The following is a 144,179-nucleotide window of genomic DNA, read 5'->3' as shown; positions in this document are numbered from 1 at the left end:
ATGACATTCCTCCATTATTCGCAATCAAATGTGCAAATCAACTCGCCAAACCTCTAACAATTATATTCAATCGCTCATTAAAAGATGGAGTCTTTCCGAGTCACTGGAAAAGAGCACTTTATCATTCCCATTCATAAAAGTGGCCTCAAAAATAAAGTTGAAAATTATTGACCGGTCTCAATCTTACCAGTGTTTGGCAAAATATTTGAAATGTTAGTTTATAATCACCTTTTATCTGAAGTTGCTTTACACATTCCAAATGAACAGCACGGTTTTATGCGGAAACGATCAGTAGTTTCTAATTTAACGCTCTTTACAACCGATATTCCTGAGTATATGGCCAAGGGATTACAATCTGACGTTATTTGCACTGATTATTCGAAGGCGTTCGATCGTGTTGATCATTCAATCCTCTTAAAAAAGTTAATAGCAATCGGAATTAATAGAGATCTCTTATGTTGGCTTGGTTCTTACATCAGTAAAAGGAGTCAAGCAGTCGTCTTTGGCGGGCACTCTTCTGACTTTTCCTTGCTTCCATCTGGTGTCCCTCAAGGTAGCCACTTAAGACCCCTTTTATTCAATGTATATGTTCATGATATAGGCGATTTTTTTAATAACTCTAAATACATTATGTATGCAGACGACATGAAGGTATACTTAAATATTGACAATACTAATGACTGTCATAAAATGCAGGAGGACCTCACTAGACTGTCGGTTTATTGTAAAAATAATAAACTATCGCTTAACCCCGAAAAATGCCTAAAAATAACATTCAAAAAAAAGACCCGTGCCATTGATTTTAATTACAAATTAAATAATACGAATATTAAATCTGTCAAAACAGTGCGTGATTTAGGTACCCTCTTAGATGAAAAATTAACTTTTAATCGTCACATCGATAGTATCACTGAAAAATCTTTTGGAACACTAGGATTTATACTACGCACAGGCAAACCATTTCAAAATACCGATACTCTTAAAAAAAAATATTTTTCTTATGTTCGTAGTTTACTTGAATTTTCTTCACCTGTCTGGTCTCCTTATTATAAAATTAATTCCTGCAAAATTGAAAGAATTCAAAAAATGTTTATAAAAAACTTAAACCGTAGACTACATCTCAATTTCCCAGATTATCGCCAAGCGTGCATTTTTCATAATATTCAAACTCTCGCTGATAGACAAACCACGGCTGATATAGTGTTACTCACCAACATAATATCTGATAAAATAGATTCCCCCGAATTGGTTACCCGCATTCATGTTAAGGAACCACAGAGACAAACGCGTTAAACACAACTTTTTCACATACCTAAATGCAGAACAAATTCGTCAAAAAACGCTACGATTAACCGTATTATGGATACGTATAACAGGAAATTTAACGACATAGATATATTTACCAAAAATATTAAATTTATCAAAACTGCCATAGGTAATAAATTGTCTTTGTCCGCATCCTCCTCTCCGTTGCTCTCTATCCCTGAACAAATATAAGTTTTATAGTGAGAAGATCTTTTACTATAATTATGTATCCCCGTACTGCGGGCCAACTGTTAGTGACACCTGATTGTTATAATCCAAATCATTTATATTAAACTTATATGTTATTCTTATTTATATATTATGTAGGTGCATATAATATGCATTTGTGTGTTCGTTTTGAATCAACGTTCGCGTATTGTCAAATTTTATTGTTGTCATTATTTCGTATTTACTGCAATTTGTGGTTACCTACTGTATTGTATAGGACTCGTTGCACATTATTCATTCGATGTGTATCAGTTAAATTTTAAAATAAAATGCTTTATTTCTTTTTTTCAGAATACGGTTTTGAAATTTAACATACTTAAAAAAAAAAATATATATATATAATTTATATCATTTCGTCATTTGAATTTTAACAAAAAGGTTTCTAACTTTTTACTAAGTTCTTTACTGTACCATTTTTAATACAATTTACAAGTTTTAAACAATTATTTTTTATACTTACGCATCCACACACACGCACCCTCTCCCTCATTCATTCCCACACGCACATGTATCCTCTCCCCCATTCATTCACGCATACACACATTCACATACACATGAATACAAACGTCACACAAATACAATTACTAAACTCCTTTTCTTATATATTATCTGTCATTATATTTACAGTGGATTTTTTTAATTGGCTTTAGCATTGTTAAGATTTTTCTACTTATTTTGTTTATGTAATAGCTGTAAAAATCCCAAATAAAATAAATAAATGTTATTTATGTATTTTTTCGTAAATACTATGTATACTACGGTGATGGTAAAGGTGAAAGTGTATTTTAGTATTTGCATGTTGGTGTAGTGAGTATCCTGACGAAGAGACGGGTATGTCACGACACTCCGATTCCGCGTTTACATTCCTTAGCCAACAAATTTACTTGTGATATAGACATTTTTAATACGACAATTATCCATTTTAAAATGTTCTTAAATGCACTGTTTGAAACTCATTATTAATGTCGTGATAGAACTTTCTTTTTTATACAATTTTTTCTCTGTTTTTGATGTGTATTATTATTTATTATTATCTTTTTCTGAAATTAATGTATCAAATATTTTTGTGTACCAGATATTATGTTATTATCTTATATATACTTACTGTAAACTAAATTTTATTATTTGTTTTCAACAATAATTTGTTAATACCATTTTTTATACGTACCTATATATGTAAATATACATTTTTTTTTGTTATTTGAAATTTGGTTTTTTATTCAATTACTTTTCTGAAATCCATTTTTTTTTATTTTTTATTATGTAAAGTTTCACTTTTTATTTTGCATAGCAGTATGCTTTTTATTGTTTCTACATGTATACAAAAAAGCGTTGTTTATCTTTTAAATTATTACTTACTATGTTTGTACTTACCTGTATATTTTTTGTAAACGCCCCTTGGGCGTATTGTAAAATTAAATAAATAAATTAAAATATTCACTACCATTCATTTTTTAACGCCAGTTAAAGTCTCATTAAAACATCAAGAAAAAGATTTGCTTTACTGTAAAAATATCGCGTGTTCTTTTGAAATCATAGTAAAATAAATAAAGGCATGCGATTAACTTTATCTTTTTACTTTATTTTCCGAGTTTCCATTTAATTTTATTTCGTGTGAAATTTAACGAGGGCAATAATTTAATGGCTACAAATCTCTTTAATATTAATTTATAGATTGCATGCAAGAACATAATTTTTGTACACGCGTGTTTCTGAAGGGTGTTAGTAACCAATTAGCCCGTAATAAGTACACATTCATAGTGAAGCCCATAACCACTTAATTAAAATATTCGAAAAATTGATTGCCAAATCTGTTCCGTGTCCAGACGGATAAAGAATACAGTTGTGTGTGAAATAAAACCGAAACCATAGACGAGTGTTTGCGATTCGACGGCTAATCTCAGATAAAAAATCTGAAAAAAAACGAGCGTGGAAAAGTCTGTCTTGTTGTGAAGGTGTTAACGTATTCGCCTGCCACATTTGAGGTCCTAGGTTCGATTCCTGGTAGAGTTGATATAAAATATTTGTTTTGAAGGTGCTTTTATACTGCAATATTTTACTTTCTCCGTACTAGTATAGGAAGCGAAAGACTGATCACCGTATTTTACGTGTATTAGATTATGGGTCGGCAACGTTTTGTTGTAAAAGAGCCAAATATTTTATGTGGCGAATATTGCTGGTCGTACTTGGGCCATAATTTCATGTGATGCAAGTCAGAACTTCCAATTAATAGGGCAATTTGCTTGCTGAATACGGCTTTTGCACATAATATAGACATATTTTGAATGTTGGAGGACCGGTAGCTGACCGGTGTAGAGGAGCCAAATAGCTCGCGACGGTGGCATGGTTCTCGGCTCAATATCTGCACAGTATCCATGTGTATTAAATTACTAATATTACGACTATTATGATTTTTTCGTTATTATTATTATTATTGTTTATACTATTTATTTATATGTATGTGTACATCTATGTATACATTTTTGTGTGTGTATGTGTGCGCATATATAATTATAGATATCAACTACGGTAACTAGAACATAAAATAAAAATAATATAAATGAATGCCTCGACACGGGTTATGTCTAGTGAGGTGTTCATATAATAAATAAAAAAAAAACCTTTGTGAAATAAATAAAAATAAAAAACCGGTTCGTATGGGCAGATTATCAGTTATATGCTTACTGTTCGTTTATTTATTTATTTTTATTTATTTGACTTATTGTACATAATGTGATTTGTACATTGGAGGGCTTATTGCCAAACGGCAGTTTCTTCTAACCATCCAATAAAATAATAGTTTAATTTTTGTAATTCAAGTTACAGAACATATTCAATAGAAAATAAATATTAAAAAGTTTAAGATATATAAAAATAGAAATAAACGTATTTGTTTATAAATTACCTTAAATCAAAATTATTACATAAGGAGAAAAAGTAAAAAAAACATTTTTGATGGTGGATGGGAGATTCCAGTCCCAGATCACAGTCGAGCCGCATAAACACTATATGAGTTAGAGAAGAAAGAGGAATTGTGAATGGGTATTAAGAGAGTGCCTTGGGAATTAGAACGAAGAGGAAACCATAAACTGATAGGCGTTGAAATTTTTCACGCAGGTATATATAAGCGTTATTACTATGAAGTTTATCGAACAGAAGTGAGAGGGAGTAATAGTCTCTCCGCCGTCTAATTTTGAGCCTATTCAGTTGCCTACGATAATTAGAAATGTAGTCATATTTCCAAAGACCAAAAATGTACCTTATGCATGTATTCTGCAGTCGTTCTTGTTTATCGAGTTGCTCACAGTTTAAATCAGTCATGGAAACATCAGCGTTATCTAGAATGGGTAGCAGTAATGCTTTTACATTAGTGCATTTAGTATGAATGGGTAAGAATTTAATTTTTATTGGAAATGTTATTCAACCAGATATTCACAATTTGCGCAATGGATTAAATAGCTCATGAAATAAAGTTGACTACGAATGTCAAATAAGCAAATAAATATGTCATTACAATATTTATGTATTCATTTAAAAAATAAAATGCTAATTATATATTTTTATGACGGATGTCGTACAATAGATATTGTAGATTTTTGAATTAGAGACGCGCAGTATTTCGTCCAAATGTGAATATAATACCAGACTCCAGCTATTTTTTTACTCGAAAGATGGTTGCATTGGAAAACACGGGGTTTAAAAATGTACGAATATTGTGATATTCAATTTAAAAATCATTTTTTAACGCGATCTCTCAGGCTGATAATGTATGTACGATATGGGCACAAATGTCGAGATCCGTGCATTATGTCAAGCTGAGGCAGCAATTATCGACACAATCAAGAAAATAGTTTAGAGTTGGTTTGGACATGAAGGCCGAATGGACGGACGGCAAATGAACGTTAAAAGATAACAAAATAAAATGTTTAAGTTAGTAAATGATCTTCCCTATTTAACAGCAACTAGAGAACTTTTTAAACAAACTAAGCTATAAAATAAAACGGAACTTTTTCAACAAGAATCATTAAAATTTATCCATAAATTAACCACTGAAGAATTTGTAGACGAAGAACTAAAACTTGTAAAAAGTTCTAGTAAACATGGACGTCATACAAGAATATCATAAAAATATCAAATGCAACTTTCTAAAACAAGACAAGGACAATCGAGACTAGTAAACCGGGTACTGAAATTATACAATATACAACCAGACAAAACTAAACAAAAGATTCAGACAAACTTTTCAAAAGATGTAAACAATATTATTTTATACAACAGAGTATGAATAAAAAATGTATATTTAATTTTTGTAAAATGAATGTAATAATCCGCAAGGGTTAATAAATAAATTTTAAATAAAAAAAAAGATTAACGATGCGTATGTTGATGGATGCAAACAACGAGGAAAACCGAGAAAGACATGGCATAACTAAATACAATAAATACTTTAAAGAGTTAAATTCTGATTTTAGGTTCTTTAATTTTGACGTACTCGAATAATTGTCCATAAAACTAAAATAAAATAGCAAAAGAAACTAAATAAGTAAGTTATTATAAAGTCCTTTTGAAAGTGTACAAGTATTGTGACATTCAAAGCCACGTGCGTGATACTTTTAAAGCCCGAAATGTTTGAAGCACGCCCTAGTTATAGAAGTGGCACTTAATATAAGTAAATTGTGTTTATTTTGCGCGAGTATGGTAGGGAAGTTATTAAGGGTGTATGAAGTGCCGTGCCGAGGATTCTAAGCAAATTGTCGAGTGACACGAATGATTTGTGTACCCACACACTCCGGCCTTTATGAGTGCGAGATTGTTTTCAGCAGTAAAGATGCTATCGCCAGCATTGAAATATTCTGATTGAGTGATTTGTTTGAGGGAAATCATGGTAAAATTGAACTTGATGACTTGCCGATAAATGAACGATGTTGTTTTTATTTGTTTTACATGTAAATTATTTATCACATGGGAATAATTTGTTAAGTGGTTCACGCATGCGCGTACATAACGATAAAATATATTATTGCATTTAATGTTTTGAAGTGAAGCGTACATATTTTTTTAAATTTTATTTTATTTATTTTCTTTGCACCACAACAAGCCTTGAGGCAATTACAGTGGTGAATAACAGCACAGTACACCCACGCTTGAGAAAAACTTTTCTTTGTGTTCTCACCAGGAAACGAACTCAGAACCATCCGTGTGAGTCAAGCATCTTATTTATTTATTAAGGACTTCTTTTTCTTCTAGTGCCTTGCGGGTCACCCCGACGTTGGCGATCACTACAGCGAAAGCATATGTATTTGTCCTGCGCTAAGTTTACATTTCGCAGCCAGGACGACTGGATATTGATGTACTTGCCATAGTGATTCCTTGAAAAAGATGACCAGAGTGGTTTCTTGTTTGTTATTTTCTGTCGGGGTTATCTTTCCTTAGCTGGTTGGTTTTGGTTTTGAAGCGCCAAAAACTCGCCTTTCATCTTCTCGTTATCTGCTGTGATCACACCGTTATGAGTGTGATCCCATTATATTATATATATTTGGATAATTTATGTAGCGCCATTTTTGTGAAAATCACCTCAAGGGCGCTGTACAATAAATAAATATCCCAGCATGTCTTGCAGCTACAGAGCGCATGAACGGTTGGAATTCTAGACCCCATTTACTAAATTTAGATATTTGATAAAATTTACCTATTGAAGCTAGATTACTAATCATCTTGCAGCTACAAAGTGGATGGACGAATAAAATACTTGCAACTTAAAACTATCAATAAATTTTCAAAAATGGTCATAAGCCATGTACATGTCTAGACTTCCATATTCCCATTGCCCGAGGTTCGCAACGTGGATGCTAACGAGTTGGACTAGTCAGTAGTTTTGCCGGTGGAATGCAACTGGGCGTTCGCAGTATTTTTAGAATCGCATCCTCCAGGAAGATGTGACTCACTGCGACCTTACTGACAGTTCGAACCCCATTTTTTTATGGACTTAGTACATCAAAAAATGGCAAACACGTATCCTTAAAATACATACAGGCACAATTGAAATAAAATACAAATAAAGAAAATAACCTCTACTCCTCGGAGGCCACCTTTTTTATTCGTACTTTTTGAAGAGAAAACATTTTTTGAAAGCGAATGAGTCTGATTCGTGACGCTTCAAAGTGAAACGCTCATTTGGCTAAACTCGGAGATGCCGAGCAAAAACTAAAAAGTATATGGGCGACAAAAAATTAAATCCAATCTATCTTCATAAGAAATAGTCTGAGCTAATCCATGTAATTTAATACAGTGTGAACGTCCGAGCTTGTCCGACAAAATTGACAACTTGAAACTCCAGCTCTGTGTTTTATGAGATATTTCCTCGAGTTTTGTGATATGGATATTATGTATAAACGCAGGCATTGTCCACAATGTAGGAGATCAAGAAGTAATAATCGTTTCACGCTAAGTAAAAATGTGTCAACACCTTAGGTACAGGTGTTTCGCAATTTACTCATTGTCCATCTATTGTTTATCCAATCTACAAACTCTTCCGAGTTCCCCGGTAAACTACGGCAGCAAACCGTGTTTTGCAATGACCCTCGGTTGATGATCGCGGGTACTATGCAGTTCAACACCTGGATGCGTTTTCACCTGCACCTTCCATGATGTACGCCGGTGTACGTGTCAGGGTGCGCCGTGTCTGTGGACGTCCCTTTCTTCCCGTTGCTGACGTTCGACGTGGATGGAATAATGTACAGGTGCCGTGTGTCGCAGATCATCCTTATGTGTCGAGTGCTTAAAGACCAGATCAAGGTACCCTCTTAAGTCATATGCATCATTTGTCCGTCATCATATTGCGTCTAGTAAAATGGCCTTCAGGAATTTTATAATTACTGTTTAACTTAGGATGGACTTCCGTAAATAAACAGCTTGTAACTACCAAATTTCTTTATTCTTCTTATTATTATTTTCTTAGATTTATTTACATATCTCTTTGTATGCACCTGTGAAACAGTTTCAAATCGACAGCCCAAGAAAGATCCAACCCCTGATGAAAAGAGTAATAATGCCGGCAGTTTTTAGGGCAGTATAGTGGTTGAGTAAGCATCCACTACCCTCCATCTTATGCTTCACGCCGGATTTTAATACGAACCGCCATCTTATAGGTATGGAAATGAATTAGAAAAAATATTCGATATCTTCAATACAAATTCTGTTCATGAATTAAAACGAATTCTCACTCGTTATTTTTTAGAAAAATAATGGATTTATTTTTAAATATATTATTAATGCCTAGACTTCCATATTACCCTACTCAAAAATGTTTTCCCTCTCTGTTGAAATAAACTTTAAAAAAAACAAATAATAGATTGTTATCCTAATTTTCTATCCGACCTCTCTCTTATTAATATCCCATTCCTATTCATATTCTAACTCTCCTACCCCCACCCAATAAACATATATTATTACATGGATGTATTGTATTTAATACTAACTTACTAATTTGTGTATATTATATTACTAACACATGTGTAAATATGTAAAAAACAAAAAACTCGACACCTGCCACTGGCCAGAACACCCGAGTTGAGAGGTGAAAAGGCCATAAAAAACGAAGAAGAAGAAGTATATATATGTATATTGTGTAAGAATGTAAGTATATGTGTTTGGGTGTGAGAGTATTGTATGTATGTGACAATGTGTAGTGAATATAAGTGGACTTATTGAACAACGATTATAAAAAATTATCTGTTTTTTAAAAAGTTAATGAGTAAACCTATCATTCACCTTATCGATCGATGTAAAATTGTTAAGAAGGCTCCGGCCTAAAATTCGAATTTAAAAATATGTAAAAAAAAGTAACAAAAAACAATACATATAAATAAATATTTGTAAGTACTCATTATTCACGGGGACCCGTCACAAGAGATCTTCACAAGTCGCAGTGACGTCAAGAGCTTGAATACCACTGACCCCCACCTCTAATTATAAGAATAAGTATAAGTACTCATATACACACACACATATAATGATTACATACAGTACGCATGTATGTATGTGTAAATAATGTGCAAATAACACATTGATAATTTACGATTTTATTAGGAAATGTTCAATAACAATAAACATTTTTCGAATGTTCCTGGACAAATAATGTCCTCTGAAATCAAAAAACTAACAATAACAATTACCAAACGTGAATATTGTTAAGGGTTCTCTACGTCTATTAAATAATATTCGTTTACACTGTAAATAAAATCAATAAAACAGTTATAATAATTACGGTAAAATGATTTAAATAATTTAAAGAAAAATAATGGACTGGAAGTATATTCAGAATTAGAAAATATTTATTATGCAGATATTTCAGAACTCAGTCGGGCGGCAAATTGAATAAAAATGCAGGAAATTCGAGGCAGAAGATTACTTCGGTAATGTATTGCAGAGAAGCTGTAAGCGCTTTTGTCTATTTGGCGGGAAATGCATTTCTAGTGCATATTTCTGTGTTCATTATTCACACAGGGATTGTGGTTGCTTTGCCTCTTCCTTGTAATACATACGTTTCCCACAACATGTGTTTTTGCAGATTCTCGCAAAAAACGCCGCCATACTGACAGAGAAATGATTTAATAAAGCTTCAATTCTAGGAGATGTGAAAAATGTAATTCTAGCTAAAATAGTACTTCTTCTAATGAGTGTACCATATTAAATATTCATCATCGTCATTCTCTTTCAACACCCAGTGGCGCAAAGGGCACCGCATTGGTAAACCCAATGCAACGTATTTCGATCATCCGACGCAAGAAGGTTTTTTTTTATTTATATTTTTTCCATTATTAATTATAATTAATAATAAAAATAATGTGACCTCACTGGGGTTCCCCGTGCCGAGGAAACTTAACAATATACTTTTTTTAAAATATTTTTATATTTGAGAATAAACAAAGAAGACTAACTTAATAAACAGAGATAATTAACAAAATGTTCAGACAGTTTTAAACACTACTTATTTATTTTTATAATTTAAAATGTACATTAATATTAATTATATTACAAAACGCAAAATGAAAGAACAAAAACATAACATGAGCTATACACTAGGGGAGCAGTTGATTGAATTTTTATTTTATTTATTCATATTTTACTCTTACAAACTATAAACAATAATAAAAATAATGTGACCTCACTGAGGTTACCCGTGCTAAGGACACTTAACAACATAATTTTTTGAAATGTTTTTACAATTGAGAATAAACAAAAAAAACCAACTTAATAAACAGAGATAATTAACAATATATTAAGACTATTTTAAAAACAAGGTATATATGTACATCTATTTAATTTATAGTACAAAACGCACAATGAAAATAACAAAAACCTAACATAAGCTTGTAGAGCAGTTGATTCAATATTGGTTTGGGCGAATGAGACAATCCAATTTACTACTACCTAGCTCCACTATCCATTTTTTAATGGCCCTTTTAAACATTTTCTCGTTACTAATTGTTTTAATAGATAGTGGAAGTAGGATATAGATTTTAATTTAATAATACTTAAAATCCCTTTGTCCGAAAGTGGTATTAGTTTGTATTTGTTTAAGTTGTCTTTGTGTTGGAATCTAGTGATTACATTATTTGCATGTAATATATTGTAGGAATTATGTCTTTCATTTGAGAAAGAGTAGTTTTTGAATCTGTAAGTGAGTATTGTTTTAGCGTATAATTGTTTTGGTGTCATAAGTTGTGATTTGTGGAATATTTCTTCAGTAGATGTCTGTATCGGGACTGAGTATTATTTTAATTATGCATTTTTGTGCAACAAATACACTATTTAAAACTGTGTCACTCGCACCACCCCAACCGATTATACCGTACTCCAAAATTGATTGGCACAATGCAAAATAAATATTTTAAAGTTCTTGTACATTAATTAGGTTAGGTGACCAGTTTTGTGAATAGTTGCAGTTTTAACAACTAATAAAGACTTTTTACCCTTTGTTTTTCAGAAATCATAGTTGACAAAAATCACACTCACGGAGGTTGGGAAACTAAAAATAAAATACTTGAACTCATTGAAATAGCATTATATAGACACATTAGTTAAACCGAAAAAAATTGATAATGATCATAAGATAAAAATAACTTTATTTAATTTACTTTCATATATTTTGAATTCTCTATCCTTACCTCTGTTTTGTATAAATACATTGAACTCCTTAATAAAGATACCAGTCTCGCGATGTCGATGTCCAAGATGTCGCGAAAGCGATGAAACCGGCTACGGATATTCCAAATTTGTGGATTAAAGTATTTTATTTACATAATAGATTTCAATGAACTTCCATCAAGACATTTCACTTACAAACTTAAATGTTTTAACAACAGTTGAAACCGATGTTCCACGTCCACCCTAACAGGAATCGAATCTAGAACCGCAAGAATGGTAGGCGAATGTGCTTACCTCTTCAAAACGAGTCGTTATTATCTCCACTCGATTTCCCTTTTCAGGACTTTTACTTGAGAGCAGCCATCGAGTTGAAACACTCGTCCAGGGTTCTGGTTCTATTTTAAACATGGAACTGTATTCTTCATCCGCCTGGACGCAGTTATTAAATGTTACCAAATTGCATTGTATGTAATCACTTACTGACTTTCTTTTGTCTACCGGTTTTAAGACGTATCTGTCTCTTCATCGGGACACCAATTGAACTAACATGCAAATTCTACTATAGACCTTGTATACCATATCGTTATATATATCCGCCGTTGCGCTCCAAAATACTTTGCTGAGAATTTCATTTTCCTTTCTAATTATGGGTCTTAAGTTGTAAAATTAGATCAGTTTGTATAGTGGCCACTTAAACCAGCCAATGACAGGTCATAAGCCCTGTAAATGCCTAGACTTCCATATTCCCTTCTTGGAGGTATTCTCCATCCCTGTTGTAATTTGTTAGTCCGATTTTTGGTTGGCTGGAAGATATTCTCAGATAAAAAAAATCCCGAAAGAATGCGTGGAGATAAATCCACCTCATGGGGTACTGGTTATTAGTTACACGTCAATCCTGCTGGGAATTGAACTCGAGACCACGTGCATTTCGAGCATATGTACTTTTCATTGTTCTCAAAGGCTGAGTAATTAACCTTTAATCAGGATATTTATCTGAGGATAGGCATAAAACATTCAAGTTGTACATAAATTATTATTATTTGTGGAAGTTCATAATAAACGTTTAGGAAATGTTTCCAGACGGAAACTATTTTTTTTTATTATTTCATTTATTTACAATTTTAAAAAACCCGTTAGGGTTACATTAGAAATTTAATATTGTCTAGTCATTTTATGTCTCGTCTAGTCTAGTTAGTTCAGTCATCATGTGCTTTTTCAGATTGATTTTAAATTTACAGATAGTGTTTTTCTGGGTTATTATGCCGTGTTTGTGGGCTTTGTATTGCCGACGTTTCGGAGCACATTGCAGTGTCCATCTTCAGGGCTGAATGTATGAGTGTAGTTTTTAGTGTGTTTAATTGTGAGGAATTTGTACCGTGTCGCAGTCGGGCAATGTATGTGGTTAAGTGTGTGGAGTTTGTACCGTGGGCTTTGGAAGCATCGGGTACCATGAGGTTCGTAGTCGTAACCCATCATCCCTGTTTATGTTATTAGGATGCTTGTATATTTCTATGGCTTCCTTTATTAAACGGGCTTGATGGTACCCGGTGCTTCCAAAGCCCACGGTACAAACTCCACACACTTTGGGGGCGTGGCCAATGCAATGAACCGTTTTCGTGGACATTTATATTTATAAATTTAAAAATATTTTTTATACCACTAATAAGTACAGAAAAAATATTTTCTCACACACCCTCATCGATTTAAAATTGTTAAAAGAAGTGATACTTTCCTATTAATGTTCAAGAATTTTTTAATTAAATTTTCTAACCGTGTTATTTGAAACACGTGTAAAATAAGGTTCCAATTTTTATTTTACACCCCGATTTTTATTATTCATCTGCTTTCACACGAACAGTAGTAATGTTTTATACGTAGTTAAATTATATAATGGTAGACAAATACTGTCTATTTTTTACAAATAAGTAAAGGAATGGAATAAAATTAATGATATCACGTTAGCGCATCGGCCCGTTAAGGATGACGGTGTATTTTCTCGCAGCTGTCAACAACATGGAGCAGACAAAATGAATTATGATCTGATGATGTCTGAGAGGCAAAACCTGTCAATCTCACGCGGGCCCTGCAATAACATCACTCAGGATAATAATTCTACAGGATGCCTTTGCGTGTTCCCCCCTTTAAGAACTGCAACTGTGAATTAAAAAAAAAATACAAAACCTTTTTCAAATGGTTTATTTTTCGTTAGTTGTGGTGTCGTGGTAATGGCGCACACTCCAGGTCACGAGACACGAGGTTTGGGTCATGCTATGCTAAAACTTGTTTCATACCTTTGATTAGATGAAAATAGCCTCAAAATATAAATAGATTTATTTGAAAGTCCAAACATTTCTATTACATGTAAGTATATAATATGTACTACCAGGTAACATCCTAGAAAATTCAGTGATTCGGGCCCTCGTTTTATGGCCCAACAGGCCTCAGATAATCGACCCTTCGAGCTTAATTTGATAAGAATTCGGACACCTAGAAATATTGCCCTTTTTGGCCTTGCAATTTATCATTTGTCATCAAGAGTAACTAAATGTAATGAATAATAATCTGTTACCATTAAAAAAAGAATTTTACTTCATATTATTTATCTAAATATTATTTGAGGCCAACTACTTTTAGTCAGAAATAAACAAACTAACCGGGTTGTGGTCCCGTGGCTAGTGGAATGTACTCTCGAATCAGCGGTCCGTACTTCGAACCCCACTCTACCACAACTCGATTCCCATTTTCTCATAGTGATTTATTTACAAATCATTGGAAATGCCCCCTAAAATTGAAATATTTAGGTAAATATATAAGTATGATCCCATTGCCCAGGGTTTGCCACGTAAACGCTTGCAAGTTGGACTAGTCAGTAGTGTTGCCGATAAAATGCAACTGGGCGATCGCAGCATTTTACAGAATCACACTCTCTGTCTAAATGTGACTCACTGCGGCCCTACTGACATTTTCGAACCCCATACGATTCGGGTAAATCATAAGAACGAAAGAATTTATTTAAAAAAAAAAAACAAATTTGGTGAAGCGGGGTTTGAACTTTAGAACTTTAATCCATGAGTCTAAAGGAGCATATCTGGACCAAAACCCGTGGCAAATTATTATTAAAAACCAATAAATTCATCGAATTTAGCAATAATGGTTTGTAATATTAATTGCTTTTATTCACTACGAATCCAAATTAGTAATGCGAATTATTATATTAAAAAGTGATACTAGCGGTCTTATAATTTTTATTCCAATATTTTAATTTCGGTGGCCATTTTCTAATAGTGAGTTATTTACAACTCCTTCAAAATGGCCACCAAAATTAAAATATTAGAGTAAAAATAATATAAATCAAGTTGGGGAAGAACTGGGTTCGAACCTTGGAACTCTGATCCGTGAGTTCGCAACACTAGCCACGGGACCACCACCCGATTCAAGTTGATATTTTGTGTGTATACCGCTTTTTCGACCATATAAAACATTATTGTACTTTTTATAGATTTTGTTTTTTCAATGAAATTATTTCAAATAACATAACATACTAAAATTCAAGACTTATATATCATGAAAAGTAAAAACAATACATGAAGAGACTCTTGTTAAAATAATAGGATATTCCTGGATAAAACTGCTTAAAGCCAATGGAGATTATTTAAAAAAAAATAGTATGTAATGTATGTATACGAAATATATGTAATTATAGAGATAAAAAAAGTAAAGAAAGTAATTGCTAAGATAAAGATTAAATATTCCTCTAATTAAATGATTCCTCATCAAATTTCTGAACCAAGCCAATTAAAATTAAAGTTTTAAACTTGGTTCTCCAACCATCGAGTTTTGATGTAAGTACATCGTTTTATACCGACGGGTCTAGAACCCCTCGATACGTTTATCTACGCATTAAAAGTGTCGAAAACTTTGTTCCACCGAGCAATTTTTCCTTTAATTATGATTTATTAAAATTTTAAATCGTTTTGAGGTTGGCACTTTTTTTCTTGAAAGCCTAATTAAAATATGAGAGAGAAATAAGTATGTTTTGAAATAGAATAAAATTCTGACATAACTGTCACTTTAATAAAACGAACGCCTAGATGTGAAAATAATGTCGCTAAGTTTTGTCCTATTAACAAATAAGAGTATCTAGGGGTCAGACACAAATTATATGCGTCATAAAGTTACCACATTAAAAAAAATATTATTATATTTTTTCCATCTGTTTTACTATCTTTCCGAGTATATGGGTCGAGACGTTATAGGAGCTGGCTTTATAGTCGATCAGTAGATACATACAGACGATCGTTAAGCGTACCGTCTAGGTGATTTCCAAAAGTCATGCAAAATTTATGTTCAAGCGAGCAGTTTTGGCTTGAATTGGGATTTATTGGAGTTTATAATCGCTTTGAAGTGAGCACTTTTTATTACAGAAGCCTATTTAAAATATAAATGAGAACTGTTTTAAATGTTAATGAAGTAAGGAACGCGGACTAATTGTTTGCGGTCATTCCATTGGCTTGTTTCGATCATATGATGTCGATATGACAAGTAGGTAGAACATACCGAGGTAAGATACAGATAGTACAGAAGTTAAGTATACCGTCTCAATATATACAGATGAAGATAGCGTTCATAATCGAGGCACTGATCCCCCTATGGGGAAAAGGCGTAATGTTTTGTTGTTATCCTTTGTAGATTTGTGTTACATCATAGCCACACAGTTAAATCAGTAATTTCAATTAGATACGGAAATAAAATGTTTTTTGTTTATGGTGAAATTGACTTTTGTATAGGCGCTCGGTACCGCAAGTTGAAGTACTTCATTATGCTGAAGATGGTTTGTAAGAAATTTATCTTACGGAAGTACAGTACTATCTGTAGATGCATCCGTCAGACATTAAACTGGAAATGCGTGGCTACCGTAGTTTGGAGAAAAGAAGAAATGCATATTTGCTTATGGATTTTTTCCGCTTTGTGTTTAATTAAGGTGTAATGGAGATCATTTTTATGTCTTTTCCTACTGATCATCTTAGACAACATCGACTCTTATTTTGTCTACTTGTTTTGTTGTTAAGTTGTTTTATCTGCTTGCAGAACTAACTTAACTTGGTGACGTCAGTAGGATAAGCATGACTAATGTCTTTCGGATATCGAGATATTCCATGCTACTTAAAGGAAGTTCAGAAAGGATAGCTTCCTTTTGCTCTAATTCATAATCACCATCCTCTTTTCTGTCTCCAGTGGTGCATCTTCTTCTTCTTTATCTTCTGTAGCCTTATTCTCTCCACTGCTGTATAAAGGCCTCTTCCAAACGTCTCCATCTCTCTTGCATCATCCACGTTTTACCGGCAATAGACGCAATGTGGTCGACGTATTTTTTCTGGGGCAAAAGTTCGATTAAGAATACAGTGGTGCATAGGGCGCTACATTGGTAAACCAAATGCGACGTAGTTCGAACATCTTTTACATAAATGTTAGATGATCCGAGGCAGGTGCTAGTTAAGGAAAAATGAAATAAAACAGTTTACAAAAACCTTCAAAATCAATATTTCATATCCATCTTGCCAGGAATCAAACCTATAACCTCAAGAATTGTAGACATAGACGTCAACCACTACACCATTAGGTGGACTTACCTTCATTTGGTTTCCTTATTCACGACTTTTACCCGAAAGCAGCTATCGAGTCGAAAACACTCGTCCAGGGTTTTGGTTCTTTTTCACACACATATCTGTATTCTTTATTCGCCTGGGCACGAATACTCATAAAACTAAATATTTTTATTTTACCATAAAAAAAATATATGGTTTAGTGGTATGTTTGCCATGATATTAGATTTTTTAATAGATTATACATGAAATGTAATAGATTAATTTGAATTAAAATATTAATACCATATTTTTTGAGCCGATCTTTTGATTGTAGCTTCGTGTCAAATTAAAACCTTAAAAATAAAATGACCCTTCTACCGATCTCGCTGATGTTAAAATTACGACCGAAGTTTAGTAATATATTCCGATCCAAGGAATGTTCCTGACAGTTCGCTAAAGGTTCTCTAATATTTTCTCGTTATTTTCCCCTTGGACCTAATCAAAGATTGATAAGGCGCTATCTCAGATGACGGGATGATCAAAGGGAGTGGAGGTCAAATTACATCGAATTCTTAAGAAATCTGCAGGCTTTATAATTTCTAAGAAAATAAATTACATGAAAATAAGTTTTCTTCTAAATAAAAAAACATATTAAAAAATATAAAGGTATCTTTAAGTTTCGTGAGACTACAGGTGAAAGATTATAATATCCTTGGAAATCCCGATTCAAACCCCGCTCTACCGCAACTTGATTCCCATTTTCTAGAAAATATCCTTATAATTAAAATATTTGAGTTAGTCGTAAGAACCATTTTATTATTTTTTTAATCACAGATCAAAAAAGGAGTTCTGCGTAGGTTTGGACATATATAACAGATGGACAGCGAAAGAACGGTTTAAAAGACAATCGAAGCAAAAGTGGATAGTTTTAGAAATCGATAAAGACCGAAAAAGATTCGGCAGACCGAATCCAACAAATACTTAAAGACGGACATGTTACAAATCAAATAATCGACGGGGTACATGAATATATGTCACGGAAAATGACAGCTTTCAAAAATACCTGAAAGTTCGGCTAGGAATAGCAGGCGCCGCATTCAAAAGTATGAAAGCTGTCTGGAAATTGGATATTTACTCAGTGAAAACCAAATGCCACCTATTTAACTCCTCCGTGACACCTTTTCTCTTCTACAAATGAGTTTTGAGAATAAATGTCTTGCATAATCTTGGGTGTGCGGGGAACTTCGCGAGGAATGAAGAAATAAGTAAATGAACTCAGCAAATTCCAGTGACAACTGTCATCAAGTGGAAACGATACGGTTGGTTGAGCCATATACTGCGGATGCCTTTTATGAGCCTTACTCACGCTTGCCTACGAAAAAAGGCATCAGGATCTCGACGTCCTGGACGTCCGCTGGAGACCGTTTGTTTGCAGTTTATGTTAGATCTACGGGACGCGAACCTGACTTGGGCTGGCAGCCGACAGAGACTCATAGAGGTTTTTTGAGGACGCCATATGTCCCATCTAGGGAGCGGACATGAAAGGACGCTGTGCATGAAAAAATGTATAAATGTAGAGGAAGCGATGGTCATACGCAAATAGTGATGTGGCATTATATCGTATCTGCCCACGAGGAAACTCAGATAGTAATAGGTATATTACAATTTTAATTAAATGATATTTGCCTGATTTATAATGCGCTAATTTTGTGAAAAATCACCGTAGGGGCGCTTTATAATTCCACAATTAAACTTACATTCTAAACAAGCTAACGCTACATATTTTACTACTTATTTTACACTACAAAATTTTAAAATTGAAGACATGACAAACTAAGGAAGTGAGATTTCAATTAAGATCTGAATTTACTGGAACTGTCGATGATTCGCAAGTGTAAAAGCAATTGGTTCCAGACAGAGGGGCCGGCAAAAGCACGACCTCCAAACCTAGTGTTTGGGCAGCGCTGAAGTTCGACAAGTTTTCCTCTGCATGAATCAAATGCTGACCCGAGAATAGATTTTTTTAACCTGAATTTTTCCTAATACAATTATCGTTTTGTTCTTTTTTTTTTATCTCATTTTTATCGATTTAAATTTTCCCGAATGATTTGTTTTTACACTATTTCAAATCTTATTGCTTGATTGAACTTTCATATAACTTTTAGGTTAAAACGTTTAATTTTTATCAAGTACCAAAATATTCATAAGAATTAATCATATCTAAAAACATAAACAAGGCCTATTTTTATATTACATACAAATGTTTTAGTCCCTAGTATTGAACCAGGTAATAGGCCTGTAATAGCTTTGAATACTCACGAATCCGAGGTTTGAACTCCGTTCCAGTACAACCTTTTCCTAGGATCAAGTTATTTGCGATAAGCTGAAAATGCCCTTAAAATAAAAATATTTGAGTTACTCAAAAGAAAGGAAATATTTATTTTTAAAAAACCTTTAGACAACACACGTAAAACCTTACGATATTTTTATTGCTTTTATTTTATAAGTAATCTTTATCATTTCCATAAAATAAAGGATCAGAGGATAATCAAATACACGAATCAACATAATATGAAACAATATTTTAATTTTTAAATGGAATTTAAATTCATATTTATATTCGCTGAATTTAATGTATCGGTATGAAATATGGTTTATGACGTAATGTTGATCTTTTACTCTTATACTTATAGTGTGTGGTAAATTACTGTTATTCGAAACATTTATACAAAAAAAAAAACATAAACTGATTTGAGCACGTCTAGTAAAAAATCACCGCTAAACGATTTTTTTCTTGATCAAATCGTATTTAAAAGTACATAAAAGTTTATAATTTTTTTATTTTTATTATATTTTTTTTATTTCTGTGCACATTTTAACTAATTAATTATTATAATGCTTTTATATTTCTGCTTAAATTTTTATTATCTTCTGTATGTTTTCTAACTTACATTCATATTTATTGCATATTTTCTAATTTATTTTTAGTTTGAATTTTTTGATTTTATTGTTATTATTTAAATTTTTTAAGCATCATGTAATAAAAAAAACCAATAAAAAAATAAATTTTTGCATATATACAGGAATTTCTAGCTAGTTGGGTCCTGAAACCATGAACCTCTGAACATTTTAAAACTGTGAAATAATTAATTTTTTTAAATTCAACGTTCTCGCTTAAGTATTTAATCATTAAATTTTTAAGTATTATTGTTATTATAGCACGTAAAGAAGGCCGTTGGCCCAAATTAATGAAGTTGGATGAACTTGCTCAGTTGATAATGTGTGTTCTTGAAAGAATTTTTGATTGAACCCCAATTCTTTCTTATACTCAATTACTGTAAGGTGCTGTGGCTAAATAACATGCTGTAGCCTAATATAAATAAAAGTAAAAAAAGCGATGGGACCCGAAATGTTTTTCCTGAAGGGAATCAATATACACTCGGGTAGATTGCTAGCCCTCGAGTTGAGACAGACAAGACGGGGCAGGGGTTGCGGGTGGCGGCGGGTGGATGAGCAAGGGGAGGGGTGGGAAAAGCCGCGTGGAGGAAAAGCCACTCTCTTCAGTTGGAAAGCCGGACTCGCTAGAGGTGGACGTCTCGCCCAGCGGACACGAGCGCGCGCAACATGATATCGAAACTACCGCGAAAACAAAACAGTGCACAAAGGGATCGCATTCAGGTCCGCTTTAAACATATGTGAAAAGTAAAAGTACGATAAAAAAAAAGTGTCATGACTTTCATCCCTTCTAATTTAAATCTGAATTATAAGTTAATGTTTATCCCCCTTTTGCTCGCCTTAGCCGTAACAATATGCATTCTGCTTTCCATAAAGCATCCCATTTACTATCCATCGCAGACCCATTCGGAGATTATCAGCAGAATAAGAACCAACTCCTTGACCAGGGACGAGACGCCTAAGAAGAACCATTCGCACTCCCCCAAGAAACACAGAGTAAGAACCGACGAGGTCGTATACAACTTGTTGTCCAATGCCACGAGAACTCTGATTGCCATGGAGATTAGAGCGAGGCGGCTGGAAGACAACATAAGAAGAGTGAGAGAACGAACAAGAAGCTTACTCTGGAAGAACAAAGACAAAGCTCTGTGGAAAATACTCTTCAAGAACATCACCAGAAACGTTGTCATCAGGCACGAGTTCCACGACCACTCCAGTTTGAAGAGAATAATGGAAGACGACAAGAAGCTACACAGGGACAGACACTCCAAGTCTGGCTCTAAATACGACGTAGGAAGTGATAATTTGTTTGGAATAGACGATTACGAAAATTCTACCACGTAAAGTAAGTGACGAAAGTGTAAACCGGACCAAACGTAGCGTTTGTGAATGTTAAAATCAAAACAATTACTATTACAGGTATAAAATGATATAATAGACGATGAATTTAAATAATATTTTTAACAAAATTTTGTATGATATTTAAAAGTTCTATATATAACGACGCGCATGTCTGCGGTAATTATTTATTGTGAAAAATATATGACGGTGTCTTAAGAAAGGTGTTTGTATATAAATATTGATAATTGAATGTTCACTGTGCCAAATATGGACATTATCTACTTGATTATTTATTTACGTTGCTTTGATGCAATAAATTAAATTGTTTCGGTAACCTGATGTTTGATTTACTAGGATTATTAACTCACCCTATTTAGAGCGAACGGGAAGACAAATTAGGGCAAGCGAGACTCTGAACAAAGGTGATAATTTGAATACTATTTAAACTTTTGCATATAATTAATTTTATAAACTTTGACAATATTTTCAGGATGTACAAATATTTGTTGATAAGTGCTAGATTTAATTTGCCAGCGTATTGTAAAAAAAATCAAAAATGCTGAATCTATTTGAAAAGGACATTTGGAAATCTAGGTTTCATTTTTGGAAGGTGAAATAATTCGGAAAGATTTCGTCCACGTTATTAAACGTTTCAAGACTTTTACTTCATTAAAAATATGCAAGTTTAACATAGACAGAATGGTAAATTGTTATACCGTTTGTAAAGTTCGTCTAACGCTTTAAATATTATTGACACATTAAAAAACATTCAGTCCGTAGAATATCTTAAGATTTAAATTATTGTTTCGTCGTATAATCTTATTTTAAGTGTACTTTGATATTGATGTATTTTAAGTGTACTCGTACATGGCGCAAATGCCTATAAATATAAACATATACTTATTGAACAACAAATAAAAACGGGATTCTATTACAAAACAAAAAATACACATAATATCTAAACCTATTATTTTGAAATAAAATAACCCGAACGATATGGGTATACTTATTACACAGATTTTAAAATGACACTAATTTATAATACTTTAATGTAATACTATGTGGTGAATTATAATTAACAAACTAAGTAAATAAAAATAATGATAACGCAGTTTTAACTAACTAATTCCTAATGGAATGGAATCCTAATTTTCTAGAAAATATCCTAACAATCAAAATATTTGAGTAAGTCATAAGATCGCTTTTATTCTTTTTTTCAACATGATGGTTAATGAAAATTACGATGGAATTTCAAAAATAATTGTAAATTAATAACATAAATATAATAAAAAAGACTTGTTTAAAACACGTACAGAGTGTGTTCATAGAAATATGCTGTCAGATTTTTCTTCATACAAACGTATTTTCTCCCTCGATTTCTGCACGACAGCAATTTTTTTTTTACACACACAGATATTTATCATTAGTGTGTGTCTATTGTATTTTTTAATTTTTTTTTATGGGAGATAGGACCATACAAAAACCCTTGAAAACGCGAAGTTTTATTTGCCATCTTCGGACGTGCGGTATACAAATAGGATAAATCCGTGTCATGAGTATAAAAGGGCCAATATCTTTTGTTTCTGGCTAACGTTTTGTAGAGGGTTGATGTCAATTGAAAAATACGCATATTTAAAACATTTATATACACGTACATATGTGGTAGTGCTTTTTTATTGAAAATAGTATCTAAATCCTCAAACTATTTATTATAACGTCAGTTTATTAAAATAACTGTAAATTTACTCGCCGAAATGTTATGATTTACGACATTGGTTCTTTTAGACCCAAGCAATAGAAATAATTTACAGAGTCCCGATGCAGATTTTTAATTTGTCACTCTTTCTTAAAAAAAAAAACAATGCGGAAAATGGGACAACAAAACCTCGAATTTGTCAATTTTAGCTAGGCATAATCCGTCAGACGTACAGTTATCTTTTTTGCACGGTATCAGGAAAACATCTGCGAAGGTGACAGAAAAGCTATGTTCAAATACCCTTTCATAAAATTTATCTGCAACCGTATATCCTCTTAAAATAACGAATGGATTTTGAAATTTATACATATACTCGTATATATGATTTAAAAAAAGTTATTATTAAAACATATAATAGATGAACAAGACATTATACTCTCCGGAGTTATAAAACAAAACTCTATTGAGATCACACATAAAAATAATATATTTTTGTAACAATGCGTAATATCAATTAATACAATCCAGAACAGTACGAAAACATAATACAAGAAACATTTTTTTTCCTATTTGTCTTTTACTATGTTTCTTGCTTTGTATTTTGTTTTTAATACATATTTACTGGGTTTTAAAATAAGTTTTTTACTATATTTTTTAAAACTATGTGTTTTCCTATGTTTTTCACTATGTCCAATGACTTTATTTATTTTTCTACGTATTGATTACTGTTTTTATATACATATATATTACTGTCTTAGAACGGGGTAAATAACCCTAGTTAGATAGTCAAAGCAACGTTGTATAAATGTATAATTTTATGTATTTAATGTGATTGTAAATAAATGAATAAATAAAACACTGTGGCCTCACTCATAAACTCAGCGTAAAGTTATGCCTAAGAAAAGTGGAATAATTCGGATGGGAATACGATCTTTTTTATAGTGGTAGAATTACGCCAATATTCTTATTCTTTTGAGTAAGGCCTAGTATCATACACTATCTATACAAATTGCATTAATAACTATCACTACCACTATTTTAAATGTAACTATTTATATTTCGCGGTTCCTCTGCAGTGCCTTCCCAAAATCTGCGATTCCATTCGTTCTCCAGTATGTATGAACTGCATCGTATCTTCAATCTCAGGAGACCACATTTCTCCATTTCTCTCACGAAAGCATTACGGGAAACTTGAATTTCTTTTCTACATATTTTTCGAGATAAAGCGAATACACGCGGGAGGTCGGCTGCATATCGAAATTCTACTTCAGGCTAAACTAGAGAAACATGTTCCCTTTGATGCAGTATTGCAATCGTATAAATAAGCGCAGGTATATTTTTCTAAATATTTTCAAAGACGCTGCACAAATGATACATAAAAGGTTATTCAATTTTTACAAAAACTAAAATAGTCCAATTTTATGAGAATATATTATTTCAAATGAAATGAAGAACATTTTTGGGAAAAGATTATAGAAGCCAAGACTCCCATTTTTTCAACAAATTTATCTCTGTTAATGTAAATATATGAATCCCGTCAGAGGAATATCCAGAATTTGCTACAAAATTATTTTTTATCTTAAAAAAAACATTAAAACTATAATATAAGTAACTAATGTAAGAAAATATTCGTATATAACCACTTACCGACTTTTTATATCTACTAGTTTCGAGACATCTTCGTCTCTTCGTAGGATACTAACTACAAAAATATGCAAATACTAAAATAATTTTTCACGTTTTACATCACCAAAGTATAGGGATAAAATATTTACAAAAAAAACAAACATTACGGTTAAAAAAATATATTACATTATAATTTAAAATTTTATTGGTAGTTTTTTATAATGTTTGCTTTTAAGGCTGTACTTGCCAATAAAGTAGTATTTATATTTAAAGCAGAAATAAACATGTATGTTTTTTTTGCGACCCCGAAATTCCTACCATTTCTTAATTTTCAAATAGGTTTTTTTTATATACCTATAATATAATTAATCAACAGCTTACACCACTGTGGAAAATTCACATTGACTGTTTTTACAATTTTAGTTTATATGTTTTCTTATTTTCTGTAGGCAATATATGTTAAACCTGTTGCTTTTTCCTAAATTCATAAATGATTTGCGAAAATCGGTGAAATGGGGAATGAAAGCTGTAGATTTAAATTCAATGAAAACTGCGGTTGATTAAATTATTTTTTGAAAAGAGTTACTTGTTTACTGACATAAAAATTGTTTTTTAGTATGAGCAAAATCGGTACGAAAACCCACGGTCTTTAAAAAACGGTTTTCGGGTATGGTTGGAGGGAGTGTTTTCATTGTAGATTTTTGTGAAATTAAAGAGTTAAAAACTAAATTGATGCAGTTGAGATTCTTCCTCCTGAATTATTTCGCTTGCATTCTAGGCAACGTCTGTTGTTAAATGTTAATATTAAAAACTCATTTTGGGGTAAAATTCAATCCTTGTTTACAAGTATTTTGACCATATATTGTTGAAATACATATTCATTTTACATGTAATAGCAGGCTTTGATTGATTCAATTATACACAATTTAAAATAAAAAACGGTCAGTTATACCTTATCTTCCTACAATTAATAACCAAATTAAATATTTAAATAACAGTCCTCTACAAAAAACTTTAATGATTAAAATGACGTGAATTAATTAATTTATTAAATACTTTAAAACATAAACATATTCATATAGAGACATGTGCCATAGAGTAAACTATTTGAAAAGGTAGTGACACGAAAACGTACAGAGTTATTCTTTTATACACAAGGACTGCATTTAACGAGCTTTGATTTACTAAAAAAGTTTTTTATTTTGATGTTAACAATCAACATTAGCTTTTGGTGGATTCCAATCAGATTCTTTCCTAAAACTCCTTTTGGTTTTGACTCATTTATTTCTTTCCACTGGATTTTGGGGAAGACAAAAATAATAATAACTGACGTTTATTATATTTTTAAAACGTATTCCTATCAGTACAACATTGTAACTTATAAGAGTTTCGCAATTGCACCGCTAAACCCAGTTCGACGTTTTCAAAAAATAATATTTATTTTTCAATTATTATTGATTTAAACTTTGTTAATCACTTATGAACAAATATTTACGAGTGAAAAGTTACGCAATCCTTTTTACTATGTTTATCCAAAAGGTTTTTGCACTTTTTCTTTCTCATTTTGAGTTGGGATTCTGTGATAGGCACCAATAAATATTAGCCTTTCCAAGCAATTTTTATTTGCGAATAGATAAAAAGAATTAACTTTATTTTCAAAAATTCATAAAATAAAAGATAAATAAGATAAAAGTTTATTATTCAATAAACACGAAAGTAGAAAAGTTAGAAAAGAACATGATTGATATTATTTTATGTCCTCGTAAAAATTACCAAAAACTTTTGAAAGTCAAAACAATTTTAAAAGAAACACGAACGTGTCATTTTTAAATAAATGAATGCTCACAAGTTGGGTACCTAATAATCTTTTTAAATAATTAGGTACCTGAGTAATGGAAAAAAAACGTTTTTTGAAACTTTGTAAGGCAACAATAACGTCTAGGTACAGCTTTCAAATAAAAATAAAAAAACAACAACTTACCGGTGCTTGGAAACTGCAAACGTAAAGGGAATGCGTATCTCGGTTATATGCTGCAGGAAGATAATATGATCAGTCTTGCGCTTCAGATGCTAGAAAAGAGATAGTGAAACATTGCAGTATAAAACCAGTTAAACAAAAACAAAAACATCTCGACCCTCCCAGGAATCGAACCCAGCTCTTAAAGCATGGTAGGCGAACGCGTCAACCACTTAACTGCAAGGTGGACTTTTTTCCATTCGAATGACATTTTTAGGATTTTTACCTCAGAGTAGCAATCGAAGCGCAAACACTTGTCCATGATTCTATTTTATACCACATACCTTGATAACTATATTCTGCATCCACCTGGACACAATTGGAAAAATAATGATTGACAAATATTTTAACATTGCGATGAAGAACGTTTTTGATAAATATCAAAAGATTTAAGTGGAAGAAATGCACAATTACCGGCATAAAAGTGAATGTTATACAATGTGTTAAGTGATCACTCAAATAAGTCAATAAAAGTTTTAAGGCACCATAGACTACGCTAGAAACCGATAAAAAGAAAAAAACGTATTTAAACGGCAGAAACTATGTTTTTTGTGTGCATACTCGTATGTATACTTTTGAACTTTTTTATTGATTGAGATTTTGGAGATCCTCATTACGTTTTACTCTGCTTTCACTTTTTTTTTTTAATATGTTTTATTACTCTATGTATATATATACAGAGTGTTCTTTAAACCCTGTCACATCCGAAACCACGATGATCAGTATGAGCAAAAAGACACATTGCCACATAAATTATTTTTTTTAGTTCAAATAAAATTTAAAAAAAATATATATTTAAAAAAAAACAAATGGTTGATTACTTCTGCAGGGGTGAAACGAGGAGGGAGGAGGGGGATTCTGATACTGCACCGCGCTCCCCTCACTTCTCAGTTGAAGAAGTAAGCAACCATTTGTTTTTTTATTTTTTTTTGTTCTAAATATTTTTTTAAATATGCTAATATGTCTTCCTGCCCATACTGATCATAGTGGTTTCGAATGTGACAGGGTTTAAAGAACACCCTGTATATATATATATTTTATTATACCTATTACTATGTTTTCGTGTTTACTTCGTATTGAACTATGTTTTTTGCCATACATATATGTATATATATATATATTAGTATGTCTTTTACTATGCATTTTTTTAACAATGTTTTTTACATATCTTCACAATGTCTACTACATTTTGTTTCTCCGTATTGATGACTGTTTTTTTATATATATTTTTTAAATGTCGTATTAAATACAAGCAATTTATGTCTAAACATAAATTGAAAATACAACAAGAAGTCACATGTCTCCAATTGCCTTCATTAATTGTCTTATTTTTTTGCACCACAACAGGCCAGAGAGTCCATTTAAAGTAGTTAATTACAGCACAGAACACCGAGGCTTGAGAAAAATCACATTAAATTTTTGTTTTCTCACCGGGAATCGGACCCAGAACCCCCAGTTTGTGAGTCAAGCGTCTTGAAAACGACACCACGGAGCCCGCCAATATATTAATTCAATTTATTTGTTTGTAGGAATAAACTTTTAATCGTTGAACATTAATTAGGTCAAAGAGGGTCGAGTGAGATAAATACAATTTAAAAATGTAATCAAGTACAAAAATAACATTATAACTATGAATTTTACAATTGTTATCACAAAAATGTCAACAGATATGGAGTTGTTCTTACAAAATATCGTGGCAAAAAGTACAAGTTATGTTGATTTAGTATAAAAATAACATAGTTGATTTATCCAAGGTGTGTTTTTATCAATTACCGTACAAGTGCCTTACGTAATTACGTATTCATTGAACATACGAATAAAAAGGTTATCATGGCAAAATGCAACACTATTTTTGTCTACCATCTCCTTTGAACGTGTATCATGCCTGTTACATATTTTAATTATTTATTTTATTTTATTTTATTCAGAAAACGTACAGTCATACATTTTCTTCTTCTAGTGCCTTGCCGGGTCCCTCCGACGTTGGCGATCACTACAGCGAAAGCATATGTATCTGTCCTGCGCTAATTTTATATTTCGCAGTCAGAACGACTGCTTATTGATATGCTGAACGACTTGACAGAGGTGACGAGGCCGATGTGGAATCCAAGCTTATTGACTAATCCAACTAACGTTAAAGCATTTTTCCATTTTGTGAGCGAATGGGTGGAAAAATGGGAGGAACTGGGTAAAGGTCTACCATGAGTACTAAATCAGTTTAAGATAAAAGGATACATACTTGGGTACTAGCATTGGTTGTCTGATCTGATTTCTTGTCCGTCTGTGTTGTTCTTGTTCCATAGAAGGAAAATGGTAAATTACAAATCTAAATAGTAGACTAACTCAAGAGAACCACGCGCCAACCATGCTCTAGGACCCGTTTCGTCTGCTTTAAGGTCTGAGAGATTGTTAGGACGTTTAAGGTCTTTGCATAGGATTGTTTCTACTGTTGGTATTAGGAAAATGGTTTTTGCGAGGAATTCAGTACTATGACGAAAAGTAATTTCGCCTGAGTTCGATAGGGATCATTCTGTTACTTGAGTGCATGTTGTATAGGGCAAATTATTCTAATGTTTCCTATATGTATTTGGGTTTTTTGTCGTTGATTGATTTGTTTGTATTACTATGTTCTTCTTCCTTTCCGATGCGGGATCTGGAGCGTGCGGCCGCGGTCTCAATTTGGAACTAACACCGTATTCCTTCACTGTCATACTGGGAAATTAGAAAAAAGTGATTGTGCTGACCATGTGTATTTGATTGATCACAAATTGACAATACTGAAGTGAGGGGTACAATGAAAGTTTTTAAAGTTTCTTTGTTTTGCTATTTTCGCGGTTTGATTGTAAAGAAATATTAAATTTTCGCTTAATTCGTTTTAAAAAAATTGATATTGATATGCGAAACTGAAGAAAGACTCAAGTCTTTATGAACAGTTTCGGAAAAGGGGTGGATGCTTTCATTGCTTATTGATATACTCGCCATAGTGATTCCTAGAAAAATATGACCAGAGTGGTTTTTCATTGCCTTCTCTGGTGGATTTTCTATCGGGGTTACCTTCGCTTAGCTGGTTGGTTTTGAGGCGCCAAAAACTCGCCTTTCATCCTCTTGTTATCTGCTGTGATCACACCGTTATCAGTGTGATTCCATTGCCCGGGGTTCGCGACGTGGACGCTAACGAGTTGGACTGGTCAGTAGTGTTGCCGGTGGAATGCAGCTAGGAGTTCGCAGCATTTCATAGAATCACATCCTCCAGCAAGATGTTACTCACTGCGACCCTACTGACAGTTCAAACCCATAATAAGTATTAAAAACAAAGATTTTCAAACATAAAACGACCAATTAAGTTTTTATCAATTATGTAAAAGATGTAAACATTAAATGTGACAATAAATAAAAAACTCAAGTGAGAAAATAATAATTAAACAGTTAACATTTGCGTTTTCCATGGAGGTAACACATTAAAATACCCAATGCACACTCAAAACCATCCTTGAATACACATATGAACGCATACATATACATAAATGCATACGCACATCTACTTGCATATACATATATTACATACGATATATAAACATAGCATAAACCACTCAAGGTTTACATTTAGCAACTATCCCAAATAATTAACCCCACGAATAATTTTTTTCTACAAATGCAAAATTAATTAATTAATTATTTTAATTCAATTTTACAACAGATTGAGAGATTGGATTAAGAATAACAATTTTGAACAAAAATTCTCGACAGGACAAGGTTCAAATCCCACTCTACCACAACTCGATTTCTATTTTTCCAACACAAGTTATTTACGACTTTTAGGAAGTGGTCCGTAAATTGAAATCTTTGAGTTAATAATAAGAACTTAAGTACTATACGTTTTTAAAAAAAAAGAAAAAAAAGACGAACATTTGTAAAAAAAAATCAACATAAAAATCAGCATATAAAAAAATTGATAATTTGGATGAGGTCCAAAGGCAAAATAATTCAGTTACATGAATCTCACTCACATCAATAAAGGTCTTAGCTTATTAAGTTCACAAAAGTCAACAGATTGAAGGGTTGAGGGAACGATGTTTCAACATAATTATTTGTGTATTATGGCCACGAAAACTAGCCAATGACCCGTCATAAGGCATGTAAATAATTCATCATCATAATTTCACGTGAGTTTGTCGGCTGCCAGTTCCTGTGCATCCTCCCAAGCTAGTTTTGCAACACGTATTTCTGATACGAACTTTCGGCGAACAGTCAGCAGGGGACGTCCAGGGCGCCGGGAACCTTATGCCTGGTAAAGTAGGCAAGCGTGATTAAGCCTCTAAAGATGCCTTCGCGGCATATGGCCTAGCAAACCGTATCGCCTCCGCTTGATGACAGTTGTCACCGGAGTTTTCTGCGTCGGTTCTTCTATATGCAAGTAATTAGAATTCCATATTACCTCGTCAAAAATCTTTTCCCTCTCGGTTGCAATACATTTCAATCTTAATAACTCCGTAGGGAATGAACTCTAGCCTTGTCTACGAAAATTTTGACATACCTACTCAAAATATTAATCACATTTCCATTTGTACACTTATTATTACTATTTTATAATTTTATAGATGGCAATGTACTTCAATAGATTATACAACACGTAAGTGTTTAATCAATTTGAGTAAAAAAATAAAAATTGTTATCGCCTTTAAGTTGATATGTACAATGAATTATTGTTTTCAGATAGTGAAAGAGACATCTCTTTTCGATATCTTCTGTCTCTTCTTGACCGGTTTGATTTAGGTACGAATACATCCAGTAGGTATAATGTATACTTCATATTACCGATTCAAGGTGAGCGTAGGTACACGACAATAATATTATTGTAGTTTGTACTCTAGTCTACGCTCGCACTTCTTTCGATCGACAGTCGCGTGTGATGCATTAGTTGAACACGTCAAGTTAATATAACAGTTTTGCATTAATATATTCTTTTAATTAAGTGGTTCGGTTACGATATCCTATTAACAAGATGCCGAAAGGTAAGTTGAAGATTATAAAATGACTTTATTGATCAAGTAGAAAGTATATTTGACGAGAAAGTTAAAAAAATGCCAGTGTAGATATTTCGCGTTGTTTTTTTTATATGCCCATCTTTATTTGTCGTTTATAATAGCTATTAATCAAGAATTACACTGAAAAATAATAGTGGACTTAAGCATTAAATTACGTAAATAATAAATTAATAATCTTATAATACGCACCGTGAATCAATTACATACAGAATTTTGGTAGAACGTTATCAATTAACCACAATTTTTAAGGTTTAAAATTTACAATTATGTATTTACTAATTATCGATTAAATGATAATCTGTTCTTTTAAGGATAAACCACGGGAGCCACATTGAAATAAATATTCAGACAACAAGATTTTATGATTTCCAAATCATCCACTTTTGACCCGAATGAGATAATTTCGACCCATAAAGGACTTTCAATGTAAAAAAAATTAAAAATTGTATGTATTTAAATAGCTTATCTGGCACTACTGATGTTTTTTGTATTAAGACAAAGCTGACTTAAGATTTTTATTCCAACTTAAAAAATATTTTTTACGACAAAAGTAGGCTTCGGTGTTTTATTTACGTGTAAAATAGCTCATTTCGATAATTTCTTTTTTTAAAATTTCAAAACGGCAAAAAATGGACTCGTTCAGACTACAATAAGACATTATCAATTCATTTAACATACTCGTATTGATGAATATAGTTATTTGGGCAATTATCAAAATACAGGTAAAATATATATTTCACTGCGTTGTGCGACGCGACGCTTCGTTTTTTTTAGTTGTATTATACGTATTAACTAAGTACTCGTAGTAAGATAATGAAGCATTTGTTTTTGCACTATTATGTTAGCAAATATAATATTTCAAAAGGTATTGTATAAATCACTAACAATATATTCGAAAATGATGTAATTTTTTTTTTTGTTGAAAATTGCAATTAATATTTATTAATTATTATATACTTAGCTATTCAAAATTACATATGAGACAGTTAATAATTATTTTCATATACAAAATTTTACATATATTTTTATTTGCATTTCTTTTCCTTACGTTTTCGCAAATTTCTTTTAACAATATTATATATAAGAATTATTCCTTCCAGCTGGTAGAGGATTTTTGTGTCGATGGTCTCGCCTTTTTTGAGTGACATGCGAATTAGGAAAAAGTCACCCTTTCTTTAGAATATTATTAATTCTTTAAATTCCAAAATGTCATAAATAAAAAACAAAAATAGTCTCATAAAATTAAGAAGCACAATAATTAAATACAGACATCAGCTCGAATAAAACCACCGGGTAAACACACCCTCACAATCGTAACACTCGAGAATGTGTACAAACCTCGCCCGTTACTTAGGACCTTCCGTCATCGTCCCTAAACTTACTAATCAATGTAACAGAAATAAAAATGATTGCAATTGTTCAAAAGATAACCGCAGTTTCTTTAAATGGTTACGTAGGTAAATACATTTACCCAATACACGTAACCCTCAAGGATGCGTACACTGCCTGCTACGATCCGATTATCTCGTCAGGAACTCTACCAGCCCACTTGCCGACTCCAAGTTGCTGACTACCCCTTGTTACTCTCTCACAAGTTTTACAAAAACACATTTCAATTGCATTTCACAAAACAATACTAACATTTTAGTGCCAAACAAAATATTTCTGAAACCTTTTCAAACTATTCTGTGGTCATTGCGTTTGCCTACCATACAAGAGGTCTCGGGTTCTGACAAAAAACACTAGTCTATTGATATTAATACTAAAGTTTGGGACAATAATCTAGCTCTTTGAAATATTACATAAAATTTACACGGGTACAAAAGTGCTACACAATTAAATAAATTTCTCAAGTCCAGTAAAAAAAGGGCATAAAACTATAATTCACGACATGCGACATTTTTTAAAGAAACGCACGTGTTGCAAAGCAGTTAATCAACAATATCCAAAATTACTAGTCGGTATACAGAAATAAACAATAAATGTGTTCTTTGCAAGATATTATTTTATTTATTTATGACAAAATACATCGTTTTTAACTTTACATAATACATAACATTATATTTTTTATTTGTACGAAATATTCCTAATCAGCAAAAGTGCTCGTATGAGGGGATATAATGTATTATGACGAAATTCGTGTATGCACAAAACTGTTTCTTTTTCTGTAAGTCCTAAGTTATACGCAAGTTAAATTATTTGACGCTCTTGTATTTATTTTATGTATGTTGTAGTTAAAATTTAATTTAATCTTTATCTTCATTTTATTATTTTTCATCTTAAATATCATCTATACCTCTTTTGTGTAAATCAATTCATCTAAAATGAGCATTTTTGTTATTCTTTATAAATCTGTGGTTCCAGTATTTTTGTCAAAATTAAATGTTACTTTAAGTGCTTTATTCATTGTTCATTGTATTGATTCTTGCATTTATTACATTGCGACCATATTTTAACACACCAAATCTTTAGAACGAAGTTGTTATAGTCCTGAAAATATAGCTTGATTAGAATGACATTTGTCAGAAAAAGTGACGACATAACTTTGTAGTAACGTCAAAGGAGTTAATTTATATTGACACACGAAAAATCATTTGTATCTAGCGTGTTAATTTATTTTTTTAAAACCTTTGCGTTGGTGTACTAAATCTGAAATAAACGATGAAATCTATGGTTAGAAAGCGATATAGAGATAATATTATATAAAATAAAAATATAACGTAAATTAAAAAAAATAAAATAAAATAGTTATATTCTTTTAAATAAAATTGCCAATAAATTTGTGTTAGCCGGGGCTATATAAACAATCATACAGTTCTATTCACAGAAACATTTACATAATATTTTACTGGCAAATACAAATAAAACACAATTATATAACAAAATTTAAAACAACTATTTTTCAGAAATTTCTTGTTGGAATCAAAATGAATACACGATTAATGAGTAAAATGAAAAGAATAATCAAAATTACGCTAATCTAACAAATTATAAAATAAATGGATAATTAAATACATAGTTTGTTTTGTCAAATAACTCAAAGGCCATTAAAAAACGAAGAAGAAGAAGAAGAATCAAATAACTCAATATCCGAATAACCGAATACATTAACAATCCATTTGTTCCTCTCTCAATAAAATAAATCTTTATTTAATATGAAAGATGTATGATCTCTGTATACTCATTTAATGGTCTTGTGGTTTAGTGGTCATCGCGTTTGCCTACCATACAAGAGGTCTCGGGTTTGATTTCTGACATGGATAACATAACATATTTATTTTACAAGGGGTTTGTATACTAGAATATTTCATAGTCCTTGGACTGGCACATTGAACGTAAGACTGATCATCATGTAATAAAAAATGATCAAGACATGCTGCGATTGGTGTACCAATGCAGAGCCCTATGCACCATTGGGTGCAGAAAGGGAATCATAATGATGATGTACATTTTTTTTCTTAAATAATTTGATTTAAATGAAATTAATTGAGATACAAGGCCCCACTCTCTGGTACTAAAGCCCTGTTTTGAGTTGGGACAAAAATATACAAAGATAATATAGTAGGTACAATAAAAATATTATACAACACAAGAGCATAATTTAAAAAAATAACATGCATCACATTAATATAAAAATAAGAAACTAATAAAAACAATTGATTTACAAGAAACAACAAATAATTTATTAATCTTTAAGGAGTTTTTATCTCCAATCCGTTCCTCCAAAGAACATCCAGTCCTCAACCTCTTTTTTGAAAATAGGGTCTTTGAGAGATTAATAAGCTTTTCCAAATACTCAACACTCTCGTAGAGATGAACGAGAGGTGTCTGATCAAATGACGTGTCAAATGATATGTTTAATTCATAAATCAACTCCTAACCAGCCAGAAAGAGAAACGAACAATGTATTACTACATCAAAAATAATAATAAATAAATAACATGGATACCATTTTTGTTAAAGTTCATACCACTGAAATGGCTCAAAATTAGACAGCGGAGAGACTCTCACTCCCACTCACTTCTGTTCAATGTACTTCATAGTCCTAACGCTCCTATATACCTGCGTGAAAAACTTCAACGCTTATCAGTTCATGGTTTACCTCTTCGTTCTAATTCTCAAGGCACTTTCTTAATACCCATCCACAATTCCTCTTTCTTCTCTAGCTCATATAGTGTCCATGCGGCTCGACCGTGGAATCATCTCCCATCCACCATTAAAGATGTTACTACATTATCTCTGTTTAAATCACATCTGAAGAAACATCTTTCTCTTCCTTAATCTCTCCCCCTTTCCTTTTTCCTCTTTTTTCCATTGAGTAATAGTTTTGATTTAAGGTATTTTATAAACAAATACGTTTATTTCTATTTTCATATATCTTTAGCTTTTTAATATTTTTTTCTATTAAATATGTTCTATAACTTGAATTATAAAAATAAAACTATTATTTTATTGGTTGGTTGGAAGAAATTGCCATTTGGCAATAAGCTCGCCAATGTGCAAATAACATTATGTACAAAAAGTTAAATAAATAAATACCATATCTTGACGCACCAGAAAAGTTTTTTAGTTTTTTCCCTTGAATTTTTTATAAGAATTGAAATTTAGAATTGAGATTTCATAGCTGAGCGATAAAGTTACATGACGCCATCTTTTGGGAATATTAAAGTGAATTAATGTTCGCGACTGCTTCACAATGCAAATTAAAATGAACATTAATGTAGGTACCTTAGAACATTATTTTTATAGCTTTTGATTAAAGTCTTTTATTAGACTTTTAATTATTTAAATTCATTATCAACCTTTTTTTTTTTAAATGGAGGTATTTTGGTATATTTTGTAGCTTCAAGCCTTCTAAGTTAATTATTTAAAAAAAGATATGATAATACCTTATGAAGATTGTAAATACTGTTTGTTATTCATATTAATAGATAACATATTTTGATTGATAATAAAGTAACTACCGCATGCGTTTATGGTGTAATGGTTAAGATAGCTTCGTCACGCACTCAAGTTTTATTTACGAGGCATATTCAGAACTATTTACAAAATTTTTGTATTGAAAAAAAATATTTAAAGAAAATAGCAGTACTTTGTATATATATATATATTACTTATTTATCAACGTAGTCGCCTTCCGGTTCTGTGCCCTCTCTTGAGCTTTTGCCAACCTCGTGGTGTAATGGTCAGCGCATTTGCCTACCATGCATGCATGAGGTCTCGGGTTCGATTACCGACATGGTTGATATGAAATAATTTTTATCTCAAGTCTGGGTTTTTGTTTCATAATTTACCAATGTTATTGGCCTATATTGTGGCGGATAAATATCACTCATTGGTCAGCTTTGCCTGTTTTATATTTATTACGAAAGAAGAATTATCTTTATAAATATCATTTTTCTGCACGTGTGATGTCACTGAGCTCCTTCTAAACGGCTTAACTAATTTACGTGCGATTTTCAGCGAAGTGTAGATCTTTGCGCTGCGCGTGTTCGTAGATATTAAGAATTTCAATTGAATCTGTTAAAAAAAGTTAGATGCATAAATATTTTTTCGTCGACCTACCAGGGTTGCATTCTACGAGAACGCATAATATACAAAAAATGGACGGATGTTGTTTTTTTGTGTTTAAAAAAAGCTTGTTTTTTAATGTTTACAAACAACATTCGCTTTTTATGGATCCCAATCAGATTCTTTCCTTACATTCCTGATAATTTATTCCCATTTATTTCTTTTTACTGGATTTTTGGTAATACTAAAACAATATTAACTGACATTCAATACATTTTTGGAAATCACATTCATGAATAAAGTGAACCCCTATTGGTAAAAAGAGTCGAGTTTGACATTTGAAAAAAGAATTCTATATTTAAAAATGAATTATTTTATGTTTTAGAACTTAAGTACCCAGGGGTAACGCAGCCTAAGTTGAGGCGATCACAGTAACCTCACAAGCACACTAATTGAATACAGAGTGATTCTTTTTTCTCCATATTATATTATATTTCTTGAATATTATTTATTAATATTTTCTTTTATTTCAAATAAATAGCCCGAAGGCCATCATGAGAATTACAGTTTCAATACAAAATATTGGACATTTATATAATACATTTATCATTTGTATAAATAAAAAAACAAACAAGACTACAATTCAAAACACAAAATATACACACATACGCTTGGTTATTTATCTAAATATACAATATCAGATGTTATTATAACTGTATTCATGTCCTGCACACTGCATACGTATTAAAATAAATATAAAAAATATCGTGGTCTGATGTGAAATTTCAAAAAAAAATAATTTTCTTAGTTATTCATGAAAAAAGTGTGTTATGATGAAAAATTTTTTTTGTTTCGAGCACTAAAATCAAAATCGTAAATATCTGTAAAAATAGTTACGCGAACTCAAAATTATTTTTACAAAAAAACAGACGCAATTATGCTACAGAAAAATCTAACAATTAATTGAAAAATATGCATTATAAAACAAATCGAATCCAATGCTGATAAATATTCAACGGTTTTGAAACGAGGAAAAACGAATTCAAGAACAGCCGGTGATAGGAAAAATAAAATTTTGAATATTTCGGTCACGTTCAAATGGTTTTTCACCGAAGGGGGAAAATTAGATCCAGCGCGCGCCACAATTGTATGAACATTTAGATGAGACTAGATATCATGCTTTTATTGTACATTATGCCACTTTCTGATAATAAATTCCTGACGCGCCATCCAGAAATATTACAGATCTCTCCAGTATTGAAAAGCTACGAATCCAAAGCCTAATTTTTATTAAATCGTATTTTGTACAATGTTTTTACTTTGCAATTTGGGCCCATTCAGCGTTTGGACGAGAGTAAAATAAATTAAACATTCTCATAAAAAGGCAACTCCTTAGTTACAAATATACGATGTAATGTATACTATAATTTAAAGAGCGTAGAAGTCACCCAATTTTATTTTTTTCAATGGAGGAATTTTCATTTCAGAAGTATTGTTAAGCTTACATTATGTACTCTGACGTAATATGTTTTATATTGTACCTTTAACTTTAATAATTTAATTAATTTTTTTTTCTGAGTGATGTTTTCAATCTTTTGATAATTGAACAGTGCTTATTTTTTTGCGCTTTATTAAATAACTAGCTGAACCCGGCAATGCTTCACTGTTGCTAGATATTTGTATTTAGATCAAATGAACACAATCAAAAGATTGAAATCAATTATTGTATTTAGTCAAAATTAGATATTTTTTTATTATTATTATTATGCATAACTTATAAAACGCAATTTTTGTAATGTCATACCTCAAGGGCGCTTTAAAAAGTAATAATGTAAATAAATTTAATTTTAACTTTTTAAATTTGTAGTTTCAGAAAAACAATGTACTTTGTCATCACACGCTAAGGATTTATTCAATTGATTTAGAGAACAAGTGGGTTTTAAGATTTTTCCAAAACATCACTTCTCTCTCACAGTTTTGCACTTTTAATGGGAGAGCATTCCATGACATAGGGCCTGCGACCGCAAATGCGCGTTTACCGAATTTTGTGCGCTGTTTGCGTAGAGGTATAAAAACTTTTCCTCTCGAAGTAGATGTAGCTGATCTAAGCGTAAGACGTTTGTCAACTTGCTCATCTGAAATGAAAAGTTCCCCTAAATATTTCGGAGCAGAGTTGTGCAGTGACTTATTCATAAGCCAACAAAGTTTGTATGCCACCCTCTGTGGAAAACGTATCCAGTGTGATTCCCATAGTAGTGGAGTAATATGACTGAACTTAGAGATTCCAAAAATAAGTCCTTACGTTCATTGGTAGATTTGCGTAGATACCATTACATTAATCAACCCCAGACACTAGAGATATTTAAATATAATTTATTATATCTGTGCTTCGAATTACATAAGCTGTGAAGATTTGGACAAAAAAAACGAACCATCATGCCGTTTCTCTTTAGGGAAAGGCAGATAGAACAGAATTTTACATTATCCTGTCTTTGCAGAGAGACCTCGCTTCCTCTACATTCATACACCTTCTCATGCACGCACGACGATTATTCCCATGTCTTTCTCGGTCTTCCTTGTTTTCAACATTCATCAACGTTTGCATCGTAGATCCTTTTAGCCGTTCTTTCACTGTCCATTCGTTTTACATGTCTAAATCAACGCAGCACCACTTTCTTGATTCTAGGATATGATATTTTAAAGAGTTTACATAAGTGTAAAGTTTCTTGTGCCGGTCTATTTTGCATTTTTCAAAAATAGTTATCATATTTTTATAGCAAAGGCTCGAAGACAACAGATAAATCTTGACATTTTTACGGATTTTTGAATAGGTTAAGTTCCCGTAATAAACCATATATATATAGAGACTCGCTAACGGCAAATTTTGATTGTGTGTAAGAAACCATTGCTCTTATGTCATAATCCAGTTAGAAAATATGGAAATACTATTTGTAAAAAAGATGGTGTAAATTTCAATGGTAGGTAGGTACCTTGATACTTGTTTATGTTTGAATTCCAAAACATAAAATAATTAATTTTCAAATATAGAATTCTTTAGGCAAATAATGTCAACCTGTGCTTTTCTACCAACAGGGGTGCACTTTATGTAGGAATGCAATTTTCGTAAATATAATAAATATCGGTAAATATTATTTTATCAGTACTGATTATCCATTATAAAGAAATAAACGGAGAGACATTATAAGAAATTAAAGGAAATAGTCTGATTTGGATGCATAAAAAGCCAATGTTGTTTGTAAACATAAAAAAATAAACGTTTTTATTTACAAAAAAACATCATCGTTCCATTTTTATTGTTGTATATGCATTCTAGCCAAACGCAGCCCTGATAAAGATTAATAAAATATTTACACTTTGGACTTTTTTTCTGCTTAATATGTTGCTAAAAAACCGCAAGTAAATCAGTCTAGTAGTTATTTAGTCTATCGGGGATACGAACGTTGTCTTTTATAAATATGGATGAAATATTATTTGTGAAATTTAAAATAATATTCGTTGACTATGAAACCTTTTTATCAAACGTAAATTATATAGCACTTTAAAGTTAGTAATTTTTTGAAAAAAGGATGGCTAACTTATCGGTAAATAAAGGTATTTCGAATGATAAGTAAAACTTTAATTGTGAATTTAAAATTTGGGAATTGTAAAACAGAAAATATGTCAAAAAACGTATTCTGCTTTCAATCAATTTGCTAGAAAAAGATATAAATTAGTTATTTTTGGTACGTGTATTTTGTACATACACAAATCTGGATTTCTCCCAAGAGGGAGTAGGTATATAGTTTTATTAATATCCCTACAGAGATGAGGTATATATTTTTTTTTTTTTTATTAAAAATACTGAACTTCAATATCAATACATAGATGGCGCTCCAACTCGCTTGTGAATGGTTTCTCATTTAATAACATATATACAAAAATCAAAAATGTTACCTGTGTGGATATTCGCTAATAAGTGGTATGGGGAATGTTGTAGTACGTAAAATGGCCACTTAACCCAGCCAATGACAGGTCATAAGCCCTGTAAACGCTCAAATATCCATAATCCTGAATTTGAAAAAAAAAAAAAATTCTACCTCATCTTCGTAGGGATATTAATAAAAATGTAAATTAGTTGTTAAAAACACCTTTTATATAAAGTAAAAAATATTATTTCAGCGAAACATTTTTACGAAAATCAATTAGGAGATAATTAGTTTTAATGAACATAAAAGTGGGTATTGAAATATTCCGTCACAATATATTCTTAAACAACCGTTTTTTTAATCAAAATGAAGGTTCAAATAACACGAATATACTATTTCTTTCAACATTTCGAACAAAACAGTCATGACTATATACAATTGTGAATATTTTGTCAAAACATGATTATTTTTAGATGTATATATAATGGAACTCAATAATGTCGTAAATTTAAAATTAAATAATTACATTTGAAGGAATAGTAAATCAGTTGATAGGTTCGTAAAACATTTTCGCCATCTTCCGTGGCACTTAAGGTGACCCTTACTGTAAAAGTTAAAGGAAATGACCTAGCTAAATACACATTGTCCCAAACCATATTAGAGAGGACACTGAATAAGTTAAGTCGCAGAAAAGGAAAAGGGTCTTCCTTTCAGCTGTACCAACGGACCTCTGAATTTGGGAGTATTACACTCTACTCCACTTCAATGCCAATTATTTGCTTTGTTAGGGACGTTTCCAGAATTTTGTGGGCTTTTTTGTGCGCCCAAACCTATCCAGAGAAAACGAAAACTCGAGGCCTGGTCAACCAGCGATGAAAACGAAATACAAACGAAGTTTCCATTAATTTAAAGGGCAGTTTTGACCCTTTGTTAAGAGCAAAACAGTAACCCCGTTTTCTGAAAAGTCACATGGCACACTAAAATGATTAAATATTTGAATTTGCTGTTCTTACAATACAAAGGAACTAAGCAAGAAAAATGATTAATAATTAAATACGATGTCGCAAAATTCGTCGAGTTTCTTATTAGACATTTGATGTAACGTAATAAGCGAATGTTTTCATTACTAATGAATTTGATAACTTACTTAGGTATGTAAGTATTTACTTACAAAACACGGCTTTAATATTAATTTTACAGTGAGAAATTACCGAGGTAATTTTTAAAAATCGTTGGCGTATGTACATTTTAATTAACACATACAATTTTTAAATTCCTAAATTCGCTACGTTGGGTTCCGAGGACATTGGATTTCAATATTTTTGAATGAATATAATATTTTTTTTTTGCCTTACATGCAATATTAAACTATAATAACTTTATTTATTTGTTTTGCACGTTCAAATACACAATGAAAAATAATAAACAACATTTATATTGATATTTAACATCCCTCAGTATTTCTTTGTACTATTTATCTTATAATACGAATAAAAACTAAAACATCAACTATGCATTTGTGAAGCAGGTATTTTAAAATCGGTTCGGCAGAATAACTAAATTAGGAAGTTCAGTGCAACGGAAAATGGGACATTAAAATATATTTCCTAAACACGTCAAAAATTAGAGCATTCAATTGTATCGCGAAGTTTCTCTAAAATGTTTGAAAAACATGATAAAAATGTTTTTTATTGAAGTGAACTACTTAAACGGACATTACATGTTCTTCTTAATGAACTGATAGAGTTTTGTGATAGATTTCTAGTTTCCGGGAAGCCAACCCACCGAAGAGAACTAATGAAATCAAGCGCGGAGTAAAAGAAGAAACTTTTTTTTTGTTTATTTTGATACCCTATTAAGAAATAGGAAGCCACTGAATTTCCCCATTAATTTTACTTCTACCTACTAATTTTACTTCTACGCTATCCATTTTTTATAGCCTTTTTGAAAATCTATTTAATAATTGTATTTATGGAAAATGGAAGTAGGTTGTTGAATTACATAATATTGTTTGTCTTTGGTATACAGTTTTATGTTATTTTTGTTCAGATATTGTGCATATGTTTCTTCGTATAATTGTTGTAATTAGTTAGTCGTATACATTATAAATTAATAAATAATATGTCAATCAGTCCCTTTGACCAAAATGGTGTAAATTGTATTTGTTTGAATGAGCAAGTTCGGTTTTTTTCTTTTTTTTAATAAAGTATTAAACTAAGCGAATAAAAAAAAATAGGTATCGTATTATCAGCGCAACGATTTTTAAAAGTTTTGTATTTTTTAAATTACTTCACATGTGACGTCTCAAATTCTCTTCCCCTTCTTTTCGACGAGTTCTGCTGATTTATCAGTTGAACTGTAAACCGGAAATCTATCACAAATCTCTTATCATTGGTTGTTTCGGAAGAACTATTGACGTTAAGCAAAGAAGTTCGTTTTTATTAAAATTATTTTTATTAGTTTTTTCATGCGTTTTCAAGAAACTTCGCGGTTCAATTTAATGCTCTATTTTTACCGCGTCTAAGAAAACATTTATCCAATTGCCCGTAGGGCTGAAACTTCCCATTATCTTTTTGCCGAGGATCTTGTGATTTTATTATTAGTATGTGGTGCATTGCTGGAGTTGGGCATGTCTTTTAATATTTGCATAGTTACATGTGTTGAGTCAGAAAAGTATTTTAATTTTAGAATAGGGTAATCACAAGTCGGGAATAACGTTGAAAAGATAATGTGAATTTAGAGTGGATTTTTACGATTCCAATGATACAACTATCAATGTATTCAAAACGAGTTTTCATGCATATTTTTTGGGTTTAAAAATAAGCACATTCAAAACGGGTCTATTGGCATCACGTCATTTTAACGTCACGCGTGACGACCGCCGACTATGCTTCTAATAAACAATGCGTACAATTTTGGCGCCAAAACGTCATCCGTGCCGTTTGTCCCACAGGGCGCATAACGTATCGTTTTCAGGTGATTTAAAATATGCATATTTCAAACTCTCGTAGAAAATTTATCCGACGACGCAGGAAAAAAATATGGATACCGTTAGCATTGTAATTTTTTGCTCAATTAAAATAAAAAAAAAATTAAGACGTGAAAATACCCTATTGTTTCAGCGTATATATACTTTAGAATCCCACTTCACCTGTTTATCTGAGAGAGCTCTTCCAACCTCTTTCACAACACGGACTATCTCTTCGTTCTAGTAACAAGAGAACCCCTTTAATACCCCGTCATCGCTCTAATTTTTATGTTTCTTCTTTCACAGTAGTAGCCGCTCGATTGTGCAATAATCTACCCACTAATGTTAGAGACGCCCCTTCTTTATTTACATTTATGTCAAGATTGAAATGTCACTATCCTAATATTTAAATGAGTCCTCTATCATTCTTCTCTCATTCCCATCCACTCTCCTCTCTTCATAATAAAGTGATTTTTTTTAAATATATTTTTATTTTGTAAATCTTTGTTTTTAATTTTTGTATAAAATTGTATGATTCAATATGTCCATGTATTTGTAATTTTCTCCAACTGAACGGTTTGGGGAGGTAGGAAGAAATTGCCTTAAGGCAATATGCCCGCCCTTATATGTATATATATTGTATATGCATATAAAGTGTTAAATAAAATAATTGTTTCTGTGTAAAATTGTTTTGGAGTTATAAATTAAGATTAGTGGAATATTTTTTCAGTATTTTAAGCATTTATTATGACGAAAAAGGAACCCGAGTCATAATGGGTTGTTAAATCACAATATTATTACTAGAAATAAGTACTCATATGTTATTATTTACATATTGTAATGTTATGTATTAATTCGGTACACCTTATTTTATTTTATTTACTCGGTATGATTCGGTTGTTACTCAAACCACTTGAAAAGATAAATGCCAACGATTATTTTGACGAACTCAAAACTTGTATTATACATTCAAAGGTTACGACTATGTGACAACATTGGAATGGGAAAGTAAGGGATGGAACTAATGAGAATTTTCATGAATGATTGGAAATCAATAGAGTGGATGAAATGTTTCAGACGCTTGTTGAAAGTTATTAAGAGGGGTGCACCTTCCAACTGATGGAATAATGAGTTCTGGTAGAAACTAGAGCATTTTGCTGAGAAAAACATTTTATTTTATTTTATTATATTTTAGAAATATTTGGGTTCTTATTATTTACCCAGATATTTTGATTTTTGGGGCCAGTTGTAAAAAACTCACCATTAAAAAAATGGGAATCAAGTTGGCATAGCGTGGAGTTCGAACCTCGGACCTCTGATCTGTGAGTCCACAACATTAGCCACGGGATCACAACCCAATTCTGATCCCGACTTGATGAATTTTTCAGCCGGTATCATGAGATTTTGTAGATCGTTACCGCACTCGATGGTGCAAAGGGCACTGCATTGGTAGACCAAATGAAACGTAGATCAATAATTTGTTAAGTGAGGTTAAGTAAATCAGCCTTATTGTCCGGGGAACATGAATTACTTAAATAAATATATTAGAAAACTCAGCAATATTTTCAGTATGTCTATATTCGTAAACAGGCTGGAGTTCTTTCCTAGGGAGTTATTAAGATCTAAATTTGGACATACTCAAGTCGTTGTTGATTAAACTAACTGGCATCCTTAATCAGTATAGAGTTTGTATTCCTTAGGAATATTAGAAATAACTTTCCTCCATGCGCAGCTGACAGAGAGTCCCTCAGGACTCTATAACAGCTGTGGATGGATGGTGGGGCTTAAGGATCTCCCCTTAAGATGAAAGAGTAAAGGAAATGTGGATGTTTAAACATAAGCAGAATGGCGAATGTGTAAAATAACCGTTTTAACCAGCCAACGACAGTTCGTAAGCCCTGTAAATGCCTTGACTCTCATATTCCCTTCTCAAAAATGATTTCCCTCTCTGTTGCAACAAATTTATATATTAAAAAAAATTCAATGACAGAAAAATCATTACCATTTAGAACAAACAAACATGAACTCAAAATATTTATGAAAAATAAATAAATGCATATGAATAATTTGAGTAAAATATTAAGAATTCACTTTGAATGATGTTGGTGTTGATAATATAGAGACATAAACACTATTTTAAAATAAATGTTTTAAATTTACGCATACAATATGTAATTTGTGCAAAAAGATATTATGAAATTCTACGAATTTGATTAACCGCAGATACATTATGTTTCAATAGCAACATTTTGGTCCCTATTTAAAATAAGGTAAATAACGCCTTGCTACAAAATAATTGATTACACCAATTTGACAAGAATAATATTGTTCGCTTATTGTTTAATTAAGAGGCTTTCTTAGCATCACGCACCGTTTTAATTAATTTAACGTCTTTCATTTTGAATTTTCTCTAGAACAATAGTTCCATTATTTATTCAAATAAGCTTGATAATTTTTACCGAAGGTTGCGCATTTGCGTTTCATATTTACATTTTTAAGCTTATAAAACATTATTGAAATTTTAGAGTTATTTATGGACTCAAGCATTTATATACGCCATAAAATACATTTTTTCATAATTCAGTTTCTACAAATATTTTTCAAGTTCATTTTAAATATAATTATAAATTTTTTACACACTCTGTCTGGTACTAAAAATTAAATCTTTTTTTTTATTTTTTGCTTTCTGTTCCATCGATTCGTATTACAAAAAGGATCTATATCGACAAAAAATATCGCACCCTTCCCCATATCAAGGGTGCCATAAGTAAAAAAAAACGTGTTTAAACATTGAATAGAATTTTGAATCTACCTATAGCCTATAGTATATTATGTCAAACTACCATAAATAAAAAGTTCATTAACTCTTAAAATACTGTGGTAAATAATTTCTTTGCGCGCAGTGATGTAACATCATGTTACCACAAGCAAAAGACGGAATATTCTAAAGCTGACATTGAAAAAAAAAACTTGGAAACATACTGTTTAATAATACCTCTTCCATAATTTATAAAAATAAACATAAAACTTAGCCTTGTTACAGAAAAATAATCATAATTTACGCGTGCGTTCCCCATCACTGTAAACAACCGACTGTATTTGTTTCACGCAATACTGGCTACGGTGGCTACATAACAGTGTCTCTGTTTTCTTGTTATGTTGTTAATTTTCGTGCTCTCTCTAATACAGATATATTGCTGTATTTACGGACGTTATTCTTCGGAGAGCAAGATAAAATACTTTTTGTATTGAAATCCAGCACAGTTATACAAATTTCGCTTTCTAAATCTGGTGTGAAAATGTCCATTTGAAGATTCTAAAAAACATAATTTCAGCATTTAAAAAAATAAGATAGGTATATCAAGTCTTGTATCTACGACATACGTGTCAACTGGTGTGACGGCACAGACACAAAATTTAAAACCGCACATGAGTGCATAATGGCACTCTGATATGTTGTTTTTTATAGTCATACATAATTCTCAAAATTAAAAATTAAAGACATTTTCAAATATGTAATAATCGTTATTGAATAAATAATACAATGTATACATTTGGAGTATAATACGGATATCAGCATACATTTATAAAAACCTAAGAAATATCTTAAATGCTCAACATATGAGGAAAATTTATTTTGCTTTTTGCCAAAGTAAACTATTATATTGCAATTTAGCTTGGGGAGGTTGCTCTCGTTTAATCCTTGAACCAGTGAAAATATAACAAAAATGAACCACGACGATCATTCTCAAAAAACCTTTTAGGTATCCAACGGAAGATCGATTCGCTGAATTAAAGATATTGGATGTAAGACAATTGTTTGTGAGGTGCCCACTACTTAAATTTTATGATAAATTAAGTGAGGTCAAAAAAACCCAACAAAATATAAACACTTATTCAGCAACACAAATTAAATGCAGTTGCTCCAAAAATATTTAATGATTTATCGCCAAATATAAAAGACTCAAAATATAAAACAAATTTTAAAATAATAATAACTGCACATACTCGTATAAATAGTGTAGCGAGAGATTAAAAAAAAAATACATATAGATCAAAAAACGTAGTATTTTATATAATTGATACACATGTTATTTATATTTTTATGTATTTAATTACTTTATATTGGTTTTTTATTATATATTATACTTTATTATTTATGTTTAAGTAACATGTATTCTTGGCACATATATATACTTTATATTTGTATAATAACGATTTTTAATTTCTTACATTTGATTAGCTAGGCATTTATAATTAAGGAGTTTTTTTTATTTTCTATTGTTATATTAGTATAGAACTATTTATGCTCTAAAAGATCTCCATCTAAGAATAGGCTGAGCCATGTTAGATGGGAACTATCATAAACAAAGAACACTCCGTTTTCATTTTCTATTCATTAGTTTTATATAGATTCCCTGTTATGAAATATGTATACTAATTTTATGCAATAAATTTATAAAATAAATAAAAATATAAAAATATATTTTTTTAATAATATAATAATATATCTATACGTGGTCGAACGTTGCAAACGTCATCATTTTTTAAGTCGTTTTTCTTAGTTTTACGGATTCAAATTTGTGGCACTCTAGACAAGGGAATGCGATAATTCAATCTTTGTTAAATGATTATGTATTGAATATCTACGTCAATGTATAATATTAAGAGTCTAATTATATATTTTTAAAATATGTATATTGGCCATTCATTTTCTTATGAATTTTATTTTGCATCACAAATATTAACCAATATTTGAAAGTATTTCAGTAAATTAAAAATTCAGTCCTATTTCTGGCTTAAGCATTCCCCTCGTTCTTTCATTTTATTACCTTTTTCGTTTTGAAGACCAGTATCCAATAAAATAGATACGCCTTTTATTAGTTCTTTAAAATAATCGATTTTGTTTTTGAAAATCACCATTTATTTTATTGGATGAGTTTAAAGAACTTGCCACCTGGCAATAAGCACGCCGATGTACAAATCAAATTGCACAAAAAGGCAAAGACGTAAATAAAAATGAATTATCAAAAATGTACAAAGTAAAAACAAAGGGCTGTTTTAAATATAATTGATAGGAAAAATAATAATAAGTTTCGTCTGGGTTATAAATGGTTGCAACATTATATTATCTTGTACGAGCAGTCAGCAGGGACATTAACCCTTATTTGCTCAGCAAAGAATCTCGACGCACCTACCCCTTTGTTAATAGATTAAATATTCACCAGTTTACTAAACCTTTATTATCTTTGTTTCTTGTGTTTTATTGTCCGTGTAGCAATGGGACCACACACATAATTTTCAATTACTCTTAAATAGAAATCAGTAAATTCTTTACCCTAGATAAAAATCTTTTGATAAGATTTATTACAATGAATTAGGGATCGGTTGCACCGAAAAAACTAAGCATAAAGAGACAATTTTTAAAAACAGAACCAATATTTAGCTGGAAACTTTTAAAAACTTAATTTCTTGTGATGTAACTGGCCATCAGTCGCATAAAACCAAATATATTAGTAAATTTTAATTTTGTAATATTTGTTAGTTTATTAACATTGTAATATCTCTGGATTAGCACACGAAGCAAAAGACTGCTAATATTTTATCTTCATGCAACAAACGATTAATTTTTTAATATTACAACAAATATAAAGACCATTTTCAAGAAAGGAATATGGAAAGAGTTCTATGAATTTACAAAGCATATTATTTGTGACTAACTGGTTTAAGTGATAATTTTACAAATCATTTATTCACTATTCTGACGATTTTTGCACATCTATATTTCCTGAGCTATGCTTAAAATAAGGTCTTCAGGGTCACTGTTATTAATATGTTTTTCTTCGTTTTGGGTGATCCCATGTAAGTTTGATTCGTTCTGACGTTGCATGAGCCATCTTCAGGGTAAACTGAGTGTTTTGTAGAAGAAACTATGTATTTATTTACTCATAGCAGGAATTTTCCGAGTCATTTTAGTAGTGTGTAGTACCGGGAACCATATTGAGTTTAATTTCAGCTCGTCGTATTTGTGGGTGTTTTTGTATTTCAATTGGCCTCGTCGGCCTCGTAGTGTAGCGGTCAGCCCGTTTGCCTACCATGCAAGAGGCCTAGGGTTCAATTTCCGGCATGGTTGACATGAAATATTTATTGTGTTTTTACACTAGAATATTTCATAGTCCGTGGACTGGCGTAAGAAAGCGTAAGACTGATCATCTTACCATCATATAACAAAAATGATCAAAATACAGCGCGATTGTTAAACCAATGCAGTGCTCTATGCACCATTAGGTGCGGAATGGTAATGATGATGTATTTCAATTGCCTCTTTTATTATTAGTGTACTGTAATTTTCAAGTATATGCTTTTCATTTTTAATGTTTTTTTTCATACAAAACACTCAGTTTAACCTGAAGATGGCTCCTGCAATGGTAGCCAAAACGTCAGAACAAATCCAACTTACACGAGATCACCCAAAAAAGATACATATTGTATATATCCTTGGGTAGAAGTCAACTAGAGTACAACTCTACTATATGGTCCCCTTTTTACGAAATTAATATAAATAATGTTGAAAGAGTCCAACGAAATTTTTTAAGATTTATTAATTTTAAATCGCATATTCCTATAGAATAAATGAATTACTCGTCTTTGTTAAACTTTTTGAATTTACCTATTCTGGAGGATCGCAGGAAAATAACTGACGTAATATTTTTATATGAATTCATAAACCCTTAATTCGATTGTTGCGAACTCCTGGATTTGATAAACAATTAAATACCAATGCGTAGAACTAGACAAAATAGTCTATATTATTGTCACTCTTTTCAAACCAACTATCTTTGTCACTCATCAACACCGCGTATACACAGACTAGAAAACGAATGTACCTCTCATATGGACATTTTTAACTTGAATCTCTGTGAATTCAAATCATCTCTTTGTAAATATTTTATGATGTTCTATAGCTACGATTAACGAATTATTTGTAAGAGCTACTTATGCTAATGATCTGGTGTTTATTCATTTTATATTTTTTATATCTTTTGCATGCTGACATACATACATGTATATAAATATATTTCTTGTTATTTTTATTTTTCTTTTTATCTCCTTGTTTTAATATAGTTTTAAAATTTTTGTATATCTAACTCATTATTTTGTATATTTTATATGGTATAATAAATAAATAAATAAATTACTGTTATTTAAAACCTTAGGCACAAACCAGTACAATGTCAATTTCTACTAGGATACTTAGAAATTATAAGATCAAAGAAAACAAATGTAAATTGATAAACTTTTAATATTGAATTACAAACGTTTGTTCGATTTTCGTTCAATCAGAATTGATTCAATCAGCTTCCTCGCAAGTGAAAATGTTCTTTTTACTTTACTTTACAGCCCGTCCGTCATCTTCATTATAAAATGAAATTCTTTGTACTGTGATTTTCTTTACTTTTGCACTCCATTGAGTTCTCGGCGATGGAAATGCGAAAGGAAATTGAACAAAGTACCTTCGGAAAAGCGGAAATGTATTGCGGGCTATTGATGAGCCTTCGCCGAGTAGAGACAAAAAAACTGCAAGGAAATAGGAAAACAGTTCTATCCCTAAACGATTTCATTTTCCAGTAGTTGGATGAAATTACCGATTTAATTATCAAGTAGCCGAGAAAATACTAAAGATTTGAAAACAAAGTTTGTCTTAAACAACATTCATAATATTATTGACTGACTTAATTTTATTAGCAATCATTGTTCTGTGTACACTCTTCATTTAAATACCTTTTCTTCAGTATGTTCTAATATAATATGAACAGACGCCTGAAGCACAGGTTTGATCATTTAACCTTCATGTCACAAAATATCGATGAAGTCTGGTTTACCAATGATGTGCTCTATACACCATTGAATGTGAATTGAGGTATAATAGAGATGATTTTAACAATGTTTGAGTATGTCCAAATGCGGACTGGCTGGACTCAAACATTGTAGAACTACTACCTGGTAAAAAAAGAAGTAAAAAATTTGGAAAATTGTTTTCAGGCGTTGCCAAGTAGGTGATTGGTTCAGCCGAATGAATCTCACCCACGTGTTAAAGGTTTCAGCTCTTTTACTTCACAAAAGTTAACAGATGGAATAGTTGAGAAAATGTAGATGTTCAAACATAGGCAGGATGGTGAATGTTACACAGTGTGTAAAGTAGCCACCTAAACTAGCCAGTGACAGGTTATAAGCCCTGTAAATGCCTAGACTTCCATATTTTCTTCTCAAAAATGTTTTCCCTCTCTGTTGAAATAAATTTAGAGATAATTTTATCTTAGCAAAATGTAGAAAACTATTGAATAATAAAAAAAGATGTCAAAATAAATCTATTCTACCACGATAATAAAATAAACCAATACCCGCAGTTTTTTATTTTTTTTAATTTTAAATTTTATTTTATATAATATAAAATTACAACATGGTAACAAAAAGAAATACATAATAAAGCAAAAGTATAGAAACAAAAAAACGAAACGGAATTCCACACCAAAAAAGAAGCAACCTCTTGTGCTTGCTGTGGCATTACAATATTAATAATTTAAGTACAAAATACAAATTTATTAAAAAAAATTAATGAAGGTATATAAAACATTTTTTTATAAATAAGTGCATATACATATGCATGCAAATGAGTATGCGTGCTCACGCATGCATAATTAAACACACATATATACACACCCTCGCACACTCACTCACACGCACACGCACATACACATTCATTTCAAACTACTTAACAAAAAACTTCAAGTACTGTAGAAAAACCATTGAAAAAAGAAAAAACAAAAAAAAACATATTTCCTTAATTTTAAAATAAAAAAAAAACTCTAATCTGATTTAAATGTATAGGGCAAAGTACATCCTGCTGTCAAAACGTTCAAGTTATTTTGTGCATATGAGATTAGAATGTACATTTTGTCTCTGAATAAACGGGAACCGTTTCGAAATACGTCTATTGATAGTCTCGTTTGCTTGCTTGCTCACAACTGGCAGCTAAGCACATCAAAGAATAAAATTAATAATCATTAAACAAGGTCAACACATTTTTCGAACTTTTCGACGGAATTTTCGAACTTTCAGACGCGACTTTGTAGTTTTGTATTTAAATTTAATTTTAAATCCTTTGAAAAATATTACTTTTCATTTAACTTACCGGCGTCAAATCATGGAGAAGTTAGTAAACTGAAAGTCAGAAAATGAAATCTAATAATAAAAAATGAATATAAAATATGGACCTTTTTGAATATGTGCCACCACTTTAGTTTTTCACCACCACTATTTTATCAACAAAGATGTTCTTAATCTGATAAAAAAAATACAAAATACTCTTATCAATCCCTTGAGGAAACGAAATTTGGAATTTGTCTACAAAGATTTAAACATACACAAAATATATAGGTAATAAAATAAATATTTTTTTAATATCAAGGCCTTTATCTTGGCCTTTATTTGGATTAAGTTTATTGGGTTTTTAGTGAATTTGACTTAATAGAAGGTCCGGCATAAAAATCCTGTAAAAACAAGCAAGTCTCTAAATCAGGGCTCCTATCATTTCCCTTGATCCAATTTCCCGCCAAAACCCAAACAACAATGGCGGCATAATAACCCGGATGTGATTTCGTCCCCTTCCTGGTCACGTCTCTCCCGAAGGTAAAACTACTATTTATTGACCTTCAAATAACGCAATTAGGCCCCCTTGCAATATACGCCCTTAGGAAATACATACCTAAATCATCCCTGCAACGCGCAGCGGTAGAAACATTATTTTAAGGCCCCTTTTTGCAAACAGTGAGGGAGTGCATTGATTATTCCATAAAATGACAGTAATACTGTTTGCTCCCAGTTCTCAGATACAATAAAGAAAAAGCTTTTAAACTTCATGTGTCACAAAATCATTTGTTTTTATTTTTCATAATTTCTAAAATGAAATTAAATTAATTTAATAAAAAACGAGTAAAAAAATGAGTACGTCAAAATGTTGGTAGATAGGCTGATTTCCTCCCTAGGCAGTTAAGCTAAGGGGAAAACATTTTTGAGGAGGTAATGTGGTTGTCTAGGTATTTACATGACTTATGACCTGTTTTTGATTGGTTTAAGTAGCCACTTTGTATACTGCGCCACACTCAACATTCTGCCTGTGTTTTAACATTCACATTTCCTCAACGCTTTCATCTGTTGACTTCGTGGAAAGCTATTTTGATTTGAGTGAGATTCATCTCGCTAAATCATTTCACCTGCTGGGCAACGTCTGAACAATTAGGAAAGCAATACAACCCTTATTCCACCACTTTGATTACGATGGTATTTCCATCCTTATTTTACCACTAGGCCTAGGCGTAACATTATTCCAGGTTGTTAAGTAAGACCCAAAGTATCAAAATAAAACACTCTTATGTTTTTTTTGATGACCATAACATTCGAATATTTTGTAAACTTAAATACAATATTTAAGTTTGTCAAAATGCTTGTAGGCAAGGACTGGATATCACCCCCTCGAGATTCATTAAGATTAACAAATTCCAACAGTGATGGAGAACACCTCTTCACAACAATAAGGGTTTCAGCTCTTTAACTTCACTAAAATCAACAAATGGAAGAATTGAAGAAATATGGATGTTCAAACATAGACAAAATAGTGAATATTATACGGTGTGTAAAGTAGTCACTTAAACCAGTAACAGGTCATAAGCCCTGTAAATGCCTAGACTTCCATATTTCCTTTTCTAAGGTGTTCTCCATCCCAGGTCTTATTTATTACGCTTAAATACAATCAACTCCCAATTTCTTAAACTCGATCTTGAAATTTTTGCTACGTGGGACTAAAATATTAATTTTTATTCATGGATAGGATACGCCATAAAATACTTTATAACATAGACTTCAAAGGTTCATTCCATAAAATCTCGTTCATGTAAATTTTATTATAAAATATTATAAAATTCGGAATATGCTTTTCTCAAAAAAACAGTTTGGTATAAAATATGCACCAATAATAAATATTATACTTCGTGAAAATTACATGCCAGTGATATGAAGGGAAATTTGGAAATAATTATCTTAAAGACCGATCTAAATTGAATCTAACAGGATATAAATCAAATTTTGATTGAAAATGTGAAAGCTATTAGAGTCTTAACCTATAATCAAAGACACATTTGACATAATTGTATGGGATTTTAACTTTTTCAGACCAACAATAACATAAATTTACTCTAGAGAAGGTAATATAGAAGTCTAGGCATCTACAGGGCTTATGACCTTATGGCTGGTTTAAGTGGCCACTTTACACACTGTGTAACATTCACTATTCTACCCATATTTGAACATCTATATTCCTTCAATTCTTATATATGTTGATGTTTGTGAAGTTATGGAGCTGAAACCTTTATTTATGCGGGTGAGATTCATCTGCAGTCTTGTGGTGTAATGATCAGCGCATTTGGCTACCATGCTAGAGGTCTCGTGTTCGATTCCCGACATGGTTGATATGAAATATTATTTAAAAGGGTGTTTTTACACTAGAATATATCATTGTCCCTAGACTGGTACCTGAAGTGTAAGACTGATCACTTTATATTCATGTAACAAAAATGATCAAGATACGCTGCGATTGGTATACCAATGCAGTGCTCTATGCACCAATAGGTGCGGATAGGTAATGATGATGATGATGAAGAGATTTATCTAATTTAATTATTTCACCTACATACGAGGCTCTACATACTCTGTTGTAATATGTCAATGTTAATGTTAACCCCCCAGGGGTTGAATCCTGTACTTGTCAAAAAAATTTGGACAAACTAAAAATATTGTTAATAAATTTATTCAATGTAAAACGTATTTTAAAGGATTTTATGTTTTGTGTCTAGGTAGATAAAAAATATAATACTGAGTGTGAAATAGAACCAGAATCCGAGACAAGTACTTTTGACTCAATGGCTACTCCTAGGGAAAATCATGGAAAAGAAAATCGAGTGGAGATAAGTCCATCTCGTAATGTAGCGGTTGGTGCATTTGTCTGCCATACTTGAGGTCCGGGAAAATATGCTAACCTGACAAACTTTGTCCTGCCCGAGCGTTAGCTTGCCTGCTATTACCTTAAAAAAATACTTTTCTTTGATAAGTAGGTACCTAAGTACTTGTTTATGATTAAATTCCAAAACTAAAAATTATTTATATTCAAATATTGAATAGAAGTAGGTACCTAAATACTTGTTAATGGTTGAATTCCAAAACATAAAACAATTAATTTTCAAAAATATAATTCTTTTTACAGATGTAATCCCAGCCTTTCTCACCAACACATTTTATTTATTTTATTCATAAATGGCGCATAAATTTTAAAAATGTATTTGATGTCAAATAATATTATTTAAGTATTACTAAAAATCCAGTAAAAAGAATTAAATGGGAAGAAATGGGATCCATAAAAGCGAATGTTGTTTGTAAACGTTCCAAAACAAACTTTTTTATACACAAAAAAACAACGTTCTTTCCATTTTTATTGTATATGCTTTCTCGTCGAATGCAACCCTGGTAGGTCGATGAAAAAAATATTTATGATTCTAACTTTTTTTAGAGATTCGATTAAAAATTTTAATATCTACAAATACGCGGCGCGCAAATATCTACATTTCGCTGAAAACCGCACGTAAATCAGTTTAGCTGTTTAGTGACATAACACGTACAGAAGAATTGTATATAGAAATATGTCCTTATTCCCATTATATTTGTAAATTTTACAAAATAATGTTTGTGAAATAATAAACAATAAATTTATAAAATAAGATATGATAAACGCGTACACGTATGTTAGCATAAAACCCGGTAGAAAATTTTGTAGCTTTTCCCTGTTAACGGAGTAATTTTGGAGCGATAATCGCATTCTCTTCGGTATTTAAGATTCGCTAATTAATTTACACACGTCAAGCTTTGTTTCTTAATTGACTAGCAATTCGCCTTTGAATTTACAAATTAATAAATAAAAATGTACGTATAACGCTTAACGTCACAATTTACGTAAAACGTCAACGTCTACAACAGGCACGGGCAACATTTTTTTTAGTCTGGGCCAGATTTCCAATTTTCGCACACTCAAAATATAGTTATCCGTACAATTTTTCAAAAATTTGGTCGCAATGAAATATTTTGGACGGAAAAAAGGCTTAGTGTGCCCCAAGAGCCGACAAAGAAACTTGAATTTCGTGCATACAATTGTTGAGTGTGGTATAAGGTTGGAGGGAAGTGAAAGTTTAAACATCCACTATACTACCGTAACTCTATCATCAGGGGTGGGATCTTTCTTGGCTGTCGATCTGACTCCGTTTCTGAAGTACCTACAAAAGGGCAAAGTAAATATTATATAAATAGGTGCGAAGGTTTTAACGGTCACTGTAATCAAAATGTTTCTTTTTGGGTGATACCGCGTGTGTTGGATTTGTTCCGACGTTTCGGCTACCATTGCAGGAGCCATCTTCAGGGTAAGCCGAGTGTTTTGTAGACAAAAAGTAAACATTTGTGTAGACATTTTTTCGTCTCTGAACCGAAAATTTTGCATAAACCCAGTAATTACAGTGCATGAATAATAAAAGAGGCAATTGAAATAGACAGACACCCAAATAACATAAACAAAGATGACGGGCTTAAATTAAACTCAAAATGGTTCCCAGTACTACATACTACAAAAATAAATAGAAATATGTCGACTGCCGACTGCGACACGGTACAAATTACTAGTACTTAAACACACACTTTTTGTCTACAAAACACTCAGCTTACCCTGAAGATGGCTCCTGCAATGGTAGCCGAAACGTCGGAACAAATCCAACACACACGGTATCACCTAAAAAAGAACCATATTTTTCAAATCTTATATATTTTTAATCTAAAAAATATTGATTGTGTTTTTTGTGTACGGGATCTTTTCACACGTATTGGGTGGGCTGATACTTATTTATTATTTTTTCTTTAAGTTTTATTTATTTCGTTTCTACCCGCAGGTAAAAAAATTGCTAGAAGAAGTTGAGTGGAGATTAGTTGGCCTTATAGTATACTGGTTGGTATTTTTACCTGCCGATTGATAAATGAAATAAATAATAATCCGCCCTATGTTTTTTATGATGCCGTGCTATGTTGAACATTCACCTGAATTAGCTGATAGGAATTTGAGCTCTATTCTTGAAATAAATTGGATTAATTTTCGTCTATTACAATTTTACTTTTAAAGCTTAGGTTGAAGCGATCTAGTGATCTGAAACTTTAGAAATACACATGCTTCCTTGATCGTTGTGTAAAGCGCTGTTTCTCTCAGTATTACATGCATTAGTATACTGCAAAGGTGGCAGTCTCTTTAGTTTCTTAGGTAATTGATCAACTATCCACGCGTATACATATGGAACGCGCTGTAAAATATTTCTAGGTTATATTTATGCGCAGAAAATAGCGGTTAAAATTCAATTTTATACAATTGGGTTTAAAATAGTATAAAATCTAAAAATCCGTAAAAGAGCTGTGATTGACCGTTTATTTTGTGTTAGTTTGTTTATGATTTTTGTTTTCTGTGAAAATATAATAAACTATGGGTATATTTAAACATAAAAAATATTTGACTTTGCAATGCTGAAATTAAAAAAATAAATAATACGAGGTATGTTTGTTATATAAAATAGTATTACTTATGGTCTATATTTTCATTTTTTGTTCCTATTCTTGTTGTTCTTATTTTTGTTCAAGGTTGATTTTTGTTAAAAAATCTTAAATTTCTTCCTTTGTTTTTCATACTTAACTTCAATAACAACACGGAGAGTACCGGATTCAATTTCCAGGGAGATCACAATAATTTATGTGAACTTTTACGTTCATCGTAATTTTAAGCTTGATTTAAATAATAACTACTAATCGTTAAAAAAAGTTAATTAATTTCAGCAGAAAATACTTAATTCGAAAATATTTTTTTAATTATTACTTCATCTCTGCTTTACTTTAGATCTGCTGATATTCCATTTAATAAGTCAATTTAAAAAACATCTTCAAAATTAATGACACATTACAGTAAGAGCAGCAATATTTTGATTTTATAAACACATACAATATAAGTAATTGAAAGTAGTTTAAAAGTATAAAAACATGTCAATGCAGCAGAGAAAAAATAAATAATAACAAGTATAGCAAGTAATTTTTAAAATTTTAAAAAACAATATAAGGAGAATATTTTAAACCAAAGGTAGTTGATAAAATTTCATTTAAGTGATTTTAGCAGTTATACAAATTTCAGTACAGAAATTTTATTAAAAGTAACAATATTAATTTATCTTATATGAAGTGATGTAAGAGAAAAAGGGATCAACGGGAGTTTTATTTAAAAGTGTTCAATACACTGTTTTTAAATAATTGTAATCTGAAAGATAGATATGGTTTTAGTTCACATCGTAATTTATTTCGTACAATCATCAATAATTCCTTAGGTATATTATATTCTTCCTTCGTTCACCCTTTGACGTTACGTCCTTTGAGGAAATGTATAATTTACTTGCGCTGTATAATTTCACTGGCGCCATGACACACCAGAATTACTTAACCAAATATTTGCTCAGGTAAACGCTTAATAAGCTGATTGTGGAGAAAAAGCGATGATTTCAAGGTTTCGCTGGAAGATTAACCCTCATTCAATTTATGATAAAATAATTTCCTAAATTCAAGGGAGCCTGGTTTGTATTTAGCTCTCCGAGTTATTTGTCTGATGAATTAACAATTTATTTATCACTTTAAACTTTTAAGACATTTAATTATGTAAAGTTTTTGACCTCTATTAAATTTAAAACATTAAAAAATATGTAATTATTCAAGATCGTTTTTTTTATTAGTCATTAATTCATTAACACAGTATTAGGTATATAAAACATGATGTTTAGATCGTAATATGGGTATTTAATTTAATCAAACATACTATCATTATCATTTCTTTTCCGCACCTAATGGTGCATATGGCATTACGTTGGGGTACCAAGCATAGGATATCTTGATCTTTTTTGTTACATGGAGGTAAAATGATCAGTCAGTGAAATATTCTAGTTAAAAAACACCCTTTCAAATATATAAGAGTATTTCATGTAAACCATGTCGAAAATCGAACCCGAGACGTCTTACATGGTAGGCAAACGTGCTGACTACTACATCACGAGGTCGACTATTACATATTTTACGGAACAATTATTGCCTTTAATCCTTTACCGTATAACCAAGCCGTATATGGTTTCTAAAGTTTTGGATTTTTTAACATCCTAATAAATTATCAAAATTTTGTTAAAAAAAACTCGAATAAGAATAGGTAATTATTTGTTTAACTGTGTAGTTACTTTACACACAGTGTGACATTTACCGTTCTGCCTATGTTGAAACATCTACATTTTTTAAAACATATTTTTATTTATTTGATTTTTTTGTTTTTTTTACAATATACATAAAAGGTAAAACAGAGTATTAAAAAAATAGAGGATAATTACATAGCAATGAAATACATATTAACAGTAAAAATCGTGAACAAAAGGCATGGCTGTTCGTGGGTATACAAAAAATGTTTATGAATTTTTGCTCCTATAATAAAAAGACAAGTATAATATTTTTGTGTTAAGAAGGAGAAAAGAAAATATTCTGTAAAAGATTTTAAGGTGCGTTTTTATTTTGTAGTAATTAAAAAAGGAAATAGAAAATACAAAAAAAAACATAAAAATATTCCTTATTATTAAAGGGTTACAAAATATATCATAGAAAAAATAGTTAATATCTTTTGCTTGAATCCAAGAGAGTGCTTGTTTTTTAAAAGAAGGAAAATTTTGAAAGTTTAGGATTAATGAAATATCATAAAAAAAAAATATAAAAAAATTGGGCCTGTATATGCATGTCTCTATGCTAGCCTCGTTTTACTATGAGGTATTTCTAACACACGATTCCTTCTTTGGCTTGATCTATTTGAATTGCATTATCTCAACTCTTCCATGTATTGACATTTGTGTGGTAAAAGAGCTGAAACTTTTATCGATGTGGGTGAGATTCGAGTAGCTGAATTATTTCACGCACTGAAAAAAATACATTTTTGATAAGGATATATGAATGTCCAAGCATTTACAAGACTTGTGACCTGTCAAACATGTGACTCGTGACTTCCATATTCCATTCTTAAAAATGTCTTCTTTCTCTTTTGCAGTAAATTTTTAACTCAACCACTCCCCGGGAAATGAAATCCAGCCTTGTCCGCAAACATTTGGACATACTCGAAATATTGTGGATTAAAAATATTAGGTTTGATTATACAAAACCGTACGTTTCTTTTTACTTAACTTGAAATAAAGAGAAACCTAAACGTTACGTAACATTGCACCGGCTGTTCAACATTAATTATAAACTGGAAATTATATCATTTAACATATCAAGGGTATATTTACCGTTCACCAAAATGATTCAAGAGATTTTTTCTGTAAGAACTATACCCTACATTAATCCTTTACTTGGCAATGTATCTTATAAGATACATATGATCTCACTTTGTCTCATGAATTGAAACACGAGAACAACAGTATTAGGTTAAAACAACTTTACCATATTTTTCATTCTTAACTGCATTATCACAGTTCATAATAAAATTTGATATAAACGAAAAATAAAGTTTTGTGTGGAATTCCAAAGCCTCTTTAAATAAAAAAATAAATGAATTTTTTTAAGATTATATTTAAAGCATTAACTTTTTGGTCAGACATTTTACTAAATGTTATTAAATATCTGTATATAACCACTTACCGACTTTTCTATGTCTACCGGTTTCGAGACGTGCCTGTCTTTTCGTCAGGACACCTATTAAACCAACATGCAAAACCCACTGTACACCTTTTGATCAATAATCAAACAAACTTCCAATATAGTCCTTTATACGATGTTCCACGATAATGGTCCCCCTATTAAACCTATTACGCTTATCCCCTCCCCCCGTTCCCTCTTCTTTTTTCATTAATTCTCAAACAAGAGAATATTTTCATAATTCAATCAGTGCATGTTTGTCAGTGCAGTGCATCTATGCAGTACTCTATTCATCATTTGTCACGGCTAAGAATATGATTTTGAAAAAATCATGGTTTTATGGGTAATAAGTTTCATTTAAGTTGATATTTGATTGTAAACACTTCACAACGCGAAAGTTCAGTGGTTTTTTTTTTAATGGTTAATTCCCTACCAAACTAAGCAAAAGAAATTATTTATTTTATTTTAATTTAATACATTATCATCGCTGTGATGTTTCAATGTTTTGTGATTTCATAATCCCTATTGAAACTCCGAAATTACATTACCCGCAACGTCACGAGTATAAGTCGGTGAGTTTTTCTGACATTTAAAAGTAAAACTCGTATTTGTACCCGCTAAACCCCAAAACACGCTGAATGTCGACAAACATTGTTTCTTTTTTTTATCAATATTCCTACAGAGATGAGGTAGAATTTTTTTTATTTTTTTTTTTTTCAAATTCAGGATTATCGATATTCGAGCGTTTACAGGGCTTATGACCTGTCATTGGCTGGGTTGAGTGGCCACTTTACGTACAACATTGTTTCCCTGAAAACCGAAAAACTACCGCAACACAAAAACTTAATAATTTATTGCTTATCATAAACTCGTGTTCACCTCTGACGTTTTAAAAGAGTTCTTTTTTATTAAAACTATTTTACTATTTTTTCGTACATTTTATAAAAATTTGGCGTTTCAGTCAAATGCTCTAATTTTTACTGCGTGGAAGTAAACATTTTTTACATTCGATTTCCCATAGGACTGAACTTTCGCGTTGTTATTATTATTAAGTTTAGGGGAACTATTTAAGGTTTTGTAAAACAAATCTTAAAGTTCCGTTTAGTTATATAAACATCCTTATGATTTTTTTATTTTAACAACAAACTTGCAACCCAAACTTACAGAAACTATTATATAAAACTATATTATATATACGTTATTTTTTTTCGGCCTCTGTGTTGTACTGGTCAAGATGTTTGACTCACACACAGAAGGTTCAGGGTTCGATTCCCGGTGAGTACACAAAAAAATATATGTGATTTTTCTCAAGCCTGGGCGTTCTGTGATGTAATTTATCACTGTAAGTGGGCCTCGTGGCTTGTTATGAAGCAAACATAAAATAAATGTTAAAATAAATAAAAGAACCTTTATTAAGTGGGTGAGATTCAATTGGAATTTTTTTTTCAGGCGTTGCCTAGTAGGTGAATTGGTTCAGCCGGATAAAATTTTCAGCTCTTCTACTCCATAACAATCAACAGATGAAAGAGTAGAGGAAATGTGGATGTTTAAACATTGGCAGATTGATTAATGTTATGCAGTGTGTAAAGTGACCACTTAACCGCCACAGCCAATGACGGGACGAGTCTTGTAAATGCCTAAACTTCCATAATCCCTTCTCAAAAATGTTTTCCCTCTCTGATGCAAAAAAGTTAAATCTAAATAACTCCCTAGGGAGAAAATACAGCCAGTCTGAAAACATTTGGACATACTATAAACATTGCTGTTTTTTTCATTACTTTAAAATCACTGAATTTAAGTCAATACCAATAAATGACGATGAAAAACTATTTTTCACAAATTTGCAATGCAATGCAAACATTATTTAAATATAATCTTTATAAAAACGTTGAATTTCAATATGCCTATTCCATTCTATAAGATAATAAGTGTCATTTGGGATACCACAATATTTCAGGAGAATTCAATAAACGAGCTCTCCAATGCATATCTTGGTAATGCATGCAATATTTCGAATTGGAATGCACTTTCAGTGCTATAATTTAATTATCCCAAACTTCACCAGTTCAAGCAACTTTTGGAGGGGAGGCATTAATTAACTGTCCATTGGCTTGCTTACATAACGCTAGATAATTATTCAATGATTTAATGAATGTTTTATTTCGAGATCAAATTTTATTATTCAAAATAGAACTTGACATGAAATAAATAAATATCTATTGAGGCAAAAACATACTTCAAAATTATGTTCGTTAAGGAGACACTATAAAGATTATTTCATGTTAAAATAATATATTCCATATTAGAAAAAATAATTTAACGTTAGATAAAACATTAACACTAATAGACACTTGGCATTGATCCGCCATAAGCTAGTTTATGTTACCACTTTACACACTATGTAACATTGTCTTGCATTGCCTAACTTCGAACATTTATTGGCAAAAGAAAAAGAATGAAAATTGATGGAAGAATTAATTAAATATGGATAGATAAACATAGGCAGAATGGTGAATGTTATACAACGTGCAAAATGGCCAGGTTAAACCTTATTTTAGTTATAAGCCCTGTAAATGGCTTGGCATCCATATTCTCTTCTGTAAAATGTTGAGATAAACCCCGAGAAACTGAAATCCTGTTTTTTTCTACATGGTATCTACATGGTGTCTACGATGTATGCAAGAGAAGCGATTTGCTGATGAATGTCGATAAATCGAATGTGATGGTTTTTGAAAGAAATGAAAGTATGACTAAATGTGAAATCACTGTGAATGGAGTTATACTAAAACAAGTAGAGGAATTTGTGTATCTGGGAAGTATGTTTACTAGGGATGGAATGACTGAGAAAGATATTGAAAGGAGGGTGAGTGCCGGGAACAGAGTGAACGGTGCACTTAAATCGACCTTGGCAAATAAATGGTTGTCACAAGAGGCAAAATTGGCAGTTCACAACGGAGTCCTGGTCCCATCCCTGATGTATGGGAGCAAAGTATGGACTTGGAAAAACAGGGATGAAAGTAAGCTGATGCTGTCGAAATGCGATCTCTCAGGCGAATGTGTGGTAAAACTATGTACGATAGATGCACAAATGTTGAGATCCGTACATTATGTAAGGCTGAGACAAGCATTATCGACAAAATCAAGAAAGGAGCTCTGCGCTGGTTTGGACATGTAGAACGAATGGACAGCGAGAGAACGGCTAAGAATATTTACAATGCGAATGTTGATGGATGCAGAAATAGAGGAAGACCGAGAAAGACATGGCATGACCAAATCCAACAAATACTTAAAGATGGACATGTCAAAAGTCGGAATAATCGGCGCGCGTGCATGAGAAGATGTATGAATGTAGAGGAAGCGAGATCTGTATGCAAAGATAGAGTGTTGTGGCGTTCTATCCTCTCTGCCTACCCTTACGGGGAAACGGCGTGATGGTTTGTTTGTTTGTTTGTTTGTTTGGTATCTTCGCAGGTCTACCAATGAATAAAATGACTCGCCTACAGGCTGTGTTAAATGAAGCAGCAAGACTTATTTTTGGAATCTCTAAATTCAGTCATATCACTCCACTACTTCGGGAATTGCACTGGCTACGTTTTCCACAGAGGGTGGAATACAAACTCTTTTGGCTTTGGCACAACTCTGCTCCAGAATATCTAAGGGAACTCTGCATTTTAGATGAACTAGCTGACAGACGTCTTACGCTTAGATCAGCTACATCTACGTCAAAATGTAAAGTTATTATACATCTACGCAAACAGCGCACTAAATTCGGCGAACGTGCATTTGCGGTCGCAGGCCCTACAGCATGGAATTCTCTCCCAGCAGAAATCCGAAACTGTGAGAGTGAAGTGATGTTTCGGAAGAAACTTAAAACCCACTTGTGCTCTAAATCATTTGGATAAATTCTTAGCATGGGGTGGAAAAGTAATATGAAAAAGGACATTATTTTTCTTAAATTAAAAAGTTAAAATTAATTTTATATCTTTATAAAATCACTTTGTTAAGCGCATTGAGGTATTATATTACGAAAACGGCGCTATATAAGTTATCCATAATTATCAATATTATTATTATTATATAAATTTGGACTAACTCAAAATAATAATACAAATATCGAGACATGCATATTGGAAGCGATCTATAAACATAATAATCTTCCATTATCTTTCTTCGGGGTTAAAAAAATGTCACCTGGGGTAATAATTAACCGCGTAATTAAGGTTATTTAAGCGGGAAACTTCCGATATCAATTTTCTTAGATATCCCGTAGGCAATATACGGTAAGATGGAAATTTATTTTACTATAGAATCGATATTTTAGATAGTGGTCGACCTTACTCTTCTCTGAACGTGGCGTGATTATAAATACCCCGTCTTAAACTCGCAGAATTACGGATCTTTTAAAATAAAGAGAAATTTAAAATTGCCATATACAATTATTTTTTTAAAAAAAGCTACGTTTAATAAAAACAAATAGATCTCATCGCAGACGGCAAAAAAATTTTCGAGAAGGAAATATAAATTTTCGGCATTTACAGGAGTTATAACTAGTCTTAAGCTAATGTAAGTAAACATTTTGCGCAAAGTAAAATTCATAGCTCTGTCCATTGTTACATCAATATTAATTTGTTTGATTCGCTCAGCTGCTGAATTTTGTGTTAAATATACGATGTATATATTCAGTGGAAAAATGGTTATAACATTAAAATCACACACTGATTTAAGTCTACTCAATGTAGTTAATTTTATTTTTAAACACAAAAACAAAAATTCGGACAACTGTTTAAAAATTTTCTAAAAAGGCGAAATTTAAGGTGATTCTAATCAAAAATATGAAACTAACCATTCATAGATGGCGCTTTTATAATTTTTTATTGAAAAATGCCATTTTTCCGTTTATTTTCGTTGGAAATTTTACAGCAAATTGATTGTAACAAATACCATAACAACATAATTAAGGTCCTTTTTACAAAATGGTGTACGAAACAAAAAATATTTGTTATAAAACACGAGTGATACTTTAATCTGAACTTCCATCAAGAATTTTCACTTACAAACTTAAATGTTTTAAAAAATATTTGTCTTTTTTGTTTTGTACACTATTTTGTGAAAAGAACCTTAATTATATTGCTATAGTATTTGTTACAATACATATAGTGTAAGGTTTTCGCAAACAAAGTTTTGTAAAATTTATACAAAAAATAAACTTAAAAATGTAATTTTTCAATAAAAAATGACAAAACCGACATCAATGAATAATTAGTTTCATATTTTCGATTAGAATAACCTGTGTTGTGACATACCATCTTGAGGAATGGAGTAATGGTTGACTATATATGACATGTCTAACAGATCTCGTATTGCCGTCTTTGCTTCAGATGGCACAATATGATATTTCAAATAATTTATTTTTTGTTAACCATTACTCAACTCGTATTTCTAAAGTTGGTATTTTTTTTTTTTATTTTATTTTATTTTATTTAGAAAACATACAGTCATACAAAATCAGTATTAAAAACAACAATTTTTTAACATAAAAAGACCAATTAAGTTTTCATAAATTAAAAAGATATAAACATTAAATGTGACAAAAAATAAAAAATAAATAAGAATTTTAAGTGAAAAAAAGATAATTGTTGACATTTGCGTTTTCCATGGAGGTAATAAATTAAAATAAATAAAAATACCGAATGTACACTCCGAGCCATCCACGCACACACATGAACGCACATATAAAACATACACAAACATATACATTACATGCGGCACATATGCATAGCATAAACCACTCAAGATGTACATTCAGCAACTATCCCAAATAATCGACCCCATGAAGAAATTTTCTGTACAAATGCAACGTGCAGTTAAAAATGTCTACATCAATACTGAGTCCGTTATAATTTCTACAGGTGCGTCTAATGAATGAATTCGAGGTATAATTGTTTTTACAAGTTGGTACATAAAAAAGGGAATTTAATCTAGTATAGCGAAGAGGACAACGGAAACCAATATTTTGTAAAAGATACGGCGAATCAACTATGTTATTGAGAATTTTGAAAAGAAAAATTAAATCATATCTAAGGCGCCTTTTTTGTAGTGATTCTATATTAAAATTGATCAAAGATGCGCCGTAATCATTTTCAATGTTACCAAAACGATATTCCAGGCTCCTTATAAATTTCTTTTGAATGTTTTCAATTTGATTAATATATACATTATATTGAGGGGACCATACTAATGAAGCGAATTCGAGTTGACTTCGCACATAAGTATAGTAAAGAAGTTTTAATGTATTTGGTGATGAGAATGGCTTGGAGATTCGTAAGATAAACCCTAGAAGTCTGTACGCCTTATCTACTATTGTATTTATGTGATCTCTAAATAAAAGCTTATCATCCATCAGTACACCCAAATCTCTCGCTTTCATTGAACGATTGACAATTTTCCCAGATAGTTTGTAGTCAAATAGTATACTTTTTTTCTTTCGAGTAAATGACATGACAAGACATTTATCAGAATTCAATAATAACTGATTGTCCTTGCAATAGCAACAGATTCTATCTAAGTCAGCTTGAAGAACTTCGCAATCATTTATTGAAGACACAATTTTAAATACTTTATTGTCATCAGCGTATAGCAAAAAATTTGAGTTTTGAATGCATAAACTTATATCATTGATATAAATAATAAAAAATAAGGGTCCAAGATGCGAACCTTGAGGGACACCTGATGGGATTGGTTTAAATGATGAATTAAATCCCTTGAGTGAGACCGATTGACTGCGGTTACTAATGTAGGAACATATCCAACGATACAGATTCCCCCGTATACCAATGTTCCAAAGCTTGCGAAGTAAGACCGAATGACTTATTTTATCGAAAGCCTTTGAATAATCCGTATATAAAACGTCTACCTGAAAACCTGCATCCATTGCATTCAAAACAATATCGGTAAATTCACAAAGATTTGATTCAACTGACCGTTTCTTATAGAATCCATGTTGATTGGGATTAATATGTGGTTTTATAACATCGAAGAGCTGATCGGTTACTATATTTTCAAGGATTTTACTAAAAATGGGAAGAAGAGAAATGGGTCGATAATTTACTACAAGACTCTTATTTCCTTTTTTATGCACAGGTGTAATATTTGCCTTTTTCCATATTTCAGGAAACGTGCCTTCCTTTATTGATAATTGAAAAAGATAAGTAAGAGGACGCGCAAGCTGTTTAATACATTTAGAAATAAAAAAAGGGTGTATGCCATCAAAGCCAGCACCCTTGCTGACTTTAAGTTTTTTGAGATATTTTGTTACCAATGACTCATTTATTTCTATAGCATTAAGATCAATTACACTATTTTCTTCGGCAGGAACACTACAACTAGATGCATTAGTTTCCAAAAATTCAGAATGGAAATATTCCGCAAAAGCATTACAAATATTCTGACCGCCAATTACCAAATTATCTTTGTAGGACATTTGAAGAGGCACATCACACCCAGCTCGCTTGGACTTGACAAAAGACCAGAAAAAAAGAAAAAGGTATGTCATGTTTTCTAGATGTTGGCTTATTATGATATGTCAAACATATCTTATGTTGGCGTTTTTGTTCTAGTTAGCTAAATGCGATGGCTTGGAAGTCTGTAAAAAAAATCCCGGAGAAACGAATGTTCAAATTCTGGCTTTTTGCTGACGATAACAAGATACTTAAGCTAATTAAAAATATTGATGACTGTGTCAGACTCCAAGAAGACATAAATGCATTTCATACTTGGTGCAAAACTAATAACATGGAACTTAACATCGATAAATGCAAAATTATTTCATACCATAAATGTAAACATCCTTTTATTTTTGATTATAAACTTAATGGCCAAGTTCTTTCGATTGTCACCTCTATAAGAGATCTTGGAGTGATCCTAGATAATAAACTAACTTTTCTGGAACACTTTGATAATATAGTAAACAGATCCTTAAAAATTTTAGGCTTTATTAATAGAACTACGTCTGATTTCCAAAGTATGCTTACACTTAAAACACTTATTGCTCTTTAGTTCGCCCTATTCTTGAATATGCATCTGTAATCTGGTCCCCTCATTATGCTGTTCATATCAAGCGCCTTGAATCAGTTCAACATCGTTTTATAAGAAAAATTGCATGGAAGATGGGATTGGAAAGAGGAGACTATTCATATTCTGATATGGAGAGGTTTTTAAGCATATCAAGTCTTGAAAAACGCAGATGCATTGCAGATATAATCTGCATGTATAAAATTATGAACTGTCTCATTGATGCCCCTGAAATTTTGCAAAAGATTCTTTTTAACGTTCCCACCCGTAGACTAAGAAATAATGAAATGCTTTTCCTCGGTCACTACAGGACCAATTATGGTGCACAGTCGCCTTTGCCCAGAATGATCAGGCGGGTGAACGATCATCAAGATCTTGATTATTATGGTGTAAGGATGTCTTTCTTTACAAATCAGCTAAAGAATCTGTATAGTTAGCCTATGCTTTTTACTTAATCTAAAAAATCTATCATCTGTCTTTGCTGCTTATTTCTGTTCCTTATATTTTTTTATTCCTTTGTAAAAATTTCTTTTAATTGTAATGTTTATAATGGACTTTGTCCGTAAATAAATAAATAAATAAATGCTGATCCTTAAATCAAACTTGTTAACTAGAATTCTTATTTTTTAGACCCCATCATATTTTGAAATTTCTCTCCGTAAAAATTATTGAAATGTGACATATCATACTTGGCAATCTTTGCAATGATATATTATGCTAAGATTTACTGACGGTAAAAGGGGTTAATGTAAATTGTAAATAACGTGAATCTTTATAACCAATATTAAAAAAAAAAAAAAACATCATCATTCCCTTTCTACTCCATAGTGAATATATCACGGCATTGGTACACCAATCGCAGCGATCTTGATCATTTTTGTTACATAGAGATTAGATGATCAGTTTTACTCTTCAGGTACCAGTCCAGATACTATTAAATATTCTAGTGTGTAAACACCCTTTTATATACATATTTCATTTCAACCATGTCAGGAATCGAACCCAAAACCTCTTGCATGGTAAGCAAACGCGATGATCATTACACCACGAGGCCGAAAAAGTAATTAACCGTTGATAAAAGATAACAATTATTTTTGAAATATGCGGGTATAAAAAGAAGTAACAAGACCTCTAGAACAGACCCGGGTAAATTAAGAGGGCTTCCAAAATGTTGACTTTTATGATGTAAACGAGTCAAAGCCTTTATGTAGATGACGCAGAGATAGATCCTTTCACAAGGATTGTATTCGTTTCTCTTAAGAATTATATAAATTTATTTATATTTCTTTATACATATATCTAGATAAAAATACTAAGATTTTAATCCAATGAGGTTCGAACTGTCAGTTGGGTCGTAGTGAGCCACATCTTGCTGAAGGGTGTGAATCATTCATGCATTCCACCGGCAATAATACTGATCAGTCTGATTCGTTAGCGTCCACGTCGCAAACCCTGGGCAATGGAGTCACAATCATAATGGTGTGATCACAGTAGATAAGGAAGAGATGAAAGGTAACTTTCTGGCGCTTCAAAACCAGAACCAACCAGCTACGGGAAAGTCACCCCACCCCGGTTGGAAAATTCACCAGAGAAGGCAACGGAAAACCACTCTGGTCATCTTTTCCCAAGCATCACTATGGTAAGCGCATCTTATAATCAGTTGTCCTGAAAAGAAAAAGAAGCGCAGGACCGAGATGCTTTCGTTGTAGTGATAGCCAATGTTGCGACGCGTCGGGGGGACCTGACAAGGCACTGCAAAAAGAAATGACTACAAAGAATGTTTAAAAACAAATGACCACCAAAAATAAATATTTAAGTAATACTGTTAGATATAAAAAGTATTTGATTTATTTTTGTACAATTTAAAAATAATGAAAGCGCATTATAACTTCAGTAACAAACATCGAATTCAATTAAGCTGGCCAATTTAAAAAAAGTCTATTGTAAACTATTTTTTTTTTATTTGTGCATGCTGTGTTTACATATACAAGTAATTTATTTATCAATATACACGGCACGTAGTGCCTTTTACTTTACAGAAAACACCTATTGTGTGAAAATAATATATATATATATATATATATATATATAAATAATATATAATATACAGTAGATACACGAGGAAAAAAAGAAAAAAAAAATATATGTACATATTATATCACAATGGTTTCATTCAATGAACACGCTAACATATTGTGTAAAAAATAAAAAGTCAGCAACAAGGACCTGAATTGCGCCTTTCGCAAGGGTTGTTGAAGCTAAGTAATAAAAGTCTGTCCGCTTAGGCAATCGAGAACCTGTTGTTCTTGCCGAGAAGGTACCTCCAAGAACCGGCCACATGTCAATATTTGTGAAGCTCAGGACACTTTTAAAAACGCGAATAATAATAAAAAATAATAATCAATATAAAGCCTTGTTACATATTAGTCATTTAATTATTTTTTTTTTCAAAAGTTTTGTGAACATTTTCTTTTAAGATCTGTTTAGGAATCTTATTGAAAATTTTAGGTGTTCTTTGGCCATACTTGTTTACAGACCTCGGTACTGACAAGCCTTCACGTTGTGATAGTCTTGTATTATGTGTATACCTTTTTGGTAATATTCAGCTTTAGTATTGCGATAATAGTAACATAAATATGCAAACATGAAGTTTCTTTCTAAATTGTACTCTGTATTTAAAAAATAATTGTTTTTATTTGGCTAAAATCTAAAAGAAGATATTTATCAGGTGTCCGGGCCAAGCAAAACTTTTACAAATTTATAAATCTAGCGAAAATAACAAATTGAAGACATGCTCCTAAAGTCGCTGGAAGACCCATATAAATTGAGCCGGCACACCAGAAGTAAATAGAGGCTGTCAACTTAATGGGGTAATGTTGTAAAGCAGCTTAGGTCTATTTTTCAATTCCAGTTTTTCTCGGATGTTATTTGTTAACAATGCCTAAAGCCTTTTCACGCCATTTTTCAGGCGTCCAATGTTTAAGCGCCGGCGCCGACGTCGGTCAGCACTATTCTTTCGCCTCGCATTTATCAAATAAAGCAAAAATATAACAGTAATTGATTTTCTATCTCAGAGCGCTGTTTATTTTTACTGAGAGGTGAAGAAAAATGACGTTGCACCTATTTCATATAGAATACAAAACAGGAAATACTACATTAATTGTTTTCCGCTTTTTCTTATATCTAATAATACAAAAACAGCTATTTAGTTGTGCGGATCCAACGTTTATACAATGGTTGCTAATTAAGTTTTAAGGTAGACAAGCGAAAACAAATATTTATAATTGAAAATGGCTTTATTGTTTTTCAAAATATTCGCCTTGAAGATCAATACACTTTTGCATGCGTTAAAACCAATTTTCGAAGCACTTTTTTCAGTCCGAATGAGGTACCTTCAAAACATGTGATTTGAACGTCACGATCTTATAGACATTTTTCGAAGCAGCGCGATTGAATTTTTTAAACATTTGTCTGCGCCAATCGACACGAGCCTTTTTTTGAGCGATTGTTAAATTATGCGGTATCCAACGCGAACAAATCTTTTTGACGACCAAATGCTCATGCAATATTGAATGTTTGCAAGTAGAACTAATGCCCAAGCATGCCTCAATCTCACGGTATGTCACATGGCCATTTCGCAATATCAGTTTCCGCAAAGCATCGATTTTTTCTGGCACAATAGCCGATTTTGGACGACCTTCACGATATTCGACTTGTAACAAAGTGCGACCACGATTGAATTCAGAAAACCAGCGAAACACGGTGGCTCGAGATGGTGCTTCATCACCAAAAGTCACAGCGAGTTGATCGGCACTGTGTTGTTGTTTTAATCCACGTCAAAAGTCATAAAAAATCATCGCACGAAAATGTTCACGGTTTAGTTTAATTTTTTTAAGGTTTCTGTAAACAACACAAATATCACTCGTACGACAAAACGTTCTGAGTACGTTTACCATTAAAAATGGCAAACTTTACGATGCCAATGTCAGATTTAATATATTCACACTGGTGTTGCTATATCCTAAAACTTAAGTAGCAACCCTTGTATTGAATCAATGATAAACACACGCGCTAAATTATTTTAACAGAAATTTAGTGTCGACCGAAGAAAGCAACTTAACATCTCTGTTTAACAAAATACATTACATTATGCAAGACCAACTTATTGTGAACGATATTTTTAGTTTGTCCAAATTTCTGTAGACTAGGACTGGATTCAACCTCCTAGAGAGCTGTTAATGTTAACATATTACTACATAGACTTGGTTGGTTTAAGTGGCCTCTATACACACTGTAATATTCACTTTTATGCCTATACACGAACATCTATATTCCTTCAATTCCACCTGTTCTCAAAATATTGCTGATAAATTCACCTGGTCCAAGAAGACGTATGAAACTATTTTCGGACGTTGCTGGATATGGAGGTGAAAAAATTCAATCAAGTGTATTCCACCTGTATCAATAAAGATTTCAGCTCTTTGACTTTACAAACATCAACAGATGGAAGCATTCTAGAAATGTAGATGTTTATGTTTTGGCAGAATGGTGAAGGTTGCACAGTGTGCAAAGTGTCATAAGCCCTGTAGATGTTTAGACTTCTATATTTCTTCATCGTAAATATTCTTCATCATTGTTGTTATATGTCAAATTATTATACATCATTATTATCTTTCCGTACTTAATGGTGCATATTGTAAATTGATCATTTTGTTACACGAAGGTAAGGTGATCAGTCTTACGCTTAAGGTACCAGTCCAGAGACAATGAAATATTCTAGTGTGAAAACAACCTTTCAAATAAATATTTCATATCAACCATGCCGGGAATCGAGCTCGAGACCTCTTGCATGGCAGGCAAACGCACTGATTATTACACCACGAGGCCGACAAATTGTTATACACATGACGTTAGCTGTTAATATCAAAATCGAATGACAAATTTATCGCAACGCTCTGGGGTGCATTAAATTCATCCCCGCCACAGAGACGTCAAGAACAAAAGAACACAATCTATGGAAGAACGACAGGGCGTGTTAATATTCTACAGTATTCACCTAGTCACATCATTTAGTTCGATTATGTTCTCTCCGTCCTGTATTATATTTAATTTATATTATTCTCATTCTGATTCAAAGTGGTGGGGGTGAGTACTGTGCAAGCTCCTGACGTCACTGCGACCTATGCAGATCTATTGTGACGGGTCCCCGTGAATAGTTCTCGTCCTCCAAGCCCAGGTCTATAAAGAGCCTGGCTACTGTGTGGAAGGCGAGAGTTTATATTTTGCTAAATATCCCCTTTCATACCCTGATCCACAAAGTATCGACCTATTGGGTAGGGGGTGAGCTCTTTTACATCCTCAGGTTTAATCAACGGTCCTTCGAGAATAAGCCTCCTTTTATGATGTAAAGTATCACATTCAGATATATCTAATATATGTATATCGGTTCACTAGTGTAGATGAACTAGCTCTTCTAAAATTGATTAATAAATACGGGAAAAGAATACTAGAGTACGCCATAACAAAAATGTATAATATGCTCCCATTAAATATAAAAAATCAAAAAAACTTATCTGGCTCAAGGGAATGACGTCTGCTGAGAATCTGGCTTTTAGAACGTGGTTTTTTATGTTGAAATTTTTTTGTGTTTTTCTTTTTTATTTGGACAATTTTTTATTTTCGATGCACATATTTTTATTTTTTCCATAGAAATAAAAGTTTTTATATGTTTATAGAATTTAAGAGATAAAATTATGTCTATATATAAGAGCTTAACTATAAGCACCTGCTGACGAACTGCATTTTATGCAGTTCAGTAGGACTTGATAATTTATATGTTAATTTTTGCATGCTTTTGATAAATAAATACAATTTTCATAGGTGTTTTCTCATCTGCACTGCAAAACCTAGATCTAAAAGTCACGACATATTTTTTTTTGTCATTTCCAGTTGATGTAAGAGTTTCCCTCAAAAGAACCATCAAAGTCGCACAGCTATTAAAGTTAAGTGTTTTTTACAAAACTGAATCAATAAATCGCAAAAGTTGCAAAATAATCTAATTGAATTATCACGGAATTTTAAAACATTATTGTTAATTCATTTTTATTATATTTTATGTTTCGTATAGATACACATTTTGTTTCTACTTTTTTCTGGCTATAAATTTCTAAAAAAAGTCAAGATATTTTTGTGTATTATGCGTGAATTTATTAAAATATTATGTAAATAGCTAAACCCAGATTATCGTATAAAGAAACATACAAGTTCGTTAAATCAACAATAGTTTGAGTATGTCAAAATGTTTTTAAACAGGCTGGATTTCTTCCTTAATGAGTTATTTAGATCAAAATTAAAATGGTAAAGGTAACACAGATTGTAATGTGGCCACTAAAACTAGCCAATGACATTACATAAGTCCTGAAAATGCCTTAACTTCAATATTCCCTTCTCAAGATTATTTTCACTCTCAGTTGCAACAAATTTAGATACAAATAAGTTTTTTTAAATTGTCGGTGAAAGTTCTTTGTAATATATAAAATAAAAGCGGACCTGACAGACACTGTTCTGCCCAAACGTTTGCTTGCCTGTTATTAGTTGGTCCAGCAAACATTTTTTCGATAAACCGGTTTTGCTTGAGCTTGACATTTAATTCGAAGTCAAAAGAAATGAAAAGTAAAATGACTAATTGTGCGGTGAAAGCGTGCAAAAACTGTTCGGGTTCGGTTAAAAAAAAAAAAGCCTTTTCATTAATAAGTGGGTATCTAGGTGCTAGTTTATCATTAAATTCTAAAACCGAAAATTATTAAAATTCAAATATTGAATTTAAGTAAATACAAAAGGACTCATTTACATTTTTGATTCCAACTCAAAAAATAATTTCTTTTTAAATATATATTTTTTTTGCAAATGTCAATCTCAGATTTTCTACCATGAGGGGTGTACTTTAGGTATGAATGTGATTTTACTGAAAATCAAAATGGGTAGAAATTATTAGGAGTTTAAGGAAAGAATCTGATTGGGATCCATAAGAAGCGAATGCTGCTTGTAAACATTTAAAAAAAACTTTTTTTAAATACAAAAAAACAACATCCGTCAATCTTTTTTGCATGCATTTTCGTCGAAAGCAACCCTGTTAAGTCGATAAAAAATTGATTTATGCTCCTAACTTTTTTTTTACAGATAAGATTAAAAATTTTAATACCTAAGAACATGCGCAACGCAAAGATCTACACTTCAAATATATGGTTGAAAAAATATATATTGAAACTTCATAAATAATATATATCGAGGTTATACAAGTAAAAGTGACTATTCGCAAAAATGACGAAATTGAGATTATTGACTTTTTGACATCGTATTAGCATAATGCTTGACTGGTAAAAATGCCAAGTCAATCCGACACTCTAAAAATAATTTAATTTGTAAAATATGTGACCATTTGATAAAAGCTTACAGATTTTTGACAAGTAAAACTGACCAACACACACAGTTACGTTTATTAGTAAATTTAAGATCCGAAGAATTGACTAAGTTACAGTTAGTCGATTTTACTTGTAGGTGATATCACCAGTGAAGAGTTAGTTAGAGTAAGTAGTTAGTAGTTAGTAAGTTAGTAAACTAGTGTTTGACAGATACGGTTTTTTTATAAAAAGTTTATTTATTAAATTTATTTTTTAGATTATTACGAAACACTTCTCAATGATTTGTTCTTTTTTTATTTATTTTAATTATTAATTATTTATTATAAATATGAAAAAATGGATTATTGAAATAAAAAATCCCAAAAACATAATTTATAGTTGTAAAATAACATAAAATAAAATAAAATACTACCTCCCTCAATGAACGAAACAAAAATGATTATCTGCCAAATTTCGTGACAAATTTTACAGGTTAAATTGACTAAGTTTTTTAATATATTTTTTTATATAAATGTGATAATGTTTTTAAATATGTTTATACTTCACATTAAAGTTGAAAGTAACATACACATAATGTAAAATTACTGATCTGATCTTTGAGAAGCAATTGAACTCTAGAAAAACACTAAAATGGCTCCCCTGAACATTATTGATTTTGTCACTTGGTCAATTTTTGTTGTAAGCCCACGATATATAATATATATTTTGGTATTTTTAGAATTTTTCTAAAAGCACCTTATTGATCAACCACTACATTACGAACCGGCTGAAAACGGAAAAATAAAAAATACAGATTTCAATTTTTAACATGTAGACGAAACTCCTATCACACTCAACCATGAGATTCTCAGGAAAATGTAAATATTGAAATAAAACAAAAGAATTCTGAGAATTAATTTTTACGAATCTTGAAAACCGTACTTACGACATTCCAACAGCCAGCATCTTACATCCTTAATGTTGTTACGTCAGTTGGGACCCAAATTTGACATGTCAACATGGATCTAGACGTGGTAGATTTGGGTGATGTCACCAGTCGAGAGTGACGTGGGCACTCGTAAAGGTCTTCCATAGGTCAACCGGAGGGATTAGTGTGTAGTGATAAGTAATAATATCCGTTTTGAGGAATCATCCTTTAAAGATACATTAATTGGATACAGTTTTGTATTAATTGATCAACGCATAAACACATTTTTAAAATTGTGTATTTCTGTCTACTATTAAAATAAAATTGTCTGAATGCTTATGGATGCTTGATGGCGAAGACCAAAAAGGACATGGCATTACCAAATTTAACAAATGCCTTAACGCGGACTTGTCAAAAGTCAAAATAAACCAGTCGAATAAAAAGGCGTGTTTTATTTTATTACATCCATCGATCGGTAAAATAAAAATTTATCAAAACAAACAAATAAACAAAAAATATAAACATATATCGAAATTACATACCTGCATGTAGGTATATGTACGGCACATATAATATAATAAAAAAAAAACAGTTTATAATGATCGCGGTCTCGAATATAATAAATATTTATTCAAAAGAGTGTTTTCACACCAGAATATTTCATAGCCCCTGGACTTGTACCTGAAGCGTAAGACCGATCATCTTACCTTTATGAAACAAAAATGATGATCAAAATACGCTGGGATTGGTTACCAATGCAGTGCTCTATGCACCATTAGTTGCGGAAAGGTAATGATGATGATAATAATGATTTTATGTTAAAGTAAACTTATATGTTACAGGCCTTACACTAATAAATTTTTCTACACATTCCTTTTATTAAATATGTAGGTAGATAAATCATTTTGGGAAAAATTTAGATAACTATATTTTTTATGATGAAAAGTTCCACTTCTTCTAGAATATTGATTTCCAGTATATCAGCAAGGATAAAGAATTTCTAAAATACAGTTTTTTTTGTTAAAATTGTAAGTGTTATTTTTTTATCATTAAAAATCTATTTCTCTTTGTGAAAACGGTTCTCACGTAGGAGTTGCTTATTTTTTGCCTAACTTTTATTATAGCTACAGAGCTTCTATTTACTATACAAGATATTTATTTATTTATTTATGTATGTTCCTTCTAACTGTTCTAACAACTGTATCCGGCGGGAAATTTGGCCGTGGCCTTACGTATGAACGTGTAGGAAGGAGGTCTGTACGCACTTTTACATGGTGTGTAAAATAGCCACTGAAACCAGCCAATGACAGTTCATAAGCCATGTTACTGCCTAGACTTCCACATTTCCTTCTCAAAAATGTTTTACCACTCTGTTGCAATAATTTTCAAATAAATCTCATTTTAAATATGTAAATATAAAATTCAATTTATGAAGATACACTTTTGGGACCATGACAGGGTTACACGTCTCTTCTTTTCATATTTTGATGTCATTGAAACGTCACCCCATTCATTGATTCAAAAACGCCCATTCAACTCTGCTAGTATCTTTTGAATAATGTTCAGTCGTTGGGAGGCATTGACATATCACGCTTGAGAAAATGAAAAATAACATACATTCCACGTAAAATATTTTTTATTTTAGAATTTCTTGTAAAAATATTATATAAATACAAAAAACATTATAAAATATTACAAAAAAATATAATCAAATTGATGAAACTTGTTACAGATATTAAAGTACTACGCTGCACCATATTTTTTAATTTTTACAGATCATATTTTGTTTTTTTTTGTTGCGATATCGGTGGTGGTGTCGTGGATTTTCAAATCAGAGAGTCAAGGTTCGAGGCCCAAACCCCGCTCTACCTCAACTTGATGTCCATTTTCTAGCCCAGTCATCAACGGTTTTTGTAAAATGGCTTAAAGATAAAATATGTTGATAAATGTTAAGAACTTAGATACGTTTTTTCATTAAATAAATACTAAATAAGAAGGTTTATTGATATCTGAATAAACCGCGTACAATCCTGTATGTGAAAAAATACTAGAATTAAAGACAAGTATTTTCAAAAATAAAAAAAATAAAAAGTTTCTAACTTGTATTTAAAAATATATAAAGCTTTCTTTTTTGGCTGCTAATTATATCTGTAAATTGATTGTTTTTTTAAAGTTTTAGTAATATTTAAATGCTTTAGAATTAATATAAATTTTCACCAACAAGCCACGGAAAGTAGCTTGGTGGGTATTTTTGTAAAATTGGAATCTTGTGTGCAATGTATGATAAAGAAATAAATAAAATAAAACTATACAACAGAGTCACTTTTGCATTCAAATTCTATTTCAGAGACAATGAAATATTGTAACAATAAAAAAATGGAATATATTTTAGCATGTTCATATTTTTTTATTTACAGAATCTATCAGTTTTTAAAAATTTATTGATACTATTCTTAGAAACGCGAGGTTGATGTTTTTTTGGAAAATATATTCATTAAGAATTGTTGATTTTTCACGGAATAAACATAAATTTAAATTATTTAGGATAAAAAAATCACTAAGTAAGTAGTTCAAATATTAATTTCACTTTATCGGAAATTGTCAAATATTTTTTTAAATTCAAAACATTAAACGCTTTTCCACATAGTAAATATGTAAATGCTTTCATTTTATTCTTGATGTATTGACCTACGTATCTTCAAATACATTTAAGACAATCTTATTCCAGAGAACTCAATTTCATTGACCACTCAAACCAATTTTCCTTTACGCTCTAAAATGCTCCAAATAAGATTACCTCTCTGATTCAATAGAATTATCACGTACGCGGTCGTGAGGGGTTGTTTTGTGAGGGGGAGGATTGGTCAGAATAAATGTCACAAGGATTTGCCATTTCCAGTAAACACAGTTCCCTCCCCTTTCTTGCCAAAGATATTAATAAAAATAGACACGTTACTTTCTATTGCCTCATCTGTGAGAATAAAAGAAGTAAGTTAGGAATACGTTTATGTGTTTTTATGGGGTTGGTCAGTGTGATTATTATTAATGTTGTCAATCAACTTAATAACATCACACGACTTGGAATTTTTCGGGATAGATCTTCAGGCTTTTCGTAGATCTCTTCGCGACTAAACAGTGTGGGAAGAAGTTGGATTGGCATGGTTTAGCTCAAAGTTTTTGATCTTACGTTTTTTTAAATATATTGTATACTATTATTGTTTTGCCCTTGTTTGTCTTTGCTAAATAGTTTTATGTTCTTTTTGTTCAGTTTCTTGCATTTATGTTTCTTCATGTAACTGTTGTTATTGGCTTAGGCCATATATATATAATAAATAAATAAATAACATGCAACATAAGATAGGAAATAAAAATATGTACAAAGTGATTTTAAATATTATTATAATATCCTACCTCTATACGCTCTAGATGATGCATAGGGCACGGCATTGATACAGTTTTATTATTATTTATTTATTTAGCACCACAACAGGGCTTGAAGCCCAATAACAGTGGTGTACAGTACCCCCAGGCTTGAGAAAATCACGTTTAACTACAAAATATTTGAATGTTTCAAAAGTTGGGTTGGTAAAAAATCAATAATTTTTTTAATTTTTTTTTGTTTTTTTTTTCAAAAAAATCAGTATCCATGATATAAGGGATGCTAGTATACCATCTTTAAAACTCATGAGGTTTTTTTTTTATTCTTTGAACGGATTTATATCCTAGTGACTTATCAAAGAAAATAATTTGCCTGTAGATGGGACTTCATACATTTTTGTAGATTGTAGAGCATTGGCTGAATAATATTACCTCATCATTCATTCAAAACAGGCAAATTTTGACAAAACGCTTTTTTGCTAAATTCCCACGATATTTGCAATGTAAAAAATCAATAAAATAATAATAAATGCATGACATATAGAATAACAATGTTTTTTTATAGCACTTTTACTAGATATATATTATATACGAGTATACCTGTTCTAAAGCTTCACAATATGAATAAATAATAATAATAAGTTTATGATAATACTATAATAAAAAGTAAGAAATTAGAAAAAATACATTAAAAAAAATATACAAAAATTTGAAATAAAAATCAAAAACCAAATTAAAAACTAAGAAACATAATAAATCATAATTTAGCAAGCGTAAATTCATATTAAAAAACCAATAAATAGATATAAACGAAGAACATTCGAATCATTTCTATCAAACTTATATGTTATTCTTATTTATATATTAGGTAGGTCCATTTAATATGTATTTGAATGTTCGTTTTGAATCAACGTTCGCGTATTGTCAAACCTTGTTTTATTGTCGACATTATATCGTTTTACTGCATTCTGTGGTTACCTACCGTACTAGTATTGTAAGGGACTCGTCGCACATTATTCATTCAGTGTGTATCAGTTAAATTTTAAAATAAAATGCTTTTTTTCAGAATACGGTTTTGAAATTTAACATACTTTTAAAAAAATACAATTTGTAACATTTCTTGATTTGAATTTTAACAAAAAGGTTTCAAACTTTTTACCAAGCTCTTTCTTGTACCATTTTTAATATAATTACTACTTTTAAACAATTATTTTTTATACTTACGCACCCACACACACGCACCCTCTCCCTCACTCATTCCCACACGCACATGTATCCTCTCCCCCATTCATTCACGCATACACACATTCACCTACACGAATACAAACGTCACACACATAAAATTACGTAAACTCTTTTCTTGTATATTATGTGTCATTAGATTTACAGTGGATTTTTTAAATTGGCTCTAGTATTGTTAATATTTTTCTACTTATTTTGTTTTTGTAATACCTGTAAAAATCCCAAATAAAATAAAATAAAATAAAAATAAACATAGATTTAAAAAAAATAAAAAATAATAATGAATGTATAATTGATATTTTAACGAAAAGACGGTACATCTCGAAACCGGTAGATATAGAAAAGTCAGTAAAAGGTTGCATACAAATATTGTTTACCATTTATATAAATTTTGGACGGCAAAATTAATGCTTTAAATATTAATAATACATAAATATATACATTGTGTGTATTGTACATAACCATTAAAATTAAAAAGTGGGTATTACTATTTAACAAATCGGATGTTAAATAGAATTACATATTTAGAAAAAAAATATCGTAATGTGACCTCATGTCAAACGAGACAAAACAATAATTTTATCTAGTGGTCACTTCAATATGAGGCTATCAAATAAAATGTGCCTTTACTGCTTATAAGCAGTAAAGGCAATATATTGAACAATAAATAATACTTGACAGTGACAAACATTTGATAAAATAATCCACTTTCGTATCCCAAATAGACCGACCAGACAGAACTTTTTGTTTGAGTAATTTATTCACTAAGTGTGAATTAAATTTATCACTAACCCAAATTCAACGACTTGCAAATGAATACCGTAATGATTAAGATTTGTTTTGCACGTCCCCAACATTGCACTGTGGCACTCAAATTGGAAATAAAAAATGTTTTCTTACGCGCAGTAAAAATAAGAGCATTAAATTAAATAGCAAAGTGTATGAAAAAAAAATGTATGAAAAAAATAATGTTTTGATAAAAATGAACATAATGTATATTGTACAAAAAGATTAATAAAGAAAACATATACATAATTTGATTTATTTGAGAAAATAAAAATAATTTCTTACCCAGAATATAAGAATAAAAGTAAGATAAATTGAAGAAAAAGAGTGTTGAATAATATAAATTACCCAGTTATAAAATAAAATTAATAATGATAAAATTATCACGTTGCCATGAATAAAAAAACAAAATCAATTGAATAGTTATTACAATAGCAATATCTTTATACATAAAACACCAGTTTTAATAAATAAATGAAAATGTAATAAGAAGTAATAAGAAAATAATGATCACGATTTATTAACGAATATAACAATTTCTTTATCTACTACATGTTTTTGGTAATAGATTTCTCCGGATTATGTGAATTCTGCCTCATTAGGTACAACCTGTTTCAAGGCAGACATTTTTATGCGTAGACAAAACACAAATACTTACTAATGAATTTATTACACAGTTAAACAATTAAAATTGACTTTTGGTTATTTACGAATGCATTTGAATTTCAGAGTAATAATGCGTATGCTGTAGAGGAGCCCAAACGTAGAAAAACCATTCTATGACTATTAGGTATTAAGTTAGCTACAGTTCGCAGCTAAACAATAGGCCGTATTCAGGACGAGAATTGCCAAATCGATATCGATTTGCATTGTAATTACTTTTAAATATGTACACCTTTAACGCTCTTACTGCTACAACCAATCATACTGCAAATTATTGATTATTATTTATTCTCACGAGTAAATATCCAAGTTATTTACAAACAAAGCCAAGTACATTGACGAAAGCGTCCGTTACGCGTCTGTTGTCAAACAAAACAAAATGGCCGCCAGCAGAGTGAAGTTGTCGCTGATCAAAAATATGTAACGGTTTTCTTCTATGCAAAATGACGACAGGGCCCCTCTATAGCTTGCGCATTATTCCTCTGAGGTTCGAATACATTTTCTGATTCTTCTCTTCCCAAACCCAGCAACTATTTTACTAATTTGTTCAATTAAATCCAGGTCGTTTGGCAATAATCGGGTAAGAATATTTATAAATAAAATTTAATGCCTACATGTAAACAAATTATTTTAATTTAAAGATAAGTGTTAAGTTTTTGAATAACACAATATTGGATCTTGAAAGATTACTAAAGCTCTCGTTACCGTTCATTCCGTTTTCTCCGAGAATAAAGTCTCAGTTGTTGAGCCACGGAGACCGTTATTTTTCATAAAGTCGAAAGTCAATATCTCGGGATGGCAAAATTTATGTGACTGCAATATGCACTTGCCCTCGAAAGAGGGGTTTAAGAAGCTTAGTAGTGGTCAGGTTATTTACAGATATATTGACCGGACGTCCCGCCCCTTCACCGGATGTAAGGACTAGGAAATGCACTAAAGCACTGAAGGAACTTGAATCCTTGGATTCTACCGCCTTGCTAAAATAATTCAGATATTATATTAATCGAAATCTATTTGACTCAAAAACGAATTTTTTTTTAAAAAGGCTTGATATTTATTTTATTTATTTATTTTTATTTATTTATTTAATCCAATATAAAAAACAAATACATAGTTAACCAAAATGTTCATACAATAGGTACGGTACATTCAATATATTTTTATTTATGGATGTAGCCACTCCACTTGCCCACAGGCACGTTCCGGAGTGTCAGTGTATTATTTATTTTTTACATAATTTAACATCAATTTTGTTAAAATTCAAAAGAAATAAAAAAATAAAAAAAATAAAAACATATCTACATCAATAAAACGAAAAAGGATTTTCAAGAAACTAAAATTATAATTCTTGTATATGAAACATATTCCTCACAATAAACACAAACATATAAAATCGAAACAATAACATAATCATTCCCTTTTGGCTACTAATGGTGCATAGAGCACTGGATTGTCACCAATCACAGTGTATTTGATCAATTTTGTTACTGAAGGTAAAAGATCAGTCTTACACATCAGGCACCAGTTCAGGGTCCATGAAATATTTTAATGTGAAAACACCCTTTTAAATAAATATTTCATTTCTATTAAATAATAGTTTGTCATCGGGTGCTCAGACCCAAGTTTCAATTAAGATTTTTTTTTTTAAATAAGATTACAGGCATGAAAAAATAATTAATTATTTTGTTTTCGATGCCTTGAAAATAAAAATATATTTTTTAATTAGAAAAAAAAATCTTAACAAAAAAGATAAAAATGGTCTTAAAATAATTAAAAAAAAAATAAAAATGAGATTTTTTTTTTGAAACTTAAAAAAATAAGTTGTGGGAGCTCAAATATGCAATCAAAACAAGATTTTATTTTTAATTTAAAAAAAATGAAAAGCACCTATTAAAATTGAAACCTAGAAGATGTCAATAAAATAAAAATGAAAGAAAAGAAAAGATTTCAAAAAATGTATTCAACGAAAGATACAAATGTTGAGTTTCTTATTTGAAAGTTATACATACATAAGTAATAAACCACATTAGTAATGAAAACATCAGTTTATTTTTATTGAGACATGTTTTCAAGTCAAGTGGCAACATATGTATTAAATATTTTAGGAACAATATAATCTAACGTACGCTGTCCATATTTATTTTTAAATGTTGGTACAACTAGACTATCAACAGAGATGTAAATCTTGTAAGATGATTGAGTTTTATTTTATATTTATGCATTGAGCTGAAATCTGTTGGAAAATAATTTTACTTCATAAAATACCCTAAAATTAATTTTTTAAATTAGTTTTCAGAACACTGTTATTAACTAAGTTGTTTTTACGCCTAATATTTACAAAATCGGGTATCATTATAACGAGTATTATTTAAAAACAATATTTTTTAATTGAGTAATATTTATGTACAAATGGTTTTATGTAAAATCTGCATGAAAAATTAGTTATGAATTTAAAATACTTTTTTCAATAATTTTTTTTTTTTTAATTATAAGTTTTTTTTATTTGTTTATTTTTCCTTACATATATTATTTACATAGAAATATAATTACAAAATTACACTTAAGGAAAATATATCCTAAAATTAAGCTATAACATAAATTGGAAAAAATGCCCACAAAGACTACAGCGTCTGAGCGCGGGCCATTCCTTTTTTAATTGTAAAATAGTTAAAAGTCTAGATTTTTTTACAAATAAATTAATTTAAGTTACCAAAGTTTTATGCTTTCTGAAGTATTTTTGTATCATTGAAAAATCTCGTAGCAATCTGCTACACGATGACACTAAAATAACCCTGCTGAAAATTTTAGCTTTTAAGAGAAATATCTCGAAGAGTCCACGGTTTCCATAAAAGTTTTACCACAACTGCGGTGTAACATATTTCCAACCGGAAGTGGAGTGGTGATGATACTGATGCTCTTGTCATCTGGGAAATCACACGGTATCCTTCCAACTACATACCGCAGGATATGTAAGGCTTTCAGCTTAAACTCTTCCTGCAAAAGTTGAATATACCAAATTGCAACGTAGGGGGTGGTTTTCAAACTTATTAAAATTCTCCAGCTTTCTCCAATCGCATTCGACGTAAAACGTGAAGAAAAGTTAGTAAATGCTACGTGTTGTTATTTTGTACTCTTGTCCGAGCAAAATGAAGAATACAGTTTTGTTCCAAGAAATACCAAAAACTTGGACAAATATTTTTGAATCATTGAGAATGAATGGATATAAGTTCGTCTTGTAGTACCGTATAAAACATTCAATAGTTGTTGCATCTGACTACTGCTTCTGAATTTTTAAGTTCGATTCAAGGTATGTTCGAAGTGATATATTTATTGAAAAGATGATTTTAAACTGTAATAATTCACGGTTCATGAACTGGCACTATAGCGTAAGATTTGATCGCCTTACCTTTACATCAAAGTTGTTTGAGATGTGCTTCATGTGTTGTATTATTGAGGTAATCTATGCTTATTGGTATAATATATGCATTCATAAATGCTAAAATAAAATTATTTTTTTACATTTACCCATAAATTTTTAACATAAGCTGTACATTTTTGCAGTTGTATCTTTAGAACCCATTGATATACATTGAGATATATTATATAGGGATAAATCCGAGCTGAAAGGTCGTCCCCAAAGAAAAAAAATGACTGGCAAAGAGGGCAAATATCGTCACATCATATCACGTCGACTTTGACAAGCAAAACAAGTAGCACAGTAAAAAGCACGGAATGTTTACATAGGTCTATTGTTAGTTCTATTCAGTATGTCGCTTCCTTCAGCATACGCCTCACCTTTGTATATCGTTTCACTAGACGCCCGACTAACTGAGCAGGACAGAAAAAGAAGATAATCTACGACTAATAAAATATAAATAAAAAGTTTTTTAAACATTAAAATAGCTATTTTAAACGAGTATCGATTAAGATTAAAACATAACGATGATGATTTATGATGATTTGATTATGATTATGATCATGATAAATTATACTTATGATTTTCTTGTTGTATTACTGTAGTGTTTTATTATTTAAACTTTCTACTGAATATGCTGTATAATTTATAAGTTAATGTTTTTAAAATAAATCTTGGATAATTTTTAGGTTAATTTTTTTTTTATAAATCTTGGGTATAAGGAAATTTATGTTTTTTTTTAAATTAATTATATTAAGCAAAATATGTTAGTATTATAAATGTTTGTAAAAGGCAGATTTGCCGTTTATGTTGATAAAATAAAATAAAATAAAAAAAAAATAAAAAATAAAAAAAATTAGATAAGATAAGATAAAATAAAATAAAATAAAATAAAATAACCGGTGAAAAGTAAAACCATAGCTCTCTCCATAATTTCCAGATCAATTTATGTAGTATCTTATCGTATATATGGGCATTTTAGTAATTGCGAGGAGAAAAGTATCCGAGAAATGTTTGCAACAGACTTAAGTCCGTTCTATCAAACATATACCAATTGGCAGGTTAAGGGAACATATTTTGAACCACTCATTGAGGTTCTACAATTGACTGGTACTAAGCGCGAATAAGTATTTTATGCGCAGCGGTAAATAAATGTTGCGCTGCGTAAAAGGGCGTGACGCACAGTTTTGACGGTAAACTGGCAAAAGACAGCTAGTCTGTTTAACTCTACTACGCATTTAATAAGACAATGCTAATGTGGCATGATAAGACAATGGTTGCTGCTTGAGATTCGCAACAACATATTTAAATTAAATATAAATGGTTATTGCGTATATATGTACAAAGTATATTTTAAAACTATTTACAATGTAATAAAAATAACTGTATCTGACTAAACTAAAATTTCTAAATTTCTTTTTCGGCACTGGTTTTTCCAACGGGGAAAACATTGTTTATTTAATTATGTAATGTATTCTTGCAAAATATTGAAATAAATCCATTAAAAAAAAACTTACAAAAGAAAATAACTGGGTAATCCATTTTTATTTCGATTGTCTTCAATTAGTCAAAGTATTTTATTTGAATTGAATTAAATCATCACAATTTCTTTATTCGCACCCAACGGTTCGTAGGGCTCTGCACAAATATTAAATACTAGCGGACCCGACAGACGTTGCCCAAACGTTGGCTGCTTGCTATTAGCTTGGAAAAATACTTTTCATTGATAAGAAGACACCTACGTACTTTATGATTGAATTCCAAAATTAAAAATTATTAATTTTCAAATATTGAATTTTAGTAGGTACCCAGATACGTTGAATTCCAAAACATAAAATAATGAATTTTCAAATGAAGAATTATTTTTGGAAATATGATTCTCGGCTCTTATTACCAACAGCGGTACCTTTTATTCACCAATGCGATTTTCAAAAATGTGTTGAATAGTCAGTTTGAATTATTTTAGTATTACAAAAAATCCAGTAAAAAGAAATAAATGAGAAAAAACTATAAGAAACGTAAGGAAAGAATCTGATTGGGATCCATTAAAAGTAAACGTTGTTTGTAAACATTCAAAAACAAACTTTTTGAACGCAAAAAACAACATCCTTCCATTGTTTTTGTATATGCATAATCGTCGGTAGGTCGATGAAAAAAAGATGTTTCTAACCTTTAAAAAAATATCGATTGAAAATTTAACACGCGCACCGTAAAGATCTACATTTCGCTGAAAACCGTTCGTAAATTAGTAAAGCCGTTTAGGAGGAGTTCAGTGAAATAACACGTTACAGAAGAATTTTACATATAAAGATACTGACTGCAGCGTATCTTAGTAATTTTTGTTACGTAAAGGAAAAGTTAATAGTTTTACGCTTTGATTGCCCGGCCGGAGAATGTGAAATATTTCAGTGTTACACCTTTTTGAAATAAATATTTTGAGACCTCTTTAATGTTACGCAAACGCAAGACCGCGAACTGGATTAAGTACAGCACTGAATTAAAAATAAAATTTAAACGTTAACAACAAAAAAAGAAAATCGATACGTCACTAATGCACTCATAACATGTAGGTAATGTAACAAATAAATAAAGTACTTCGTTCAACACCGGACGACTCTTTATAATAAAAGGGTAAGCTTCTTTGATTACAAAGAGTCAATAAGTGATTTATAGATGTTTTTTGTTCCGATGAATTGAAATTTTCCAGGAAAAGCAAAATATTTGTATGGAATTTATCGTATGGAAAATTAAAGTTGACAAACATCGATAAATCTCTTATCCGTCTCTTTGCGTGCTGGTTTTGAACGCAAATTTGACTGCCGATAAGGTATTTTAAATCTGAAGCATATGAAACATTTTCTTATTGCAACAAATGCCCTTCATTGATTTTATTTCTTTATTTCATAATCATATCCATGTGAGTAAAAAAACTTTTTGAACACCATAAAATAAAAAAAAAACGTTCTATTTATGAAATATATTGATTAAAAAAATTTTAAAAAGCTAAAAAAAAAACTTATTAAACAAATACTCTCAAGACTCAAATACCTTACGAATATATTGTACTGTACCGGATATGTGTACTATACGAGTATATCGTACGTACTATCTTGATATTTTTTCTGATATGAAGGTAAGATGATCAGCCTTACGCTTCAGGAGCCAGTCCAGGGTTTATAAAATATTCAAGCGTAAAAATACCTTATTGAATAAATATTTCATATTAACCATGTCGGGAATCGAGGCCGAGTCCTCTTGCATGGCAGACAAACGCACTGACCACTACACCACGAGGCCGAGATTGTTATTTTTTGATGATTGGGTTTTATGTTGTTTTTATAAAAAAAAAATATTTTTTAAAAACGTTTTATACTGTTTTACATGTTGCGCTTTTGGAAAATAAAAAAAATAATGTTTGACTGTCTTACAACTAATCCTAACTTTAGTAACGGTTACTAAGCCTAGTGAGGCAGTCAAAGTAACTTTATATTAATGCACTAATTTTATGTCGGTATAGTTAGATAAATAAACAAGGAAAGGGAACTCGTGCGCGGATTCTACTCACATATATTTCGACAGAAGACATCAAGTCAAAAACATTTGTCCCGAGTTGTGGTTCTGTTTCACACACATAACTATATTCTTCATCTGCTTGAATGCCTAACAAATGTGTTTATTGACATGAAACTAAGTAAACATGCGACTCGGCATCGGAATCGCTTTATATCCAATAAATAGGCAATTAAAATAATAAAACTTCTGAGATGAAGAACATTTAAGTCTAGGCATCTACAGGGCTTTTGACCTGTCATTGGCTGGTTTAAGTGGCCACTTTACATACTGTGTAACATGCACTATTCTGCCCATATTTGAACATCTATATCCCTTCAATTCTTTCATCTGTTGATGTTTCTGAAGTTAAAGAGCTGAAACCTTTATTTATGCGGGTGAGATTCATCTAATTGAATTATTTCACCTACATACTTGGCAATGCCTAAAAATTTTTTATTTTTCAATTTCTATACTTCTTCATGAACCAGGTAAATTTATCAACAATATTTTGAGTTTGTCCAAATTTTTGTAGACAAGGACTGGATTCAACTCCCCAGGGAGTTGAATCTAGTCCTTGTCTCCACAAAGTTGGACAAACTCAAAATATTGTTAATAAAACTTCTTTTATCATTTTGTGGAGATCTTCATTAAAACGAAGTGACGTAACGGCATGGACGTAATTAGTCTGTGACAAGATGATCTGGATATTAATCATATTAATAATAATTTAATAAAGTTTCATCATGTAATAACCCACAAAAAGCTTTGTCAGCGGAAACAAGATTCTCAGAAATAATTAGCAGCCGATGATAAGGGATTTTTCTCTTTGCAGAGCATTCTGTATTAATGAACCTTTTTTCAATTATTTTACAGTTAATGGTTTGTAAACATTTAAATATCACATTCATGAATAAATGAATAAATTTTTGAAGAAATTATTTATGTTTAAAAGTAAAAATTCTTGATGGAAGTTCATTGTAATTTATTAGAGAAATAAAATAGTAGTAATAGAAAAATCAACCTATTTGGGATAACCTGCGACCGGTTTCATCGCTTTCACGTCGTCCAGTCTCAAAGATGTCACGATTTCATTTTTTAGATTTAATTATCACACGTCTTTACTTTCTATAACTGTAATAATATTTTTAATTCCAGTAAAATGGCTAAATAGTGCCGAGCCAATAAAAAGGAAAAATAAAATAAATTCTCCCTAAAGTATGCCCTTATGGTGCGGCGGTCTCAGCATTTGTAGCCATCGTTTAAATAGGGGTGAATGGACCCACTTGCAGTTAGTTAAATTAATACTTGAAGCACTAACTAAGTCATTATTTAAATTAAATAATATAACTACGTAGGTATTTTGTTTGTGTGTAAAATCACTTAAATAAATTTAAGATGCCCACTGGTTTAAAAACACAACTGTTCCTTTGTCAAGTGTTACAAATTAATGCATACTAAATATTTAAATCTTACCAAATAACCAGTAGGTAGACACCAAAAATATATTTGCTAACCTGTATTAGCACTTTTGATTATAACACTGGATTAAATATCTTAGATTTTTTAACACTTTGAGCACCGGCCGAATACACATAGAATTTACCCTGAGCCCGGCCCATTTTTGTGAAATTTCATGCTTTGTGATGGGTTTTTTAAAAGTGTCATAATTATCAAAATACTCCGTTAAATCAATTAAAAATTCTCATATTTATTTACAACAATTTAATTAGTCATTTTTGTATGAAAGTTTTGCCAACATTGGCCTTTATGGAGAGTATGGAGAGCCGCATTGCAATGTTCGCATATAAATAGGGTCTCGCTCCTTTTTTTGTGCTTTGTATCCCGGAACCGTGTAAACACGTGATTATAGTAACCACGCGTTGTGTCCCGGTCCCGTGTTTTTACGTGGTTTACCAGCAGCGAAAAAGTACAAATAAAAGTCATTAGATGTCAATAAAATGCACTTTTTTAGACGGCTGGTAAACCACGTGAAAACACGGGACCGGGACACAACGCGTGGTTATATAATCACGTGTTTACACGGTTCCGGGAAACAATGTGTTAATGTATTAAAATTAGAAAATTATGCATTTAATATTTATATATGTTTTGCAGATATTTTTTTGATAAAACGGTTAATGATTTCGATAAAATTCTCTTTTCTGTTACTTTGTTGTATTCTCTATATGTTCTTTTCTCACTTTTTAAATAATTAAAACTGCTTAATTCTAATTCCGGCCCAACAACAAACTTGACTTAAAATGAACTGTTTTGCTAACTAGTTGTAATTATATTTATGTCATCTAATTTGTAATAAAATATTTTTATCTGATCATCTTATTTGCCAACATGGTAAGAAATAGTATAAAAGTTGAAAATGTTGTAGACAATTTACCTGTCTTGAAGATGCCTACTTATACAAAAGCGTTCGTTGGTCAAATCAAATAAAAAAAAACTTAACCAAGGAGTTTTTATTGATAATTTTATCGAAATCAATTATTAAGAGAATGAAGAATTAACTTAATAAAACAGTTCTTACAGCCCGTGTGACGAGTGATATGTGATGTTATTTTATCGATTTTTTTTTAAACTGTTGTGTTAACATATATAATATCCCCTCATACTAGCACTTTTACTGAATGGGAATATTTCGAAAAAATTTTTTTTAATATAATGTAATATGTAAAGTTCAAAAACTTTATATGTTGTCATCAATAAATAAATAAACAAATAAATAAATAAATTAAAAAAAAGAGTCTTTCACCTGGACGTAAACCACAAAACATATGTTAGCGGATGTATTTTACACCAAAAACGTTTCTAGTAAAAGCTTCTCTGAATTAACGATATAAATGCAAATAATTATTTTTATTCGCACATAGCATTATTTTTATTACTCTTAACAGAATAGTTCTAAAGCCTCTGCCTGATCAGAGTAGTATCCTGTGTTTTTTTTGCACCACAACATGCCAGGAGGTCCAATTACAGCGGTGAATAATGGCACAGAAATCCCAGGCTTGAGAAAAGTCACATGTAATTTTCATTATTTTTGTTTAGTGTACATTATACAGCGCTGGGTAGACATAAGAAAATGATGATGATGATGATTATATTTACACCGGATGATAGCCAATTTTAAATATGTAGGTACTTGAAACTCGAGTGTGGTAAATAGTACAAAGTTTTTTGTATGCCCAATGTAGACGATCTGCTACATACCGATAATCGGTGTATAAAAGTGATTTCAAACATGTTTATCACTCGGCGACTAGTTTATTATAAGGTATACATACTAGTCATTATAATTTATTTAAAAAAGTCGCCACTAGGGTAAAAAATTTCGATACAATTTGAAACAAAGAGTAAGTTGCACGTATTCTGTCAAAAGTTTTATTTAGCTAAAGTACAAAGGATGATTTCTTTAATTTTTTTAAAGATTTAAAAAATAATATTTGAATCCGCTACTACAACTACTACCAACACGTCACTTCCCCATAGAAGTAGGCAGAGAGAATGGACCGCCACACACGTCTATCTTGGCATACATTTTGAGCTTCTTTCAGATTCATACATCTTGTCATGCATGCCCTTCGGTTCTGCCTGCTTTTGACATGACCAGACTTAAGATTTTGGTTTATCTGATTATGTCACGTCTTCTTTGGTCGTCTTCGTATCACGTTACCGTTCGTTTTAGAATTATATATCGCCATTTATATTTTTCATTTGTTTTACATGACCAAACCATTTCAGAGACCATTTCCTTATCTTATTAATTATATCTGACTCATATTTACACTCTCGCCTAATTTCGAAATTTATAACTCTGTCATACATTGATTTCCTGCACGTTCGTCTAAGAGATCGCATTTCAACTGCGTTCAATCGGATTTCATCCTTCCTTTGCTCGTTATATGTTTCTCTTTCATACATGAGTGTTGGGATTAAAACTCCGTTGAGCACTGCCAGTTTAGCTTCGACTGACATATTTTTATTAGCAATTACTGTCAATAGTGCGTCGTTCAATTTGTTGCCCTTATTAACTCTCCTTTCAAAATCTTTTTCTACTCTTCCATCTCTTGAAATCATGCTTCCCAGATACACAAATTTTTCTACTTGTTCGAAACATTCGTTGTTTACAGTTTTATTTTGCGCAATTGTTTCCGCAACTTTCATTACTGATACGGATGTTTCTAAGAATAGTTATTTAATACCCAATGTAACATACTGTCTACATAAACTAAAATATGAAATTAAAACTTAAGTTTTTCATTATTTTTCCCAGTATTTGCGTAAAAAAACATATCATACAGGAAAATTGGGCATATAATGGTTTACGAGGTTTTAAAAAGAACCCGTCTCTTTGTCAGGACGCTAATTACACTTAATATAAAACCAATGTGCTGATAAGACCCATGCTATCAGAAGCTTACGCCAACATGGAATGAATAAAATAATAAAAAATGTTTAATCTTGTGGTAAAAACTGTGGTGCAGTAGCCAATAATGACAAGATTCACGATCGCAAGTTTCCGGGTACGATTTCCGATGAGAACACATAAATTAAATGTATATGAAGCGTAAGACTGATCATCTTGCTTTCATGTCAAAAAATAAAAATTATAAGACACGCTGCCATTGATTTACCGGTGCAATTTCAAATGCACCACAAGGAGCGAAAGAGGGAATCACTCGAGCTAGTCAATGACAGATCATAAGTTCTTTAATTATCCCTGCTCCAAAACGTTCTTTATAAATTTTGTAATATCGGACAAGAAAATAATATCTCTTATTTTAGTTTTAGTTAGAGACGATATTGATTTCTCTATGAATCACTCAGAGGGATGAAATCTGTTACCTATTTTAATTTAGTTCTCGTTATTTAGTTGGGTTAGTATTAGGGGAAAAATTGTGCGCAATAAATTTTTGCATTAGCACTGAAATATTCAAAGATAATAAATATAAATCATGAGTAATTAAGGAGTCAATTTATTAGAAAGATAAGTAATAAACATTTGTTTACATACATAACAATCATGAAAGATCTATACACCTATAACGTTATTTAAGTATTTATGTAGACCAAGCAAACAACTGATTGATTAATATTATAAAATAATCATATCGTGGGTATACTGTCAAAAAGCTTTTAACCCTCAAATCCCTGTTTTGAGAAATCAAGCATTTAAGTTTTGTTCCAATGTTACTCTTTTTTAATAATCTTATTTTAATATAGTAAGATGTTAAGTGCTCATTTAAGAACATGTTTTTAATTTTTACGTTTTTTAATTTTATAAAGCTTTTAGCCTGAATAAAATACCGGATGTACGACTTAACCTTAAATTTATTTTTAAAACTAGAGATATATGAAATTTAATATGACTTAGTGTATTTTGCCAGTTTGTAGAGCGTTAAAAACTTTTCAAAACTGTATTATTTATTGTTTCAGCATTTACTTTGTGGATAGTTTTATATTTAGACCTGAGGATGGGTAATACTGATTACCCAAAACTACCCGTGTTTTAGTGTATTAAACTCTTATGTGGTAAATTTACAACGCGTTTTATTTGAAATAAATTTACAAAACTGCATCATTAAGTCAAATTCGCATATTTTCGAGTTAACGTTTTTGCCAATATACCCACTTATTTTTTGAATGTACCTACACTTAAGATAATATTTAATTTTCTATAAATTATCTCTACATTGCATAATATTCATTAGTCTGAAGATGCCCATTAGAGGGTAAAAACGCTTATTGGTCAAACAAATAAGTGGAAGTGTACCAAGTATTTTAAAATTAATAACTTAAAAGTAAATATAAGTTATTACACCATTACAATAGAATTCCATTAAGAATTGTCAATAAATAATTTAAATCAAATTGTTCGTTATTAAATACAGTCAGGAAGTTCAGTGTCTTTTTTTGTTGTTATTTTAATTATTAATTGAGAATGTTAAAGTAAGCCAAAGTTTTTAATTTTTTTATTTTTATATATCGTATTATCAGCGGTATGATTTTTGAAAGTTTTGTATTTCTGAAATAACTCCGCGTGTGACGTCAGAGGTTGTTCTATGACAGTTCTTCCGATTGGTTCATTTACGGTGACCAAACAAAATAGCCTTCAAAGCTATCATATCATTGGATGATTCATATGAACCAGTGACGTCATACAAAGTAGTGGGTTTTTATAAACATATTTATCTTTTTTTTTTTCGTACATTTTTAAGAAATTTTAATGTACAATTTAATGCTAAATATAACAATTTTTACCGCGCGCAAGAAAACATTTTTGGTATCCAATTTTTCGTAGGGCTGAAGTTCCTCATTATGAAAGTAGATTAATTGTTTAATACGAAAAATCATATTTTAGCCTGCTGATGAATCTAAGTATGTGCAAGGGAAGGGTGATTAATCTTTGTTACGATTAAAAAGTATTTATTTGTCGTGTTATAATTTTTAAGAAAATGAAGGTTCCGTAAATAGTTTTTATTTCAAACTATTTTTAATCCCGAATTGAATCAGGCTGTGCTCCCGTGGCTAGTGTCTCGGACTCACGGCTCGAAGGTCCGTGGTTCGGATCCCACCCCACTCAAACTTGATTCCTGTTTTCTAATAGTGAGTTATTTACAACTCATTTAAAACGGCCCTCAAAAATGAAATATTCGGATAAATCATTAGAACGCAAATATTTCTTTTTTACTTAAATTTTTTTTTAAAAGATCTACCATTTTTTTTGGATACTTTGTTCACGGTACTGCATGGAATGTATCCCTCGTGTAAAAACAGGTTCCATTGTACATGACTTAGATAATATATGTACATAATTTGCGTAGCGTATTTCCGTATTATCGCCGTAGTTTTGGCAATATCATTATCAAAAATCACCAGCAATACGATGTTTGAATAAAAGAAAATCTAAAGAATGCGTGAAATGCAATTATATTCAAGATCTTTTAGTTATCTTTCAAAATATCCGAATTCTTATAGATTTTTTATGTCTCCGATAATAAAAGTCTACGCTTCCTAACCCCTTGTCAAACCACGAGGGCTAAAAGGAAGGTTGGGATAAGAAAAAAGACAGTGAAATGGAAAATCAGGAAAGGAAGTGATCTGAGATGTCATCTTGTTATTTGTGAGTGTCGTGGGGTAGAAAATTGTAGAAACTAAAGTGGTTAGCGGGTAGAGGGTAGGAAAAAAATGGGGTGATTTCATAAAAAACCATCGGGCGTATGTCTAATGGGAATTCTCAAAATTGATTTTTTAATCATTAATTCAGTTGGTTAACACAATTTAATTCTTCGCAGAATGAAGTTTCTGAAAATATGTAATTATATGGTTTTTTTCTGTTCTAAAATAGGCAAGAAGATGTAATGCTGCAATCAGAGTAGGTGCAAGCTAAAGTGATATTAACATATTATAACAGAGATAAGGTTGGTTGGAAGAAATTGCCATTTGGCAATAAGCCCGCCAATGTACAAATAACATTATTTACAAAAAGTTAAATAAAATAAGGAACATTCAAGAGAAGGTAATATAGAAGTTTAGGCATCTACAGGGCTTATGACCTGTCAATGGCTAGTTTCAGTTTCAGTGCTGCAGAACAGCGTTTATTTCATAATTAAAAAAAATCATATAAGAATTTGTTACGCACTAAGTATAAAGACTTTTCGGTGGGACATATTTTTTTTTTATGACAGGTGTATGTTACATTTATTTTATTTATATTTTACAAATTTATTTATAAACAGGCACTATAAAGTATCTAGAAGATATTTCTTCAGTTATTTTTTTTTCATTTGAAGATCTTTCAAGTCAATGATGGTTTGTGGGAGATCATTGAACAATCTTGGAACAACGCAATTTAATGTTCGCTCTCCGAAGTAATTTGTAATTCGGGGAACAAACAGGGAGCCCCTAGTTTTTAATCTAGTGTTGTTAGTGTGGGAAACTCTTTTTTTATATTCCGGATCAACAAAGTGATCTACAATCAATTTGTAGTAACAAAATTGTTTTACTGGCAGGACATAACAGAAGAACAGAACAGGTTTTAGTGGCCACTTTACACACTGTGTAACATTCACCATTCTGCCCATATCTGAACATCACATTCCTACAATTCTTTCATCTGTTGATGTTTGTGAAGTTAAAGAGCTGAAAGTGATATTGTTATCTTATCGAAAATCAAACCTACAACCACCCCCGTTCGTGAAGATGGTCTGATTACAGCACGGTCGATACCACGCATTTTTTTTGTACCACAACAAACCAGGAGGTCCAATTACAATGGTGAATTAAAATACAGAACAACCAGGCTTGAGAAAAATCTAATTGATTTTTTGTGTTTTCACCGGGAAGCGAACCCGGAACCTTCCGTGCTTACGTCAAGTGTCTTAACCACTGTACCACGGAGGCCGCCAAGAGTAATTTTCAAACCAACGAATAATATGAATCGGGTTGTAGTTCCGTAACTTGTGCCTCGGAATCACAGCTCAAAGGTCCATGGTTCAAATCCTACTCTACCTCAACCTGATTTTCATGTTTTTTATAGTGAGAACTCGTCGAAATGGCCCTGAACATTATATATTTGGGTAAATCATAAGAACGTAAATATTTCTTTTATATAATTTTATTTTAAAGATGTTAATACTTTTTTATGAACCACTTCAGTTTTGTATTATATGTCATCCGGTTGCGAGGGTACTAACTCAACTCCTGACGATGGGGAAATTTATGAATAAATAAGAAGGGTAAAATATCATACCACAAAATGAAAACGAAATGTTTTTATTCTAAATATTTCTACCATTCGTTTTTTAACATGTTGTTTTTATTAAATGCAATTTCTGACAAAAAACCTTGTATATAGTAAAATTATTTTCTTCATGTGAAAACAATCATTACACTTATTACACTAATCATACATTATTTCTCGTAAAATGACATATAATCATTTTTAGTATTTGCCTTGTCGATATCCAAACATAAATAAAGTAAAAGTTGGTTCATAAATCATATGCATTCGAAAAAAAAATTTAAAGCTTTACAATTATTTATCATCACTGGTTTATCAGCAAAAATGGTACATTGGACACTGCATTTCCTACGCTTTAGACACTTTTTTTTTAACATTTTTTTTATTATTATTTACCTTGCATATAATATATAAGGTTTAAATTTCAAAAAGTGGATTTTTCTGCAATTAAATATCTTAAAATTTATCTAAACTATTGGGATCAGGAGGATATATTAATGTGGGCTATTCAGGAACTTCTTAGCATTTGCTCACGTGGAGAGGAAACCACTTAAAACTCTTCAGGAGATGCCGGCCTGTTGGCAGTAGTCAACAGGCCTTCCGTTCCACTAGAGGAGTGTTCGGCATTTTGTTCCCTATTTTGGTTTATTTTACCAATTTCCAGCGCTATATTTATCTTGTATGATACCACCTCTCGTGTGAGTTCTTTATTACCTATCACCGATGGGATGTCGCATAGATCTTCACCCAGGCCTCTGCCTCGCGCATCCAGCTGTTGTCTTTGAAAGCTGAAAAAGGGGCAATGCATCAACAGGTGAGGGACATCTTGAGGAGTTTCATCGTCGCATGGGCAGCTGTCGATCTCTGAGAGCTTGAAGCGATGCAGGTAGCTCATGAAGCCACCGTGACCCGTAAGCATCTGGGTGAGCTCGTAGCCAGCATTTTGCATTTTTCTGAAATCATAAACGCTTTAGACACTAGTCTGTTAACCATATTGTAATGAAAAACAATGGATTAATTTAAAATCATATACTTACTATAATCGAATCCGCGACCTTAGGCAAAGTAAAAACGCACTCACCCAGACCATCACAAGATGGACTAATCTCTTTTCGATTTTCTTTTCAGATTTTTATTTAAATGTAGCTATCGGTTGGAAAATAAACGTCTAGAGTACTGATTACGCACATTACTATATTTTTTCTTCCGCCCGGACGTGGGACCAGATATTTATATTTTATAAAACATATTTTAAACAAAACGCAATAATTGAGTCATCTATTTAAAAATGGTATTTATGAATAATATTCATAAAACGAAATTAAGATATCTCAATGTTTCACAAACAAAATAAATAATTAGCATATTTTTCAATGCTAAGAATAAAAAATACGTAAAAAGTTAAAAGCTTTCAAACTTTTAATTGGCTTGATATTCAAAGAAAATACAAAATACTTTGTTTTTTTATAGACAACAGTTTTACGGCCCTCATTATCGTATTTTAATTGCTTTTTAAGTCTTAGTTGATTTAAGTTAAATTCTGAATCATTGCGAACATTTCTAGCGGAGCGTCACATCCGCCTAAGAACAAAAAGCCACCTTTCAGCGAGCGACCCCATTTCAGGAAAAAAAACACTTCAAGGCTGTATTTGAAAAACTGATATGTTACCTTCACGGGTATTTCTGAATTGAAATTCTATTTTATTTTATTTTTTAAATTGACGGGTCGAGCCTTTAACGAAATACAATATTATGCAGTAACGTGAAGATAGAAACTAAATAATTGAAGTAAACAACAAAAACAAATTAATATTAAGAACAAACACTATTGGTTCTAGGGACGAGGTATTCATTTATTGATTCGTCTTTAAATAAAATATTTATTTATTTTTTTAATTGGTTAAAAAATGATGAAAATTCCAAAGTCCTGATAGAACGATTATTAATAAAATTAGTTTGTTAAAAATATAAAATCATCGATTACTCTTTTAATCCATATGATAAAAATATTCAATTGAACTCAAAAGAGCCTAAGAAAAAATTCTGTTACAAAAAAAGGATTTATAACTGCCAAAGACTTGAAATACAATTAATCTCAGGAACAAATAAACATAAATGATAAACTGACTCCAGATAATAAACAACTGCTCTTGCTCACCAAAGCCACAAAAGCATATGGTTATATGTTCATATGAACAAGAAATAAAAATATAAGTATGAGAAAAGATAATCATTCCCCCGCTTTAAAAATCCGAGATGCTGATGATATTCCAATTCAATAAAAAAAATTACCATTTACTAACTACTAGATACTTATTTGTCTCGACTTTGGACAACGAAGTTGGATTGCAAAGAAAAACTGATTTTTTTTCTTTGATGAATTTTGTATTTTACAGAATTTATTAAAAAAATTAGACAATAGTTCTAATAGATAATCAACAAAAATAAATTATTTCCTACCAATGTATATTATGTATTCAGAACCTTCCAAACATACCTCATATGGCAGTACCACATTCTTTCTTGATTCATAAATTACTAATAATATTAATATTACTTCAATTACATTTTAATACTCCAACGCCATTCATACAAGTTTTACTAAAATTAAAAATAAATTCAACCGTCACTATACATCGTCCACCGTCTCTAGATAGTAAAGTCTTCATAAACAAATTACAAAAAATTATAAGAGATACTGTTTTTGGGAAACATTGACATTTCATTTGTTATTTTAGGTTTATTTTTTGTTTCTTATATTAAAATATTTATACTGTGTATTTTTATTATGTACGCCCTGTAACGTAAAACTGATAAAATCACGTGTACCCTTGCACAAGCTATGCCATGCCTAGGGGGGATTTTTTTCTTTATTATTTTATTTCGTTTTATGTTAAGTTTGTATGCTATGTCTGTAATAAAATAATATGAATATTAAATCTGTTGAACGATACGTGATTTAGGCAGACGAAAAATCAACTTTTAATCGTCACATCGGTAGTTTCAATGAAAAATCTTTAAGAACTCTAGGATTTATATTACGCACATGCAAACCATTTCAAAATACCGATACTCTTAAAAATAAAAAAAATTTGATGTTCGTAGTTTACTTGAATTTTCTTCACCTATCTAGTCTCTTTTTTACAAAATTCATTCCTGCAAAATTGAAAAAATTCAATAGATGTTTTTAAAAATATTAAGCCGTAGACTATATCTGAATTTCTTAAATTATCGTTTTCATATGCATTTTTCATAATATTCAAACTCTCGCTGATAGACGAACCACGGCTGATAAAGAGTTACTCACCAACATAATATCTGATAAAATAGATTCCCCCGAGTTGGGTACCCGCTTTCATCTTAAGACACCACAGAGAAAAACGTGTTATACACAACTTTTCCACATACCTAAATGCAGAACGATTTTTTTAAAAAACGCTACGATTACGAAACGATGGAGAATCCTGGAAACCATAATTATTCATATGATGACAGTGGAACAGAATTTCATTATTTTCGAGTACGTGAATAAACACTAAAAGGTCTTTGTTGAAGTTTAGTCGAGACATAAAGAAAACCGTTTAGTCTTCTATGGATGGAGATTGGCGATTTAAAATACTTAATAGTCTGGGGAAAGAAGTTATATGAATATATCAGTAACGATTTCCAGAGTTAAAGTTTGTTTTTGTGATAATCACTTCGCTGATAGTACAATTGCATTTTATTATTTTCCATCATCATCATTCCTTTTCCGCACCCAATGGTGAAAATACACTGCATTGGTGCACCAATCGCTGGGTATCTTACGTGTTTTATTTGTATAAAACTCTATGAATTGTTCGTGTTAAAAAGAAGAATTTCCGCATTTTATCGTAAAGAGTACCGTTTTAGAAGGTAACTCAAAACAATGCATTTATTAAAAAAATGGAAACTATAGGAGATATATATGCCTCAAACATTATTTATTTTCTTGACGCTCAAAGGGTTATTTTAAATTTGAATTTAAGTAAATTAGTTTTGTAGCAGTAAAAAACATTAATTTAATACATAATTATGAGACTGCAAATATATATTTCTTTTTAAAAATCTTAATAATTAGTTTTCCACATTAGTCCAAATATGATTTATAACATTAAAAAAATAACCAGATTGAAAAAAAAGTAAAAAAAAGTTCTGCTAATCCAGTAACATAAAATAAAGTATGTTTTATTTTTGTAAGTATTAGCTTTCTTTACATTTTAAGTACAAGAAAGCAGCATACAAAATTTTCTGCTTTATAAAGACGCCTCAACAATTTTAGTACATTCACATATTTTTTCACATTTTTAATGACACCACAGGATTTTCTCTCTAGATTTCTCAGGCCTTAAAGCGGAAGTGGAATATATTATTCATAGGATTTTTTACTTCCTTCTTAAAACAACACAAGCAGGTAATACAACGCGGCGACCAAGGAAACACAAACTTAACTTATTTAACAATATTCTTTTATATTGCCAGCCTTAACAAGAAAATTAATATAAAATACACAAAATTTAATTTTCTGTTACACAGCCTTTAATTTTAACTTTTCGAAAAATCCCATTTAAAAAAATACATATTTGCGTTCTAACAATCATACATTTTTACTAACTTTAAAGAGGAATTAAGTTGTGGTGGCGCGGGGTTTGAACTTCGGACCTCTGATCCACTATTCATGACATTACCACGTAACTACAACATGGTTCATAAATATTTTAAATTTGTTCAAATGTCTGTAGACAAATGAATGGATTTTACCGCCTAGGGAGTTATAGGTTTAAGAAATTACGGATATGAAAATACGGATATTCAAACATCGGAATGATTGTGAATGTTACACACTGTGTAAAGTGGCCACTTAAACCAGCCAACGACGGGTCATAAACCCTGTAAATGCCTAGACTTTTATATTATAAATATTTCTCTCTATCAAATTTTCTCCATCTCTGTTGTATTTTGTTAATCAGTTCTGTTAACGCCATTAAATGCGATTTTATGTGAAAATTTACGATCGTACAATTAATGTTCATTTTTGTTTGATTTATTTTATAAACATAAAATTCCTATCGTAAAATAATAACTTATTATTTAACGACAATTTGATTGCGTTTTTGGTGTTATTTAGATTTATGTTTTATTTGTAAATTTATTTTAGTAATTTTATACTTAATGCGTAGCTGTGATTGAAAATTATTCTTACTAATAATGATGAATTATTAAATCAAGATGAATTAAATTGATCAAATTGTCGGCATCGTAGAACATCGATGCATGTGATTTTCTTCAACTTTACGTAAGCGGTTTAATTTTTTATTTATTTACTTGATAAGTTCAAAAGTATTAATTTGATACATGGGTTAAAAATATATATTTTTTCAAACCTGGAATAAAAACCTTTATATGACTTTTTTTATATGAAATATAAAAGAATGTCAGTGTCGCATTTTTCGCACATCCGTCGTTGTTCTACGATTCCGACGAAATAGTATTTTATTTGTTTTTTAATTTTTTTTTGAAGAGGTCGTATTTTTTAACACAGTAGAGATACCAAAATTATTTAAATAAAAAAGTAAAATGTATAAAAAATAATTAAGCAAAATTATGGAATTTTAACCAGTTTTACTATAATTACAGGAATTTTCTTTGTTTTTTTCTTAATTATTTTTTTTCTTTGCATTTTACAATAAGTACGCATACGCATAAGTTACAAATACATAATACACCATTACATAAACACAAACAAAACCCACAACTTTATGGCCTGTGCGTGGGTATACATTGAAATTTAAATGTCAATAAAGGCTAATGGAAGAATATGACAGATATCAAAAAATAAAAAGTATGCATGTATTCTGAAGTCGTTCAAGTTTATTGAGTTGCTCACAGCTTAAATCAGTCATGGAAACATCAGCGTTATCTAGAATCTAAAAAATCACCTAAACAATCAAAATATTATTAATACGTCACATTGTAAAAAAAAAACGAATATTTTAATGTCTCAAATACTCTTTACGTCTCTCTTGGTGCCTAACATATTATACTCGCGAGTAAAAGGGAGAATTTCACGCGTGACGCATAATAGCCTACACCACTGCCACAAACTGCTCAGTTGCTTTCAGAGCTTCGCTGAGGGCCGAGCGCTTGCTCTGGCTGTGAGCATTAGCAAATGCTGTTTTTCATGTTTTTTGCAATCATATTTCAAATATCATAACATTTGAGTTCAAATATACTTGATTGAACTAGTTGCCTACGCATGTTCAATTTTTTTATATTTTAAATCACGCGTTTTGTGTTATGACTACACAGCACCGAAATGTGCGGATTTTTTTAGCACAATAATGGAAGCCTTGTGCTAAAAAAATGTATCATAGATTTTTTGAGCCAAAATATACTGTAAATTTTAAAATTTGAATAAATAATGGATTTTCATCTCGGCATTCTTAATTATTTATTCCAAATAAATACTAATAAACGTTCTCGCGAGTAAAACAAAGATTTATTTCTTAATTATAGGAAATTCTGTATTTACGTAATAAAACTAAACATTTCAAAGCAAAATTTAAATGTCATATTACACAATAATTTTAAAAAGCCAATGTCCTCGTCTTTTTACAACAAAAAAAAAACTACAGATTTTATGCGTTTATATTACAATAAGAGCGTTGTTTTAGTTTTTAGCAAGGTCTCGTTTAATTTTAAAATTCCATTAAAAATATGTTTACACAAGAGAAACTACAAGAAATATTAAAAGTTAATGTATTTTTCGAGACTGTTTTGTCTTAGTAAAACGCTATCGCTCAAGGCTCATATTACATCATGGTGAAAATCCACACGGTACGATTAAATAACAAAGGGTGGATTGATATTTGTTGAATAATATTTTTTTAAAATTATTTATATTTTTTTAACGCTAGACAAACACAATTAAAAGTTTAGCATGACGCTAACTAACTTCGATTTCCTTTTGCAGGATTTTTGCCTAAGAGAAGCCGCTAAATAAATTAAAAATATACACAAGAGAACACAATAAATGACAACCACCCATTTTTAGAACCGTATTGATGCTCAATGGAGTTTTTCGGGTTATTGTGACTTGTGTCTTTCGCGCGCTCCGCTTCCGACGTTTCAAGTCACATTACAACATTTTTCATCAAGGTTGCTGTCATTTATGCGGGTTAAAATAAGCGATCAAGATTTATAAACATCCCAACCATATAAATTGAGATGATGGGATACGATTGAATTCATTCTGGTACCCGGTAAAAAAAATTACATTAAAGCGCCTGTGAAACGACTCTGATTAAAAATTAAAAATTAACTCATAGAAACGACTACGACTTGGTATAAATCTTTATTACATAAATATCCACACAAATTAAATATTACTTCTGATGATAAAAAACTCACTTCTGAAATCCCTATGCAACAAAACTAACAAAAAGATGAAGTAAATATTTTAACGAAAGCACCAGAAGGAAACAGGTATACAATGAAAGCTGTTTTGGAAAGAATAGTTTCCATGTCAAATACAATCGGGACACATGTCAATAATAACCACATTTATAGGGGGATAGTTTGTTTGACAAATGTACAGAATGTTACGGATAGAAGTTCCAAAATTCTTAAAAAACACGGTATCAAAACCGTTTTCGGCACATCAGCAAAAATTAGAGATTTTTAAAATTACCGTAGGACTGGAGCCCTCTCAAAACTGGACAGACTGGTCGAAATATAATGAGCGCATGCCGTTTCGGCTACCCCGAAAAATCTGCTTTGAGCCAATAATCTAAGGGAAACTTAAGAGTCACCAAACTCGATCAGTAAAAGAAGCGATCGAGATCTTCAAACATCCTGACAAAATGGACAGAGATGATGGGATGCGTTTAAAATCTTCCCGGTACCCGGTGATAAAGAAATGACATAAAAGCGTAGACTGTGAAGCGCCACAGTTTTCATATTGACAAACTGTAGATAGCAACTATTGTGACACTACAAATCCTTAATACTTAACGTTACACATATATCTATACAAATAACATCAATGCTGATGATTGACGCTGTAATACGATTCAAAAAGTCCACGGCATATGCATACCCAGAGAATCTCATTGTATAACATAAATATATATTTTTTAGATTCGTTTTTGTGAGGGTAGTGGTGTTATTTCACATAAGTAAGTGCATATACATCTGTAATATTAAGTTTTGCATCTCTGCCGAAATGTTTATCAATCTCCACATTTTTTCGATTTGGATTGCGCAGTACTGTGGTCTTCAATGTTAGCTAAGGCGGGAAATCACGTTTACGAATAAGGATGGAATTCAGTACAAAACTACTAATAAATATTTGACGTCACGGTAACATGGGTGGGTAATAATTCATGAGGAAGATTGGGCGCCCTATGAACGTGGAATTATGTATGATGTGTGAGGTATAAATATGGATGTGTATGTGTTTGAATATCGACTGAAGAGCAGTCAACGCCCCATACATTTTCCTCGAGGGCTGCTGCCAGGGTCGTATTTAAGACCAATATCAACATTATTTATTTATCCCAAAACAGTGGTGGATAGAGCAACCGCATCATCACATTTGTGGCATCGAAGATAAAGTGATCAGTCTTACAACTCAGGGGTCAGTTCAGGAAGGATGGAATTTTTAAGGCCATGAGCCCTGTGTTGTGTTGGGATACAACATAATGGAAAGTGGAAGCATGAATATTATTAAAAAATTCTTAAAATGAAAATTTTTACAAAACATAAATTTCAATAAACATAAAGACAACATGATTAAAAGTTTATAAATCTAAACAACATCTTGCAGCAGTCTTCTGCAATGGTCTCTTCCCTGGACAAAATCTAAACTGTGTACAAGTTTAGATTTTGTCGAGAAAATGGCTTTCGTTTTGGAGAACAAAAGTTTATTTCAAACCGGATTTTTGAAAGTCTACATGTTTGTGGTATTAAATAATTCAAATTACAGGAATCCCTTGTCCGAGCATTCTGCAGAGAACTTCTCTTGTAACCGCATTAACAGAAATATGTCAATGACTCTTTTAAAAAAAATGTCTAATGCCCAGTAGCTTTATAAATTGAAACAATGTCTCAGATGGAAAAGTAAGGGGACGTCGGAGAATCACTCTAAGAATTTCTTTTTGTATATTTATTAAAGGGTTCATGATAGACGCCGTGCAACCTCCTCAGCCCACTATACCATAGGTCGCTACTGATTGGAAAATAGAAAAATACACAGTTCTGAGAGTGCTAATGTCCAGGATGTTCCTTAGTGAGCAGAATACATGACACAGCTTTCTTAAATCTGGAAACCAGCGATTGAACCAGTAGCTCCCATCGCACATTTATGTTAATAATTATTCGCTGATGTCAACTGGTTTTAAAAGCTGGCACGAACAATCGGATTTTATTTCCAGATTAAGGTGGCATTCAGGTAATGATCTGTTACCTATACTGAACGTGATATATTTGCTTTTATCCACATTCAGGGTAAGTAGATTATTGTCCAGCTTGTTTTTAACCGCTCTCATATTACAATTTGCTTATTAAAATACAGAGTTCCAATCATTTAACGAGATTTAAAAAAAAAATACTTCTAAAAACAGTCAAACTCATGAAAAAAAGATTTAGGAGGATATGTCAAAAATTAAATTTGATTTTTATAACAAATTAAATAAAGGAAACTTTCAAATTATGAAAAAAAAAAAAAAGCGTCATTAGTGATCGCAAAATATAAACGCATAATTTTTGAATTTTTTCAAATTCACAAAGACTTATATTATTGTAGGGTTTTCTGAACAAAAAAAGCCTTTTAAGTTTTTATTGTTTTCTGAATGTTAAATATCATTCGTTAGAAAATTTAAATTTATAAAATGGCAGTGTAACGAAATTTATAATTTAAAATAAATTATATCTTTCCAGCTTTATTTTGTGTTTTATGCATTTAATTTTAACAGCACTGATGCCGTATCAAATGATTTTATAACTATCTTAGAGATTTGATTTAAAAGTGAATAAATAAATTTAGATATTATAAAAAATATTTCAAAAATATTATGTAATGTTTGTAACAATGTTTAAAACTAATTGTAATGAAAAAATAATGTCTGGTGCACCCCTGTTAAGTTTTCCTCTCCATATTTCTTGGCGCACAAACATTGGAGGACTATTAATCAAGAAATACCCTAAAATCTGATAAGGGATGATGCGGATGGCTTAAAGAGACCGGTGTGTTTGAATTCGGGGCGTATCCCTCGCAGCTTCAAGTGCCTAATTATTGATAAGCTGTTGTTGCCAGAGCGACCAAAAATACAAATCAAACGATATATGTATTTGTAACCATGTTCAAAATTATCACAATTAATAAAATATCTTACATGTAGGTTATTTGGATTATGTTAAATGGAATAAATGCAAAAGCTCAATACAAAAAAAAAACCAAGATATATTGTAAATCGTCAGCACTTGTTTCCTCAAAATTTCCACCACAGTAAAAATAGAAATCAAGTGTTGGAGACTCAATTTTGCAAATGTTCTTGCCCCTAAACTTTATAACTCCTACTTTAAAGGCACATAATAAACAAATAATAATTGAAGAATCTCTTCTTCTAATAATTTATTTAATTATGTCACAAATACAAATGTCAATGATTTCTTTTACAAATATTTTTTTTATTTGCTTTCATAATCTTTCTCAATTTGGTTATCTACTTTAAATTTATAATTTTTGCCATACATCTATATTTTTGTTGTATTCCTTTTTTCCAATTACCTTAATATTTAAAAAAAAACCTGAATGTAACTGTGGAATTTTATTATAATATTGGTATATTTAACATGCCTTTAATTAATTTAAAAATAAAAACCGAGTTATTTTATCGGACTGCGATACATTCCTACTTGCTTTTTAATGATGCACAAGCTTACAAATACCCCGAGTATTAAGAGCCTATAAAAATAATAAGAGCCCCGATTACAATGGGAAGTTATTTATTTATCTGTAATTTTATCTACACAGTAAAATTAAGTTTTCTGTATGAAAAGCAGAATATGCATACAATTTTTGCTTTTAAACATGTTCAATTTTAAGTTACTAACAAAGATGCTTTAAATGTTCATACAAATATATTTATTTTTGTACATAAATATTGGTTTTTCTTTATTGACAGTCGAAAATAACTCTGTTGACTTCCCACTGTAATCGGGGCCCTGAACACTTTCTCTCATACAGATACACACAAACACACACACACACACACATGCACCCTTATAAATACATATATATGCATACAGGCATACATTTAAGAATGTACCATAATTTGATGTATGATTTAGAAACTTCGCTGGTCTGTCTTTTGACTTTATTTTTATTTATTTATTATCTAAAACATAGATTTCGTAATGTATTCTAGATTAGGTATGCCCACACACAGGTCATGCCCATGTGGGATGTTTATGTTTAAATAAATATAGGTTAGTGGACTTATGCCATTTTTTTTGTTAATTAATGTTAGTTTACTAATAGCGTGGGTGTGTGTTTAACTGCTCTCCTGTAAAAATGAGTTACGTTAAAGTTAGTTAAAAATGAGTACGTTTTTGCCGATGCACATTTTGTGCACGGGTCGGTTCATTTATGATTAATACAATTTCGATTTATAATTACTGATTTTGTAGTGAACTGCACGCATGTATTAAAATGAAAGATTCACTAACATAAAATATGCATTTTTATAACTACATTTATAACTTAATTAACTATAACAGATGTTCGAATGCATAAAAGTGTCACATGTCTAGTACCATCGATGATCGGAGAAATCCGAATTTTGATTTCCGTTTCGTAGCGACTGGTGACGTATTAGTTTGGTGTGTTGAAGGTCCAAGCACTTAACTTTGCGAGTGCCCATATTTTTTTAAGAGAATTTCGTTTTAAATGAAACGAAATGATTAAGAAACATTTAAAAAATAAAATAAGGTGCCGCTAATGACTGCTTTTTGTTTTAGAATATGTTTTTTAGAACCCAGGCTTTTTATTTTAGGGGATAGAGAAATGTCACGTAGTTTATATAACTCGGGACGATACGTTAAACTTATATCATATTTTGCATACCCTACTTTTCATCCCCACTTCCAGCGTGGTGTAAACATCATCTTTCCACCCCTTGCACGCATCACAAGTTTATATTTATATACCGTAGATTCAAGAGTCCCAAAAGATCGTGTTTTGTATAACTTTGCGTTAACTTCAACTCAAAACTTCAATTCGAGTAAATTATGTTTTTGATGTAGTAAGTATGAATTATACGTTTTAGAATTTTATTTATTTATTCGTGTGAATTTTCATTTTAATGTATTTTTATTAGTTTTTTCTACTAGGAAAGCAAATATTAAAAGATACGAGTTTACGCAGTACACTACATGTTTTCAAAACCAAAAATCCTTTTTTTTTTAAAACATAAATTAAACGATGCGTAAAGGTAATATTCTACATATAAAAAATAAAATAAGATACAATAAATAGTAAACAGTTTATTTTTTAATAATCCTATATTAACTTTTATACAAGGAAAAGTGATTTTTGTCCTATGAATATGTTTTCTATACAATGGATACGTTGTTCTTTATTTAGAATACTTTGTTTACACGGCACTATGAGAAACGTATCTCCCGTGTAAAAAGTGGTTTCAGTTATTAACTTTTATAAAAAAAAAGTAGTGTAGTAATGTAATAAGTAATGTAGTTTTAAAAAACGAGGCTAAATTTTGTGCTTTAGTAGGAATCTAGATTGTTTAATTACATTACATAAAATATAATTTTTAAAACATGGGATTTATAAATAAGTGTATTCCTGTTATTTTTTAGGGCGACTTCGTTGTTGGAGTTGGCTTAAAGTGATTTTAAACGAAAATACGAGTCTTATTTTTCATAGATGGCGCTTTTATCATTTTTCATTTGTTTTCAACGGAAATTTGACAAAAGTTGGTTTGCGGAAACTTTACACTTTGCAAAAAATATGATAAATAATTTTTAGTTTTGTACACCCTTTTGTGGAAAGGACCTTAATTATATTATTATGGTATTTGTAACAGTCAATATAATGTAAAGTTTTGGCAAACAAAGATTTGTACAATTTCCATTGAAAATAAACGTAAAAATTGAATTTTTTAATAAAAAATTAGAAACGCGCCATCAATGAATAATACGTTTCATATTTTCGTTTAGAATCACCTTAGTAATAATAACGAGCATGTCGGTTATTGCCGATTGTTACAGACAAGAAATGTTTTTGTGATAATGTTGAGAAAAAAAATACTCTCGTGGATCATTAAAAAAAATCAATTAAGAGGTAAATATTATTCTGATCAATAATGGTTAAAAAAATATATTCCCATGGTTTATTTTAAAAAAAAAAAGTTGAGGTAGATATTAATACAAACATAGAGGGATAAATACAATTCCGTTCGAATATTAAATTTAAACTGACGAAAATGACCCTGATTTAGCATTGATACCACGATAATAAGATTCAAGTTCCTCTACGTGAGTATAAGGGACCGACGCAATCAATTAATTATTATAGAATATATAATATTATAGATATAGATATATAATTATTATTGCGTTCGAATATTAAATTTTATGTGATGAAAATGACTCTAATTTATAATATTCCTGTGCGTGAGTATAAGAAACAAACGCAATCAATAAATTCCACAGTTTAATTATAGAAATGGAAAAATAATTATTATTTCATAGGAATATAAAATTTTAACATACAATAATAACCCTAATTTAGCGTTGATGCCACGATAATAAGGCTCAAATTCCCGTCCTCGAGCATAAGGAACAGACGCAATCAATCAGTTCTAGAGTAATAATATTATGGGTATTAATAGGCAGTTAATTCTCGAAGGCAGATAGAGGAGTGCAAAAGTATGATTTTTTTATATTTCTTATGTATTACATACTAAAATATGACATAAGCTTGAAATTCAATAATTCTCTGAGAAATCAAATATTTTTTCGGAGCAGAAGATAGCATAATGGCTTAGCCACTTACCTTAAACATAGTGGTTTCCGGTTCGATTTCTGGTGAGATCATCAAAATACGAAATAAGTACTGTAAATTACGGCCTATTGGTATATATAGGGCTATGTATAGCGTGTGAGCTCGCCAATATATGACAGTAAAAATTTTATTGTCTTTGAATTTCCTAGAGTTTTAACCATCGAAAACAAAAGAAGATTGCAAATCAAATCAACAGACAATGGAAATTTGATGTGTATTATTTTAATAGATTGTTTATAACAGAAGAATACATACAGAAATATGCATTTTTATTTTTTGTAATAAAAACAGTCTAGTAAATTCGAAAAATAAAAATACGCTTTATATTAACAATATTAATTAAAATGCAAAAATAACATTGAATACTTGAAAAATAAATATTATTGAGTGTTACAAACATAATTTAAAAAACGGATAGCGATTAAAAGTAAAAACTATCTTTAGTTTAATTCTTATAGCGATAAATACATAAACATTATAAAACAGGAATTATACAAATACAAAAATAATATTGTAACTAGGCGGCTACCTACACGGTTAAATTTCGAAACACCACGCAATTTCTTATCTCGGCTACGCTATGTAAAATGAAAAAAAAAAATTAAATTAATAATTTCATCACGTCATGAAGTCGCCCCTGGGTAGCGCCTGCTAACGTCAATCAACAAAAACATCCTCGTTTTAATTACAATATTTCGGCTACGCCATGAATCTCCTTTTTAAAATAATTTCTCACATCACAAAGTCACCCCTGGGTAGCGCCTGCTAACGTCAATCAACAAAACATCCTCGTTTTTATAACAGTATTTCGGCTACGCCATGAATTTCTTATAAAAAATGTCAAAACGTCACAAAGCCACTCTCTGAGTGTCGCTACTGACATCATTTACAAAAACATAATTATTTGTGCTTTTTTCAGATACGCAACTTTTTTTTTTAAATACACCTACCTAACCGATAAAATACTATTAGTAATTAAACCAAGGTGTGCTTTAAAGTTCCGTATGGCCAAATAATATTATTTATTATTAGAATATTATTGACATGTAGTTCAAGCATTGCTGCATTCACGTTGCTTTACTTCTGAGAGCTCAACTGCTATGTTTTTCAATGGTTATGTTTAATGTCATCTGTCATGTATTGGCGAGCTCACTGGCTATACTTACGCCTATATATAATTTACCGTACAGTAGCAATTGTGTCTTTTGCATACTTAATTAAAAATAATTTGCATTTTTTTTTACATATCTTTTCTTTAGAGGATAAAACACAGACGTTAACTTTTTGCGGTTTTGATGTTGAAAATGAAGAAATAATTGAATTAAGTTATTTTATACTTAAATAAAACATCAAAGTCCGTTTTCGTTGTAAAAATGCTTTTTTAAGTTGAAATACAAATTAATCTGAAGTCCACTTTGTTTTAACGCAAAAAACATCAGTATATGAGTCCCAGATACACTATTTTAATATGTACTATTATTATTTAAAAAATGTTTCAGAGATTGAAATTTTCTCATTTGGTTTAAAAGTTATGACGTTTTGAAGGTCGCACGATCACAAATCTTACTACCTGAATATTTCGTTCAATACGACTCTCATGGTTTATCCTTTAGGGTGGATATATTATTTTTACTTTTAACTTCTAAAAACATAACACTTTCTATCAGTTTTGAGTAATTGAAGATATTTATCAAAGCCAGTACATGGAAATTTAAATAATGTTTCATGTAAATGTCCAAAATTAGCATCTTATTGATATTTGAGTTGGCATTGATAAATTTCTGTTGTCAAAACTCCCGCGTAACAAGATTCATTTATAAACCTGTTGTCTTCATAAATATTAAGTACATATTACTTGAAAAAGATTGTAAAGGTATGTAATTAGTTTTATTTGTAAAGTTATAGAAATGGTAATCCACATTTTATTTATTTTATACAAATACATACATTTTACAAAAAAAAACTACAATAACGTATCCCAAACATGAGGCCAAGGGCCCTGTGTTGAGTTAGGATACAAAATAATGGAAAGTGGAAGCACGTAAATAATTAAATAATAGCAACAATAAACAGTGAATATTGTAACATAAACAGAAATATATTTTAAAGGGCATTTGTACAACACGCTTAATAGTTTATAAATCTATGCAATATCTCGCAGCAGTCTCCTGCAATGGTCTCTTTCCTTAGACAAAATCCAGACTTGTACACTCTTCCTGGAAATTGCTTTCGTTTTGGAGAACGTAATATGTTCATCCAGGACATTGAACACTCTTGGGGCCACAAAAAGGAAATTCCTCTGAGCAAACGTCATGCGTGTTTATGGAATTAAATCATTCAAATTACAGGAAAACCTCGTACGCGCATTTTGCTGAGATCTACTTTAGTAGCCGCATGATCAGAAATGTGCCAATAATTAAAAAAATAAAATCTTATGTCTAGTACCATTATAAATTGTAACAATGTCTCAGATGAAAAAGTGGGAGGACAACGCAGCTAGTATTAATTTTGTACGTTTATTAGGGGGTTCATAATAAAATGTATTATTGAAGTCTGATCTTAAAAATTCTTTCTTTATTTTTGTGTTAAAGCTAAAAGCTAAAGCTAAAGTAGACATAAACTAAACCTCTTATGATAGAAAAATCCAAAAGAAGTTTCTGATATATGATGAACGAGTGCTATTATCCTCTTCCCGACCAAGTTTTTCCAGGGTATGCATGACTACGACTGTTGAGAGACAAGAAAAAATGTGTATTTGATTACAAATTTTTATCTAATGTTCCGCGGTATGGTCGATAATTCTGAGATTATGATGAGCATTGGTTTGTATGCTCATGATAATTACTTAAAACAGCGTCAGCATAGATTGTTTGATATACCAATATATCGGACAAACCTGCAGATGCTTATGTCTGTTGGAAGAGCTACCGCTTTGCTGAACAACATCGTTCTGGATGTTGATCTGTTTCATGTATCCAAAAGGGTTTTCCGGAAAAAAATGAAAAAAAAAAATGCCGTTTTATGTAGGTGAAATAATTAAATTAAATGAATCTCACCCGCATAAATAAAAGTTTCAGCTCTTTAACTTTACAAACATCAACATATGAAAAAAAATGAAGGAATATAGATATTCAAATATGGGCAGAATGGTGAATGAGTGCGTAACGTGGCCACTTAAATGAGCCAATGATGGGTCATAAGCCCTGTAGATGCCTAGACTTCTATATTACCTTCTCTAAAATGTTCTTCGTCTCTGCTGTAATATATTGATATTAATTACGTAATAAAAAATACTATTTAACCGATACGTCAATGTATGATAAAGGAATACCGAAAATCTCTACCCATAATATTTAATATTTTTGGTGATATTAAAGTTATTTGAAGCAATTTGTACTAACTACACATCACTAGGAGGGAAGAGTTAAAATTTAAAAAAAATACCATACTGGAAATGGATTTTCATTGCTGAATTTTATATGAAGTAAATTAACAAAGTTTTTGTTGGCTGTTCGTGTAATTTTAATATGATCACGAGAAAAAATGACAATATCCGACTTAGGCTTTCTATGCAATTTGACAAACTCACAATGAATCCGGCAATGAAAGCAGTAGAGTAAAATTCAATTAATAATCATCACAATTCACACTGCATTGTCATTCCAATCACAGCGTATCTAAAAAAGAAGGTAATATGATCAGTTCTACGCCCAAGGTACAGGGATAGTGAAAAATTGCAGTATTAAACCCCGATTCAAAAAATATGAACGTTGATCCGCCCAGAAATCGATCCCAAAACCTCAATAATGGTAAGCATATGTATAAACCACTTCACTACGAGGCCGATTTTTCCCTACTCGATTTCCAATTTCAGAATTTTTACCAGAGAGTAGCCATTGAGTCGAAACCGCTAGTCGTTGATTCTGGTTCTATTTTACTTCGCTAGTATTCTTCATTCGCCTGATACGGAGTGTCAATCAAAATGCGGTTTTATAAATTGAGATTGAAAAAAATCCCTTGTAGTATAAGCGAAACCAACAGGAAGACCCTTGGTCGTTAAAACTGTTTTCGGACATGTGGAGAAAGTGCTTTTAATTTTTTTTAATGTGTGTATTTACTTATTACATAACACACGATATTGGATGTCACGGTAAATGATTTTTTTCAACAAATATAATATATATATATTTTTTATTTGAAATTCATTTATTAACCCTTACGAGATATTACATTTATTTTACAAAATTAATAAATCTTTTTTTTTATACTCCGTTGTTGATAGTGATTTTTTTAACACCCTTTGAAAAGTTTGAGTCTTCTGTTTAGTTTTGTCTGGTAGTTTATTGTAAAATTTCAGTCCCTGATTTATTAGTCTAGATTGTCCTTGTCTTGTTTTGGAATGTTGTATGTGGTATTGTTCTGATATTCTTGTATTATGTCCATGTTTATTACAATTTTTTTCTAGTTTTTTTCCAAAGTTCTTTAGTTGGTGTTAGATAAGAGAGGTCATATACTGGCTTCAATATTTTATTTTGCTGTCGTGGTAGTCTGTTTATGTCATTTTGGTTTCCTGTTCCCCATAGCTGTTGTAATTTTAAATTATCATCATCATTCCCTTTTCACATCGAATGCTGCATAGGAAACTGCATTGGCACACCAATGGCAGCGTATCTTGATCATTTTTTGTAACATGAAGATAAGATGATCAGACGTATACTTCAGGTACCAGTCCAGGGACTATGAAATATTCTGGTGTGAAAGCACCCTTTTAAAAAATATTTCATATCAACCATGTCAATAATAAGTTATTTTTACTGTTAACAAATATAATAAAATTAAATACGCTAAAACGCATGACACTAGCGTGCTGCTCTAATTTTGAATGGCCAATCAACAGGCTTATGTAAGCCTTAACAGATTGGCATTAATGAGTTTACATATATAAAACTTAATCTAAACAGTCTTAAAATCTATTTTGAATTACAAATGGTGTAATTTATTGCTTTAATGCTATAGATATCTAGATTTTGGTTACTAGTACCAACGCAAATTGGTTGATTATGATATTTGAACTCTTCTGCAACCTTTCTTTAAGGTCTTCTATATAAAAAAACCCTTAAAATGTAAAAAAAAAAAAAAAAAATTGTTGAGCTAATTTAGATATTTCAAAGTAAGGTAAATCTCTTTCACCAGCTACCATTAGTAATATAAACAGAAATGTACAAAATCCCCGAAATTTTAAATCTAAAATGGGAAAAAAAATTCAACAGACAATAACGTTTGCCGATGGGGTGGCTTGTGATAAAATTTTAATTATTTTTTATTGCCATCGTGCTTTAAACGTATTTCATTTCGGCTTAATGTGTCGAATGTCGGCCTTCGCGTTTTACTACCGGCATCAATTTCAAATCTGGCAGGGATCGCTGACATTTTAAACCTCCGTGTTATTTTTTGATAACACGTTGATTGGGATAATCCGGAAAGAATTTCAATTTTACCGAGAAACTGTGCCAAACAGCTTTTTTGACATTTTAAATTACAAATTGATGTTTATAAGTACATACATGCTATTAACGTGTTTTAGAATTCACAAAAATCTCCTATCTTTTCTGTGTCCGGGAGGAATGAAAAATACGGTTCTGTGTGAGTAATAAAAATTTTAAAAAATTGTTTGGTTGTTGCCTCGCTGTTGATAAAATATGCAATATTAAGGTGGGCATGAGAGACATGTTAAGTGTTTTTTTTTCATTTCTTAAAAGACATAATAAGCCAATTTATAAAATATTTTTATTTTTATCCATCTTATTATCATCGCTACAATTTTGTTATTTTTTGTGTTGTTTTGTTATTTTGAAATTATACCACATGAGACATCGCGGGTTCAAGTATGACATTTTAGATGAGAACTCCGTATCTGTCAAAACACATTAAAAGTTGAAAAATATGGCTACCCGGAAACCAGAAATCTTTTACAACACGTAGCAACGATACAATTGATTAGTTATTGTTAACCTGGCGTTTTAAAGTAGTTCGTTTTTGTCAATACATTACAATCCCATCCCTTCTCCTCTCTTCATAGTATGGTGTTATTTTTTTTTATATATATTTATTTTTGTTAATCTTTGCTTTTAATTTTTGTATAAAATTGTAAGATTCAATATGTCCATGTATTTATAATTTTCTCAAACTGAACGGTTTGGGTAGGTAGGAAGAAATTGCATTAAGGCAATATGCCCGCCCTTATATGTATATTTATTGTATATGTATATAAAGTGTAAAATAAATAATAATAACACAATAGATATGAAGAACTTTTTATAGAGGGTTATAAAGAAGTCTATACGTGACGTGTCCATTGACTGGTTTAAGTAGCCACGTTGCATACTGTGTAAGATTCAACATTTGGCTATATTCATAAGACGAAGAACATTTTATTTTGAATGAATAACTTCCGAGGGGATTTCTTCTACAGTCTTCTTTCTTGTCGACAGAAATTTGGACAAACTTAAAATATAGTTAATTTTGAGCACCAATGAACTTTCTGATTACTCACCAGTAAATGCTGTACCTTATGCACCACTGGTTGCGCAAAGGAAAATTAATCAATGTTATTAAATATTTTTAGATATTTTTAGTATGTCCGTATGTTTGTAGACAGGTACATAAATTTACACATAAGGAAGATAATCAAGATGTTTCAACATCTGAAACCTATATTTACAAATGTCATTTTTTAAATATTTTTCTTTTTTTAGTTATTTTCACCTACAAATTTAGGTAAAGTAAAATAAAAACTTTTGTAAATAAACTTTGAAATTGTGAGTTTTTTATTTGTGGATTAACACAAATTTTAAGTTTTCGTTCTTACATATTGTTTACTTATTATATCTAAATTTCGATTGGATGTTTTTTAATTAACTCTGTTTTTTGACATCTGCCTCTAATAATGAGACTCACATTTTGATTTTAGACGTGTGTTGTGGTCCCGGCTACGCTTCACCCCTGGACGCTTTTAAATCTGGTGCTCGAGAAAAACTACTTTATGTAGTCTGCGTGCAACCTGATCTGGCTTCTGGTAGATCAGACTTCCTCGCAACTGTTGACGTGGATCCTGACTCTAAAACGTTCTGCCAAGTAAGATGTACAAATATTTATTTGAATTCTACCGTAATACGATACTTCGAAATTCCAATTGTATACAAATTGACAATAAAATAAAATGCTCTCATACTTGCTTTGCTTTTCATCTTAACATCCACGTGTAAAACACGTGACAGATAAAAAAATAAAACATTACCAATGAGAATATAAACTGAATTTCGAAACTCATTGTACAAATTGTATATTTAAGGCTTAAAATTTATGCCACGAATTAATCAAATTAATCTCGGGTTTACCACTCAGTGACTCGAAGAAGTTTTTTCACGCAGTATGTTAAAGGTTAAACTACGTAGTCATAAGCTATATTTCTAGCGTATTCATTGTATTAACATAATTATGTAATGATAATCAATAACTCAAATAGATTTAAAATAATTAAAATGTATATTACTCGTACACTTGTATTTTACCTTTAGGGGTAGACAGACAATGTCGGATACCAGAAGCGTAGGACGTAGATGTTTATGTATGAAATGTTAACAATATTATCTGAATTCCCGGAGCGTTCTAAAAATAATTAATTAAGGAAGTTTTACTCGAGAACGAACATTTTAGACTTGTTATAGAATCAAATATAAGACACGTTTCATGCAACGTGCCTTTCCAGACTTAGTGTACATAAAATATGGATTGAAACATGTGTAATAAATACATACACAGTATTCATTCATTTAATAATAATTATAACAATCAATTTTATTTCAGAAAAACGGGTAATTAGTGCAAAGCGTAATTTTACCATATAAAACAAGAGATATTTAATGTTAATATCATAAAATAAAGAGATAACTTACAAAATATGTCAAACATATTAAATAAAAAATTAAAAGATAAAAGATTTCTTTATAAAAGATTTATTATGGTTAGTTATATGCATGGACGTCAAATACGCAAAAAGGGTTTTCTTCACTTTGTCACTGCACTGAAAGAAGCGTATTGCTAGCAGAGAAGCCCCGATATTGATGACTCTTCTCTATCTCTCTATGTCCTGACCATCTTTGCAATCATAAGTACAATCAACAGTCAGCATAGCACTGGATACTTGGCTTTTGAAGTTACCTTTAAGCTGTTGTTTTCCATGAATACAGGTGGTAATGGGTGCAAACAAACATACTAGTCTTGATTTCTCCGATAACAAGTTGTCTTCTTTCATACGATCACTAAATCAAATTCAATTATAATATAAACACCTCTCTCCCGCTTCCAATCCCACCAAGTCTACTAAATACCATTGTGTCTTTATATTTTCCGTTATAATATTTTTCCATGTATAAATATGTCCTAAAAATGCTATAGGGCGTGTATATAAATAAATAACGCTTCAGGTATCTGGCTAAGAACAATGAAGTAATGAAGTATAGAACCAGCTTTAAAATAAACGTTTCACGTCCACCCTGCTAAAAATCGAATCTTGGACCTCCTGTTTAATAAGCGAATGCGCCAGCTACTACACTTCAAGGCTAACTTATTTTTTCTGAAGTCGAAAACACTTGACTACATTTCTGGTTCTATTTCACTTTCAGAACAGTTTGTTTCATCAGGTGAATATCAAAATGTCATTAAAATATTTATTTTAATTTAAACGTTGTTTCGAGAATCACAAACATAACGCCAGAATAATTGCGTATGTACAAATTAATTTAACTCTAATACAAGGGTGTGAAACCCTAACACAATTCGAGTAATGTGTGACTTATATTACAGTGGTGGAATTTACCCTTTGGCACCCCGAGACAAGTTCCCAAACTAGTCTTTAGTGAAATATAGTAATCCTCCCTAACCGCGAGGGTAGTGTTCCTTACTCGAGATGGTCGGGGAATTAAGGGTTAGGGGTTGAATCTTTGTATTAAAGTATACTAAAGATGTTCATCTCGAATACTTTAATGTTGATATTACAATTAAACTTAAATTGTCTGTAGTGAACAGAAATAAACGGAAATAACAGTTTTAAAATTAAGGTTTTGCGGAGATTTTATATCACCATTTATCATCAAACCTTTATCCGCACACGATGTTTCATAAAGCACAGCATTGTCAAATAAAATGGAGCGTATCTTATTTATCTGTTAACAGGAAGGTAAATTGAGCAGTTTTCCGCTTCAGATGCCTCAGGTGCTTTGGTCTAAGGGCAATAAAGTGCTAAAGTTTAACGCCACCTTTTAAAACATATATTTTATTCTGACGTTCCCAGGAATCGAACCCGGGATCACAAGTATGATAGGCAAATGTACCAACCACAACTCTCCTAAGCGGACTTTTCCCCACTTGATTGAATTTTTCACGATTTTTACCTGGGGTGCAATTAAACGTAGTTATACAGAAAACAGCCAGCCATAGAAAAGTGAAACTGAGATATTAGCCATTTTGTGAATAGAGTGAATTATAAAATCTACACAATAGTTTGAATGTTTTTGACTTTAACAAACGATAAACAATGAAAACATAAGTTTTTTTATATATTACAAACAAGAATCTTATTGTGTATTTAACCAGTTTAAAAGATTTTTGGAGTACCATAAGATTTTTCTAGTATTGTGGGTTTTTTCTGCAAATTGAGAGATGCCGTTCTTGGGATAGATATTTTCCAGAGGTGATTAATACATTTTTTTATATGAAAGTGGTTTGGCTGTTTTTAGCAGAACATATAATCGATTTTACTGCACCCGATAACATCAATATATCATTTTTCCAAAATTGTGGACTGGCTGTTTTCTGCATAACTACGTTCAATTATAAATCTTCTGCCGTGGGTAGATAAGATTTCTACATGAGAATTTTTATTTTTTTAATGCGATTATTCTGTGCTTCATATATAGCCATACTGATGATTATATGTAAAAAAAAGTTTCCTAAATACAAACACGTGCAATCAAACATTATGATTTTAATTTTAAACATTATTGCGACCTTAAAGGTTACCCATAACACTGAATTAGGTTGAATTGACCAAACCGCTTTCCTTTTTTCCGTTTTTACAACCTGATTGTAAGTTTAATCAGTGCCATATATGAAGTAAAGTCAAGTCACATGCAAAAAACAAAAATCTTCGAGTAGAAATCTACTCTACCCCCGCGAAAATTTATAATAGCACCTCTGAGAGAAACCAACGAGTCGAAAGCACTCGTTCATGATTATGGTTCTGTAAGTTTAATCAGTGCCATATATGAAGTAAAGTCAAGTCACATGCAAAAAACAAAAATCTTCGAGTAGAAATCTACTCTACCCCCGCGAAAATTTATAATAGCACCTCTGAGAGAAACCAACGAGTCGAAAGCACTCGTTCATGATTATGGTTCTGTTTCACACACACAACTGTATTTTTTAACCACCCGGACGCATAGAGATCACTATGCATATTAAAGCACCAACATTTTGAGTTGGTCCAAATTTTTGTAGACAAGGACTTAATTTTACCTTCTATGGAGTGATTATGACAAACATGTTACAAAAGAGATGGAGAACATTAACGAGAAGCGAATATGAAAGTAAAGGCATTAACTGGGCTTATGATCTATCTTTGGCTGGTTCACAAGCTGTCGCATTCATAATTCTGGGTATGTTTGAACATTCCCATTTCTTCAATGTTTCCACATACAAGTTTTTGTAAAAAAACAGCTGAAACCTTTATTGAACTTCACAAAAATCAGTACGTAAAATAATTAAAGAAATTTAGATGCTTAAACATATGCAGAATGGTGAACGATGTCTAAATTGACCATTTAAAGAAGCCAATGACAGAGCAGTCTAGACATCGTAGATATATTCTCTTTTCAAAAGATTGCTCAATTTATTAGTAATAGTGGTGTAAATGTTAAGACGCTTCACTGACGCACGAAAAGTTCCGGGTTTGATTCCCGGTGTGAACTCAAAATAAAAAAGAAGATTTCTCTCAAGCCTTTGTATTCTGTGCTGTAAATATTTCACCACTGTGTTTGGGCTTCTAGGCCTATTTTGGGGCAAAAAAATAATTGAAAAAAAAGAAAATTAATCTTGATAATACTTTGATTAGGATAAATAAATTCATTTTTTGTGTACAAAAATTGAGACTCATTTAAGATATTCCTATTTCTCTTTTAACTTAACGACTTTTTGTATTTCCATTTCATTATATTGAAAAAAAGGCATTTAAATTTTCATTAACACTTTTTATCCATAAAATATATTTTGTCTTTGAAATATTTCTCTTTCTTCTATTTCTTCTTTAAAAACCTTTTTTACTCGTCTCCCGAGGAATAAAAAAATCTCTTTACGACTATAAAAATGCAGAAACTTTTCCATAATTAAATTACGAATTAAGAACAATTTAAAAATAATTTTCTCTTTCATTGCAACACGTTTTTTCTTTGCCTAAATTAAAATATTTTAGAACTTTACCTTTTGTAAAGTTTTTTCAATTAAATTATGGTCAAACTGAATTATTGAGCGGCTTTTGAAATTACTTGTTTTTAGGTAAGTAATACGAAAAAAACAGTTTGAGTATTAAATTTTATACATTTTTATTACTGGTCTAAAATTATGTCGTATTCTTTGTCGGTAATGTTTGTATGTGTATTCTCTATAGACTGCATAACTACTGAACTGGTTTTCAGCGAAATGTACATCTTTGTCAAGATCATATTTATAGCTCTTAAAATCTTCAATTTACTAAGTCGAAAAAAGTTAGGAGCGTCAATGTTTTTTTTATTCTTCACCAGGACTTCATTTGCCTAAAATGCATGTACATTTAAATTGGAAGGACGTTATTTTTTTGTTTATAAAAAAAAAAGTTTTCAATGTTTATAAAAAACATTTGTTTTTTATGGATTCCAATCAGATCATTTCCTTCAATTCCTTATAATTTCTGTCCATTTTTTTCGTTTTACCGGATTTTCGGGAATATGAAAATAACATCAAATGACATTCAATCAATATACATTTTCGAAAATTGTATTCTCAACTTCAGTGCACCCCTGTTGATGAGAAAAACAAAGTTTGACATTTGCTAAAAGAATTCTATTTTTGATAATTAATTATTTGAAGTTTTGGGATTCAACCATAAAGAAATACCTAAGTATATACTTAAATTCGATATTTGATAACGAATTGTTTAAAATTTTGGAATTCCATCATAAACAAGTACCTAGGTACCTACTTACCAATGAAATGTCACAACATCTTTTTTACTTTTATCGGACGTTTTAGTTTTGTAATTATACTTTATAATGTTTGATCTTAAAAAAAACGTGGTGGAAGTATTCCCATATTTTTTCTCTGAATCATGGCACTAGAACAGTGATTTTTTACACACTAAAGATGTTTATCATTGGCGTATCCATTTTGTTTAATTTTTATTTAAAAAGTTTATTATGGGAGCTTCAAACATCTAAATCCGTAAAAAAGCACAGTTATATCAGCTATTTTCGGGCACACGGTACAAATATGACTATTTTTGAAAAACGTATAACGTTTCTATTCAGATAAAAATCATTCTGTTTCTCTGTCAAAAAAAGAACAAAATCGGTTCAGTTTTGAGGTGCGGAAAACGGGACAAGTCGATTTTGTCTATTCTAACAAAAGGTCTACCATGCAGTTGTCTTTTTCGCACAGTATGAGAGAGGCATCTGCAAGACGGTGACAGAAAACAATGTTAAATTTATTGAAACCTATTTATCGAAATTTCCAGTCCTCACATTTATGTAAACTGAAACACAAAAATAATAACGTATACGTACATATCTAATTTGGAGTAAATACAATATTTGATGTCAAACTTTCGAATGTGTTCATTTAATCTGTATACGAGTATGTACTCAAATTAAGCAATAGCAAAGCATTGCCGGGTTCAGCCCGTATTATTTATTATTAACATGTTTATTATATTAAAATAGAGACAGCGAACATTTTTTGTAAAAGAAAATTACGTAAAAGCTTTATTTACACACGTTATTGGTTTTTTTTATTTGTTAATATAAAAAAAATCTAGAAATATGGTAAATGAAACACGCTCAGCAAAGTAACAACCCACATTTTGTCTATGTTTAAACGTCAATACTTTAATTGATTTTATCCTGTCATGGTGGATAAAGAGTACAGTTTTGTATGTGAAATAGACCAGAACTTTGGACGGTTTCCTCGGAATTATTAGTGTTTTCTATCTGATTCTAACTAAATCACATCGTATTTTCCATTAAATACAAAAAAACACTCTGTAACTTTTGAACTAACTACCCTGTTACTTGAAAATTAATGATTTTATGAACAAATATTTTACGTTGACTTCGCCAGGAATAGAACTCAGGGCTTCTTTTTTTCACTCCGTTTCTTTTTTCAGGATTTTTACCTGAATGCAGCCATTTAGTCAAAAACATACTTCCAGGTTCTGGTTCTATTTCACACAAACGTCTGTATTATTTGTCCGTCTAAATATGGAAATTCTGCCGACTACATATTCCTTGGAGAAAAGTATGCCCCTCTTCCGCTCATAGCAAAAGGGAAAATAAGAATATCATGGCTCAGGAATCTTCAGCAGTAATTTGGGATATCAGATGCAGCAAAGCTCATTAGAATGGCCCAAGATCGGGAGAGGTTTCAAGTGATGGTCGCCAACCTCCAATAGGAGCTGAACGAGAAGAAAAAGAATATTGACTAAAATAAGCAATTAAATTAAACAAATGCAAAAAACAAAAACATAAATAAATGCTTTGCTTAGGTGTTAAAGATAGAAATGAACCATTGGCGTTCTTTCAATAAACGATATCAGCGATAAAGCTTATCTTGAATTTTCCTTCGCCGAGCTTATACAAACGTTAGCCTTCTAAAGGCTTCAGAGTGGCATATTGGCGATGGATCTGCTCTAGAATCTCGACCCCAGAAAAGCCATTAGGAGCCGGCGAGACTCATTGAATGTATTTACCGCCCGATTTAATCCGCACCATTAAATCACAAATCTTCTAGCCACCCTTGATATCCGAGGAAAGCTTGGGGGTGGGCAGGTGCAAGGTATGGAAATACATTTATTTAGTGAGTAAATAGAAACGTGGTAGAGGGGAGAACAAATATTATAATAACACTTGGACTAAGCTGTTTTATTGATCTAACCAAACGCCTTTGAAAAAGAATCACAAATATTATTTTTGTTATTGTGAACGTTTTTATCACCGTAAAAGAACATAATAAAGTGAATTTACCCATTTCTTTAATTTGTTTTGCTGATTGATGAATTTAAAAACTCTTATGTTTTTTTTTAAACATTAACAATAAAGTGATGTTATCTTTTGTGGCTAGTATTGAGTAAAATCCTATAATGTTGCGATGACTCACTATTTTTTTTTGTATTTTTAACGATAAATTACGATCTAAGAAATACATGATACTATTATAGAAATACACTGTTTCAACGTTTTGACCACTGTTGCAGGGTTAATTAAAAGGTGACCTATGCATCAGAGTTGTAAAATTCAAACAATAATTTATTCATTCTTGTATTTATCTACAAAATTTCGCATATATTGACACACTAATCGTGAAAATATAAGCACCTATGAAATAATTCAGGTGAAAAATACATTATATGTTTTATTATCTTGTTGTTTTATACTATGCACATATTATTATAGATAACATTATTTTGTTGTTTTTTTTGAATAAATATTTTACGGTAATCTTGCTGGAAATTAAATCGAACCCCATGACCTCAAGGACGTTCCAAATGATACGTAAAATGCAAAAGTGTTTTGAATATGCCCTCATAGTAATATTATTCATATTAATTTGTAAGTGTTTATTTTTACTGCATATAAACAAAACATTCCCTTGTGAGCAATTACAATTATGAAAATGGAGTCTTAACGTAAACAATGTAACAGGTTACACAATTACGTATGTTTGTATACAGCAAAGTGCTCAGCAAAAAAACAAATTTCAGATCTATATCTGAAATTAAATTGTGAATTTTATATCGGAACTATATAGGCAAACTAAAAATACATAACGTACTAGCGGATTCGACAGACGTTGTCCTGTCCGAACGTTGGTATGCCTGCTATTACCTTGGAAAAAGATTCTTCATTGATAGGTAGGTACCTAGGTACTTGTTAATGATTGAATTTAAAAACTCAAAATAATTTATATTCAAACATTGAATTTAAGTATTTATCTAGGTACTTGTTTATGGTTAAATTCCAAAACATAAAATAATTCATTTTAAAATATAGAATTATTTTTGCAAATGTCAAACACAGCTTTTCTCACCAACAGGGGTGCACTTTATTCATGAATGTGATTTTGAAAAATGTATTAAATGTCAGTTAATATTCTCAAAAATTCGGTAAAAAGAAATAAATGGGAAGAAATAACAAAAAATGTAAGGAAAAATCTGATTGGGATCCATAAAAAGCCAACGTTGTTTGTAAACATTCAAAAATAAATTTATTTAAACACAAATAAACAACTTCCATATTTTTGTATATGCATTCTCGTCGAATGTAATCCTAGTAGGTCGATGAAAATCAGATTTATGCTTCTAACTTTTTTTTTCAGATTCGATTGAAAATTTTAATACCTACTAACACGCGCAGTGCAAAGATTTACATTTCGCTGAAAACAGCACGTAAATCATCTTAAGGTACCACAGAGACAAACGCGTTATACACAACTTTTCCACATACCTAAATGCAGAACGAATTCGTCAAAAAACGCTACTATTAACCGTATTATGGATACGTATAACAGGAAATTTAACGACATAGATATATTTACCAAAAATGTTAAATTTATCAAAACTGCCATAGGTAATAAATTGTCTTTGTCCGCATCCTCCTCTCCGTTGCTCTCTATCCCTGAACAAATATAAGTTTTATAGTGAGAAGATCTTTTAATATAATTATGTATCTCCGTACTGCGGGCCAACTGTTTGTGACATTAAAAAACAGAAGTATTGACTATAAAAAATAAATGTACTATATTTTTTAAACCGGCTTATGGTCCCGTGGCTAGAGTTGCGGACTCATAGGTCTGAGGTTTGAGGTTCGAAACCTCTTTTGCCTTTTCCACAACTTGGTTCCCATTTCCTTATAGTGAGTTATTTAAAACACTTGTTTTTTTATTGTGATAACAGCTGGACAATATCTGTATTCAATGCTCCTATACATCGAATGCAAAACCTGGGCAATGAGTTTGCAGACCATATCGATATCTGGAATATGTCACTTCCAAAGTAAAAGGGTCATTTACAGGATAAAGTTTAAACATTTATGTAGGATCTATATATTATGTGGGATACCTATTTATGTATCTAACAATAAATATAAAGTTTAAAAATTAACTAAAAGAGTAACAAAACATATTGTGACTTACTTGAGTAGTAAATATTAAGGGTTGGATTACCCAAATCAGGCCAAACAGGGTTTAGTATTCCCACTTCAAAAGATAGTAAATATTTATATTTACTAACAAAATAAATACTTCTCGCTACTCCATAAAAAAATCTCACTATGAAAATCAATTGCCGTTAAATCCTTTAATTATGTGAGAAAAAACCGGGAATTTTATGAAAAACACTTGAATAGCATTTCCGCGTATCGAATATGGTGACTTAATTAAAGGTATAACAATTACCAAAAATATTTCAAAACAGTAAAAAAACATCAGAAAATACGATAAATTCAACAGTTTTTCGAAATAACTTGTTTTTTGTTTGCAATGCGTTATCAAACATTCGTTGTTTTTTTACAATATTTTCTCATACAAATTACTATGGGAAGAAAATTTGTTTATTCGTTGCCTAAGTTACCTCGACGACTCAAATTTTTATTCAGTTGCGAGTTGACTTTGAAGCTGTAAAGTCGCGTTTTTTCACTTCGGAAATTTCACGATCTGTAAACATGTACATTGACAACCGTTGCAGTGGTAACATACCATTGGTGACTCAAAAGTAAGTATTATTTGCATTATAATAATTGTATGCAAAAAGTATTACGAGGTTTTACGTAATTTCAAAACAAACTTTTTTTTTAAATTCTAGTTTGATGGACGCGACTTTTTTGGTAAAATGAAGATAGGCGGTCATTTTCAAGAGACTCCTTTTTTAAATCTGAAATTTATTTGAAATTCAAGATGGCTGGACTCTATTTTTTTTGAGAAAATGAAGATGGGTGTCCTTTTTAGGTGTATAAGGGCGTTCTTATTTCAAATCTGATGTTTATTTTGAAATCCAAAATGGCTGATTCGATTTTTTTCAAAAAATGAAGATTGGCGTCTTTTTCAGGTGTATAAGGAGCTTCTGATTTTAAATATGATGTTTGTTTTTAAATTCAACATGACGAACGCGACTTAAAATGACGCTGTGGTTTATTTTACTTTTACACAAAATGAGCAAAAAAATATCCTAAAAATGTGAAATTTGAATTTTGCACACCCAAAAACTCATCTTCATTTTATCAAAAAATTAACATCGGCCACCTAGGATTCCAAAATAAAAGTCAGATGTAAATTTGAGTAAAAAAAAAAAAAAAACACTAATTATAATATACATAACAATTCTTTGAAGTATTAGTGTTTGTTCGTGTATCGTGCCGTGCCGTACCCCTGAATCTATCAGTATGTGCGTACGCCGTCGACCACTGTATGTGTAGTGTCAAGTACCTAAATTTAAAAATCGACCGCGATAGTTCCGACCCTTAATTTAGTTATGTTAGTTAAATTAATTACTCTTATAATTTTAAGTTTATTTGTGAGTATTGGTCCCATGAAAGGGTTGTGAACTTAAGATTGCATATATTACAAATGTATATGTATGTAATAAAAACGGGAGTTCTTGGGTGAAAGATACTATAATATTCTTTGTCTAAAGCATCTTTAAAATACTGAAGCGTTCGACCCATAAATCCACGGAACTCGTAGAAAAATCATTTGTCTTACGAGACATTAAGCGCATTGAATCTGCAGAGCTGAAATGAGGAATGTATTTTCTTGAGGCATTTCCATTCCTTATTCCTTGCTTATTCACCTTAACGCTTTCCCGGAGTGAAGATTGATGCTTTGTTTTCGTTCTGAGCTTCTGACAGTTCTTCTTTCATCAAATATGTGAGCAATTATCCCGTGACAGCTGTTTAGGGGAAATTTCCCGGGCCGACGACTTTTTTTGCGACTTCGAGTTTGACAACGTTATCAGAGTTTTACGACTCATTGAATCGCTTTTTAAAATAACGCCTATAAAGAACTGCTTCAAAACAGAATCATAATTTATCTTTCCTAGAATTTTTTGTATTTTTCATGCCATTTGTCAAAAGAAACAGAATTGCTATAAATCCACTTTAATGCTGTATTTTCGAGATTTCTCTTACAAAGTGGCGGTAAGAAAAATAAAAACTTAGTAACTTTTTAATATTCATTTATATTTTTTGTACTTCAACAGGCCAGGATACCTAATCACAGTGGTGAATTACAGTACAGAATACCCAGGCTTGAGAAAAACGTTTTATTTTATTTTTGTAATCCCATCGGGAATCGAACACGGAACCTTCCGTGTGTGAGTCAAGCGACTTAACCACTACACCACGCAGACCACTCAATGTGATCTTTTTTGGAATTTTACACAAACTATTTTTTTTTCATTTACTTTATTAAAAAAAATAATGATTGGAAGTATAACTACAATCAGGTTATATTCATTTTGAATTCACAATAAATTTATAATTTCCTTTTTAGTAAGGCCTTTATTTTAATGGGAGGGAGGTGTTTATGGTTTTGCCAAGCTTTTGCAAAAAACAGTTTAATTTGATATCTTGACTAGTTTTTATTAACAGTAACTGTTTGAAAGCCGTTTCTAAAGAAACGCTGTTTTCAAATAAATTCAAAATAAATATAAAGAAATTTTGTTGAACAAGTGTTAAAACTGCATTCCATTTTTATTAGTATTAATGTGTTATTATTTTCCGTTTTTTTTTAGATAAAGTAATATAAATTCAAATAAATAAATAACTATAACAGTATAGGTCCCTCTTCAAGCACAAGAGTTAGTCTGGTTTTTTGGAGAGTTACAGTTATAACATTTACTAGATGTATAAAACTAGATTTGTACAGAAGAAAAATACATGTACCATTTATGAAATATATTGAATAATAAAAAAATCAAAGTTAATTTTTTGTAAAACTGTTTTAGTTATTTCGGAATAATAGCTGTTTCATTTTTTTACCGTCTCTAATATTGTTATGTGGTTTAAAGTTGACATATTATGTGACCATATTTTCAACAACGAAAATGACTGAATTATTACTCGTACATAAAATATTCTATTATGTAGCATTGTGTGCATTATTTCATAGTGTGTTAAATAAACTCTTTCAATTCCATTGTCGGCCTAAAAGTTTTTGTGTATTTTTTCAACATTGTGAATTTTAAGGCAATTACTTAGAGATATTTTGTTTGGCAGCTATTTGAATGAAATATGGTGTGTTAGCTGAGGAAAAATATTTTAAGATCTGATATTTCCCACATTTTATGACAATATAGGCTATGTTCAAAAGAATTGGACACACTATCTTAAAACAGGTTTACTTAGTTTGACTGACTACACATAATTTTAACATTTCCATTAACAAAAAAATCTTGATAATCGGAATTGTTATGTTAAAAAAACATTTCTATTATTCTTCTTTTTCTTCCAGTGCCTCGTCGGGTCCCCACGAAGTTGTTGATTACCGAAGCGAAAGCATTTTTGCCCCACGCTACTTTTATATTCCGCAGCCAGAACTGCTTACTGATATATTTGCTGTAGTGATTCCTGGGAAAATATGACCAGAGTGGTTTCCCGTTGCCTTCTTTTGTGGATTTTTCTGACGGGTTACCTTTCCTTAGCTGGATGGTTCTAGTTTGAAGGCGCCAGAAATTCAACTCTCACCATCTCGTTTTTTGCTGTGATCACACCGTTGGCGTTGTGAGTGTGATCACATTGCCCGGGGTTCATGACGTGGACGCCGAAGAGTTAGACCAGTCAGTAGTGTTGCCGATGGAATGCAACTAGGAGTTCTCAGCATTTTATAAAATCACATCCTCCAGCAAGATGTGACTCGTTGCGACCCAATGGACAGTTCAAACTCTAATGTTTATTAATAAGGTATCTAAAATTAATGAATATTATTGAAAAAAAATCTACTTTTATTTTGTCAAATACTATGTACTATACAAGAGTATACAATGTGACGTGTTTCATCTTGTTAGGACATTATTAAATTAGCTTAAATATTTACAATGCTTCCATATCGCACATTTAGAACGAAAACGATTTAACTAAAAAAAGCTTTAAATGAGCTAAGATCACAAAACTACACCAATGAACATTTATCCATCTTTCTGGATTTAAAAAAAACGCTACAATCGGGTGGGAATAGGACAAAACCGTTACATTGGTCTCTTTATTACTCAGAGAATTTAGATTCCGCGTCAGTACGGAAGCGACGCAATTAGTGTTGTGTTTACATTGCTGTGTGAAGGACCAACGCAGATAAACATATAGTGACCAAAAATCGGTTTAGTCGATTTCATTTCAATACAAATGGTATGTTTAGTTTATTTTTTTAAATCTTAAAATGACCAATTTAGCTTTGTGATTGTTTGGTTCCGACTTACCGATAATCTTTGTGCCTTATTTAAGTGAATGTCATTTTATTATTTAAATTATCGATAATCTTAGTAACTTTATTTGACGTGGATGTCATTTCGTGAGTAAATAAAAATATGTGATTGGTGACCTGATCTGACCTTATAAAAATTATGTCATTATCTTATTTATCAAAGTGCTTTGTATTACAATATTTGTTAATGACGAAAAAACTACTTTTACTTAATCATCTGAAGAGAATAAATTATAACTAAATGGCTAAAACCAATTAAAAAACATGTATACATTCATTGATTTTAAGAATCTTTGTTGACAAGAAATACATTTAAATTTTACAGCGAATAATATGTATTTCTAAATCAGAAAATTTATAACTACATTCCAATATTCCAAATTAAATTATTTCGTCGTAATAAATCAAAAGATATGTCAACTTAAATAATATTAAATCTAGGTATTTTGCTAGCTCATGAATAATAATATTATTCCAGTAAGATTTGTTCTTTGTTATTTTAAGTTATTTACTGAAGAGCTTTGACATCAAAGCTTCAAAGAGATTAGGTATATCCGAAAGAGTATCTTAATGATGCTACGCACTTCTCTAGATTGGTATGGAAAGCGCTTACGTTATCCTGAAAGTATTCGGCATAAGGATAAAGGAGATCTTTTATTGTATAATATGTGATTGTTAACCCTTTAAACTCCGTCGGTTAAATTCTAGCAAAGTAAATTATTTTATAACTCCCGTTGAAAGCAATTTATCGACATTATTTATTACAAGTTCTAGTAGGTATCTATTGAGGATCTAGGAAAATAAAAGACTTTGTTTTTTTTCAGCATAATTTATATGTTCTGGCGCGTTTCAAAGTCGAAAGTTTTGCTTTAAAAAAGATAGAAGTTACATATATATTTTTTGAGTACTAAAAAAATAATTAGAACAAAAACCTAAAAAAACAAAGAACAAATATACGTACACAAATAAACCTACTAAAACTTTGACACATGTATGTACACAACTCGTAGGTACTAAGTTGGACTGACATAAAGCATCCGTGTTGTTTTTAAGTCATTAATTTGTAATACGCTGCAAGATATTGCATAGATTTACATCTAGTACTATTTAGTGTGTTGTCCAGATGTTTATTTAATAATTTTTGTTTGTTGTATTCTTTAGTAATATGCATGCTTCCACTTTTTACCCAATACATGGCTCTTGGCCTCAGAGTTAGAGATACGTTTTTTTGTAATATTTATCTTTATATGAATAAATTAATAAAGTACAAAAGGGTTTTTGAATTTAATTACAGTCCCCAACAAAATAATTGTTACCCTTACCAAGTCAAAACTTTGGGAGGTTCAATATTTTATTTTTGTCAATACAACTTTTATCATTCCTTGTTAAAAAGGTCACTTTTGCATTCAGAAAGCAACAGATAAAACTTAAACCGAGTGTAAGCGCGTACAATGAGAAGTTTTTCTCTAAATTTCGTGTATTTATATTTAAAAAACCCGGTATTTTTAGGAAAGTGTAGCATCGAGCAATGCAAATATAACCACTGCTCTTATAGATGGCTCTTTAGAGATAGATACTTAAAATAATTGAATAGCCAGGCTTGTTTTCTTCCAATCAAAGATTTTAATTGGACAGTATAAAACAGATTTTTTACGTATAGCAAACTAATACTGACTGAGAAAGATATTGAAAGGAGAGTGAGTGCCGGGAACAGAGTAAACGGTGCACTTAAATCGACCTTGGTAAATAAATACTTGTCACAAGAGGCAAAATTGGCAGTTCAAAACGGAGTCCTGGTCCCGTCCCTGATGTATGGGAGCGAAGTATGGACTTGGAAAAACAGGGATGAAAGTAGGCTGAATGCTGTCGAAATGCGATCTCTCAGGCGAATGTGTGGTAAAACTATGTACGATAGATGCACAAATGTTGAGATCCGTACATTATGTAAGGCTGAGACAAGCATTATGGACAAAATCAAGAAAGGATCTCTGCGCTGGTTTGGACATGTAGAACGAATGGACAGCGAGAAAACGGCTTAGAATATTTGCAATGCGAATGTTGATGGATGCAGAAATAGAGGAAGACCGAGAAAGACATGGCATGACCAAATCCAACAAATACTTAAAGATGGACATGTCAAAAGTCGGAATAATCGGCGCGCGTGCATGAGAAGATGTATGAATGTAGAGGAAGCGAGATATGTATGCAAAGATAGAGTGTTGTGGCGTTCTATCCTCTCTGCTACCCTTACGGGGAAACGGCGTGATGGTTTGTTGCAAACTAATATTAATAATCCGTGACGACCGTCTGATTATGGTCAAGGAAAAAACGAAAGAAAGTAATAATAGCCTTCGTGCTACCTATATGTAGTATTTAAAGAGTTCTGATCAAAACAACAATTCTCTAGTGTGGCACTCAAATAATAAATAAAAACATTAATTAAGTACTACACTTAATTTTATACAATGAAAAGTCGACACCTTTGTCGCACTGTCTACAAATTTTTATAGCAATTTACTCATAACCAAATTAGAGTAATAATAATATGTAACGTATTTTTTAACCGGTAGCAAGGCAGATATTAATTTAAAACTTACCCCACTTGACACCTAAGACTAAAAACAAAAAAAAAGTACGAAAAGAACACGCAAGTTTGACATGAAATACTCGGCGAAAATTGGGAAGATAGCAATTATTTACAAAATTGAGAAGAAACATACAAGATCGTGACATAACAGAAACCAAAAATGTAGACATATTTAAATAAATACCAGACAACAACAAACCTACGAGGCATGTTCAGAATGTATGTGTAATATATATTTTTTTTTTAGAAGTTAATATTGTTGATATGTTTGTTGACTATTTTTCCAAATAATTTCCCGTTCAATGCACGTAATAAGCCGTGGCACGAGCATCTTCATGTCCTCTCCTTAACCCATGTGTCTTCAGATAGGTAAAAATATGATAATCTGAATGCGCTAAGTCAGGGGATACTGGAGTTGGTTCAAAACATCCGAAGCAAATGTATCCTAAAACGCCTTGGTGGCTAAGGCTGTGTGGGAACGGCTCACCACATGCTTTGAATGGAATGACGATTATGTAGGAAATTAGTCAACAAGTGTATCGTATGACCAATGTTCTGTTTTTCTTTTAAATACACTTTTTCTAAAAAAAATATAAAAATCTAGTACGCTTGTTTTATTAGCATTCTACATTTAAAAAGTAAAGACTAATGCAGCAGAGTTAAAAATACCATACGTTGGGCTTAAATACTATGACGACTTATTTGATTTGTCGGAAAATTATACTGAAGACAAATTAAAAATCAACATTAAATAGACGAGACATAACTTGATCTTAAAATATGTTTGTATAATTCCTAACGAGATTTGTTATTATAATTAAATAAAAAAAATACGTTATTTAAGTATTATGTACCCGCTCAGATTCTTCTTTGTTTTTTTGTAGATCTGACAATATGTTCTACTTAGACCATTCAGTCTCCCGTGATGAGACCCAACTATTCTTCCATCGCTTAGGGGGTCTTCCAGGTGCGCGCCATCCGAAAGGCAATTCTATGGCTGCTATAGACACCAATCTAGTGCTGCTGATTCTTTTTATGTTGTCTCTCTAGAACCTTTGACGGGATTTGTTCCAGTGCACTATATCTTCGATTTTGCACATTTCCAGTATAAAGTAATTTCTGACTCGGTTGCGCACAGTGTTTCCGGTAATCAATCTGAAGACCCTCATCTCTAATGGTCTTAGCAGGTTCTTTGTTCTCGTGGTGTCCGCTCGTGTTTCTACGGAATACCTCAAAATGAGTCTCACACATGTCTAATATATTCTAAATTTGCTGTCATTGCCATGTTTTTATTTTACTAGACGCTAAATGTCAAAAATATACTACGTACATCGGTCAAATTAGTTTTGCCGTTGCAGAAAAAATCGATAAATAACATTGTTTTTTTACTAAGTAACAAAATTCTTATATTTATAAATGGATTTTAATCATGCTCCTAAGTACCTGGTATGTCATAAAAAAACAAGTCTGGGGAACAAAGGGTTAATATAAAGAAGAACTTTTCGAGGTATCGTAATATAAGCTAACTTATATAGCTTACTATGAATTGTATTGTGAAGAGATAATTTTATTTAATAAGTAGTATTTTAGTACAACAATGTTTGAGTGTGTCCAAATGCTTGCAGACATTTTTGAGAAGGGGAACATGGAAGTCTAGGCATTTACAGGGCTTATGACCTGTCGTTGGCTGGTTTAAGTGGCCACTTTACACACTGTGTAGCATTCACCATTCACGTTGACCTTTGTGAAGTAAAAGAGCTGAAATTTTTATCACGTGAGTGAGATTCATCCGTCTGAATCAAATCACCTACCAGGCAACGATTAAAAACAAATTTTCCAATTTTTATACTTCTTCTTTTACCAGGTAGTAAATTCAACAATGTTTGAGTATGCCCAAATGCTTGCAGACTGGGTGAATGTTACACAGTGTGTAAAATGGCCACTTAAACTAGCTAATGACAGGTCGTAAGCCCTGTAAATGCCTAGCCTTCCATATTCCCTTCTCAAAAATGTTTTCCCTCTCTGTTGAAATAAATTAAAGTATTTTAATATTTAAGAAAGTAAAGTATATCTCTATGTTGTTTTCTATTTCAGAGATTCCCCTTTTTTTTGGATATAGAACCCTTATTGATTTAGGTGCCTATCGTATTTTTTTCCGATCGGTTTCAAAGTTACACAAGTTTTTTTCTTAATGTATTATTAACTAATTAATATTTTCTTGTTTTATTTTAACAGTGTTTACTCAATATTAAATCTAAACACATGGAACCATTAAGTCATATTTGTTTGTGTGGGCGTGGAATGAGATAATACGATCTTTAAAACTAGAGAGGAGTGGATCAAAGGAAATATTTAATATTGAGTTATTTAGTATTTTTTTCTTTTATCGCTATTTTAATTTGCATGATTTTCAAGAAGTCTAATTTTAATATTCTATTTTCAACAGAAAGAATTTAAGAATAAATTTAGTGTCTTCGTAAATAAATTAAAAAAATAAATAAATAAAATTAATAATTATTTTGATAACATGACAAAAAGACTGAACTTATTAGCTCCATATGTTTAGATTTGATATTTTGTTGTACACTGTCAAAAAAAAGTTAAATATTTATTAGTAAATTATACCTTGCTAAAGAAGTTTGTTTGACTTTGAAACCGGTCGATTAGAAAATATAATAATAATAAGTCGTTAAAAACAAAGTTACTACTACTACTACTACTACTACTACCATCACGCCATTTCCCCGTAGGGGTAGGCAGAGAGAATGGACCGCCACACACGTCTATCCTGGCATACACTCCTAGCCTCTTCCACATTCATATATCTTGTCATACATGCCCTTCGGTTCTGTCTGCTTTTGACATGACCAGACTTAAGATTTTGGTTTATCTGATCATGCCACGTCTTCCTTGGTCGTCCTCGTCTAACATTGTCTTTCATTTTTGCCATATATACTTGTTTTACCATTCTCTCGTCGTCCATTCGTTCTACGTGACCAAACCATCTCAGAGACCCTTTATTAATCTTATCAATTATACTTGTCTCAGATTTACACTCTCGCCTGATTTCATCATTTGTAACCCTGTCATACATTGATTTCCCACACATTCGTCTAAGAGATCGCATTTCAACCGCGTTCACTCGGCTTTCATTCATTAAAAACAAAGTTGTTTTATTATAATGAATAATCATAAAGTTCGTTCTTCAATAGGAAATTTGTTATTCATATTTTAAATTGCGTACGAATTGGTGTACGTATAAGAAAATCAATGTTACCCTTTCATAAATATTCATCCTTAAGGTAGTTTGAGTTTGAATATTCGTTTTTAAGTTAAACTTAAACTCTTTGGTGCAACATGCCCATAGGCAAGCTATTGTGTAAAAAAATAGTCTGACTAGTGATTAAATATTTTTCAAATAAAAACAATGATGCTGTGTCAAATCTAAATACTAAATAGTAGAGACTCTCCGAAGTTTCGGTTATCTCAATTTTTCAGCTTCTGTACATTTTTGGCCGGAACCGAAACATATTTAAAATAGTAAAAACTCACATGAAAACGCCCAATATTATGCGATTTTATTATTAATCCTTATAAGTTATTTAAAATAATTGTAAATAAAATACTCAATGGAATAAAAGGCATAACTTTAATGAATAAATATTTTTAATGCTTTTTTATTCGCTGTTACGTCTACATATAACTTTTATGTTACAGTTCTTCAATGTACGCTATAGGAACTTTAACTCATTAACCATGGAGGAATCACAAAAATATAGATACAAAAGATCTTAGAACTACTTAATATGGTCAACATGGTTTTTTTCTAAATGAACAACTTATTTTATTTTTTATTTATTTTTTTAAACATAAATACAGAGACTTAGTTATTGAAATATTTGTAAAATAGTGTCTACTGGCGTTTAATAAATAGACACGTCATGTCGCTAGATAAATATAAGATTATGGAAAATATTGCGTTGCAGCAAACAATTCGGAAAAATGAGATTGCAATACACAAACTATCATAAATTTAAGAAAATAATATTTTTTTAACACAATATTATTTTGGTATGTATATAGAATGTTGTAGAATTCTACATGAAAGTGGCCACTTGAACCCAACCTATGACAGGTCATAAGCCCTGTAAACGCTCGAATATTTATAATCTTGAAACAAAAAATTCTACTCATCTCTGTAGTGATATAAATAATAATATTTTTTTAGTTTGTTTTAATTTCTATGTAACTTTTCTTTATTTAAAAAAAATGGATATTTGTGTTCTGATGATTGACCCAAACATTTTTATTTTGGGGCAATTTTCGTGATTTATAAATAACTCAATAATGGAAAAAAGGAATCAATTCGGGATAGAGTAATGTTCAATCCTTAAGAACACATAGCTAACGTTTTAAGGTTTCATATTTATCGTGGAGATTACAAGATATCGAATTTATTTTTACGTGTCCAAAACATTTTGACAATACAAACAAAATATATTTTATACTTTTAATTAAAAGAAGTGACTTTTCTCATTACTGATATCGCTTTTCCCCCAACGAGGCATATTTTCCATACAAAATGTCTTTGGCCCTAGACGCAGTGTAATAATGTAAGTGGGAGGAGGGAATTACCTTCGTCAGCATGATTATAAAGACTTCAATAATAAGAAAAAGTTAATACCAACTTCCACCTCCCCATAGAAGCCTAATGGCATTTTACTGAGAGTTCTTTTGTATCTCATTCTCTTCAATATCTATAAATAACGAGATTTATTTTTAAATGGACAACTTATAATCATATTTTAAATGTTTTTTTTTACATAAATTTAACCAACAATGTCAAACATATGAAATTAGAGATAAAAAATATGATATTACCAAAAAACAGAGTCTCAAAACTCATTGTACAAGGGATTAAAGCTGTATAATCAGTTGCCCGAAGAAATAGAAAGCATTTCAATTTTCTAATATTTAAAAAAAAAAAAATGTTCTTGAGAAATTTTGATACAATAAAAAAATGTTATTAAAAATTTATATTAGAGCGTAAAATATTATGAACGAACTCAGTAAAGCATAAACAAATAAAATAAACACATAACTAAGTTATTTAATTATTTATAATACTGTGCCTACTGGCATTAAATAAGACACGTTGTCTAAGATAAGCAGGCGGATAAAGAGTAGACCTTTTTATATCCTGTAAATTATTTCTGTAACTTAAAATTTACTGTTTTAATTTTTAAATGCCTCTTTCTTATTTTTATTTATATTATTCTAATGTTTTGTGATTTAAATTTGTTTTGATTTTCTTTATATTTTTAGTATTTACATTTATGGTTCATTTTTTAATTATTTATGGTATATTTCCTAATTAATAATCATGCCCCAATTTTTATAATTATCGGTTTATTTTCTTATTGGTATATTATTTATATTTTCTTGTAATATTATTATTGATTTGAATTGTTCAAACATGTTTTTTTTTTTAAAAAAACGTATAAAACAGAAGATCCTGCCCAAAAATAGTAATTTCCTATTTAGTCGAGACTGAAACCTCCAAAAAAATCTCCGTACATTTTAAAACAGTGTCATAAATCAATAAAGACCAAAGAAAATATTGCGTTGCAGTAAACAATTTGAAAAAATGAGATTGCAAATCACGATACACATGCAATTATTAATTTAAAAAAGGGATATATCATTAGTTCATATTAATTTTTGTGAACCTTTAATAAATATTTGTGTTTTTTGATTTACACAGATATTTCAGGTTTGGGGGCATTTTCAATGAGTTGTAAATAACTCTCTAATAGAAAATGGGAATCAAGTCGGGGTAGAGTGGGATTCGAATCTCGAACCTCTAATCCGTGAGTCCGCAACACTAGCCACGGGACCACAACCCGATTCCAAATTTCTTACTATGGATACGACGCTAGCTGGTGGCTGCCAAAACTTCAAACGTAGTTAAAAATCAAACTTATTGTCTACTTTTTCCATAAATTGGATTGTATGTACGAATGAAAAGATATGACTGTTCCACAGTTAAGCCCATTTCAAATGTATCGTCTAAATCCGCACGGCGCGGTAATATAAAGGTGGACTGATATCCATTACATTATTTTGTATTTATTTCTCTCGAGATTATTACGTTTACCTGGCATTAAATAAATGAAATATTATTAACATGGAAAATCTTCAAATATTAAATAAAGAACTGAAAAAATATCTCCTCGGTTTTGTATAGTAACCGTTAAAAAGCAAATAATGAATGTAGATTATTAAATATTATATAATATATGCATGTGTGTAACATTAACCCGTCATAAAAATCAAGTGTCCAGCCAAA

The 144,179-nt window shown here is 31.1% G+C and overlaps 1 protein-coding gene and 1 long non-coding RNA gene across 2 annotated transcripts; both read left to right on the top strand.

The window, feature by feature from the left end:
- The first annotated feature begins 31,756 nt into the window (after nt 1-31,756).
- Nucleotides 31,757-123,389, top strand: LOC148275414 (methanethiol oxidase-like). The gene is made up of 3 exons (XM_088235726.1): nt 31,757-31,914; nt 121,442-121,612; nt 123,337-123,389. Exons 1-3 carry the CDS (start codon nt 31,905-31,907, stop codon nt 123,387-123,389), a joined length of 234 nt encoding a protein of 77 aa, XP_088091852.1. The 5' UTR covers nt 31,757-31,904.
- LOC148275415 (uncharacterized) lies at nt 69,693-70,834 on the top strand. Its single transcript, XR_015824030.1, has 2 exons — nt 69,693-69,724; nt 69,798-70,834. It is a non-coding gene; the product is annotated as an uncharacterized LOC148275415 (long non-coding RNA).
- Nucleotides 123,390-144,179: the final 20,790 nt, after the last annotated feature.

The sequence above is a fragment of the Micrasema longulum genome, unplaced genomic scaffold (assembly GCF_059751315.1).
Source record: "Micrasema longulum isolate JH-2025_06_02 unplaced genomic scaffold, ASM5975131v1 h1tg001430l, whole genome shotgun sequence".
Classification (NCBI taxonomy): domain Eukaryota; kingdom Metazoa; phylum Arthropoda; class Insecta; order Trichoptera; family Brachycentridae; genus Micrasema; species Micrasema longulum.
Note: the sequence above shows the minus strand (reverse complement) of the source record. Positions and strands in the feature narration are given on the sequence as shown.

What these genes read in the sequence shown, in the direction of transcription:
- LOC148275414 (XM_088235726.1), top strand. An exon ending in AACGTTCTGCCAAGTAAGAT is followed by an intron (nt 121,613 to 123,336) that starts GTACAAATATTT and finishes CTTATATTACAG; the next exon opens with TGGTGGAATTTACCCTTTGG.